This window comes from Ursus maritimus, unplaced genomic scaffold, assembly GCF_017311325.1.
Source record: "Ursus maritimus isolate PB19 unplaced genomic scaffold, ASM1731132v1 scaffold_10, whole genome shotgun sequence".
Taxonomy (NCBI): domain Eukaryota; kingdom Metazoa; phylum Chordata; class Mammalia; order Carnivora; family Ursidae; genus Ursus; species Ursus maritimus.
The window spans coordinates 31,395,761-31,539,939 of NW_024423344.1; the positions used below are offsets into that span (position 1 = coordinate 31,395,761).

Consider the following 144,179-nt stretch of genomic DNA (forward strand, 5'->3'; position numbering starts at 1 on the left):
TTTATTTTCCTTTCTGTCTGCAAAGGCTCACCTCCAGAAACTCATTTGAGGGGTTGTCAGCTTGGTTAATCTATCCTGTCCACAGCCCATTTCTGAGAAGACATTATCTAACTGAGAAAAGATTTCCAAGTTCTTTCTGGATAAAATCTCAAAGTTTGGAGTTAATAGTTGCCATTTGCTATGGCAGAGAAATGTCTGACACAAACAGACATGCTGTCTCCTTAAACTGCATTTTATCTAGCTTTATAGGAAATGTTTTATGTTTAGCTCTTAAATAATTCTCTGTAACTTGTAATGGAAAGTTTTCCAAACTCTGTTAATTATTTTATCAATTCCCTAAAAAATGGATCAAATACCATTGGACGTGTAATGATTTGTCATAAATTACCTTGCCTACCTAACCCAACCTTCTCGGTTCCCCCCACTGCAGAGTATTGTTTTTAAAATGGACTGTGCTTTGTATGCTTTATTCACAATAGCAATTCCAGGTGCATATGAAGATAAAGGTGACTAATTAGGTTGCTGCTTATTCTCAAGGAAGTAATTAGGCATCATTAGGGTATTATTTTTTAAATTAGGCCTTGCTTTCATGTGGAATTTATATAGTGCTCTGTCTTTGTAGAAACAGTCTTGAAACTCATTCATTTGTTCAAAAAAAGAAAAATTAAATGTCATTATTAAGATCTACCTTTCTGAAAACATAGCCAACAGCAATTAGGTCGAAAATTTGTCAGCTTTGCACAAAAGGCAATTTGAACATTAGCAATCAGTCTTTCAAGGTGATTGCTATCTGCACATAAAGGTGTGAATTTAAAAAGCCACAACATCATCATCCTCATAATCAGTATCAACAAGCTCCTACTATTTGCAAGTTGCTGGAGATATCAAAGGTACTAAGGTGCACACCCTAACCTCCAGGAACATACCTTGATTTTCTCTGTTGGATGGTTTCAGGCAACATTTGAAAACTTTGTTTTCTGAGGGACATCTGACCACACTGACCCTGGTGCTTGTTTACACATACAGAAACATCCTTAAGAAGAGCTTAGATATGGGGCCACTTAAGGGTGATGGGGGCAGCACTGGTATCCTTAAATGCTGCTGCAAAAATGTCACATCCCGACTTAACCAAAGTGCCTGATACTTCAACATTGACCTCTGAAGTCTCTCCGTCTTCCTGGAGTCCTCATGAAATGTATTCATATTAGAGACAGTTTCTTTCTTTCTTTCTTTCTTTTTTTTTTTTTTCATTTTACCAGTTTCTCTCTTTAAATGTGTGACCTTGGGTAAGATATCATTCTTAATATCTTGATTTCTTCACCTGTACAATGTGATATTATGTTCCTTAACTCAGAGTTTTTTGGTGAAGATTAAATTAGTTTATTCACATGCAGCTCTCAGAACACTGCCTAGCAAATAATAAGTACCTAAGACATGTGAGCTATTGTTATTTTAGTGTTGTTATTGCTATTATTGTCATTAGTCTGACATGTCCTAGATATTTGGATGTGCTGAGGATATAAAATTAGTAGACACATTAATCATGATCTGAACACACACACAAGAATCAAAAAGTCAAAAAAAGTTACTTATTTCGATTTATAACCTCACAGATAAATTCCCATTTACTCATCAGTTCCCTTACCTTAATTCCAGCTGGCAGTGTCACTTCCTATTTCACCGAGAAATAAAAAAATTACCAGGAGGGAACATCTAGTGCTGCTGACCTCACCTACCAGCCTGCAGTATCTACAGACCATTCTGTTCTTTCTCTCTTACTGTTGATGAAACTTCCAAGCTTCTGTCTAAAGGCAGTAGCCTCACTGTGGTATAGGGTTCTGGGTCCTCACACCCACCCCTCAGTTCCTTCCTAATCATCATTTTGTTCACCTCATCAATTGCCTCTTAAAAGAACTGCTACCATCAGGATGAAGCTTCCATCTTTTGTATACGTCACCCTTCTCAAAAAGAACACCCGATCTGCTTTCACCTAGCAACTACCACAGCATTTCTTTGTTCCTTTTTGGCATCGAAATTCCACCTCAAAATTGGTGTTTCTGCCCCCTGCCTCCACTTCCTCTCATCTGACTCCCTCTGCTGCCCACTTCAACCAAGCTTTGGAACTCCTGGGTTTGCCAAAACTTCTATTCCAGGCACTCTGTATACTCAAGCTTCAATTCTGAATATAGACATATTTAGGATACAATGTGTATCATGTATTATTATATTATAACATTACATATTACATGTTATATATTACTTGACCTACCAGCAGTATTTTAAAAAGTTAACTAAGCCATCCTCTTTGCTATAGTTACTCCCCTTGTCTTCCTGGATGCCATTCTCTCTCTTGGCTTTCTTCCTACTTCACCAGTCTTTCCTTCTCGGTGCTCATTTCCTTGGTAGTGTAATTTTGTTTACATAGATTTCAATAAAATCCATATCATAATGACTAATACATCTAAATTCTGACTTGACAGCTCCATTTTGATGTCTTATGCACATGTTTTATGTCCTAAACTGATATTTCTTCATGAAACTTGTTCCAACAATAGCCCTCCCCACCTTAGTTGAGGGGGACTACACACTCCCATTAACTGAAATTTAGAGTTTATTCTATAACAAAAAGAAGCAAGGCACTGTCAGTGTTTATTATTATTGTTGTTGTTGTTGAAGTATAATTAACATATAGTGTTATATTAGTTTCAGATATACAATACAATGACTCAACAATTCTATACATTTTTCAGTGTTCATCACCGTAAGTGTACTCTTAATCCCTTTGTCTGTCTTGCCGTGTACCTACCCACCTTCCCTCTAGCAACCACCAGTTTGTTCTCTGTATATCAGTCTATTTTTTTGTCTTTTTTTTCTTTGTTAGTTTTGTTTCTTAAATTCCACATATGAGTGAAATCATATATTTATCTTTCTCTGACTGACTTATTTCACTTAACATTTTACTCTCTATGTCCTTTATGTTGTTGCAAATGTCAAGATTTCATCCTTTTTTATGGCTGAATAATATTCTTGTGTGTGTGTGTGTGTGTGTGTGTATCACTCCTTCTTTATCCATTCATCTATGGATGGACTCTTGGTTTGCTTCCATATCTTGACTATTGCAAGTAATTTTGCAGTAAACGTAGGGGTGTATATATCTTTTCAAATTACTATTTTTGTTTTCTTTGGGTAAATATCCACTGGTAGGATTACTGAATCATATGGTAATTTTAGTTTTCATTTCTTGAGGAAACTCCATACTGTTTTGCACAGCAGTTACAGCAATTTGCATTCCCACCAACAGTGCATGAGGAGTCCTTTTTCTCCACAGCCTCACCAGCACTTGTTTCTTATGTTCAGGATTCCAGCCATTCTGACGGGTGTCAAGCGACATCTCATTGCAGTTTTAATTTGTATTTTCCTGATGATTAGTGATGTTGAGCAACTTTTCATGTGTCTGTCAGCTATCTGTGTGTCTTCTTTAGAAAAATGCCTATTTGGGCCCTTAGCACAATTTTAATCAGATTATTTGTGTTTTGGTGTTGAGTTGTATAAGTTTGCTATACATTTTGGTTATTTATTCCCTATTGGAAAAATCATTTGCAAATATTGTTTCCCATTCAGTAGGTTGCTTTTTTGATTTCTTGATGGTTTTATTCGCTGTGCAAAAGCTTTTTATTTTGATGTAGTTCCAGTAGCTTATTTTGCTTTTGTTTCCTTTGCCTGAGGAGAGATATCTAAAAAACAAACAAACTTTCTACAGCCAATGTCAAAGAAGTTACTGTCTATGTTTTCTTCTGGGTGTTTTATGGTTCAAGTCTCACAATAGAGCTTTAATCCATGTTGAGCTTATTTTTGCGGATGGTGTAAGAAAGTAGTCCAGTTTTATCCTTTTGCATGTAGCTGCCCAGTTTCCCCAGCATCATTTGTTGAATAGACTATCTTTTCTCCATTGTATTATATATTCTTGACTTCTTTGTTGTAGATTATTTGACCATATAAGTGTGGATTTATTTCTGTACTTCCTATTCTGTTCCATTGATCTATGGGTCTATTTTTCTGCTAGTACCATACTGTTTTGATTACTACAGCTTTGTCTTGAAATCTAGGATTGTGATACCTCCAGCTTTGTTCTTCTTTTTGAAGACTGCTTTAGCTATTTGGGTTCTTTTGTGGTTCCATACAAATTTTAGGATTATTTGTTCTAGTTCTATGAAAAATGTTGTTGGTATTTTGATGGGGATTGCATTAAGTCTGTAGACAGCTTTGGGAAATATGTCCATTTTAACAATATTGGTTTGTCCCATTCATTAACATGGAATATCTTTCCATTTGTTTGTGTTATCTTCAATTTCTTTCACTGGTGTTTTATAGCTTTGGAGTACAGGTCTTTACCTCCTTGGTTAAATTTATTCCCAGGTATTTTATTATTTTTTCATGCAGTTGTAAATGGGACTGTTTTCTTGGTTTCTCTTTCTGCTATTTCATTAATCAATGGCTTTTTACAAAGGAAAATAATATACCAAATCTTTATTTTAAAACTACAACTTCCAGGAAGAGACTATAAACAGATAAGACTGTGGGATGCCCCTACCATGCTTCAACAGAAATAGGAGATAAGGTTCTAAACCAGAAAAGATGGAGACAAAATAGAGGCTGCAGGGTGCGTTCAGATGCCAGAGTCCTTTTGAATGTGTGACTAATTGAATAAGAGGAATTTAGGAGAAGGAAGAGGCAAATATTTTGAGATTTATGGACTCTGTGGATGATGGTGTCATTAACTTGACCAAAGAATACATGAGAGCAGCAGATTTTAGGAAGAAGAATATATTTTCTGATTCCAATTTGGGATATGTTGATGCCATGGGGTCAGATAGGGCTCAAAAAAATCTACATACTTAGATTTAAATTCTGTCTTTGATGCTTAGCTGGAACTGAGAGTCATTATCTGTAAAATAACAACCCCTAACATAAAAAACACCTAAGACGTGAGTTGTGAAAATTAAATTAATTAATAGTGTTACAATAATGACCAGCTCCGGTGGAGTCGCTCTTTATTTGCTGTGTGACTTTCAGCTCGTAATTTAACAACACTGTGCCTTAGTTTTTTCATCTATAAAATGGGATGATAGTAATAGCTATTCCGACAAAAATCATAGTCCTCACTTAAAAAAAAATCATATATATATATATATATATATGTATAAGAATGTCGAGTAAGAAGAGAAGTAGGATTGATGATGAAACCAAGGAGGTCACAAAAGTTTCAGGAGTGGTCAAAGATGGGTTCCAGACCAGGGTATGTGTTTGGTAGATAGCAACAGTTGACACCCCATCTACGTTACAATGTCCTACCAAAGTTGATAATGCAAGTAAAGTATTTTCTGGACAAAAACATAGAGTATGCTATTTATTGCCTTAGCAGCTGGGACCAGAGAGCAAAGAAACTAATACTGGAGGTTCAAAAGAAGGTGATCGTTGTCATGCAGTGACAAGTTGGTTAAACTATCATTTAAAATTATAGGAAAGAGAGCTTTTGTGACTATAGGAGAGGAGGTGGGAAAACAAAGTGTTATTAGTTTGTGTTTGTTCTTTTTAAAATTTATTTATTTATTTTAGAGAGAGAGAGAGAGCATGAGCAGGGGGAGGGGAAGAGGGAGAGAGAATCTCAAACAGACTCCCCACTGAGCATGGAGCCTGATGCAGGGCTCCATCCCAGGACTCAGAGACCATGACCTGAGCTGAAACCAAGAGTTGGCCACTTAACTGACTGAGCCAACCAGGCACCCCTAGTTTGTACTAGTTCTAGTTGCCTGTGTTTGCAAGGTGTTATAAAAAAGAAATGGGCATAGATCTAGAATGTATTATGCTAAGTGAAATAAGTCAGTCAGAAAAGACAAATACCATATGACTTCACTCATATGTAGAATTTAAGAAACAAAATATGTGAACAAGGAAAAAAAAAAAAGACGGACAAAAATCCAGACTCTTAGCTGTAGAGAATAAACTGATGGTTACCAGAGGGAAGGTGAGTGGTGAAATGGAAAAAGTAGGTGAAGGGGATGAAGAGTACACTTATCATGATAAGCACTGAGTAATGTATAGAATTGTTGAATCACTCTTATACACCTGAAACATAGTTAACATAATGATACATGTTAACTATACTGGAATTACAATTGAAAGAAAGAAGGAAGGAAGGAAGGAAGGAAGGAAGGAAGGAAGGAAGGAAGGAAGGAAGGAAGGAAGGTTAGTTTGCCAGCATGATAAAAAAAAAAGTGTAGATTCCAGAAATGTGGGGATTTACAGTGGTGAGATTCTAACTCCTCGGAGAACCTAAACATTAGGAGTTGAAGTGGAATATTCCTTTAAATAATAACAAATTAAAACTAACTCTTATGGTACAGATCAGATTAAGGGTCTGGCTTTAATACTTTTTGTTTAAAAAATCAATTGATAAGGAGGATCAAGGTAAAGATTCACTTATATTAGTCTTCTATTGAGGTCTTCTGGAAAGACTAGAACTGGAAAAACTGAAAAACTGACTCCATGCAGAGATCTGCATTCATTGTACTGTCAAAGAGATACAATCCTGACTAAAATCATCCTTTGTCTCTTTTTATTTCAAGCAAGAAAAGTAATAAATATGCATAGCCCCCAAGAGAGGCATGGTTATGAAACATGGAACTAAGTAGAATCAAATAGAGTGGTGTTTACCAAACCACATCCGTATGTGCCCCTCTTTTCCCTACCCCTCTTTTATGGGGTCTATAAGATGAGCTTTGACCAAAGAGATGCGGGTACAAGTAATGTGTGTCACTTTTGGGCCAGTGAATAGACAGTAGTAGCATTGACAGCCTTGGTTTTGAGTAACTGTGTAGAGCAGAACTCTTTCTACACATCTCCAGCCTGGAATTCACTTTGAATTCACTTTGGATATGGACCATAAGACAGAAATAAATTCTTCTTATATTAAGAATCTGAGATTTAGTGATTAACTTGCTATGGCATAATCTAACATACTTAAAAATACACCTATGTCAGAGGGTTATTGTGAGAAGTGAATGAGTAAATAAATATAAAGCACTTACCTGGCTAATTGAAATAGGATAAAAATGTTAGGTATGAATGAATAAGAGCAGAGTGTCTGGCATATATGAATGAATCTCAGGGTTTTTTTCTTGTTCTCTATTGTATATATCTGAATTGCCATCATATCTTTTATTATTATTATTATTAACATATAATGTATTATTTGTTTCAGGGGTACAGGTCTGTGGTTCATGAGTCTTACACAATACACAGTGCTCACCACAACATACACCCTCCCCAATGTCCATCATTCAGTCACACCATCCCCCACCCTCTCCCCTCCAGCAACCTTCAGTTTGTTTCCTGAGATTAAGAGTCTCTTATGGTTTGTCTCCCTCTCTGGTTTTGTCTTGTTTCATTCTTTTTTCCTCTCTTCCCCTATGATCCTCTGCCTTGTTTCTTAAATTCCACATATCAGTGAGATCACATAATAATTGTCTTTCTCTGATTGACTTATTTCGCTTGCCATCATATCTTAAAATTAATGTTTGCCACCAGGAAAGTCTACCAAGAGAATGGGAATAAAATCAGATTAAGGTCTAACAATGTGGCAGTATTTTATTTTCAGAAGCTCAAATACCTGTTTTCCACTTGTTGCTTTGTCCAAGGGAAAACATACTCCTTGTTGTAGACTGATATTGATGGGGTAGAGATGAGGGAATTAGTCAGATGATTGAACTGTATATGACACATGTATTTTTCCTACGTGTAACCAGTTTTCCTATTGTTTAACAAGTTTACTGGGAGCATAGTATCTCAAAATTAATTCTTCATTTTAGCCATATATAAGCTATTCGTTTCTCTGCTCCAATGAATATGTGCCCATAAGCATGTAAGTTTAATATTTTTAAAGAAGAACATTCAATTGCGACAGTAAAAGAACTTTCAACAGAACTTTTTCTCAAAGTTTCTTATGAACGATAGAACTTTCTATGTATGAAAGTACATATAATATGAATAAGTAAAAGAAGTAAAAGAAGAGGTAAATAAATATTTCCAGAAGGGAAGAGAACAGGGATGGCATTATAAGTGAACCTTAGCAACTGTCCAATTATAAATTTTAACTTGAATACTGATCTCAAGCTAGGAAAATGCTGAGACTACTGTCTTTCTCTAAAGTTTATTAAGTACATAAATTAAACAAAAAAAACCCAGCATGATCTGGGATGAAGAACTCTGTATTTCCTTACGCACAATTAATAGTATTAAAAATAAAAAGCCAGAAACAAATGTACAATGTATACACCAGAAAATATATATTTCGTTTTATACATAATGATAGACAACAGTAATCTTTCCCCTTCCATTTGTGTTTTTTTAAGAGAATTTATTTATTTATCAGAGAGAGAGAGAAAGAGAGAGAGCAAGAGTATTAGCAGGGGGAGCAGCAGGCAGAGGGAGAAGCAGGATCCCCGGTGAGCAGGGAGCCTGATGCGGGACTCCATCCCAGAACCCCAAGATCATGACCCGGGCTGAAGGCAAAACCTTAATCAACTGACCCAATTAGGCATCCCTCCATTTGTTTTACACTAAAACTACTGCTCTCAGAACCAAGCAAGACAATTATGAACCATATATAGAGAGTATTCAAGGGAGAAATAGTGTGCAATAAAGACACTTCTAACTAAAATGAGCCATTCACCCTTCCTTCTACTAATTTGGGACCCAAAACACACACTTCCTGAAACATCTTGTCCAGCAATATCTTCCATGCAGAAAACCATAACTGGTTAGTTAGCCAGTAAGAATGAATTTATGCCCAATTCAGGTAGACGCTTCATCAGCTCAAGCTTATACCTTACACGTCACAGGCTCCAACAGCTGGATTTGGTTTTCCCATAGGTAGGTGTATCACCAACAACATTTCTCAGTGACGACAGTATTGATAGCCAGCTTCCTTTCAAATCTGTAAGTAAAAACTAATAGTTAAAATAGAACAAACAATAAGAGAATGTACATGTGCATTTTTTGTGTGTTGGTGGGTGTTTATACACAAAATCGTTGGAATCACCCTTTAGAAAACACTTGTCTTTATAAAATTTAATTTAGCACACCTTATAGGCATCTGAACATGTTATAAGCCACTTGATGATGATAAAGTTTAGGCAACAAGTAATTCAGCAAAAGAATGCTGGAAAGGCATATATTAAGTACACCAATTACAAACACACAAACACAGATCCACACCAACTACTTTAGAGCATGGGCTTAATGAGACATGGATAATTTATTACTTATTGAATGAAGATTTAGAATAAACTTAAAGACTTACAGAGTGTCAACAAAGGAAAAAGGGGGATTTTAAAATGGAAAATGAAGGTCTTTCCAAAAAGGTTACATCAAAATATACTTATGAACTCTGTCCAGAAAATCTTATTAACATAGCCAAATGTAATCAAAGAATATACATTTTAGTGATTGAGTTACACCTAAAAACTGGTACTAAGGATTACATTAAATCCAAGGGGCCATTTAGGAAGGTGTCAGTATTTGTGTACTTCTATATGTTTGTAACTTAAACATAAAGCAGGGGGAACCATAAGTCCTGAGATCACAATAGCTGCATAATCCAAGAAAAATTGCTTTATCTTTTTGAGTTTTTCTTTAATATTTGTAAAACAATGGGGAAAACACCCAAGTCCACTAATCCATTTATAAAATAAAAATGTAAGTGAAAATACTTTATACTCTCTCAATGTACATATTACTTACTATCCTCACAATTATTATGGCTATATATGTGACCATTGTTTAATATCTTTTGTATTATCATTATACTTATCTATAAATAGGACATAAAGAATCCTTGTCCAACATCTTTTTTTTCCTATTGTATATACAATTGAAGGTTGAGCTTTTATATGTTTGGAATCTATTGCTTTGTGAAATTTATCTTGTTTTGTTTCATGGTTGGAGATATATATATTGCTACAAAAATGTATTGCTTTGCATGAGAAGTTAATTTATTTGCCACTATAGTTTCTCTGCCTTCTCCAGGTATAACTCAATGGTAGATGTCATTATTCTTTTTTTTTCTTTTTTTAAGATTTATTCATTTATTTGAGAGAGAGAGAGAGCACGTGCAGGGGGAGGGGCATAGGGAGAGGGAGAGAATCTCCAGCAGACTCCCTACTGAGCATGGAGCCTGACGTGGGGCTTGATTTCAGGACTTACACATTGCATTTTTATAGTTCTCACCACTATCTACTTTCAAAAAATTTTTCTCTTATAATGGCTTCTTATACATGTCCATTTGCCTTCTATAATTTTATTTGCATATATTTTATAAATCTCTCTTGAAAATTGTATCTTCTTTCCTGACCTATAGCCATAGTCATAGGTCTTTATTATATCACAGATACTGTATTTTAATGGTCTTCTGATTGATCTTTCAGTCCTTTGTCTCTGCTCTTTCCAAGAGAAGAATTGTCTGATATACTATTCTAAAAAACAAAGACAATCCTTATATTAGGATTCTTCAGAGAAATAGAACAAATATACAATATATGTCTTTGTAATGTATTGTAAGGAATTATGATATCATATTATTATGCTATATTATAAGAAATTAGTTCCTGCGATTATGGAGGCTGAGAAGTCCCATGATCTGCTGTCTGTAAGCTAGAGACCCAAGAAAGCTGATGCTCAGTTCTGAGAACTGGAGGACCAATGGTGAAAATTCCAGTTGAAGGCGGAAGACCAATGTCCTAGCTCTATCAGTCAGGCAGAGGTATCAAATTCTTCCTTCCACCATCTTTTTGTTTTATTCAGGTCCTAAATGGATAGGATGATACTTATCCCCATTGAGAAGGATAATCTGCTTTACTCAGTCCTCTGATTCAAATGCTAACCTCATGCCTCCCAGACACACCCAGAAATAATTTTTAATCCTGGTACCTTGTGTCCCAGTCAAGTAAACACATAAAATCAACCATCACAATCTTTTTACCTCCCTGTTCAGATGCTCTGTTGTTTTAAGTATTGAGTCAATCATTTTCATTTGAGAGTAAACTGCTAGCCATTTTTTAGGGTATCAGGTGTGTGGGGGCTCCATACTTGAGCTTTATTTTTCCCAAAGTTTTCCTATGAACATTGAAATGTCAATGTTAAAGAGGCAATAGCATACATTTTAAAATGCATAATGAATGATTTTCACAAACTAGTTTAGATTCTAGGACTCAGATGGTCTTTGCAGCATGTATCACGATCAAGGATATGTGTAGAATAAGAACTATTTGGACCACTTATCAATAGCCATCATAAAGAAGAATGAGAAAGAGGAGGATAGGAGGATGAAAAGGGGAAGGCAAAGGGGAAGGATGGGAAGGGAGGAAGGAAAGAAGAAAAAAGAAAAAAAAAGAAAACCAGTGTTCTATTGGTTTGAGCCCAAGTACAGAGAGCTTGATTATCTCTTTGTCATACAGTGGCTAATAAAGTCTGACCCAATCCTGCCTAGAGGTCATCAGCATACTGAGAAATTATTGTTAAATATCATTTATTGAATATTATGAAGCATCAAAAATGACCATGCTTACGTTCATGTTTTAAAACCACATATGTGATTTTCCAGTTACATAATAAAGAACAAAGATCAGGGTAGACTGTCATATTAAATATATTAAAATAAGAGGAGAACTCTGTGTGAGAGAAGAGAGACAACAACTTGACACACTCTGTAGCAAGATGGGTTAATTAGTAAAATATTTTGAAAGGGAGATTAATTGTCACTATTATACGAAGAATACAATATGCTTTGATATCCTAAAATGCAAAGAATGGTGGAGTGCACAATGTGGATGAGGTCTATTCTGAAAATATTAAGTCAGGTTTGCTGAGTTTTCAAAGCAAGACTTTTCCTTGAAGGGTGAATGAAAACAGCTTTTTAACTTAAGATCTTAGATACCATTAGTCCCAATAAAGTTGATGATTTCTTCTGGGAGAGTTTAATCAGTTTGTTGTGACATGGTACCAGCAACTCAATTCTATAAAACAATTGTGATTGATTACTGTTGTTCCGTGAATTGGCCAGAAGGGAGCCTAAGGAAATCATTTCCACAGCCTGCCTTTCTAAGTGCAACTTCAGAAAATGACGGCCTTCTGGATTTGAACTATTTTCTTTTCTCATGACCATTCATAAAAATATATTTCATTATCCATTTCTTTATTTTCTAAACAGAAAATATCAATGATGATCACAATCTATGACAGAAGTCACAGCAATTAACTAACTGTAATGACATGTGGTAAGGTTAAGTCTTTTTCCTAAACCATGGGCCTGTTAAGTATTGACATCTCCTGACCAGAAGACAACAGGCACACTTAGAAGGCCACTTCCATGTCTATCAAAGTGCTGTGGCAATCTAGGGTGTTTCCAAGTCAATAAACAATGCCCCGACTGAGACAGGACTGGCTATTTAAAAATAAGGCGAAACTCTTCTGAATATAATGTGTACTTTTCAATTTCATTTTGTTCTGCCACCATTATCACCTTTATTTATAAGACATATGACATCTTTCTGCTGCTTCCTGCATCATTACACATAAAAGTATATGTTCTCAGGAACTTTAAAACAAGGCAGCCAACCAGAGGTGGTATGCATTATTATTTAGGAGGGGGAAAAAATCACTTTATTACTTCTTAGATAAGGTTGAATCAGCCATGACATTCATGCCTCTTATGTAGATAGGCACACCTTAGTCTACATATCCACTGAGATTTAAGAATTACACAGGATAATTTTGGAAGGGGCTATACAGATAACCTTGAAAGAGCTGCCTTGCTAAAGAAGCAGCTTGTGCTATACTTGCTACATACTGCATCATTTAAAAAGTCAGATATTGTATATATATATATATATTACTTTTTCCCAGTTATAAATATTCAGTGTAATTTTCCTTACCATATTTTCTATAAAGTTAGACAACATGGCATAAATCGTTTATCATTATCCCCAAAATAGGAAAGCATAGAACTTCGGAAAAAAGATGTTCTTTATGTTAGGGTATTAACTGATTAACTTTAAACATGTAGCTTTCAAAGTTTTCACTAGATCAGCTGAAGACTCAAATGAGATTGTCAAGTTCCTTCATGGTTTAGAGTGACTGTGGTAGGCTTTTTTGTCCTCAAATGTCCCTTTTCTTTATTTGTCTTACCTTATTTGTGCTTCCCATTAATAGTATATTTCCCAACATTAAAGTAAAAATCTCAAAGCCATATAATTTATTAACATTTCCTATTAGTTTCTTAGATTAGCTCCATTATTTTTAAGATCTCTGATGATTTCACAGAGGAATTGGAGAAAAGGTATCATGTGGACCAAGAAAAAGGTTGAAGCCCATGGAGTCAATGGGGAAGAATCTGGAGAACCAAAGAGAGGAGAAGCCTGAGGCTTAATAGAAGAATGAGAAATAGAAGACCAGGGACATGCAAAAATAGAAGGGCAGCTTTCAGAACACTTTTCCTAAAGAGCTCTGATGAGCCATATTTTATGGAACCACTGATTCTTGAGAGAGAGTACTCAAGCAAAGAAATTTGATGATGGCTTGATCATTTATGCTTTGCTGTATCTTTTTTTCATATTAAATCACTGAAGTTAATATGTGAAGGGGATAGTACTACCTAAAGTGTAATAATTAAGCGGTGACAGCTATTCCATTATGAAGTACATTTGACAATTATGTCATGGATTAGATTAGTTACAGACCATTTAAATAATATTGTTTTGAACTTAAGCAAAATAATTTATTGTTATACTTCAGAGAACTTCAAAAGGTTTTCAGCATGCCTAGTTATAAATTTTTTTCCTCTGGATTTCAGCAGCAAACATGCAAAAAATCTTATCAACTCTGACGGTTATCAATGTTTACTTGTTTGTTTTTTGATGCGTTTGATAAATGTTAAAAGCATAACAAATAAGATTATATGCAAAATTTAGATCACTAGGTGATACATTTATATTATGAAACTTAAGGAAAATCCCAATGTATCTCTTTTTAATATATATGTCCACCGCACCATCGATGCAAGTCACGACTGCTTCACACATACAAGAGAAAAAAAAAAATTGTGTAATTTTCACTGGGGTTTATCTGGGAGACAAACCTAGAATTTCCTTCCAAATAAATTTATACCAGAATGCAATGTTTGTTTCAAAACTTTAACTATGTGCAAAAGTCTAATGAATTCTAGCCAGTTATAAGTCCTTATAAGATCCAAAATGCTCAGAATTTGAGTGACAGCTTCAAGTTAAGCAGAATACATTTTCCATTTTAATTGAAATTCTTGTTTATCCATGTTTGATTTGCTTATTTTCAGTGGAACTTAAACTTTGAATTTTAGAGCCTAAATTAATATGCAGCGCTAGTTGCTACGCTCCTTTAGAAACAGTTCCTAAATGTATGACAAGCCATTTAAGATATAAGCTAATGTGTCTAGGGCATGTCTCAGAACATTTTAATTACATTTCATTAATTCAGAATCACAACACATTTGAATTTGCCTAAATATGAAAGGGCTAAGACCTTAGGTGGTTTTATGCATCATTAAATTTAACATGAAATTATATAGCTATAGCTCACTAGTTCTTTAAGTTTTCAATATTAATATATACAAAAGATGCTGGGATGCTTAGGGAAATAGCATTGCTAGATCACGTGTTAAAAGCAAATGATATTATATTACAGAAAATACAAACCTACAGGGTGGGTACTGTTATATACTCGGATCATTTTGAATATTCTATAAGTGGAAACGATGATCTTTAAACTATCCTATTTTAAAGAAGTTAACTTTATTTAGATTTGATGCAATGATCATAAAATCATAAAATAAAAGACTTCTTGACTCCTTTAAAACTTGTCCATGTAATTTTCAAATTGGGAGAAATATCTTTGGCCTTTCTTCCTTCCTCTTGCCCGGGACTCAGATGTGGCAGAAGCTCCTTAAGGACCTTGGACCATGTGGTAATCCAAGATGGAGGTGCCAGATAAAAACGATGGAACAGAGATAGAAGGAACTTGGGTCACTGATGGTTGTGACTTTATTTTACCAGCTTTGAACTATCTTTATTAAACTTCTTTTTGTGTGTGTATGTGAGAGAAATAAATTTCTAAGTGATTGAAATCACAATAAATATATTTTTTCTATATGTAGCAAAACCTATTTTTATATTATTCAGACATTTACCATTGTTTGGCCTTGACTGATTAACAGATCTGCTAACATATTTGTGATTAACAGATCTGCTAACATATTTGAAAAACTTGACTACAAGGATCATATGTTATTCATATTGACTGCATTGACAGCAACTTTACCCAGACTTTCCTCACTTCCAACAATCAAACCAATGACTCTTTTCAGTCTCATTGTGTATGTGCTAGAGAATGGGAGAAAAATGGTACCAAGACCCCAAACTGGACCAAGGGTGGGATGGAGAGTACGAGAGTGTGGGGATGGATGGTGACCACGTAGAAGGCAGCTATAAATCTGCAGAAATATACATCTGGTAGAATTGCCAGGCTAAAGAAACATATGTTGCCTCACAAGCAGAATAGTAGCTCATAACTTCCTTTCCTGGTATCACCTAATGTTTGACCACTGAACCAAGGATGACAATGAGACAGAAATGGAAGAGAAAGCATTTTCAAAGTCCTGAAGAGTCAAAATGGCATTCATGACACCAGTCCTATTGTAACAAATGTATTTTGCTAAAGATTACCACATCTTTTTTATTTTAATGTATAAGTGCTAAGAAATTTACTTTTGTTTTGATTTTTGCAAGCAGTTAAAGGGAAAAAAATAATTCTCATGATTTATAATATTAGGAATAGTTGATGCACTCAGAGTGGTACCCAGCCAGAGGTGAGGCGTAAAAGAACAAAAACTTTTATGAAGATCCTTCTTTTGGTCCCTAACTAGATACACCAGTTTTAATTTATTGACCACTAGATCATGTTCAGTATGAATGATGATTTTTTTTATTCTGTTATCTCGGGAGAAAATCTCTACCTCTATATTTTGTAGGTTAAAACATTGTTGAGGATACACTATTACAAGAAACCATTTTTATAAGCATTAACCTAAACATAAAGGATGGATAGGGGATTTTTGTGGTTGGCAGCCAATTTCAGCTTTCCCTGAGACATAGAAAACATATTTATTTATTCTTTCTTATGTTAAATATAGTTTTAAGAAATTATTCCAACAAGATATCTGGAAAACGGCATTCAGACTGAGCGAAACTCTTCCTTGAGGTCTTCATGGTATGTTGAGAGAATTCATATTCAGAGGCACAGGTCCTTTCACTGTAATCCATTTTATAGAGCAGAAAAGTTATGCAAATCAATGAGAAGATATTTCAATTGTGCTACTCATTTACATGACTGAGCCCATAGAGCCTTCTCATTGCACTTTGGTCTAGGAGTATATAATTTCTGCTTGGTGGTACTGAGATAAACTACCCAGGTAAAGTCAGAAAAGATTTTAGCAACTTATGGTATTTGGTGGAAGCATAAGCAAATGGGAAGAAATTAGGCATTTGGGGACTTAAATAGTTAAAAGAGGGGGAATTAAAGAACAGAGAATAGAAAGGGTCAAATCAGAGAATTATGGCTTAAAATGAACCATAAAGTAAAATGAAAGGAGAGACTGGGAGAAAACCTGTCTCTGAGACTGAAGGGAAAGGAACAAAAGGCTACATATCAAGATGATTAGGTGATTTGAGGGCACACTTATGAATTACAGACTCTAGTCTCCTATTTACCCTTTGTGAAAGAATAAGTGAAATAATCCAGGGTGAGATTGATGTATAACTTGATTCAGTATCTGCTAATGGTAATGGAAGGAAATGAACAAGACAAAAATGGTTTTCTAGGCCATGCTGATGGCTCAGTTAAATGGGAATTTATATCCATTTGAGTGAAACTCAACTGCTCAGATAGTCCTCCTGTTGTGCTTAAGCAATGCTTTGGTGAAGAGGAGAAATATGATTGTAGTCAAGGTTGGGATTTGAGAAGATAATGTGGAGGTTGACATATTGAAGGAGCTGAAAGAAATAATGAGAAATTCAAGTAAACAACCATGGTTGAAGACTCAGAAATAACAATAAAAGAAGGGACTGAGTGGAGGGTGGATTGAGGTGGTATATTAGGCAAGAAAAAATGGGGAAGTGTATTAAGAAATTAAAGAACTGGATAAAGTAGCAGATCAGGATTGTTCAATGTCAAAGAATAAGGGAAAGGAAAGGTAAGTTGTGGTCAGATAGTGGTGTTTAAGAATTCAAGTCTATAGATGTTTTCAGTAAAAACAATTTCTGAAGTAATAGCAAATTAGAGGAGTCATAAAGATCATTGGAGCTTATAAGTGCAAGGAACTAAAAGAGTGAGTTATGTTGGGTTCATATTTAAATAACTTAGGATTTATTAAGCAAAATTTTTATTCAGATTTATATGCATTAAGAACTATTTAAGAACTGGGACACCACATTGAGAAAAACAAGGCATGAAGTTTAGTAAAGTACTCAGCTTCTAAAGTACACAAGCAACATATTAATGTCTTATTGTTAGAAAATAAATCAGAGTAAGGATGTAACAGAGTGATGGGGAGAGTTTCTTCAATACCCAGGGAAGACATTTCTGTAAAGATAACATTTAAGCAGAGACCTGAATAAGTAGGAAATAATGAAACAAAAGACTATTTGCAGCAAGAACATTTATGATAGAGGCTACAGCAAGTGTAAAGCTCAGGGACAGGAATGCTCGTTGTGTTACAAGAACAGACAAGGGATTGATGAGGCCAGAACATAAAGGGATGGTCTGGTGTTGAGGACTGACAAGAATGATGACTTGGACTCAGCTCAGGATACATCATTTTGACTCTCACACAGGCCACAGTAATGCAAAGGAGGCACAGGATCTCAAGGATATATGATAGGGCAGGTGGACACAGTTCCCTGTTACTGTCCTCCTTCCTCACTAATACATGCCGTAAGTCCTAGGTTTTCAGAGACTTATACAGGTGGAGCAATCCACCAGGTCAGAAGAGCCCTGTAAACTTGGCTTCACTATTTTTTATACAATTGTAAAATCAGCAGGTAGAGGGAGAACAGGGGTGAAGCATATTAATCAGCTCAAATCACCTAGCCCTAAGGGTCATATTCCAAAACCCAATTTCTTGATATATCACAATTATTTAACATTGCTTATTGTCCAATGTATTTCATGTTGCATCATTGGGTCTACTCACAATGTCAGTAGAGCAGAATAGCTACTGAGAAGTGGTTGGAAATGAGTTTAGAGAAGTAGGCTGGTTCAATCATATTAAATCTTATAGAACATAGCAAGAGTTTTATCATAAGTATTAAGGGAAACCATTGGAGTGTTAAAAAAGGGATTGAATCGAGGATACAATTTGTGATATAAATAGGCAGGGTAGGGAAGAGAAAACAGGATGTAGAGAAACTGAATGGGAGAGTATTGCAAAAACTAATGTAAGAAGGAAGCTCAGCTTGGGTAGTTGAAATAGAATAAGTGAGATGGGTTAGAATTTTTGTAGTATTTAAATTTTTTAAAAATACTAAAACACATGAAATATGCTTAGGAGTAGGATTTGGATGTGGGGTGTCTAAAAGAGGAGTCAAAGATTGAAGGAGGGGCACCTGGCTGACTCCATCTGTTAAGCATCTGCCTTCAGCTCAAGTCGTGATCTCGGGGTCCCATAATCAAATCTGTGTCAGGCTCCCTGTTCAGGACAGAGTCTGCTTCTCCCTTTCACTCTGCTTCTCCCCCCACTCATGCTCTCTCTCTCTCTTTCAAATAAATAAGTCTTAAAAAAAAAAAAAGATGACTGAAGGAGTTTTTCTTTGGCTAACTATGGATAGCACTACTATTTATTAAGATGAAAAACATTGAATGCAAAACCCCTTTTTCATGGAGAGTGGAGAGTACAGGGTTATGGTTTTGGTCACACCAAGTTTCAGGTACCTTTTAGATACCAAAGTGAAGATATCAGAATATACGAGTCTTGAAATCAGGAGCAAATGTTTGGACACTGGAAGAAATATGAATGGATAGAAAGATTAGTCAAAGAGAGGGAAAGAAAAAATAAACAAGCCAGATGCTAAAATGAGTGAGGGAGTGATTAAAAGTATGGTTGATTACTACAATATGAAAGCTAGTGGCTTGTAGGATATTAAGGTTTCAAAGAAGCAGAGTAATTTTTGCTATTGTTTTAATATTTTAATTAGAACGGAGTAACAACAGCCTGGAAGTGGCATAAGGTACAGGTAGAAAATCTCCCTTGCTCTCATGTCTTGTGCCACCAGGTGTGAGAGACAAAAAGAAAAAGCCACCATTTGGTAGGGCTGCTTAGGAATCATGATTTCCAGAGCACTCAAAAAAGTTCAGAAGATAGGGGATTTTGTTGATAACAAAGAATAAATTCCAAAGACACAATGGGTCATGAAGACTATATACTGAATCTTATGGGGATTGCAATCTGGCAATGAGGGATGGTGTGAGCACTTTGGGCTCTTCATATTGATTTATACACCAACGCTGACAACATTATGGAATTAAACTTACTGTGATCCTGTAATAATGAGGCAGGTATTCTGTATGCATGGGCCAGACAGGATGACAAAAATAGGCAGTGTACCCAATAGTAAAAAACTATTTAAGCTTTTTTCCCCCAAATCCAATGTTGGGAGTTATTTAGGCTGGAGATAATTGGTTTGTCCACCAAAAGGTCAGTTCTTAGACCCTTCACATATCTGTTTTGGATAATGTTGAGGCCAGGGAAAGAGTGGTTTTACAGAACGGTGCAGAGCTCTATGAGTCCCCCTTTCGTCTTGCTAAGGGCAGTTTTGAATGAGGCTGCATCAAGCTTTGGAGATCTTTCTTCAATGTTACCATGGTTGTAATGAGGAAAAAGGAGGTGCGGGTTTCACAGGTGATGAGAAGGATAGTCACAAGGATTCAGGTGGAAAAAATTACAATCCAAATCATGAAATACACAACTGACCAGAGATAAGTTAGTAACAACAACAGCAAAAGACACTAGGACGATGGTAATGTTATTATGTGGAATTAACCTTAAAGGGACAAAGTTTATTTTTTCATAAGGCTGAAAAAACTGTTTTTTAAGAGACAGTAAATAAAGAAGAAAATTATACCACTTCTTTTTTTCCAAGTGAAGTGGAAGGTTAGCAACTCCAATGTAAGATATCTCTCAATGGAGAGCCACCATTGGTTAATGTAAGAGGATGCAGACAGCAATCTCTGAAGAGATTAAGTTAAAAAAAATTGCAGTAGAAATCCCAGAGATTTTAGTCTAGAGGGTTGGAAGAGAGGACAATAATTTTGGATTGCTATGTATGGAGAATACTTAGAAAAGAAATGAGTAAAGGGACAGATTAAAATAATACATCATAAAATAAAATTATGTCCTTAAACTTACTTGATTATTCAGTGAAATTTTAATATTATTGTTACTACAATGAATTCTTAATTAGATCATTTAAAATCCTCACATTAGTGCCTTTTTACTGCAATAAATGCCTCTAAAGCATTATTAACTGAAACAGTTAATGCAAAGTACTCATCATTTTGGAAGGCTCTGTTTCCACAAAATCTGAAATAGATTAGCATATGGGTGTGTGAGGGTGTGTGTGTAATACACATATTTATTTAGATACATGTTTATTGATTTAGAAACATGTTTATTGATTTAGAAATGCATATACAAATATATTTATCTAGAAATATATGTGAGTGTTGATACTATTAACTAGTAATTTATCTAGTATTTATTGGAGTATATATGTTGTATGTACCTAGAAGGCTGAATAAAGCTAGGATTTCCTAAGGAGTTTCATGTGGAAATTAGGGATTTATGAGAGACAAATACACAACTTTTATTAAACCACATAAGAGCATGATATAGAAATGTGGTGTTTAGAAACATGGTTCTATGTATCTGCAGATGGAAAAACGTGCATATGTTATAAATTTGTGTTTACATTAACAGAAACTTATTTTTAGTCTCCTTTTGACAATGAGTGGTATTATTTTTTATGCAATCAATATATGTTTTCAGTCACATTTAACACCACTCCCCTCTCCATAAATATCTGTTGTGTTTGCTGTATCTTCATTTGTTCTCCTTTCTAGTTAAGTAACCTCATTTCTCACTTGTGTGTTTTGGGTAACAATTAGTTCCCATCTCTATAACATAGATGTGGATTTTTTACCCAGGACTGATCACTAGTCTCAGTAATTGGTTCCTGAATGTTCACATAAATAAAGCAAAACAAATATAATCTTCAATATGACTAACTTGCCACACCTATTAGAGAAGAAATCATCTTTTTCTTTGAAGTTACTGCCCATTAGGGTGCAAGTCTTAGGCCACTATAGCTATAGTTTCTCACAGCTCCATTCCTCTGTATACCCTGTTCTTTTCTTTAGGTCCACTACTCTTGACTCTTCATCTGGCAAATTCCTCCTAACACTTCACCCTCAATACTCTATTCTTTTACTTTCTTTATTTTCAAGTAGAGTTGACACACAATGTTACATTAGTTTCAAGTGTACAACGTAGGTGTATTGATATATTCAATATCGGATTGATATCCAAAATATATAAAGAACGTATATACTCAATACTCCCCAAAAAACAATCCAGTTAAGAAATAGGTGGGGAACTGAGCAGACATTTTTCTAAAGAACACTCTTGTTATACTTAAAAGATACATAATTAAGGAATTTATTCTAAGCAGGCATGGGTGTTTCATGGTCTATATTTCTACCTGACTTATGCTTTGCCTTCATTATAATATAAATGATGAATAATTATCTTATTGAGATACTTTTATTATACTATTGATTTTTATGAATGTAATATGAAAATATGATGAGAAAAATAATTAAAAAATAAAATAAAATGTGATAAGGGATGAATTACGATCAAGATGGTATTCTGATTAAATTGTTTGAGGACCACGCTCTTTTGCCTTTGTTAAGATGCATACTGCTAAGAATTCAAAGACAGAATATTAAAATAATATAATCATGCTTAACACAGTTAATATTTCTAATGACCAGAGATGAGATACAGACTAGTCCGCATAGTTGATGTGAATAGTTTACTGATTTCCAAGTTAGGTGGCCAAGAAAGCCTAGCAAGTTCACTCTATGCTTTCTACATAAGATAATGAACTAGAGCCAGGCTTTCTGCTGAGGTGGAACTTCCCATTTATGAAAAAAGTTTGAAATAAGTCACTGCACACTTTGGGAACTACAATTTATCTGAAGCTGTGTGCTAAGTGGAAGAAGGTAACACATAGTGCCTTCTGATGAAGCCCAAAGTCAAGCTTCCACTACGCATTTGTTTGATGGACATATCTGGAATGTTTCCAATGTCTGTGTGTTGGGAGCCCCTAGAAACCAATATATCACCAGATTCTGGACTGGGGACTTTAGAGAATGGTCACAAAACCACGAAACAGGAAAAAAAAAGAGCACAAAGAGAAAGAGGAAAAATTAAAGATCAAAACCTCATATTTAAAATGATCTTACAGAAATGAAACAGATGAACATAGGGGAAGGGAGGAAAAAAAAGAGAGGGAGGCAAACCCTAAAACAGACTCTTAACTATAGAGAACAAACTGAGAGTGTTTGGAGGGGAGGTGGGTGGGGGATGGGTTACATAGGTGATGGGTAAGGAGGGCACTTGTGATGAGCACTGGGTGTTGTATGTAAGTGATGACTCACTAAATTCTATACCTGAAAGTAATATTACACTATATGTTAACTAACTAGAATTTAAATAAAAGCTTGGAAAAAAAGATGTTACAAAGCAAAATTCCACACATGTGAAGAAAATTAACAGACTGTGTGTTATAATGGAGCTAACAAATGTATCATTTAAAAATTAATTTCTTTGAACCAAATAAAAAAAATGGAATCATCAATCTATAATACTTAAAAATGAACATATGTGAGGCTTCAAAGATAAAAATGAAGTAATGATATTCATAAATAAAAGAAATTAGTAAGCATAATCTGGCAGGCATTAAACAGGAAGGGAAAATATGAAAAAAAATAAATAAAAGTCTTAGAATTGAAAAATGTAGTTATTAAAATTTAAACTCAGGCTAAGAAGTTACTAAACATGGACACACACACATATGTGTGTGTGTGTTTAAAAACAAGTGAATAAAAAAGCAAAAATTGGGGCACCTGGGTGGCTCAGTCACTTAAGCGTCTGACTCGATTTCAGCTCAGGTCAAGATCTCAGGGTTGTGAGATTGAGCCCTGCATTGGGGCTCTGCACTGGGCATGCAGCCTTCTTAAAAGTCTTATCTCCCCCTTTCTCTCTCTCTCTCTCTGCATTTCTCTCTTAAAAAAAAAAAGCTAAAAATCTTGGAAATGAAAAACAGTCAATAAAATTTAAACTTTAGACTTCATATAGTCAAATAATCAGTCAAATAAATTAGAAGATTGTCCTGAGAAATCAACCTAGAATACAGCATAGATAGAAAAAAGAGATTAATAAAAATAGGAAAATATAACTAAGAGACTTGCAGAGCGGTTGGAGGATCTAACATAGGTCAAGTAGATACTTAAGGAGGGGAAAATACGTGCACTACCAGCGGAAGATATTACTAGGAGTAACAGCTGATGCTTTTCCAGAGTTAAAAGTGGACGTAGATTATTAGATTAAAGGTTAATTTCAAGACACAAGTAGGAAAAATAAAAATTTTATTCTAGAAACCAAACAGAAAAACTGAAACATATGAGGACAAGATATAAAACTAAAAATTGCCACTAAGAAAAGATAGATAATCCAGGAAGGAACAACGATTTGACAGAAAGCCAGCTTCTTAGGAACACGAACAGAAGCTTTCAACGCACTGGGGAAAACAAAAAGCTGAACTACAATTGCACGCACAGGTGAAATGTAGTTTACACTGAAGAATGGCATGGAGACAAGGGCATTTGGAATTTGGGGATTTAACAGGATGGTCAGAGACCTTAAACAGTGGAGCTGGGGAAGGCCTTTCATGTAAAGTCAAGACGGTTTGATCGACAATAGACTTCTCATTAGCAACAACATAAATAGAAGACAAGGGAGAATTATGATCAAACTAGTGAGTAACATAAAAACTGGGAGTATGTGTTGCAGGATCAGTGATCTCGTCCAAAGCAATCCTAAGTACTATTAAAGTGATCAGTTTAAAAGAGGGGATAACCTCATGAGAATGGTTGCTGGAGTGCAAATTTCTATGACAGGAACAATGTTAAGATCTTTTAAGAAACTAAATTAATGTTTTAAAAATCAGATCTAATGAGTCATTGGTAGAAATGAAGAAAATTTAAGATCATCAGATGAAAGGAACGTGTTTGGATTAACACACATGCTGTCCTACTAGTGCTTAAATTCTGAAAGGCCATTGTTTGGGGCACCTGGGTGGCTCAGTCAGTTGAGTGTCTGACTCTTGGTTTCAGCTCAGGTCATGATCTCAGGGTGCTGGGATCGAGCCCCACCTCCACCTCCATGCTCCATGGGAAGTCTGCTTGTCTCTCTCCCTCTGCCCCTCCCCCTGCTTGCTCTCTCAAAATAAATAATTAAAAAATAAATAAATAAGATCTGTTCTAACTTGGGAAACTAGCAATAGGACAGAATTCCAGAAATTTCAATAATAAACTTTCAAAGCATAGAGAAAAGAGGAAAATAATTTTCAAAAGTAATTTACACACTCATTAGAGAGGGAAACAGTGAGAAATGCTTAAATTTTTCTTCAGTATGACCTGGAAAGTAATTCTCTGTACATAGATTTAATGTAGTAAAAATACAGTTTCTCCATTAATTAATTTATATAATAAAAATTTGGCATCTAAAACTGTTCTTTTTTCAGGCATTGGGGATACAATATGATACAACTTAACAGAACTGTTTTTCATGGGTTCTATAATCTGAACAATAGTGCAGAGGGAGATAGACGATAAACTAAATGAGTAAACTGTAGTGTAGGTTAGATTATGGTAAATGCTACATAAAAATATGGGAGCAGGAAAGGGGAATGGAGCATATTAAGCATGGGAAAACAAAACTTAGATGGAATGGTCAGAAAAGGCTTCATTCAGAAAGTGACAGTAAATTATTAAGTGAAGAATGAAAGGATGCCATGAAACTGTCCTCCTTTATTTTCATCATTCTGGCTTTATGTTCCACAAAATTCCACAATTCATTTCACTCTTGTGTCACAGCCGCATTTTCAGAGCATGCTAATTCTTTTTTCTCTCTAGAAATTCTACCTAGAATGCTTTTCCTCAAAATTTGTTAAAATTACATTATCAGTTATATGCAATTTTGTACCTTGCCATGTAATGTTTTTATAAGAATTAAAGAAATACAGCCAGTTATTTTAAGTGCTTTTAAATCTTACCTACGCTTTAAGACCCAGTTAAAAATAATTTGCATCCAAACTCTTTCATGTGTTCTTCAAAGGAAATTTTTTGGCTTCTATTATTGCTAATTATTTACCTGCCTGTTTCTTGCATCAGATTGGAAACTGTACCCCTTAGTCATCCTTCTAGTCCTCTGTTAATAGGAAGAGCCCAAACCATTGCTAGGACAGGAGAAGTCAGGGGAAGGGGAAGTTACCAAAATTCTGGGAAGGTGGCTGTATGGAGAGGGCCCTTGGAAGATGCTGAGTAGTGTTGGTAGATGTATACAGTCGATCTACAGAGACCTGGCAGAAAGGCCACAGGAAAATATTGTTATATTTCCAACTGGCACCTTCATATATTTAAGTCGAATCCAGAGAAGGAGAACAACAGTCTTGCAGTTCATTGAATCAGCTCCCCTGGACACAAAGCAGGGTTGACAACAATGGAGAACAGATTAAGAAGGGGAAGCAAGATATGCAGCACATATGTCCATATTAAACCATAAGAATACTTAATATTCATGAGCTCAACTAATATTCTTGAAGCATTATTTGGATATGTAGGAAAAAACATGTAAAGCCACAAAATTTGGTTATGGATCCCCTGTCAACATGATAAATCATAGTGAGAGGTAGGATTTATCATTATCATGTGTAGTTCACATATTTCGTATCTATAAATGAAAACTTTATTTTTCTGCAACAATTATACGGTTAAGTCTAGCGATATTCTATTGCTCCAAGTTTACTTATAAAATCTAACAATTGAAAATAAAATCTGACTGTACACCTTCAGATTCATCCATAAAACTGTCATTACTGTGTTCTTTTTTTTTTTAATTTTTATTTTGTTATATTAGTCACCATACACTACATCCCCAGTTTTTGATGCAATGTTCCATGATTCATTATTTGCGTATAACACCCAGTGCACCATGCAATATGTGCCCTCCTTAATATCCATCACTGGCCTATCGCAATCCCCCACCCCCCTCCCCTCTGAAGCCCTCAGTTTGTTTCCCAGAGTCCACAGTCTCTCATGGTTCATTCCCCCTTCTGTTTAACCCCCCTTCATTCTTCCCTTCTTTCTCCTACCAATCTTCCTATTTTTTATGTTCCATAAATGAGTGAAACCATATGATAATTGTCTTTCTCTGCTTGACTTATTTCACTATTAAAGTGTTCTTAACAATCTTCTTAGACAAGAGACTTATGAATATAGCTTTTGTCTAATGATGCAAACTCCACTGAAATTCATAGGGAACTCACACAATTTTAAGAGAATTTTATTGGTAGAAACACCACCAACTTGGATTAAAAAGGGTAGAGGAAGTACCAAATCTTAAAAAAAAAAAAAAAAAAAAAAGCTTTTGGTTCTCTGAGTAGAACTACTGAGTAGAAAACAGGCCAAAAAAATGATTGAACAGAAATACAGGCAATTTCTTCTGGAAGAGAAGGAGTAATGCAGAGTGGAAACAAGGGCCCTGGAAATTCATTCTCAAGTAGCAGGATTGAGTCCTAACGAAGGAAATAAAAACTAGTGCTAAACTTGTTGCCAGATTTGCAGAGGGCCTCCTGCTTCCCTCTTTTTTAAAAGTCTGCCCCACCATCATATTTAGGGTGGGAAGTGGGAGGCAGAGAACTTGTCTCTTCAGTACACAGCTCTTCAAATCAATACTGAACATGAGCAACTGCACCAAAAGAGCTGCTTTCACAACTGGCCTTTATTTAGATAAAGAGATCCTGGACCTGGAGTTTGTGCCTGATGCCATAATGTGATGAGATTTTGGCTGTGTGTGGGAGAGGGGTTTCAGGCAGGTGGGGAAGTATATTTTTCGTATTATAGGAAAGTGACATAGGACTGTGGCAGATTGTATTTTCTGAAAGAAGACACTAGAACATTTGCAGTCCATGTATTCCTCCAGAACCTGTCGCTCCTCCATCAACATGGGAATTCTGTTTCCCCTTCACTTGAAATTGAGCAGCTTTTGTCAATGCATTGGCCAATAGATTACATCAGTAGTGATGCTGTCTGACTTCTGATTCCAGGTCATAGACACTGATATGGCTTCTGCCCGAATCTTTCACTTGGGATGCTTGGAATCAAATTCCTGTGTTGTGAGGAAGCCCAAGCCATGTGAAGGTTTTCTTTCAATGTCCACAGCCATAGAGACAGATGGCAGCCAGCATCAACCTCCAGGTATATAAGTGAACAAACTTTCAGATGATTCCAGACTCCAGACTTTAAATGGCACCAGATGACACTGAATGGAGCAGAAGACAAGCTCTGTCTGCTGAGCACTGCCCAAATTGCAGATTAGTAGGCAAAATAAATGCTGTTGCTTTAAGCTATTACGTTTTGAGATTGCTTATTAGGTAGTAATAGATAACCAGAATAACTTGCATATTATAAGCACTCATTAAATGTTAGCAGTTATTTTTTTAAAGATTTTATTTATTTACTTGAGAGAAAGAGAGTGAGAGTGAGAGAGAGAGCACAAGCAGGGAGAGGGAGAAGCAGGCTAGGCTTCTCTGCCCAGCAGGGAGCCCTATGAAGGCTCGATCCCAAGACTTGGGGATCATAACCTGAGCCAAAAGCAGATGCTTACTGACTGAACCACCCAGGTGACCCAGCAATTATTTTTTAAGGTAGAACCAGTGTGTGTTTGTTTGTTTATCTTTTAAAGATTTATTTGAGAGAGAGAGAGAGAGAGAGAGTGAGTTGGAGGAGGGGCAGAGGGAGAGGGAGAGAGAGATTCTCAGGCCAACTCCCCACTGAATGTGGAGCCCAATGTGGGGCTCAATCTCAAGACCCTGAGATCATGACCTGAGCCAAAATCAAGAGTTGGATGCTTAACCGACTGAGCCACCCAGGAGTCCCAGTGTTCTTTTACAATACCCTATGACTCCAAAACATGTATTTTTAATCCCTGTGCTATACCAATATCACTTCTCTTAGTATCATCAACAAACCTCATTTATTAAGTTCCCATGTGCTCAGGTACTATACAAAGATAAGCAACTCTTTGTCAAATGCTACTATTTCCTGGGGCAGGAGGCGGAAGTCAACCTATACATACAGTAACGGGTGAAACACAATAAAACAGTATAAAAATTACTATATTCTTTAGTGATCAATTTCAACAACAAGAAGAAAGGGAAAGAGAGAGAAGATACCCAACTGTTAGTACCTCCATAGCAAACAGCCTTTGAGCTTCATAAGGGCAGGGACTCTTCATTACTCAATTCAGGGTCCCCCAAATCAAACACAGTGCCTCACACAGAGAAGGCAAAGAATCCATGGATTCCAGGGTAAAACAAGTGAGCAACAGCGTCAACCCTTGAGTGCAGAAAGTTTTTGCTGAAGAGGAATGTGGAATCCTCTCATGGGAACCTCTTGTTTTATAAAGAACACTGGAGTGCACAGAATAAAGTGAACTACCTATGGGTGGGTCCATGTTCAGTTCAGTCAGTTCACACCGATGCTTAGAGGAAAAGTCTCAACTGTCTGCCCACCTTTGAGGTTCTTTCAGGCTTCAACAGTGTGATTCTCGGCCCGATTACCTGCACTACACTTTCTTCCTGGCTTCTTCCAATTAGTTTAAGAGAAAATAGTTGCTATTTGCTTTCTCAACAAAATCATTGAAGTTTTGAAGTTTTGAATGTATTGCACTAGTGCTGCAATTACTTGGGTTAAATTTTAGCAATCAGTTTAAGACCCCTTCTGTGATACGCCATTTGCTGTTTTTCCCTGCTTTTATAATTCTCTCAATTCTAGTCTCCCTTCCACATTTTACAATTGTTTGCACATTCTATAGACCTGTGATGCCTAAATGCTCCTGGGAACCCACACTTCTGATTACTTTTCTACTGCATGAAAAAGCTCCTGTGCTTTCTGGTGAAACGTTGAATTGATTTTTTATTCTGCTTGGTATGGTATGAATAAAGCACAGTCAATCCCTTCTGGTCATTAGTGATATTTGTCCACTCTCTGCTAGTCTCTCTCTCTGTGGTTTCTCTGGTCCTCAGATACAAATTCCTTTCTACCTAATTCAGAGAAGTGTCAGGGATTAGTTGAGGATTACACTGTTTAAAATGTTTTCTTTCTATGGCTGTAGTTGAGTTACATTTAAACCATTTGCAAAATTTAAATAGCTTTTTTCTTAAGCAAGACAGATTTAAAGATTTTTTTTTTACCAATTAATGCTTCATATGAATATCTTATTTCCTTACAATCTATAGTAATGAAATAAAGGACAGTTGTTCCCAAGCATTTGCTCAGGAATCTAAACATCTTTTCGTTTTTGCTCTTCACTTCACTTTTTCCTCTCCCCGATCAATATCTTGTTTTTCCTTCTCATTCTGAGTAGTGGTAGACCACCACATGTTCCCTAGTGAATGCCCGACGACTAGACGGATTTACTTGCTCACTTGCAGGCAAAACCGTATCAGTGTCTGGTTACCCTTCCCATTGCCTTACATTTTGAGGCTTCATCCTTTCCTTTGTTCATTCTCTCTCTCTCTCTCTCTCTCTCTCTCTCTTTTTGTTAATGCCTTTTCTTCTCTCAGGATGCAGTTCAAAACATTGACAGCCAGAAGTTGGGGAGTTGAAATGACCTAGATAAGATATCTCCTACTTTTTAAAAAGTAACAACTATATAAGAGACTGTTCGGGATACATTATTTTCTAAAGGAAAGTATTCCTTCGACGTGATGTGTTTACTTTTTTTTCTATGGGTGAGCTGTTGTTTTTTGGTTTATTTTTAATTGTAGACATATTTCCTATATACATACAGGGACTGAAACCTACAATGCTTAGTTTCATAAACATTAGATTGAAGCACCTGAATTCAATTTACCAGTGTTTCACAAATTCTTCACAAATTCAGTAGTTCCATGGAATATTAATAAATGTTAGTTATCTTAAAAATAAGATTCCTTGTTTATATGTGTTTCAGAAATGCTGGATTAAAATAAACAGTTCTTTGGATTTTTTTTACTCTAAATTTCTGAGAATCCTTAAAATGCCAATGTTTATAGCGGTTCTCTACACCCTATTTGAGGTTAATGTTTACAAAAATTATTTGACCTCACAAAATGTTGTTCATAGACCATATCATGAGATTAGTGTTTTGTGAAATTCATATCGATAGAGAAATGTACCAACAATTATTTATATGTCAAATGATATTTACGTTAGTAATTCTAAAAAGCATTTGTTTACATTTGGTCAGAATGAAAAGATGCATAAAGTAAAGCCTTGAGGTGAAATCTGATATCAACAGATAACTCAATATTTTCCTGCAGGTCTTTTGCTCATGCATTTAACAATATAATTCCTCCCTGTTCAAAAGAATAAGTTACTTCAAGTTATAGTTTCAATATTTCCAGTCCCATTTACCAAACACTTCTTATTGCTTCATTAAATAGTTTTAATTTTTTTATCCTTCTGCCTCTGCTAGATTAGCTGTTGGCCACCTACAAGGTGCTTTGACACATACCAGTTACCTTTAGTGCACTTTGGCCTTTTGGTTGGTGGGAATGTCTTAGGTCCTCTCTCCACATTCACTGTAATTCTAGCCCAGTGTAGCAAGAAACACTCAGAGAAGAGCATAACCCAGAAGCAGAAGTAGTTATTCAGGCATCAGTGTGGCTCCCCCGTCTCCACAGATGACATCATTAACCTACTGAGGATGTCCAAGACCCCACTTCTGCTCCTTTTACATCTACGTGTCTATGTTTCAGCCACACTCCCCTATTCCCTCCATCTTCCCTCCATCTCTGCTTGTTGAAAGTATCTTTTCATTCAAGTTTCCCTTCAAATGAGGATTCTAAGTGTTCCCTAATGCTCCAAACTAAAACCTATCAATTTCATCTCATTTTTCCCATAGTCCTTTGGATTCTCTTCTATCCCCTTAAATACATCATCTATTGCTAGACAAGAAGAAACATACCTTTTAAAAAAATTAATTGGAACTGATTTTATTCAAAAAGTTTTTATTCCTTGTTTTCCATTGAAAGATATGGTTTTCTTCTTAAGTACTAGCATCTTTGCTTTTAAGGTCTTTTTTGTTTTGTTTTGTTTCTTTCATAAGAGATTTCAAGCTTTTATTACTCAACATGACAACTGAAGAAAAATGAATAATTTTTATAAATAGTTTTCATTAGCAAATGATTGCAAAGTGCTTTTCAAGTATAAAGTGCTATAATGCATGTTGTGAAATAATACTCAATATAATTGAAGTGGGGCACAATTACCTAGTGCAATGAAAAATAAAATGGTATTAGGATTTAAGGCACCACTTCCTTCAATCTCCACAAACACTTTTCGTCTAAATATCACATGCATATTTAATCATTTTTTTATAGATACTAAATAACTCATTTCTACTGTTATTCATTTCATATAGACTTGGTTGCTCCTTCAGTTAGGCTCTCTCCAATCTGGGCTCTCATTTTAGAAATACACCCAACTTATAACAAAATCCATTCTTTAATACTTAAAAGTCTTTCATTTTTCCCTAGAAAATAATTGTGTCACTCAAATCACTATAATTTTATGATTTTATGATTTGAATTAAAAATATATTATTTTAATTTTGCAACTATTTTTTATTTTATGTAAAATGTATCATTCCTATGTTTGCCTATTAAATCTAAGGCTATATTTTAAGCAAAGCAAATAATCCTCAAGGATGAAATTCATGTATATTTGGAAGGAAAAAAAACTGCTTTATAACATTTTTTAAGGACCTTAGTGTAGAGGAGTGTTCAAGTGGGAAATCATATGTGTAATCATTGTTTTAAAATGGTAAGGGACATTTTTTAGAATGAAAGTTTACTGACAGTGATACAACATTTGAATTTCTCCATGAGCATTATTTCTATTTTCACACAGAACTATTTTATTTATTTTCAGACTTGTGAGTCATAAGATACCATCTGAAATTTATAGAAAACACTTGAAAAGTGACTAGCACCTGAATGATGTTAGTAAATAGGGTTGATTATCAAATCCGATACATTCCAAACTTGATCTATAGAATCTGTTAAATACAGGAGACTTTAGGGTTCATCATCTGAGTCAATATTGCCTCCGAAGGAGAATCTTTTCTATGCTGCCGTTGATAATCACTGCTTGGACATTTCCAAAGTTGAAATCTCTGTTTTGTTGTTTGCTTGTTTGTCATGTTTGTTTTCCTGGCTCATGAATCTCGTACATTTTAGTGTACATTTAACCTAATCATATCTTCATATAATGCCTGTTACTGAAAGTAAATAGAATAAGTAAATAGAATAATATTTCTTCGCATAAAGGTCTTTCAAAATATAGAGCTGCTAAATTAGCAAATAAAAACAAAAGATACATGTTTAAATGTGAATTTCAGATAACAACAAATAACATTTTACCATAAATATGCCCCATGCATTTTTCACATGCAGTGTTGGGCAGCTTATAATAACTAAAAAATTATTCACTGTTTTTCTAAAATTCAAATTTGACTTGGAAATCTGTATGTTCTCTGGCAAATCTATTCAAAGGCAGTTTCCTATTCTAACATCTTTCCAGTCTCTTTAGGTTTAGGTTAAATATACAAATTTAAATTATTGGGAAATAGCAGCTTTCTGTGCTTTCAAGACTCATAATCACTCTGGAAATGTCGCATTTATGACCACATGAAATTACTACCATCATCTGGCATAGTCCAAACTGAAGAGGTTGTTGGGGTTGTGACTTTCTTTAAATCTTGATCAATGCAGTTTGAGGTTCAACACGTCTTTTTATTTGTTTTTTTCCTTGAATTTTTGCAAAAGTGTCATACATTTGCAAAAGTGTGATACACATTATTCCTATGCCAACCGGAGCACTAAGTATTACCTCCACCCCCACGGTGTCATCCCATCATGCTATACATATGCCATGGGTTTTGAACCTAAATGCATCACTCTCTACTTAGTCTTCATCTTTAACTCAAACCAAATAATTTAGCTGTGATAGTTTCCATTACCAAAAGTGTTCCCTGCTTTTCAAACGTTTCATAATCACTGCCCTTATGCAGAGCACTACCTTATTGCTTTTAAAATAGTTAATTTTTTTTAAATTTCATCTTTTTAAATAATTCTCAGGAACACATTCATCTTGTAATATTCAAGTTTTATCCACATGGACGAGTAAATCATGGTGAAAAAAATTCTTTTATTATTATGTTTCCTTTACATTATTTCTTAATAGTTTTCATTTTAATGAAGGGATTTGTAGAACCTAAGTTTATATTTCCTGAAAATTATTCTACGTAAGAATAGTTCCACATTTCAATGCACAATTATTGACAAATCAATGTTTTAATTGTGCTCAGATTCCTCGTGATACACAAATCAGCTATTTTGGGGAATTTCTAGGAAAATGTATATTTTAGGCCACAAGCTACAGGTATATGAAGATATTTTAATAGATAAATAACTTATGGTTAACATTGAGATAACTATTTACTGAAAATATGGGCAGGAGGGTGAAGAAATAGCCGTTAGGTTTGTTTTTCTTTTGTTGGACAACTTGTTTTCTAACATATATATGGTTTGTTCATATTTTTGTGGCTCGGAATCTATCACGTCTAGAATTATGTAAAAGCTACTGAAATGATCCAATGCAGACTTCCCTACACTATGTTAATTTCTGATGGTAGGTTAAAATTATATTTTGGTATTATTCAAACTGGATTCTTTAAATATATTTACCTGACAGATGGAAATCTAATCAAATTTCAACTACATATAAGTTATCTAGTAACAACCCTGTAGGACTGAAACACAGAAGTGAGCCATTTTGAATACCTCTGTGAATAATTTGTTAGGCAGCAATTTCAAAGCTTTCACAGCTCTAATATAAATTTAAAATGAATTTTGGTAAACATATTGAGGTTATGTGAAAGTTAATGCATTTTTAAACAGATAATCCTACCTTTCTGAATAGAACATCAATTGCTTGGAAGCAGGATAAGAAATCAGTTTTAGATTTTACTTCCTGATGGTTCAAATAATATCACAAATAACCATATCTTGAGAGATGGAAAAATAGACCAAAAGTTATGATTTTCATTGAACTTATACATTACCTAAGAATCCAAAATTTAATGCTCACTTATTGGGATATATGCAAGAATCAGTTTTGAAAATGGTTCTATTACAGTTCAATTTATAAGCCAGATCCTTAATGTAGACAACAAATATTGAATAGCATATCCCATCAGTGATATTCCAGTATTGACTTTTGTTGAATCATCTTCGAATATGTCAAGAATTTATAATTTTCAGTTGTCAAAGAAAAATTACAACCAATGGAGTTAAAAAGGCAAGGAAGACTTTATTATGGACTATTGCAATAGGGGAGAGAGATAGAATTCAACTCCCTGAAACAAAAGGTGTTGGGGGCAGGGGAGAGGGAATTTTTAAGACTGGGGGTGAGCTGGTAGAAAAGTATTAGAGGATGTGAGAAATATGATTAGACCATCTGTGTTTGCTAATTGCAGCTTATTAAGTTAGATGCCTATCCTTCCACAGAATCTGGGAGGGAGGGTCACTAACTGCTTCAATGGTTACATTTCAAAGGGATGGCTCCCAGATCCTTGAGGAAAATGTGGGTTGTAAAACTGGCAAAAGGCTAGGAAAAGAATTACATCTAAAGGGAGCAGAGAAAGAATTTGTAATTAAATTTTCTAAAGTAAATGCTCTAAGAAAAGGGAGGTCAGAGGCCTAAATCAGAAGGAAGACTGTGTAAAGTTTAATCAAGATGAGGGAAAGGTTAAGACCATCTTCATCCTGTTTTAAAAAAAAAATGGAATTTATAACAATCCACTTCTAAAAACCCTCAGTTTGCTTACTATAACTTTGCCTATTTATGAAACATGAAAAATGTATTAAATATAAGATGAATGAAAGGAGATGATTTAAGATCTTCAATTTTTACTAATTGAACACTAACATTTTGGTTATTCTTCTATAGCCAGTAGAAGATTTATTTCATCAATAGCTTCAAAAGAGAATATGTGATTTCATATAGCTTGTGATATATTTAATAGTGTTCCTCATAAGACTACTCTGAAATCCTCAAAATATATAGGTTTGTCATATCGTCCTATGCACTGAGATTGCTACAGCCTAATTCAGCTACCCAGATACTAGATTTCCAATTTCTAGTAATTTTTATTTTAGCTATACCTAACAGGTAATACAAAGATAAACTGCCAGAAAAGAGTTTTAGCCTATTTTTAAATTTGATGAAGATCACATTATAACCTTGGACTTTACTCTGGATTATTTTTCAGATCACATTTCATATTGATAAAGGTCCAACAATTCATGTAATTGAATAATAATTATATCCAAAACTTAATGTTAGTGCTTGAAACCAACATCATCTGTATGACAGGCATATCCACATTTTACACATGAGGAAACTGAGGCTGAAAGTATTTAATTATCTTGCCCAAGGTCACACACTGTGCCATGATGCATTGGAGAATGAAGGAGATTTGATGTAAAGTTGCCTATTAACTGTCCAACTGTATCACCTAAAGAGACTGAGGGCCACCATTAAAAAGGTCTCACTGCCCTCTATGAAGAATTTTTCTGCAGTTATTTCTAACTATTTTGACAGTGACCTTTCCATATCTGGAGTTCCTTTGGAAGCGTACCTACTTTCTACATTATACAATTGGTTGTTCTTGTTAGGTTAAAGATCTAGCTCTTACTTTCTGTTCCATGTGCTTTTGATATTATTCAAGTTTTATTCCTGTGGCTATTACATTTCCTTTTGTATTTGTTTCTGTTTCTCCTTTTACAACCTATCTACTAGAAACTGATCTCTAGACAAAATTTAATCAAGCACTTGTATGTCAGGACTTCTCCAAGCTTCACTAGCTGTGCTGAACTATTTTCTACTACCTCCATCTTTCTGAAATCAGAACTTGAGTAACATCACCTGTTAGAGCCTTCACCTGCAAGTGTGGCACCTGACAGTTCTCAATTGAGCCCCAGGGAAGCCCTATCACTGTTACAAGAGCACGTGGGCCAATATGGGGTTTCTCATGGGCCCACCCGTAGTGGTGAGAACAAAATATGTCGTAGATAAGAGAAATAACGATTGATATTGTGTTATAGGACTGTCTGCAAGACTCTTCCTCCTCCCCCGCCCTTTTTTTTGTTTTGTTTTGTTACTTGTAGAACTCGCAGTTAACAATTATGCCTCAAGCTCTTATTTTTTTCATCCTGGAGTGTTCTCTTGCCATCTGTCCTCTTTCCTCACCCACCCCACTTCCCAAATATCTCAGCTGCTGCTGATAGAGACTCTTACAGAACTGGTACTTGTCCTCTTCTGGCACTTTCACATTCCACTAATTATCACTTACTTCCCACCAGTAGAGGCTTCAGGGTACTACTAGTGTTTAGCACAGCACACATTTTTAGAAGTAATCAGCAAGTGCTCACTGAATGAATGAATACAATGAGTATTTTTAAAAATTGGGAAAAGGGGGAAAAAGATGAACTACTGGAAGCAATAGTGGGATTTAGTAAAACATTAGAAATGTTATACATGGGATAAGGTTTAGTTTAGTCATTCATTTACTGTTGATTTAACAGATAAATACTGGACATTAACTATGTGCCTGGCACTGTATGAGTCACTATGGATACAGTGGCGACTAAAACACTGCCTTTAGCTTCAAGCCACTATATGACATAGACAAATAAACACATGATCTCAATAAAGTGTGATATGTGGTGGTCTATAGTGTTTAATGAAAACATTAAGGATAGGGGTATCATTAAAGCCTAAAGAAAAGAGAGGATTCCTGAATAAGCACCCTGATAGCTTAGGACTGATCAGTGAGTGCAGTAAAAACTCTCATGAAATACAAGTGTTCCAAGGAGGGAAAAAATTAATATATGCAAAGACCTAAAAATAGAATGGAATGATACATTCTAGGAAATTGGAAGTAATGCAGTATGGATAAGAATGACAAGACATGGGATTGTGGCTACAACAGGAATCAGATCATTAAGAAGCATGTGGCAGCAAAAATGATAAGGAATGTTTGTGGTATTTTTTTTTCCTTTAGTATCATAGGGAACCATAGGTGTTTTAAGCAAAGGAGCTCCAAGATCAGGTTTCTATTTCATTTTTCCTTTTACTGCCTTGTGGTGAATATATTGGAGAGAGCCTAATCTGGAAGCAGACCAACAAAATATTGTAGTGACATATATTAGAAATGATGGTCTTCTGGAATGGGTGAATAATGGTGCAAATGAGATACTGCATTGTTTTGAGATTTTGTTTATGTGGTATATGACATTTGGGTGAGGGAGGAGTCAAAGATGATTCCCATATTTCTGCCTCGGAAATTGGATAGATAGTTGTTTCACCTTGAGAAGATAGGAGAATATTCAAGTTGGGGGAAGTAATTGTGAGAAATGATGTATTCAGTTTCATAAATTGTGAGTTTGAGGCATTTGCAAGATGTCCTATAGTTCTGTAAGTGACAATACATCGGACTCAAGGAGCATTCTGACATGGAAATATATATCAGTAAGACAGAAGCATATAGATAATAAGCAAGTTATCAGACTACTGGAGTAGAACCTAGGGAACATCAACATTTAAGTGGCAAGTGAAGTAAGAGGCAGAGAGAGGGGAAATATGAGGCACTGTAGACCAGTGGTTCTCAACTGGGGGCAATATTGCCCCCTCAGGGCTATTTGTCAGTGTCTGTGGAGAGGGAGGGCGGTGAAGCATGCTATTAGACTCTAGTTGGTAGAATCCAGGAATGGGCCAAGATTTCTACTAAACGTCCACAGTGCACAGGACAACACCCCACAACAGTCTTATCTAGTCCAAAATGTCAATAGTGCAAAAGCTGAGAAATCTTGCTACAGGAAAATAAATAAATAAATAAAGACTACGTAGTATCTGAAAGGAAAGGAAAGGCACCATTTGAGGGACGAAACAGAGAGATATAAATAGAATTTACCTTAAAAGGATCCACTGGAGAAAATAGTGTTAATGGATGAGAGTATCAGATAGCAGGAGACTGAGGTGTAAGCAGGAGGAGTATGACCTCAAAGCAAGGCTTTTCAAAAACAAAACAACTGGTAGACTTCTCAAAACTTAAATATTAATGCAAATAAGCCATGAGATAGGAAAAAATACAAATGATAGATAGTTGACGGTACAAAGAAAAGGGGTCCAGAAGTAAAGAGAAATGAATAGAAAATGAATCATGAATGAAGCAATGGGAAAGAGGTGGGACCACACCAACAAGACTAGAGAAATACAATTTCCATTGAGGGGAGGAAGGAAAAATGGCATGAATTCAGCTATTGTGTAAAATGGTGACAGGTAATTAAGCAGTTCTTATCATTGTGAATTTGAAGATGACGTCATCTACCGAAAATAGGGACATGTGGTGAAATAGGAGACTTGATTGTAGGGAAATGGGTTTACAGTCTCCCTCCTGGGCAGTGGGGGAGGAATCTAAGTAGGGAAACACAAAAGGGTTATGCCTGGAATCTACGGTGATGATGTTGCCAAAGGAAAAGTGAAATTCTGCAGGGGGCCGATCTCTCGCATCTTTAACTTGAACGATGTACCAGAATCATCTACACTTTATATCTTTTATCTCCATACATCTTCCTACCCCCCTCATACTCCACTTGTCTCACACTTTTTTTTTTTTTTTTTTTTGAAAGCTAATCTCTTTGGAGCACCTGGCTGGCTCAGTAAGTAGACCGTGCAACTCTTGATCTCGGGGTCATAAGTTCGAGCCCCACGTTGGGTGTAGAGATTACTTAAAAATAAAATCTTGGGAAAAAAAACTTAAAAAAAAAAGAAAGCAAGCTAATCTTTTTACCTGGTGAATATCAGTATTGGAAGGGAAGGACTAGAACAGTGTTATTATAAACTATCTCCATGAATATGTGATTAATAAATCATAGTTTAGTGCTGAATCTCTGAAAGCAGTTGAATGTTAGCCATCCCCATAGATTTTCATTAATATTTCTGCTGAATTTCAATATAAAGCAATCATCCTATTTCATATGCACAATCCGCATTTTGAATGAGCCTAAAGATTTGAAGCTTCTGAGCAGAGTTTAACACACGTTCTCCTTATCTGAAAATACTGTTAGAAATGTTATTTGGATTATAAGCAGAGCTTTCATTTGTGGAGCCCATGGCAGTCCGTGTCATAAATATGCACATATCTTCTCCTCAGCAAGTCTCTTCTAAGTACATTTCATGGTACTTTTCATATGCACTGGATTTGATTTGTTTTAGGGCATAATATAAATTCTCTGCTGTGATACACGATAAAGGAAACACTTTTTAAGAAATCTGTGTTGGTTATGGGGCTATGTGCATCACCGAGCCTCATGATTTATTAACTGCCTAAATAATCCCTTATCATTATTGTTTGTTTTTATACATAACCACTCATCAGGTACTCAGCACTGTATCTACCTTTCCTTGCAGTGTCTCTTAGTCAGTGCATTTGCCCTCAGTTACTTTTGTGAATTCTTCTGGAAGATAATGATAGCATTTCACATTCCATACCACTAACCACACTATATGCCACAGAATACAAATGTGTATAAGGTGGTGGCTTCATTATCTTAGGGTCAGTAGAATTTCAAGAGCTTTAAAATTACCTCCATCAATGATGCAAGTGTCAGCTTAGTTTTAATAAATCTTTAGGAACAGCCACAAGTTACTTCTAGGACATCTTCTATTTCCAGAAATACATCATTCAGCTGCCAAATCTACTATCAATGTCTCACTAAAGAATTTCCACTATTAAATGCAATGCTATACTTCTGGTGTATGCAGTTACTTTTTGATAACTTAAAATATGATTAACCCAAAGTTTCCCCAGAATCAATTCACATTTATGCTACTCATACCAAATCAGACAAAGGGAATACAGTACAAGCAAAACAGAATAAAGAATATACAAATGCATTTATCATCAATAACACATATATGAGCTGTCGAATTGCAAGGCCTGTTGTTAGAAATGCATTACTTAATGTGGGCACAAGGAAACCCAGGCATTTGGCAAGGTGACTTTTTTAGAATAAATCAGAGTTGACAAGTAGTGAATTCAGCCAACCAATAAGTATAGTGTAAAATTTCTCATAATATGCAGCCAAATTCAGATGTTTCCCTTTTAATTTCCAATAAATTTGACCATATGTTCCACTTGCAGAAAAACTAAATTATGGGGGGTTGCTTTCACTTGCCTTTTTTGTAAACTACTGCCATTATTTAAAGTTGGTGATATTTTTTTAGAATGAACTATGCCCCATTCTCAAAAGATAATGTGGTATTTAAAAGACAAAATAGCTTCTTTGTATATTAGAAAGTAAACAGCTTTTGAAAAAGTCATAAGCACCCCAGGATACCCATCTCATCCCATAAATATCTATCATGTGACCTCTTTCAATTGCAAAGCAGTTTCTATTAAGTTTGTCCTGATATTCCTAGTCCAAAAAAAGAGACTCAGTATGAGAGTTGGCAAATATTTAAGGGAAAGGTGAAGTGAATGAAATTTGCTTAAAGTTGAAGGGAATTTTTCTAATAGCAAAAATGTATATATTATAAAACTAATTTGATACTAAATATTAAAATATTTAAGGTTATTAATAATTTAAATTCTGATTTTTCTTATAACCTCTGATTTAAAAAATCATATTGAGACAAAAGAAAATCAGTGAGGTTAGAAACAAAAATATTAAAAGACAAATAAATATAAAAATATTTATTGTCTATAATGCTGACATTAGCAATATGGCCCTGATGTTTACTGACAATGAGGTTCGCAATACTGAACCTCAGGGCTGGACCATCATATCTACCCAACCCCAGGTAGTACTGGACAGCCAGTACTGTTACATTATATTAACTTCCTGTCACATTATGTTAACTAAGCAAGAAGATGATTAGACTGAGGTGGTTTTAGTGCCTTAGCAGCTTGCCTAAAAAAGCAATTGAAAACCTAAGCCTATAAATGCCTCAGGGTTAAGAAATCCACACCTAGGGACAACCAATCAAAAACAGGCACCAAGGCTTTTCCAAATCAGGCAAATGCTCAAGCTATAGCCAATCAAATAATTTCTTTGTTTTTTGGCCTGCCTTTTCTCTGTGAAAATCTTTCCCTCCTAGTTCCTGTTGGTGGAGTACTCCTAACCACTTCAAGTTGGGCACTACACGATTCCAATTGACTTTTGCTAGAATAAACTCTTAAAATGTGTAAGATACCTCAGTTTATATTTTAACAGTTCAGACCTCTATATAATTTCAGCATGGAGCAAAAGACCAGAAAACAGAAACCCTAAGGGAAGCAGGATCACAAAGTCAAAGAAGAGAAGACAGGCTGAACGGCAAACTTCCAGACCACAGATTCAAAAGCCGCAAATGCGCAGAGGGATGGAAAGAACCCAGTCCTGTAACACTAATGAATGTCTTTTCAAAGAGAAGGAAACATCAGGAGTGAGGAATAAGTGACACCCTTCCCCCACCATTGAGTGGTTCCTAACTGGCAAGTTTGAGCCATTTTCCTTATTTTGACTTCTGATTTGTTCGATGTATTTCTCTCATCATATTTTGTGGCTTTTATTTGCTATGCTTCTTCTTTGCTTCTGAGATTTTTTGTTGCATTGGTTTGTTTTGTTTTGTTTCCATTTCTCTCATTGTTTCCTACTGGATAGATATAATAAATTTTGTGTCTGGTTTTTTTACTAGCACCTCTTAATATGTTAACACAGATGTTTAAATTTATATATTTTAACAAAGTCTAATTTGGAGATTATCTCTAGCCTCTTCTCAAATTAGGCAAGGACTTTATCACACTTCCCACTAGGTGCCCCACAAAAGTCTTTGTTATTGTTTTAGTTTATTTTCATTTTACTTTTCAAACATACCTTGAAAGAATGTTGATACCATTTCCATTGTTTATTTTATTGAATGCACCCAGATTAATTAATGTGACCCACCTGTTTACAGTAAAAGCTTAGTTAGATTTACTATTCTATTTCACTTATTTCTTTCTTTTTTTCTCTCTTTTTGTTCTACTTTCCATTCCTTTCTGAAATTTATGTCTCTCTAGCTGAGGGGAATACTATAATATTTTCTCACTGAGGTTTTGGGGGGTTATAAAATTTATAAATTGCTTTTATTTTTAATATAATCTTTATTTCATATTTATAATTTGGTTGCATATGTTTAAAAAAAAGATTTTACTTCTTAGCAGTTTCACCTGCTGTCACCTGTCTGTCACCTCTGGTTACTAAGGATATGTCTCCTGATAATTAATTCATCCTGTGTAGATATTCAGACCTTCTGTTACCTTTCAGGATTTTCCCCTTAGCCTTAATGTCTTCATCTTTATTGTGATTTGACCACGTATGGATTTACAAATATCATCATTTCTAGCACTACGTGAAACTTTTTAATCTGAGAACTCACGTTTTTTCTTATTTCTGGAAATTCATCAGCCATTATAATTCTTTTAATATTGTCTCTCATCCAATCCCTTTCTGTAATCTTTTTGGAACAAATACTAGTGGAATACTGGAGCTTCACCCTCCGTCTTCCCTATTTCTTGAATTTCCAGTCATATAGTGATTTAAAAAAAATATCCGACTATGATACATTCTTTTATTTTCCTTTCTCCCCTCTTCCAGTTTATAATTCCCTCTCTGGCAGTGACTAGTCAATATTTAAGTAATCATTTGAGTCTTTTCCCCAGTGATTAAAACCTTAATCTTCATGATTACTATCTTGTTCTCTTTCAGATCTTTTTATTTTATATATCCATGACCTTGTTTATAGAGATTCATTCATTCTTTCCTTTTATAAAAAAGATTTTATTTATTTATTTGAGATAGAGAGAAAGCACAAGCAGGGGTGGGAGTAGCAGCAGAGGGAGAGGGAGAAGCAGACTCCCCACTGAGCAAGGATCCCAATGAGGGGCTCTATCCCAGAACTCTGAGATCATGACCTGAGCCAAAGGCAACTGATTGAGCCACCCAGGTGCCCCTCTTTCTTTGTTGGAATATTGAAACATATCTATTTTACAGGGCCTATCAAATTTTTCTATGAATTAAAATTCCCTGGACATGTTTTCTCCAGGCTGTCATTGCATAGAGTAGCTTCCATCACAGTGGACTTCCTTACGTATTTCATAATTCTTTTGCATGTTACCATTTCATAGGAGACTTCTCCTGCCATTATTTGAGGCATCTGAGAATCACTACCTATGCCCTGGATTGTGACTCATACTACAGTATAATATTACCGTTGCTGAAGTCTGAAATTCTCCAGCTCTAAAACAGGAATATTAATGCAACACATGGGCTTTCAGCATGGTGCAGAGATTGGATATTTGGTCCTAACAATGCATATTAACTGGCCTTCTATTTTTTTATATTTTAATTCTGCTTGTTGCCTGGTGATTTATTTCCAGCCTAAGCATAAACAATAAATCAAACTTAATCTAAATAAAGACTTCAATTGCAATACATATTATCCCAAAAGAATAAAGATAAAATAGCCACTTGCGAGTAAAAAGAATAATGTAGGGGGACTTTTCTTGAGAGCTTAAAAACCACGTAATCGAGACAATATGGGATAAGATCAGTAATGACAAATATATTAGTAGACCACAATTTAGAATCTAAAAACTGCTCTGCGTGCATGTGAGAATCTGATATGTGGTAAATGCCATATTTCGAATTTGTGGGGGAAAAACATGGATTATTTAATTGATCCTTTCGGTATAATTGGTTATCTTTGAGGAAAATATCAATATCTCATGCCATGTATGAAAATGTGACGAAAGGCATAACTTTCTTAAAAAAAAAAAAAAAAGACTCTACCTACAAATTGGTACAATTATTTGGAGAAAAGGCAGGGGTGCACTTGCAGCAAAATGTGCTGGTGCCCTGCCCAGATTTTTGGTGCCTTCTTGCCCTGCCTGTTGCTAAAGGTTCACACCTGCAGTCTTCTCTGGAGAATTACCCTTCTCTGTGAGAATGATGTCACTTGGTTAGGGAGTAATTTGGATTTACACTTCTCCCCAGCTCAGGAACCAACCACTGATGATGGGGTGCAAAGGCTCTATTCACCCGTCTTAAAGTAAGACAGTCTTTATGGTATGATTCACATACCAGAGCTCCATGTGGAATTAACTAGTTGTCACCTGAATCCACAGCTTACTCTACTTCTACCCTTTCCCTACCCTGTTTCTCTCATGCCCTTACAAGTTTTTTCAGAGAGATATTCCCTAATAAAATGCTTCACTAGAAGCCTCACTAATATTCTGCTTCCAAAAATTGGAACTAAGAAAACACTTTTATAATCTTGGAATGGAAAATACTCTCTAAAATGAGATTTAAAACTCCAAAGAAATGAAGGGGGATATTAATTAAATTGACCAGGAAACAAAAATGTTTTCCTTGGTATGGGGAAAGACACAATAAATGAAGCAGAGTAATATACACTGGGAGAAAATATCTAAAATGTATTTTACGGATACATTATTAATATATTACTCTTGAAAATTTGGGAGAAATGGCACTCACATATACTCTTTGTAGTGGTGTTAATTAGTGCAACATTTTTGAAACAGAATTGGGAAATCTATTAATGTGTAATAGAAAATTTATTAAATAAAAGCTAGACATACCCATTAAAAATATAAGGATTTAACACATTGAGATATTTCCAAAAATGTCTTGTGATATATTCTAAGATACATACTGCAGCACAGCTTGTAATAGCAAAGTAAACACTTAAAGTATAAATAAAAATGTAAATAAATAGGGGCGCCTGGGTGGCACAGCGGTTAAGCGTCTGCCTTCGGCTCAGGGCGTGATCCCGGCATTATGGGATCGAGCCCCACATCAGGCTCCTTCGCTATGAGCCTGCTTCTTCCTCTCCCACTCCCCCTGCTTGTGTTCCCTCTCTCGCTGGCTGTCTCTATCTCTGTCGAATAAATAAATAAAATCTTTAAAAAAAAATGTAAATAAATAAAAACATTTTTTAAGGAGAGCAGAAAAATTAATAGCTGTGTATACACATAGTAGAATACTAATATATTTAGTAAGAATGAGGTAAGTCTAAATGTTATGACATTAACTTCCCTTAAAAATATGACAATAATTGCAAAACAATACATATATGTGTATATATATTATTTTACTTATTTAAATATCAAAATATGAATTTTAAATATCTAAAAGTATAGAGGCACCTGGGGGGCTCAGTCAGTTACATATCTGACTTCGGCTCGGGTCATGATCTCAGGGTCCTGGGATCGAGCCCCATGTCAGGCTCTCCAGGAGTTTACTTCTCCCTCTCCCTTTGCCCCTCCCCCCCACTCATGGCCTCTTTCTCTCTCAAATAAATAAGTAAAATATTTAATAAATAAATAAATAAATATCTAAAAGTACATGCAGTAAACTAATAGCAGTGTATACCCCCAGGGGTATGAATTGAAGAAGGGGAACTTTTTTTTTCTCTAAACATTTTATTACTCTTTGAATTTTTACAACAACCAATATTAACTTAGTTACTAGAAATTATTTTAAGGAAACTTTTCTACATTAGTTTATTCACTTTGACATTGAAAAACGATAAAACCTAAACATTTTTTTCTAATATATTAAATTTCACATAGCATTTTGATAGGGTGTAAGGAATAAACATATATATGTGTGTATATATATATATACACACACACATTATATATACATATAAAAATATGTGTGTATATGTAAAAGTTACATATATAAACATATATATGTTTATTATATATCACATATATACCATCCAAATATACACCAAATATATATATACATATCTATCGATCTATCATCTATCTATCTATATCTCCATTCAAATAAGGAATGTAGGATTTTCAGAGTCACAGATGGAACATATTGTGGATGTTGAGTCCCTATCTAAATCTTTTTTCAGAGTTTAATAAGTAGTCACTATAACAAATGTGCCAGGGGAACTTAATGGAGTGGGAAGAAGAGCCTGGAAAACACTGAAGAAAAAAACATTGAATAGAGGATTTTGGGATTCAGTTGTACAATACTTATGTTTTATATATTCGAATCACCCTTGTTATAAGTCCTTGATGTGCATTAGAAAACCCATCTTTTAACATTTTAAAAGAATGTATGTCATTATTGGGATTAATACACTTTATAATTACATTTCTTGATAAATGCCTCTTCTAAGTGTAACAACCCAACATTTGTTGTCCAGACAATTCATTGTCAAGCTAAAAAAGCATACTCAAATCAGAGAAATTAAATTCTACGGCAATTTAGCTTAATATTTCTATCAATTTGGGCTATTCACATCTATTAGGTTTATATTCTCTCATAATCAGGCTGTATCATTTTCTCTTATATTAAAACAAACGAACTAATAATGTTTGCTACCCATATACATGAATGACAAATATCAATACTGTGGTGTTGAACATTGTAGAGACTCAAATACAGAGCCCCACAAGTGTAATCATAGCATCACTCTTAGCATTTCCAAAGATAAAAATGCCCACTTGAAAACATTCCATGGGTTAAAGAAGTCAAATAAAAAAAAAAGTTCCATGTGAAAAGATGTGGTAACTATAAAAGCATCTAGATTAGCAAAGAATCTCTAATTTAAATGGTCAAGTTAAACAAGACACAATTAAGACTAATTTGGTTTTCTTGTTCGCAGCTGATAGAAAGAGGATTTCAATTAACCTATATTATATTTAGTATTATTTTCAAATGTAAATGGCGTAACCCTTTAAGCTCAATGTTGTTAATTTTTTAAAGTAACAAAACCACTTATTTTTTTGCCAGTTCCTATGGTATTTTGCAGACCTACCTTTTTCCTATTTGCAAAAACAGTTTCAACATGGTTAAATTTTTTAAAGGAACATTACATTCCCTTTGTCATTTCGGTAAACATACATAATTTAGAACTTCCATAGTCATAATAAATTGGCCTGGTTGCCACTTGACTCATGGTCAAACGAAGCAGGCTCTGTTCCCAAATTTTAGCAGATGTGGCTACAGCACCAGCCGGGAGTCCAGGATATTTACTCTAGGGGAAGGGCTACATTTGGATGAAAAAGAATGAGAGCCTTGTTGGACTACCTGGTAAAGACCTCTTACTATTTTTCCTAGATATGGTATTCCCAGTTAATGTGCAGATTTGTTTCTTGGCATTTGAGAAACCGGAGACCTCCGTCTCATACACCTGGCTCCATTCCTACTGTTGTCAGAATGTCATGCTTTCCTTGACATGGATTTTTAGTGGGAGCACCGCAGGTCAGTTTCCTACGCTGGCCGCCCATGAGGCTGCACCCGTGGTGTTTGTGGACTCTTCCCCAATACATCTTCATTGGGTGTTCTTGACAAATTCATGTCCTCACATTGTACACAATCTAGAAAAAGGACACCAGATTATTTGGATGTCTTTCTACATAAATGAAAATGTCTTTGTTACCTAGATTTCGGCCAACCATACTGACCATTGTTCCTTTTTGTTTCCAGTATTTCTTCTCGAAGATATTTTGTATGTGAAAACTCGTGGCGAGTCATGCCAAAATTGTGTGCAGTCTACCCTTTTCCAGACATCGGTGGTTTGGCCCTTCTATACTGCTCATCTGTATCAATTTTCCATAGCAGGTTCCTTTTAGCATATTTGTCTTGGGCTGTACATGACAAGTACAGTGCAAAATATAAACCAGCTATATTATTGAAACTTTGAATTGTATACATAAAATTTGACACCCGGCACAGTTTTTGCATCTTCTTAGATCCTGTCCATCAACCTAACTGCTACAGAAATGGTATCTTGATTATATATGTATGTCAGCAGCAACAAGGTAAACTCCTGCTCTTCTATTGAGCGGGAAAAGAGCTTTATGTGTCTGTTTGAGGGGTTTTAAGGCAGTTTGCATTCCAAATTGACACTTGGGTGTAAAGGTTTTAGGATTTCAAAGATATTACTGTAAGGGCAAGTTTATGGGTTGGGCGCGGAGCACTTCCCTGTGTGAATTATCGTTGATTGCCTAACCTTGCTCTGTGACTGGTGGAGCCCTGCTGGAGTGCTGTAATTCTCATGCTCGACAGGAGGCTCGGTGTTATCCAAATCCCAATGGTACTCAACTGAATTGATGAAATGACCGGGAAGGCCTAATTAAAGCTGTTCAGCTCAAATGTATTGATGTATTACATCTATTACGGCTTGGTTCAATAGGTCCACCCTGTGAATGCTGCCACAGCCTGTAAAGCAAACTAAACAGATTGAATAAATAATGCTGCAAGGGAAGGAGACAGCTGCAGAATCAAAGCAGCAGAGCGCAAAATGCAACAGGGTGACCTATGAACTTTTTATCATATTACTCACCAGAAATTACTTTAATCTTTATTATTTTTACATGTTGAACACAAAAAAGAAAATATTAAGATTTAGAATAATCTTTTGATCTTTCACAAGAGCTGGTAAACCCTTTTCTCCTTTAGTAAGCATTGCATGACAACGTGCATAAAATCAATGTGGTTTTGCTTGACTTTTCTTCACAATTCATTGTTAGGATCTAGCTTTTTCTTTGGCTTCTGACTGATTCTTTTGTGAATCTTTTTTTTTTTTTAACATACTATCTACTATCTTCCTTTACTTTCTCTGCCCCAAGAGACTTGTTAACTCTTTTTGTGTTCTTTGCTGAATTTGAATCATTTCAGATCTCCATAATTTGTATATTGTCCTGGGCAATAACTCTGATTATGTTTGGTAATGAGTTGTTCCAGATTCTGGTTCATTCCAACATGGAGATATCTTACTCATTCATATGTGACAGCCAATGTCATTTATATCATTCTGTTTGCACTGTCAGACAGAAAAGTATACTTGTGTTGCAGTAACAAAGTAACAATTCGCTAACACTAAAACAGAGCAAGGATAGGTTTCTTAAAACGTATGCAGACTAAAAGTTAGCAAAGTTTTTTTTCTTTTATACAATTAAATGTTTTAAATTATAGATGATGTCTTCCAAATTTATTTTCTGCCATTGAACTCACACTGAACTTCAGACATACTTTTCTTATTGCCTACTTGACATCTCCCCTTAGATGTTTAAAAGACATTTTCAACTGAATGTTTAAGAGTTAGCTCCTAAGCATTCTCCCCTGACTCCTTATCCAAATCTGCTTTTTCAGTTTCCCCACCTGAGCAAATAGCAATTCCCATTTTCTACTTGCTTAGGCTCAGAGTGTTAGTGACCATGGACGATTCTCTTTCTTTTGTACTTCTCATTTTATGTACCAGCATATCCCATTAGTTTTACCTTCTAAATATGTTCTAAACTCAACTACTTCTCACTGCCTCTACTGCTACCGTCTGGTCCAAGTCATGATTACCTTTTATTTGGATTTTTTCTGTAGCCTCCTAGATATCTTCCATGATTCCCCTTTTGTCCCTCTCTAGTTGGCTTACCTAACCCCTTTTGTATACGTTTGTCATGTTAGAGATGTTGAAAGCTAAAAGCCACATTTGCTAGACCCCCTTGCTGTTAGGTGTTGGACCAATTAGATGCACAGAGTGAGATCTGGAAGATGGAAGTTGGGCAGATACCATCTCCCCTTCCCCTTGAGTTATTTTCTGGGAAACTAGCAAAGCCATAGATCTCTGAGTGTTCTCCCAGTAGAATTTCAGAATCTATTCCCCAGCCTCTTGCATGATAAGAAGCATCAGAGCAGTGTTGGTAGTGGCAGATAGCAGTGCTTTATCTGCCTTCCTGATCCCTTAATTTTTGTTGTGTCTGTTTGCCAGTTTTTGTTTGGCCAGAGGAATTCTTGGAAGCGGCAATGGGTTGTTGATCCCATTACAACCTCAGGGCTGACCCGAGAGTGGGTCAACTGATTGGTCACTTGTCTATTTTTCTGTCTTCATTTCTGACGGCCAAAGCTACACCACTTTTGTCAGCTCCTCCAATTGTATTCTCTATAGAAATATCCTTGACATAACTATAATAGTATTCTTTAACTCTTATTCACTCTGTGATCTTGGGAAAGTCAATCTCTTTAAATCTGATTATCATCACCTATAAAATGAAAATAATAGCAGTGACTACACCATAGTTTATTTTAAAGATTAATTAAAATGTTTAAAAGAGCTTAACACGTGCCTTGGTATATGGTGTGTTCAGCAAATGTCAGCCTTTGTTATTGTATCTTTTTTACCCCATTGACGAGATTTCACAAACTCCAGTTGCCTAAATTATGGGAATAGCTTCTAAACGGCTTGCTTATACTCTTGGTACTTTTTAATCTATTGTTTTCTTTATGATCAGAATGAGCTTTATAACTTGAAATTAACCACATAACATACTTATTGTAAACACGTTGATGGCTCCTGATGTTCCTCACTACAGAGCTCTAAATCCTTAGCAAAGCTAAATTTACCTTTCATTATCTGACCTCTGTTTATATATTCATGTTATATATTCAACTCTTTCCACTACTTCCCCACTTACAAGCCATACACTCCATCCTGCTGATCTTTGCTCTCCTTTACTTCTAAGTTTTCACACACCCTTTGCCTAGACCTCTCCTGCATTCCTTTGCTTGGTAAATCAGATTCCTTCTTTAAACTTAACAATAGAGCTCAGTTCCTCTGAGAAGCAGCCCCCCCCCCCCCAGCCCAGTCATGCATCATTCTATCAGGTTCTCCTCCTATGGGTATCCATAGCACACTATCCCTTCTCTATAATTGCATGTGATAGCATAACTACAATAGCTAACTTTTAGCTGTATTCTATACTAGGATGAAAAATATATTAATATGTATTCCATGCTGTCTGACTCATAAAAAACCCCTCAGGTCCTTATTGTAGCTGTATAACAAATATTAGTAAGTGTATGATACATGAAATGAACCGTTACTAAATTTAACTGGCTTTAGGCCCTAATTGGATCTCACACGGATATTTATAATAGTCTCCTCCATTTTCTACCAACTACTCTGTCACACCTTAAAAGTGTTATCCACTCTACAAGAAAGAACTATCCATCTAAACACAATCTCACTTGCTAAAACCCAAAAGGTCTTGCCCAATTGCCTATAAGTTAAGTTCTAAACTTTATATTGTTTTCATTCAGCAAGTATTTATTAATTACATTTTTGTTCAGGGCACTGTGCTACATTGCTCAGCATTTCATCAAAGTCCATTCAGGACAAGATTGACTAACCTATCTCACTTCCTCTCCTTATACTTTATTGTTACCAGGAGAATAGAAGCACTTCTTAGCCAATACAATGAGGACACATAGTTACTCAGTTATAAAAATCAGTTAAAGATGGAAGCATTAAGATTGATAATAAATACATATTTCAGGCATTTTACTGAAGGCTTGTAAATATACATTCATTTTCTTATCATCTTTTCTTTCAGTGAGTCAGCTCGTTTGAATTCTGATTAATGTTTGCACATGCCATGATGAAAAGCATCGATGATTTCTAGTTTCAAATTCTTTAAGTCAAAACAAAACCTCAAGACATTTGAGAAGAAACTTGGATTTTCAATTAGTTAATGTTTTCCCAATAATTTCTACTTATTTTACCCACATCTAACTTCAACAGCAAAGTTCTTTAGTGATTCTTGACTTTCTAGTGACTTTTTATATGAATGAATATTTTGATTTATTTAACTTAATTAAACAATTATATTAATGCATCAATAATTGTTATAAGTGAGATTTGAAACAAAATAATAATTTGGGGTTCTGTATTAGGTATGTATATGTTTTAAATTTTATATTTTATTGATTAATTAATACTTTTATCATTATATGATGTCCTTCTTTGTCTATTTTAATGCTTTTTGACTTAAAGTCTATTTTTTCTGGCATTAGTGAGTGTCTTAGCTCACTTTTGGTCCCTAGTTGCATGGGGTATCTTCTTCATCCTTTCACATTTGCTGGGTCTTTCTTCTGCTTCTTCAAATATGTTGATGAACACATGTAATGAATTTTTCATTTCAGTTATGAAAATTTTAAACTCCCAAATTTCTGCCTATTTCCTTTTAAAATGTATATATTTTATAGGGCACCTGGGTGGCTCAGATGGTTGAGTGTCTGCCTTCAGCTCAGGTTATGATCTCTGGGTCCTGGGATCGAGCCTTGCATCTAGCTCCCTGCTCAGTGGGGATCTGCTTCTCCCTCTCCCCCTTCCTCTCCCCCTGTTCATGCTCTCTGTCTCTGTATCTCTCTTTCTCAAATGAATAAAATCCTTAAAATAAATAAATAAATATATATTTTTACTAATATTTTTTATTTGTTGAGACATTATTCTCCTGGTTTCCTTTAGTTCTTTTTCAATGATTTCCTTTTGTTCTCTGAGCATATTTAAGACAGTGATTTGTGGCCTTCATCTAGTAAATCCAATGTCTGTCTTTTGTTAGAAAATTTTTCTGTTAATTTCTCTTGTTTCCTCTGAGTGATTCATACTTTCTTGTTTCTTTGTTTCATACAAAGGCATCTTGAGTGTTTTATTTTTTAAAAGGTTTTATCTATTTGTTTGTTTGTTTAGAGCAGGTAGAGGCAAAGAGAGAGAGAGAATATCAAGCAGACTCTGTGCTGAGCATGGAGCCTGACGTAGGGCTTGATCTCACAACCCTGAGATCATGACCTGTGCTGCAATCAAGAGTCAAATGCTTAACTGGCTGAGCCACTCAGTTGCCCCCATTTTGAATATTTTAATGTGGTAACTCTAGAAACTAGATTCTTCTCCTTCCTCAGGGTTTGTTTTTGTTACTTGGTATCATTTGCAGTTGTTTGCTTAGCAACTTTTCTGAACTATTTTTTTTAAACTGTATTCTTTGTCATGGGTGCAATTTGATGTCCCAGACCCTTTAGGTTGCAGTCAGCTAGTCTATTCATGGTGATTTCCTTAAATGGTTGGAACAAACAACAAACAAAAACCAATACTTTTCTTGTCTTTTGCAGATTGGTTCCGTGTTGGGGCACTTCTTCAATGCTTAGTCAGGACCTTTACACTTCTGCCTTAGCACGTACTTCCTATTTGTACCAAGCATAAAGATCAGTTGGACTTGAAACCCTCGTGTCTTCTCAGGTCTTGTCTGAGCATGTCTCCATGCCTGTTCATGCATCTAGCATTTCAGATTTCCTTTTATATACAAGTTAAGTTAAAGTTAAGTCTCTCCCAGCCTTTGCTCCTAGGCTTTCAGCATATTATTGTTTGTCCTTATCTGTAATCTTGTGCCCCAGGTGGCTGTGGCTTGTTCATTTGTCTTTTAACATTTTTCAGTAATGTTCTCCATTTAGCTGCCTTTTTACCTGGAAAGAGTTCCAAGTTAGGAGAAACAAAGACCAGTACATTGCATCAGTCCTTTAAGGAACACCCAGACAGTTCTAAACAGACAAACACAACTTTTTTTTTTCCCCTTAATGAAACAAGGTCTGCTCTGGTTTCTCCAGGGGATCACACCCGGAAATGTGTGTGCTCACACTGGGAATATGGGCTGTTATCTTCGAGAACACAGTCATGGTAAGTATAGGGATGACAGGGGAAAACTATGTTAAAATGTCACAAAGCTCTCCCACCAGGTTAAAGCTGCCTTTTTCTTGATTCAGCATTTTTTGTTGTTGTTGCTATAAAACATTTATCATTTTCCAGAGTTCTGACAAAGTTGATTATAATAGTTTTTGCTTTTTTGGAGGGGGGTTGTTGTATTGAAGTTGGCCTCTTAGAATTCCCTAGTCTGTCATTTTTACTGACATCATACTTACGGCTTCTTTTTTTTAATAAAGATTTTATTTACCAGAGAGAGAGAGGGTGGTGAGGGGCAGAGGGAGAGAATCTCCAGCAGACTCCCTGCTGGGTGCAGAGCCTGACAAAGGGCTTGATCCCACGACCCTGAGATCATGACCTGAGCTGAAATCAAGACTCAGACACTCAATCAACTGAGCTACCCAGGCAGCCCTCCCACTTGTGACTTCTTAATAACTAAATCCAGTCTCAGATCTATAGAAATCTGAATAGTATTTGACATATTGCCCATATTTCTCTGTTAGACCCCTAGCTTCCACAATAGCGAAATATGTACATATATGTGTGTGTGTGTGTGTGTGTGAGTATATATATATATATAGAGCATTTTCTTCCTTTTCCTCAAATCAATGTACTGCAAAATGCTCTCTAATTTTCTTTTATACCCCTTTCCTGGACCATTACATTATTTTCATTTATTTCTCTATTGTGTCTATCTTATCACCATAACAATTTTAGCCTCTGTCTTGAGGAGTTTTAAATCTGTGTCTTCCTTCATTTCTCCCACTATACTTTCCTCTTCTGTTTATTTCCCCTTCCGTTTTCCACAAGGATTTATTACACATCTCATGGTTGTCAAGTATTATACCAGACTCTAGGGATTCAGAGATAAAATCGGCCTCTCCCTTAATTAGTTTGGAGCCTAATGAGAGATTTAGCAAACAGATAATTTTAACACTATTTAATAATATTAAAATAGCAGTGATTACAGGGTCTCATAAGAAAAACTCATAAGGAGAAATACATGCCAAGAGAGTAAGGAAGACCTTAATGAGAAAGTACTAATGGAGCCAAGTCTATAAAGGATAGATAGGATTAGTAAGAAGAGATAGAGTTACAAAAAACAGAATATATAGAGGAGTCCCATGCTGTCATTAAATTGTCATTGCACAAAGTGATACAATATAGGGAGAGGCAATAGCTAGGGCTGAGAGGGTGATACTTAGTTGCTGACTTCATTGTCTGCAACTCCATGGCTTTCCATGGCTGTAACCAAACCACCAAGGCAAATTAAATTACTTTTTTACATGGATTTCCATGGTATATTCTAGATATTTCCATATAATGCTTTATAAGTAGTTATGTATGTATCTATTTCTCCTTACTGAGACCAAAGAATCCCTAGAGAGAGGCTCCATTTAATTTTATATCTGACTGTATTACTTAGATAATTCTCTGGCACAGAATAAGTACTCTATAGAATTTGTTGAATTGAATGCAATCTATGTATTTTGATATCTGACCTCTTCCATAAGATTATAAACTATATTTGCAACCATTCGCCATTTGGTTCACTGATAAGACAGTCTCAATATGTCAAAGTCCAACTTTATTCTTTTCTTAATTCTGAATAAATCACATCCCCTAAAATTTTCATTTATATGTATGCCACCACCACTCTCTCAGCTGCCCATCCTTTTAATCTAGAATGATCATCGATCTCTTCCCTAAAAATGCTCCATATTGAATTAACACATAGCTGTTGATTTGACAGCTAAAGTGAATCCTGAATCTACTTGTATTTTTCCCATTTTCTCACTGCTTCTCAGGTTAAAATATTTAAGACTGAGACATTTAATTGTATTGTTTATTGATGACAACTAATAATTTTAAACCTCAAGAATAGCTAATGGTAAAAAGAAAAAGGAGTCATTTTAAAGAATATTGATACACATTTTAATGAGTAGAGATTGTAGTAGAGTTTTAGGTCAAATTGAGAAGCTGAAATTTTGTATGTAAATAGAGGATAAGTGAAGGAGACAATGGGAATATATATGGTATATCTGGGAAAAAGAGATAGCATGATTTAATGGATGATAAAAGTTTTACATTTTTATTTTATAGCAAGAAAAAATTACTTTTAGGGAAATCATGGTTTAGGCAGGATGTATATTATGTTGAGAATGTACTGGAGTCAGAAAAATACTAAAGATTATTATTTTTATATTTACTTTTGAAATTCAAATTTCTTTTCCCCATCATAGAAACAATGTTAGAAATGGGAATTGGATTCCTTGACTAATTCACAATCTTATTCAAACAACAATATGCCTAGAAGATGAGATTATATACACTGGTCTTTAGAACATTTTAAGTAGTTTCAATGTTGACAAAATAGTTTTTTTCATAGCTATTACTAATTTATAATTTGTAACTCTTACTATTTAATAATTTAGTACAGCGTTCTTATTTTCCTTTTGTCCCAAGTGGGATTTAGAATGACTGTCTAAAACTCAAAACAAAATTTATCCTAAATAATAACAAAGAGCAAAATATTGCTCACAATGTAAATCAGCTATTCCAAGAAATTGTGGTCTCCAATTATGCTTGTTTCTTTAGAAGCTAAATTCATTTTCTGTCATTGTTTTGGTTTAACATAAAGAAGAATATTTATTTAGGGTTGTGATTTCTTATTATCTACTAGACTTTGTATCCAGTATCTCAAACTCCAACTGTAATATAAAAGAAAGATGAAGTCGTTAATGGAGTTTAAGCTTTATATGTGCTTAATCTGTATTTTTTTTTTCAAAAACATTTAGCATAAGAAATTGCAGAATGGGAACAGTTGGGAAGTTTCTTAAATATTTGCTTCAGAAACGCAAGTGAGTAAAGCCAAGACATAAATTGACCATAATATAGATTTTCACAGTCACTTAAGGCTTGTTTCAATAGAACATTTGCTGAAATACTGATTGTACATATAAAAATAATGAGCTCCGTGGTACTTACACTGTAGAACTCTGACTTCTGATCAAGTGAGAGGTGGTTACAATCAAGGTGTAAGTAAATACAGGAAAAACATACTTAATTTATATTGTGTTCTTTGAGACTTTTTCCAGATAACACTAGACTTGAATGTTTGATGTTTAAGTTATAAAAAATTATGTCTGTAAGCATACATTTGTCATATTTTTCTGTTTTTTATGTTACTTATATATTAAGTGATGTGTGTGTTATACACCTATAGCTTGTAGCATTTACTGCTTTGTTATGTTGACATTGTTGGTATCTTTAAGTAATATATTTGCCACCATATCTACGGAGACATTAGTGATCATGATTTGTTACAACTTAGAGCTCTGTATCTGCTACCTTAGCCATAAACAGCTTTTTGGGTCATTGATATTACTTGTCACTGGAGCTGTACAATGGCTTCCAATTACTAACATGTATAAACCATTTTCTTCCACCTGGCTTTCCTACCCACACCCTTCTCCCCTCATTCTGTAATGCAGTATTGATTGACTAAAAACAATTCCTACAGTGTGTATGGTCCATTTTCCAGCCCCGAAGTGAAAGTCTTTTTCACTTTCTGCCAAACTAACCCATGAGCAGAGTGCCTGACAAAAGTTTATTTTGTTTCAAATCTTGTATGGTGTAAATCAAGTTTGGGGAAGGCCCAACATAGTGAACACTGCTCACAGAGTTTGTGCAATAGGGCAGCTATGTGATTTTGGGGAAACAACATTCCTCAGGCAGACTTTCTAGATCTATAAAATGAGAGTCGCTAAATAACTCTGAGATTCTTTCTAACAGATTTTAGGAACATATTAAGGACTGCTAAAACAAATGAGCTTATGAATCAATACAATCTCATATAGATTTTGTTAAGTGAGAAAATTCTAGCATAATATTCCTCATAATATTTCCTGCTTGAAGACAGAATATCAAGCAATGTGGCAGTGGATACAGTGTGTGCTGTGAGACAAATCTAGCTTCAAATGACAACAGTTAAAAACTTGTTCACTTAGTCAAAATACTTAAGATTTTTGAAACTCAGGTTTTTCATCTGTAAGACAGAGAGATATATGTGAATTTTGTAGGATTGCTTGGCAGGGGTAGAAATAATATATGTGAAGCTCCACTCTATTTCTGGGATATAGTAGTAAGATAATATAAAATAAAATTTTAGTGATGTTATTGTCATATTTATTTTATTGTGAATATAGTCACCCTTTATAGCCCACAAGAATTTAATCCATATTTAGTATATGAGTAAATAGACCTAAGTGAGGAAGACACCTGAAAGCAATTCTACCCACTGCCGTTGTTAGATACAACTGACAGATCCATAAATACTGGGAGCTAAGAGACAGTCTACAAATATCTAGATGTCCAGGTTACTGCCATAAAACTAGGTGAAGCAACTCTTAATAATTAAGTAGCTAGCCACTATTGCCAGCATATGATGTTGTCCTGCTCAGTTTCATTTAATGAATATTTCTTAAGTACCTACTATGTCCTAAGTTCTAGGGCCAGGACAATAACAAAATCTCTGTTCCTGTGATCCTTATTCTAAAGGGAGAAAATAAACTATAAGCAAATAAACTAATCAATATTTAATATGCTAGCTAGATGGAGATTTGTGTTAGGAAGAAAAATAAAGCAAGACAATGGAGATACAAAGGGATGAAGAGGAAAGTGATATTTTAGGTAAGCTTTTCAAAGATGCTTCTCCAATAAAGTGATTCGTGAGAGGAGATTCAAAAGAAGTGACGGGACAGTCACGTTGCTATCTGAGTGACAGCATTTGAAGCACAGCAGAGAACAAAGGCGCTCAGACAGAAGAATCCCTAGGCTGTTCAAGGAACAACAGGATGTAGAAAGAATGAAAGAAAGTGGACAATAATAAGAGGTAAGGTGTGTGAGTGGAACATGGTAACAAATTAGGATTTCACTCCAGGTGAGACAGGACACTGGAAGTAAAATTTTAGAAATTAGCAGCATATAGACAATATTTAAACAGGAGAGCACCCTGGGAGTGAATGAACACAGAGACAAGAAGTCTGAGAATTGGGTACTAGGTAGGTCAGCATGGTTAGTCTATTGTTATAAAATGTCATAAATAATATATTACAATATAATGTATTACAAATAATAGAAATGTTACAAAATGCTTAAAATATTATAACATTTTATGAGTTCCAATTATTGCAATATTCCCTTCCCCATTTCCTACTATCGATAGGTAAGTGAAGTAGCCCAGGCGATGTCCTCCGTCATGCTTTACAGATAAGGAAACCACCACACAGTTGAGTGGAGTGATTGCCTTCGACTTTTAAATGAAGAGCAGGGATCTGAAGCCAGAAACTCCACTTTCCAAACTTTTCTTATCCTAATATGTGCTTATTCTAATAGGCTTCTAAAGACCCTGTTCTGGATTCTCTGCCCATTTGCTTTGGAAGCCTCCTTACAGACTGCCACAGCTCTTCTAGTAATGTGGTCTCCACTGTCTGCTGATCTGAGTAGTGAAACAAAGAAGAGCATGACTAGAAGTAGCCATTATTTGTTGAAAATCAATAATGAAGACTGGTGTGCTCTGTACTTCTGGTGGAATGGGTGAGATTGCAATGCAGTCTGAGAGTACCAAGCCTCATATCAGAAAAACCTAAATCTCAAATGAGTCCCTCCTCTTTTCAGTTATTCTCTGGCTTCCCTTGAGTAATTCACTTACGTTCTTCAAGAATTAGTTTACTCCTTACTGAAATGGGCACAGCAGCATAGATGTTTCCAGTGTTGAGATGATGTCAAATAAAGCACTTTACTGTTACATGTAATATGATTGTTAATAATTCCAGTGTATACAAACATAGAACCAAGGACTCTAATAAAAAATAAGCTGTATAGAGTGTATCCTAAATTAAGTATATTTAAATACATTCAAATGGATAAGTAGATCTCAGAAGGACAAAAATTTATCTTCTTATGGAATATCTAAAATTTATTTTAGTAAATAGTAAAGCTTCTATTGACATAGCTCAAGCACACTTAATCTGCAGCCTCAATTGTACTATTGGTGCTTAACGTATGAAAAGTCATGCTTTGCGTTTCAGTCTTCTAAGTAGTTTTCCAAAATATATGTACTATTTTGATATAGATAGCAGGTAAAAAGTTCTCTTGGTAAGAGTGTTGATATAGAATATAATATAATGTGATCTGTACAATAGGGGATGATCCTCAAATAATAACATTTAGAAATATCCATAGGGTTTTTAATTAGCAAGTTCAAATTATGACCAAATAAATAAACAAACCTCTCCATAACAAACACTTTTCTTCTCCATCCTAAAATAAATAAACAAATTCATAGAATGATCAATGAATCAATCAGATATTCCTAATAACTTAGAGTTTTCAAATATGGTCTAATTCATTAATGTAGGGTTGTTCTGTTACCACTGGAAGAGTCTGCATTGTGTGAATGGAGGTCTGTGTCCTTGGATTCCCCACAAGAAGATTGAAGTGGGGATCCTCGCTGGAATAAAGACAGCCAGAAGGAAAGTAGCAAGCACAAAGCAGTTTATTAAAGTGAAAGTACACTCTCAAGGTGGGAGAGGGGCAGGTTCCAGAAGGAACGGCCCCTAAGTTGTTTTGGGATTGGGTATTTGTTGCATCTCTCTGAGCTGCGAGGAGCTGTGACAGTTCAGTGGGGTGCAATGGAGGCTGCTTCCAATCATTTGGGGAACTCCTCCCACCAGTTGGGAGGAGGAGTTGTTGACCCTACAAGGTTTGTACTTGAACTTTCATGGCAGTCTTTCTCCACTGGGGAAGGTGGGGGGAGGGGTGTGCCTGTAATGCAAATGTACTATAATTTATCTAGGGGCTACCCTGGGGCAAAGGTGAAAGAGGAGAGCATATGCTCCACACCCGTGCCTCTTGATCTGCCAGCCACCGATTAAGATGTTGTGCCCTGGCGCCTTTAATGTGTAGTTTATTTATCAGCATCCTCACCTCCAGTTTAGGTCTCTATCATCCTCTGCAAGGACTTGGGGCCCGCCTGGAGGCATTCCTTCTACAGCTCAGGTCTAGCTTCCATCTAACAGTTTTATAATCTCATTTACATAACTCAGAAATGTAATGTATATTGTTACTAAACCTAAAGGGCTTGCTTATATAAATGCATGCAGTACTATATATATGGTGATGTGTGTACTTTGTTCATTCTTTAGAATCATTAGAAACATCTAGTCTCCCTCAGCTTTTGTAGGATTTGAAGGTGATCAGACATTGCCCCTTATTTTCATCTGAGATCAACACAAAGATCTTAAAAAAGCCGAGTCAAAAAATAATTTGCAGAATTACCACTGTTGATTAAATTATTGAATATTTAGTCTGTCAATATGCATTTACACTAGGGTAAAGTTTACAAATCACTAGTGGTGGTCTTGGTGAAAAATAATAAAGAGGTGACAGGCAAAGTAGAATCATGATGGTCTATGAGTGGTAAAAGGTATTTTTTGTTTTGTTTGCTCTTTAAATGTCAGTAAAACAGTTTAGAAGTTTGGCTGGGCTGAAAAAATTCTCAACATGATCTAAATTTTAGGGAAACTATGTCATACTCTAATCAATGTTACTCTTAGGTATCCGTGCATTTATTTTAAGCTCAGGCTTATTCTTTCTTAATTTGATTTTAAGAAGGGAGCTTTTATGAGCATTATAATTTCTATTTCTCAAGGTCAGATTACCCTCAGAAGATGGCCAATGAGATTAATATTTGTTTATTGATATCTATTAATATCTCGAGAAAGAAAAAATAGTTCACATGTATTTTATCACCACAAAAATGTCTGCTAAGAAGTCATATTTTTACTTTATTATTTTTTTAAGTAGGCTCTACGCCCAGCATGGAACCCAACATAGCTTGAACTCATGACCCTGAGATCAAGACCTGAGCTGAGATCAAGAGTCAGATGCTTAAGGAATTGAACCACCCAGGAGCCCCCAAAGTCATATTTTTACATCAGAATAAATGATTCCTAAACAGTAGGGGAAACTACCTACAGTTAAGTGTTTTCTAATGCTTATTTCTGAGATTTTATTCAGGTGCAGAGTAAGGTCTAAGAACCTGCATTTTGATAAGGATGCGAAGAGATGCAGATATTAAGCATTTTAAAAACACTGGAATTAGATAATAAAATTATGTTTAAAATTAATATTTTAGGGGAGCAAGAAGTAATGCACCAAAAATTAAGAGAGACAATTTTAGTATACTTCTGAAACAAAAGAATGAAATTCAAATGAAATACCACTTCAGGAAAATATTTGATTATAATTAACAATTCTTTATTAATAATTCTGAATTAGTTTGAAATATGGTTATTTTTATGTTAGGGATTTTCCATTGCTTTTTTCTAGATTTCATCTTTAAGCTATCTCTGACAATGTTGATGAAGAGAACAGATTGAAAACCTGAAAACAATCTATTTCTTTTCATACAAATGCCAATACAAATATATATCATTCATCATAAATATTTATGAGTGTATGCCAGTGCCAGGCACTCTGATAGGTGCTGAAGGTATAACAATTATCAGAACTGGCCTGGAGGCCATCGGTATTGTTTGAATTAGTGCATTTTAAGCTTTAATTTGCATTAGAATCACATGGGGACCCTGATGAAATGCAGATGCTGATTAAGTAGGTCTGAGGTAAAGACTGAGATTTTGTGATTCTAACAAGTAGATGCTGCTCGTCCTTGGCTCAGTAAAAAGGGCCAGAAAATTGAAACATCTGCTTTAACAGTTATTGCAATGGGCATTAGAACCAATGCAGTCATCCATATCTTCACTGTTGTAGACAAAGTAGGGTAGGAAGGGCTGGAAGAAATTTTGCCTGCAATGGCCCCTAATAATGCTCTGAGAGTCAGAAGAAATGGTCTCCAAAGGTATCTTTTACATTAGAACCAGTTCATCTAAGTGTATTTTAATTTTTCCAAATATACCCAGTCATCGATAGAGAACACTTGCTAAACATATTAGTAATGGCTGATAGTCACGTGGTCAGCAGATGATTCGCAACTTCTAATATTTCACAGAACACTGCCTACATTGGAGATGGGGAAAATGACATGATCTTTTGTCAAGATGCCTATTGATAGAAGTGGACTGTCATGAGTCACACCTAAAATATTTAATAAAGTTTTCTTGTGACAGAACTTGGGTCCATATTTGAAATTTCACTGAAATTTAATTTCAATCAAGTAGAACTTTCATAGGACCTAATGTCATCTATATTCTAAAGATTCATAAGCTTGTAATCTTTATATACGTTTTAGTTCAACGAACACATCTTTAGGAATTTTTTATTTCTGGGAAAGGAGAAAAAAGGAAACGATGTACTCCCATGCTGAGACTTTTCTCACAATTGTTTTTGAAAACAAAAACAAAAGGTCAGGCAGCACTCACAGGGCCGTCCTAGCAGCAGCAGGGTTCACTGGGCAAATGTGCTTAGAAAGAAGCACAATGGGTGTGTGGGTCTCTGATACCTACAGCGTTCACTTCGAAGTACATGATTTGGGGAAAGATGTTGGGGTTTGGGGCTGACGGCCAAGAAAGAATTCTTGAGGCATCTTTGGTACAAAAAGGTGGTTTTATTAAAGCACGGGGAGCAGGACCCGTGGGCAGAAAGAGCTGCACTGGAGTCATGAGGAGTGGCTCATTATATACTTTCAAGTTGGGAGGGTGTTCGGAATAGGTATTTTGGAAACAAGGTTTCCAGGATTCTGAGGGGGCTGGCTACCTATTACTGTTTACTAAAAACTCAGTCATGAGACCCTTCACATATATATCGGTGGGTCATTTGCTTGGGGAATGACTGCCAATATATATCTTGGGGGGGTAGAAATAAAGGAAGTTTCCAAAGGAATTTTTATATGTTAAAGTAGACTTACAGGATCCTGGGGACCTGGCTAAGATTGCCTTTTGCCCTTAGCATGTATTAACATCGAGGAGGCTGAGTTCCAAGAGGAATGTCACTCTACCTGTTTCAAGGATTTGTCAATGGGCTGTAGGTAGTCAGGACATTTATTTTTCTTTTGCCTTTGTTTCCCACATCATACAGACTCTGCCCTCGTACGATTAGAGGCCGTGATACTATACCATGATCTGACAGTTGTGCTTTAGGAGTTCAGCATTCACCATTGGAAGGAGTACCAACCACTTCCCCAGCAGGGTGCGGCCACTGACCTTTGCAGTTGACTAGGTTCAGCTGCATTAAGCACTACTCAGTAACTACGGAGCTTTTCATGAACAGAATTCCTTTTGGGATGCGAGCTTTCATTTATCACCCTTCAATAAACGAACCTCTACAATTCAACCATCTTTAAATACATATATTTAAAAGAGATTTCAAAATGGAGCAAGCAAGCGTAGCTAAGTCTCTTTGAAAATAGCAACTAATCCCAGTTAACCCCCTGTCAATCCCTGTTTTGTACAGAGGACCTAAATGAGAGCTGCACTCAGTACCTTTCCACTGTATAACTCTACCTCCCACCTTTGTCTTCCTCGGAACAGGAGTCAGGTTTATGCTTGAATCTGTGTCTCCTGAGTTGCAGTGCTCCTGAATTCCAATAAAGGCCTATTTATTTAAATTTTTCAGTGAATTCTTAATTGGTCAGCACTTTACACTTAAACAGGTAATATATGTTAAATATGGTGATAAGTGTAATCAGGGAAGGGAGTCACTTTTCAGGATGTAACACATTAGAGATCTTTTTGAAAAGGCATGAATTTTAATGAAGTTTGTATAAATTTTAAAAATCTTGGTATTACCTTTTACATTGGATTTTTTTTTCTTGTGTAGGAGTCCCAATATACAAAGAAATACGCACTAAAACATCAAGTTTCTTTTTTTTATCATTTTACCTGTTCTCTTATCTCTAATTATACATCATAAATGTTTGCCTGTCTGGAATGGTTAAAATGAACTTTCGTCCTGGCTTACCATTCTTACTCTATGATTTGTTAAGAATTACTATACAATCAATCTGAAGTTGGTTACGGTGTGGGGAAAACAATGTTTATTTCTTTGAATGTATCAGCCTAAGACAGTTTGCACGCGTGAGCATGTTGATTCCTCTGAATAGACGGAGTCACTGTGGAGCCCACAGGTACATCTCCCGTAGTAACAGAGGAAAACTGAGCTTATCACCCAAACTCTCTTCTCATGTCTTAGAAGCCATAAAATATGATGCAAATGTACGACACAAATGTCACACTTATCACTGTTTATTAAGACGTAAGCCATTGAAAACTGACTGCTAATATTTGAGATGAGTGTCTTGTCTAAAACTAAAAGCATTGTCTTTAAGGGCTTCTTTTATTCAAGAAAAATACTTTCAGGAAATCGAACTCCAATTCTATTTACATTTCATTTCAGTTTTAAACTGCATTAGCATTAGCTATTCTCCTATTCATTCAGAGAAGTTACAAATTCTATGCAATAAGAATGTTAATTTTCTCATAGTGTTGCTAATATGTATTTGCAGGGAAACGGTATTGGTATTTTTCTAATCACAAAAGGAAAGCCTGCAAAAGTACCAGCACTTATTTCCAAAGGAAGCTGAAAACTATACACATTTGTGAGATCCACTGAATAACAATTCTTAAAGGGACAACATATTTAACTGCCCGTGGGACCTGTGTGAAATGACAATGTGGAAAGAGAAGTGCAGAATGAAGAGAGGAATAAAAGGTGATGCTAAGGAAGGAAGGTGGGAGGGAAGGAAGGGAAGGAAAAGGCTGGTTGATTTCAGTAAATTTAAGCAAATTTAAGTAAACAAATGTCTGGTTAAAAGAATTGATTTCTAATTATTCAATAGGCATTTGGTGTCCGGCCTAATTCTCTTCCAGAGAAGTGGCTGATTTAAATAACGAAGCAGGATTTGGAATATTGAGGAGGAATCAGGGTACCTCTTTCTACTTGCCTATTATTGATTATCCTTCCTTATTGATCACCGATTAACTCTCTGACTGGGACACATTTTCTTTCTTTCTTTTCTTCTGGATGCTATTGTCAAGCTGTAAGTAAAATTATATCTGAAAAACATTTAAAGTACAAAATATGCCACTAGCAGGTGTAATGTAAATATTAATTATCATTAATAAAATAAAATGGTTATTCCTGATTTAATAAGTGAACAAACCGGGGCGCCTGGGTGGCACAGCGGTTAAAGCGTCTGCCTTCGGCTCAGGGCGTGATCCCGGCGTTCCGGGATCGAGTCCCACATCAGGCTCCTCTGCTATGAGCCTGCTTCTTCCTCTCCCACTCCCCTGCTGTGTTCCCTCTCTCGCTGGCTGTCTCTATCTCTGTCGAATAAATAAATAAAATCTTTAAAAAAAAAAAAAAATAAGTGAACAAACCTTAGTGCAGGATTCACGTCCTCTAGGTTATAGTCTGCACTAATCTCTGCAAATTGTAGGATCTTGGTCAAGTTTTTACCATTTTATATTGTCATCTCTGAAGTGCTATCTTACTAATGGATTTACAGAAACAAATAAAAATTATGCTGTGAATAAGCTCTTAAATCCATGTGCTGTTAAACAAATACAAGAAGAGAAAATGTTTTTGTTGCTGCTTTATGGCTATTATACACTTTAGAAACCAAATTGCCAATTTTCCTATGAAAATATAATTTTAGGGAGAATAAAGTAAACGGAATGTAAAATGGTCACACATCCTCAGCTAACAAACCGATGCTTTGTTTATACCAAAGGAATTCAGAATCTCACAAATTCACCTGAAATGAGCCTCTTGTCTGTTTAAGACAATCTGCTCATGTTTCACGGAGAACAATTAAATCCAGAGTGGAGAAGTTACCTGGCCAAGGACTCCCAGAGCGAGGGCTAGAACTCAGGACTCCTATCTTAGGGTTGCAATATCCTACTGCATCACGATGCCTCTGTTATTTAGTACATAGATCAGCTGTCAAACAACAAAAAGTCTTTTGTCATATTAGGATTAGAGCAGCCATAACGTGGCTTGGAAGGAATCAGCCGACATAAGGTGGAATCATCTGTGAAGAGAAAGAGGTCATTATTGGCTATTTCTGTGAGGTGGCTTGAAAGGAGGAGGGGAACAGTGTCACACTCTGCATGGATCCTTGAAGTTTTTCAGGATAACACTCCATTAACAATGACAAGTTGCCATCTGTTAGTGAACTCTTCCAGAAGAGAGCGAAAGCTCCCCAAGAACATTTTGCTACAGTCAAACTGATTCTCCAAATCCAGCCCTTGGTTTTGTTATACGTGCCAACAGATATCCATGGTCACTGGTAAACTTTCTCAGTGAACTAGATAAGTGTCAAGGAATAAATTATAAGTATTTCTAAATTATAAGTTGCTACTTGAAAGAAGCTGTCAATTATTCTACTAAAAAAAAAGCCATTTAAGTTACATTGGAATAACTTTGCCTGCAAGTTATCGAGCAGTGCAACGTTTTGGTTATTCTTTACCAAATTGTGTATTTGTAGGAAGAGGTATGAGGCTGCGCCCGGAAAAAAAATTGAAACTGACCAGTTTATGTATTCACTTTAAATTGCATCTCTTGCCAATGTCCTCCTAAAGATGGGGGAAATACTAAACAGCAAATCTTGAGGACCTCTCCATTTCATGCATGCTGAATTTGAGAAAAGTCAGAGAAGGAAACATTTTTATCTTAGCATACTGACAGTTTAGAAGATCTATAAATCTTTTAATAAATAATATCTTCACCTGTTTGCATGTAGTTTTCAACAACTAAATATATAGTATATCTAATTATTTTTTTCAAAAAGATACAAAAATCCCAGGTTTTTAGACGTACAAAGTAATAAAGGTTTAGGTGTGTTAAGAATGCATTTTATATTTAAAACACTAGTCACTAGACAGCAAGAATAATGATATTACAAAAAATGTTATCTTGGGCATATTAACAATACTGAATTTTAAATGAGCCCAGTGCTCCTGGAGAACATCAGAGGTTAAGAAATCTCCTCACTCTTGTATTCTAGGAAACATGTTACTGAAAAGAACCATCCTCTATGACTTAGACAAGGCTAAAGGGCACTCCACTTGCTCACCCATAACCAGGGAGGGCAAACATAAACTCCCCACATTCCCATTCTTTGTTTCATAAATGCTTGGCTGAACTACTTGTTTCCAGTGATCAGTTGGAACAAAATACTTGTTAGCTAAATTTTGGTTAAAATTCTCTCCTTCTACTAGATTCCTGACCTTTTGCCCACAGGTAAGCTGAGTACCAGACAACCCCTCCTAAAATAACATCACCTCCCCAACCACTGCTTCCGAAGTAGGCTGGCTTCAGAGTAAAACATTCTCTGACGTACTACCTCAGCAGACCACCCTATCGTCTATCCTCTCACATCCCCACACCCTGATCTTTCTGGCTTTATTTACTCCTCCCTATAAAAGAAACATTTTTAGCCTAGCCCTTGAGATGCTTGCAGATCTTCCGGTCAGAGCCCTTCTCCCCACTGCAGTAGTCCCTCTGCCCCGCCCTTGCATTGCCCCTCGCCCTGCCCCGTGATGATATTCTTCAATAAAGTCTTCCCAACTGAGTTTGAATTTGTTTTTCACTTGACAAACAAATGCAATGAATATGAACTGCTTTGGATAGCTTTGGACAGTAACACTGATGTCTTTGACTAGAAAGACTGGAAAAACTGTTAGCCAAGATTGGCTCCAAATTTCGACCATTTTCATCTCTCTATTATTCCAGCAGTAATGCCTTCTCTGTGACTTTTTTTGTCTTTCTTTATGAAAGAATCATCAGGGTTTCACCTATGATGCAGTCCACTTAACTTTTAACAAATATCCATAAAGAATAGAAAGAAGGTCATCTCTATGATTTAAATTTGCAGCAGGTGAGGCACCCATGTGTGATTTTTTGAAATCACACATTTTAATACTTAATTTCTCTGAATAAAAAAAAACAAATACAAAAAAAATTAAAAAGCAACCCACATGTATTCAGAGAATTCTGAAAGAACACATGGGGTAAGTTGTTTCTCATCTTGGCTAAACTGAAAATTGTGCTTTAGAGAAATGTTTTTCCCTCAAATTAACAAGCAATTCTAGATGAGACATTTTAAAACAAAAAAAGTTTACCTGTGACACCAGTTCACCAGAAACCATGATAGGGACTGCTATTGAAACTCCATGCTATGTTAATTAATAAATCAAAGGAAGAATGTGCATAATAAAACATTTTTAAGTGGGTTTCAAAAGAAAACGGCAGCACACTCTGGCTTTTTCAGGCTTTATCTGATTTATTTGTGCTTGCTTTCACAATTTGTCATGGTCAAATTGAGTTTTAAAACTATTCTCTAAGGTAGCTGCTATGTCACAATACTGAAGTTCTTAGAGGATTTAATGAGAAGGTGCTAAATTTTAATATCAAAATCACTGGTGGAACTAATAATGGTCAGACCAAGAATCAGCCCTCATGGGCTGAGTGCAATTTAATATATATGCTTTAAGCACTTCCTAGTACCTGGCACTGTTCCTCTGTGAATTAACCATGAGAAAGTGGTTCAGACAAAAAGCAGTAGTGCATTAGAACCAATGCATTTCATTCTCTGTATCCCTACATGTACAGCTTTGGGGAGGTATTCTGGAAGATGGTGAGAAGAATGGAGATCTAAAAGTGATGTTCTTTTTCTGTCTGAATTGAAAAGTTCCCGAGGTCTGGGAAGGAGGATTCTACCATACAATAGTCGCCCTGCCCTTTATCCACAGTCTCACTCTGTCATTTCAGTAACCCACCCCATGGTCACCCATGGTCCAGAAGCAGATGATCTTCCTTCTGACATACAGTTAAAAAGTCAATAGTAGCCCAACCTATGAACATTAGTCAAAACACCAACACCATTCACCTCACTTCATCTCATTATGTAGGCATTTTATCACCTTGCATCATCACAAAAAGGGTTAGTACAGTACAATGAGAGATTTTGAGTGAGAGAGAGAGAGAGGGAGACCACATTAACATAACTTTTATTACAGTATGTTGTTATAATTATCCTATTTTATTATTAGGCATTGTTGATCTCTTACTGTGCCTAATTTATATATTAAATTTTATCATAGGCACCTATGTATAAGAAAAAATATAGTATACATAGGGTTCAGTACTATCTGTGGTTTCAGGCATCCACTGGGGTCTTGGACCGTATCTCCCCCAGATAAGGGGGGACCACTGTACTATATACTGATCGGGCTAATTTTGTTTTTTGAATTCTGATTCCGGCCATCTGCCTTGCTCACTGACGGTCTGCTTCTTTTCTGCTTGGGTAGACTTCCCAGTTCTCATTCCTGCTGCTCAGGGCTTGACCCCCATCTCCGGCCCGAACATGCACATTCACCTTTCTTCCTGCCTCAGGGCTCCAGAATACAGTTCCCTTTCCAGCTTCCTGCTCCTGTCTAGCCTAGGCTGCTGTCAAGTTTGTTTCTTTTCTTTGGATCCAGTTTTGGAACTGACCCCACTCTTTTCGAACCACTTACACAAGCTGCTTAGAAAATGATTGGCACACATACACTCTTTCTCAATGATGCTACTTTGCTCAGCATCTTGTAGATATTCCAACCACCCTGTTCTAATTGGTTCCATGCTCCAGTGGAATTCTGGCTGGCCATCGCTTCCATTGTTCTGCTCCTTTCTCATACTGTGATACAGTATCTGATTGATTTTCAAGTTTTAAAATTTACTGTGATTAGCCTAGAAATATTATGTAATTACAACTATATTTTTCTGAAGTTCAAGAGTTCATTATCTTGGGAAATTTGTAAATATGAAATAATTACCAAAAAACCCCCAGAAATCCCAAGGATAATACGATAATTTCTGTTCATTTTTTTTAATTTACATGTGATTTCTATTATCGTTAGTTTTCTCTTTGAATCTGAATATGTAAAACAATAACTGAGGTGATAATTTTTGTTTGTTTACTCTAATCATTAAAGAATTATCTTTGAAATGTGAGACCATAGATTGTCCTGTTTTTAATTAACCTACGATGATTAAAACTAGATACCTTTTACATCCTTACCTGGTCATAAAATTCATAAACAAAAAAATTTTAAAGAAATTTCTCCGAGAATCAGTACCTCAAATAGTCATACAGGTATGTGTGTGTATCTATCTCTATCTCTATCTCTATCTATCTCTATCTCTATCTCTATCTCTATCTATATCTATATCTATATCTATATAGGATTCTGTGTTGAGACTTTAGCTTTGGTACATTCTGTGTTCAAAGGATTCATATAGGAATTTGGGATCCTACTTTATACAATGCCAACTTTTATGGTGGACTTTCATTCTGTTTATTTCAAAATGCTGGTCCCTCACCATTTGCCTTTGTACTCCTATCTTACCCTGGGCCAGGAAGCATGCTGAGCAGCCTCCGAAAAGTGAGACCGGGATCACCTCTCACAATCAGCTCTGCAGGAAGGACTGTATGAAATCGGGTTGTCTCCTCCCCTAGAGTCAGCTCCAAGCCATGGCTTTGCTAATGAGCCCAGTTTTCGCCAGCATGCAAAATGTTCTGCTACTGTTTCACATTGTTGGCTGCTTTGTTGAACTTTTAAGTCCCTGTGTATCCCTTCTTTTTTTTTTCTTGTAAATGCTTTTCAGTTTTCTGAAATGCTGAATATTTTCCAAACTCAATGAAGAATGTGCTCCAACAATCTCCTATTTCAAATTTTGTTTTTATAGGTTTTTCTTCTTTTTGGTGACCATGACAGATTAAAAGAATTACTTTGTATCTACTGAAACATTCTTACAAGAAAGTACAAATGGCAAAGAATTTGAGATTTTATTTGCTTTTGCAAACAATCCTTCCTCATTGTTTAGCAAGTCTCAGTATTTCTTCCGTCTGTACCCGCTAAGTAAAGAGGATTCTCACTAATTTTTTTATTGATGACTAATTGACATACAATATTATATTAGTTTTGGATGTATAGCATAATGATTTGATATGTATATAAATTACAAAGTGATCACCACAATAATTCTCATTAGCATCTGGCACCATACAAAGTTTTTATGATATTATAGGGTATATTCCCTGTGCTGTACATTACATCCCCCGGTCTTATTTATAACTGGAAGATTTTAAATATTCATTTATTTGATTATGTATTAATTTGATTATTTTTTATATGCTTGTCTCCTTTGGGGTTTTTAAGTCTATAAACCAATGTTGATGTTCTAGCCCCTGTTTTTGTATCACTATTGTTTATATTTTCATTCATTTAATCAATAGATACTTAACTGAGTGTTTATGCTAGATGTTTCCAGTGGCACTGATGATACCATATAGAACAGAAGAGAATTACTCCCTCTGGAGCTTGCATAGAAGGGAGTGGGGAGACTGGCAATAAGCAAGATAAATAACTGATTAAATACAGAGCATGTTAGATAGTAATAAGTGATAAGGGGGAAAATAAAGTGAAAAGGGGATTTCAGTTTTGAACAGTGGCCAAAGATGACTTTTTTTGGAAATCGATATTTGATTAAAGATCTTCTGAAGAAAAAGAATGATGGGCCATGCAAATATCTGAAGAAAAACCCATGCTAACCAAAGAAAACAGAAAAGACAAATGGAGTGAGGCAGAAGCACGCCTGATGCGTCCTGGGAACATCACAGAAGCCAGTGTGGGTGAAGCAGAATAGTTGAATGGCATGGAGCAAGGGATGCTGGGGGTGGGTATGGGGGCGGGGGTCGTTCTGCAATAATCCACGTGATCAATGATGATAGCTTGGATAGGGACATAGCAGAGGAGATACTGAAAAAGCAGAATGGTAAATGAACTTAGATGGGACAGAAAAATAGTGTTTTAAAGTGGGCTGTAAATTAGAACTTGGGTAGAAAAGAATGAGAATTTGATGTCTGTTGTAAGATTTATTTCCACTTCTCATTTTGTACTAAGCAAACCTTTCTGTAGATGATGATCTTTTAATGTCTTCTGCAATATGCTGAAATTTCTATCAAATCGATTCCAAATTCAAAATCTCCTTATGAAACTATTTATTCATCTCTACCTCTCTAATTTTATTCAGCTTATATATCAAATGTTTTCCCTCTATTACTTTTTTTTGTATAACTTAATAACTACTATTAAATAGATTTAGAAATAAGTGTCCAAGAATACTACTCTGCAACTTTGTGTTTCAGACTGTTTTACTAATTTTTGCAACCTAGTAAACACTGAATGTTTATAAAGCACTCCCTCCTCCATATTGATTACTAGGAACAGGACTGACTTCCAGGATTTTGGTCAAATCATAAAATTATTCATAAATGACAACAAAAAGCAGTGATTACCCCTATTTCCCAAATCATCTATCAGATGAAATTGCTATAGCCTAGGGAAGAAAGAATAGTGTGTGTGTGTGTGTGTGTGTGTGTGTGAAGTGGGAGGGATCTTTGTGGCTCATAGTCTCTTGTTGTATGAAACAAGCAGTTCTTTATATAAACTCTCACTTAAAGCTGTTACTTGATTGTTGCATTGCCAATGTTTTTTGAAAAAAATCACATAGGGTTTTCATAATTCCATTCTGAGAGTTTCAAGGAAAAGTTTTTCCTCAAATGGAAAAATTATTGTATGTCAATTTTATGTGATAGATGGATGAAAATACGCAGTTTCAATAAGAATTTCTTTTTTTACTTCATAGGGATTACTTGTAAAATTTTACAGATCATCATTTTCTATGTATAAATGCTTTAGGTTAAACTCTACCCACTTTGTAGTGATGAATTTTCTATGTTATTTTGCTGTATTTTCAATTTCATTAAAAATTAAACATTTAAAAAAATGTAAATGGTTGTGCCGATTCAGTGGTCCATATACTTGATCTTGCATCAGGATCACCTGGAGGACTTTTTCAAACACAAATTGCTGAGCCCCTCCTCCGGAGTTTTTTTTTTTTTTTTTTTAAAGATTTTATTTATTTATTTGACAGAGATAGAGACAGCCAGCGAGAGAGGGAACACAAGCAGGGGGAGCGGGAGAGGAAGAAGCAGGCTCATAGCTGAAGAGCCTGATGTGGGGCTCGATCCCGTAACGCCGGGATCACGCCCTGAGCCGAAGGCAGGCGCTTAACCGCTGTGCCACCCAGGCGCCCCCCTCCTCCGGAGTTTCTGATTCAAGATGTTGGGGTGGGTCCCAAAAGTTTGTAGCAAATGTTTCTTCCATTGTTCAGTGAACAGCATTTCATAAGTCAGACCAACCGTGCCTCCCACAAAGCTCATTCTTGACTTTTGCATCATTTTCTGAAAATACATTTTCGGTACACTACCCTGAATTGGGCGCTGCTCTATAAAGAACTTGTGCTTGAAGTGCATTCTCAAAGAATGCGTTGTTTTTAGTAAATGGACTAAATTTAGACTGCGTTTTTTTTTTTTTCACCTCTGCAAGTCATATTACCTAATGTTGCCGGTTGATACATAACCAGCCTGTTTTCTACCAGTTATTTTAATCTGTTTCTGAGCACGTTTACAAACAAAATCTTGTAAATTTGCCACCATATTTGGGCTACACTGTGAACTAGAACTTAGAGAAGTTTTTACAGGGCTTGTTTGTCCCTCACCAAATGGAAACTGGGAGCAGGGGCCCCCTCACTGACTTCAGTGAGTGCACTGCTGCTGCCCTAGAAGGCTGGAGTCTGGGACAAGAATTCCTGAAGGCAGAAAACTGGGGGTGGGGCTGGAGAGCAGAGATTCCCCACGACACAGAAAGGTGACAGGTATGCTGTAAATTGAAAAAGATTTCCCATAGTTTGGAAAGTAATGAAGGATATCAAAGAGGAGAAATATCTGGTGAAATATGAGGCATTTTTTTTATTATCTTTGATTACTTTAAAATACAATTGCCCATTTAAAACAAAGTAATAAAAAGACATTGTTGGGTATAGAAAATTGGTTGGGGGGAGTAACAACTTTATACCACTAAATGGTTTTTATATCATTTGAAGTAGCTGATTATTATGTGTATATAGGCTGTGATAAAGATGCATATTGTAATGCCTAGAAAACCAGACAGACCAAACTTAGAAATCAAGAGACAAATAAAAATGTAGGGATAAGGAAGGAAAAGATAAGTATTAACATATTGGTTAAGCAAAAGCAAATAATAAAGGATTTGCTTAAAACCTGCCAAAGCAGTCAGTAAAAAAAAGAAAAAAATAATAATAATAGGTCATGGAGGTGTAAAAAAAAGGTACAAAGCTAATCACTGGAACAAAGATATCAATTTTACAAAATATCAGAACATTTTTTAAAGCAAGGGAATCTAGAAAAACCCCGTAGATATAAAATATTATACATAATTTTTAATTAATTAATTAATTAATTTTTTTTAGAGGGCGAGAAAAAGAGAGCGTGAGCAGAAGGAGGGAGACAGAGAATCCCAGGCAGACTCCCTGCTGAGCACAGAGCCCTACACAGGGCTCAATCCCACGACACTGAGATCAGGACCTGAGCTGAAATCAAGAGTCTGCCCCTTAACCAACCGAACCATGCAGGTGCCCCTACATAATTATTATAACAGATTCTGGCAAAGAGCAAATACATCACTGTCATCAACTAATGAGGTCAGCAAATTTATCTACTAAAGGAAAATAAAATTTTAGTTTGACTCAAATTCAACAGCCAGCTAAAGGCTATGTACAAGCAAAACAGAAAACAAAATTGAAGTGATATGAGCTAAACATTTTTAAAAGGGATTTTTATTTATTTACTTTTAAAGATTTATTTATTTCATACAGAGAGAGTGAGAGAGCATGAGTGCTTGAGGGGGAGGGGCAGAGGGAGAAGTAGGATTCCCACCGAGCAGGGAGCTGGAGATGGGCTCAATCCTAGGACCCTGGGGATCATGACCTGAGCTGAAGGCAGACGCTTAACCGACTGAGCCACCAGGCACCAAAGGAATTTTTTTTTTTTTTTACCAAACAAATGGAAACAGTAATAAAGTAGCTTTGAGATTTTGGCATCACACAAAGTAGAATTCAAGCTTAAAAGCATTAAACTTGACAAGAGATGTACCAATATATCTTCCACGTTTCCTCACCCAAATTCTACCTGGTTTACTTTCTTGTCTCTCTTTCTTACTTCCCCTCTTGATCACAAAGACATTTTTTTGGTATGAGATTAAAAGTCAATTTGGAGGAAAAAAATATTGACTATATTAAGAACATTAAGCAAGAATATCTTTCTATGAATTTTTCTAGCTAAGTGTATTCATGAAACATTCCCATACTGGAATATTTTCCTTCTACATAACTCTTCTAGGAATATTTAAAATGTAGAATTTATTTACTAGGTAATATGAAATAATAAAAAAACAGCAGTAATTTAGTAAATGACATATGTATCTTATAGGTCACACGGTGCCTGATCTGACTTTCTTTTCAAATTGTATATAACCCTTAACTAGTGATTGTCCATTACAGGATTAGCGTCCAATCTGAATCTCTGAGTTATTGTGGGTCATAGCTTTTATGAAATGATTGCTGAGATTGTTAAATTTTTGATGTTCTTGGATCCTACTCTATTCACATTCCAGACTGTGAATGAGTCAGTCTAATTCTGAATCCCAAGGTCATGTGGTGCCAAATTGCTTGCTGTTTGTGCCGTGGGAAAGAGGACATATTTTCTTTTCCTTCTGTTCTCCATACATTTTTTTTTTCCCTCCATAAGTTCCTTCTTTCTTAGGGCATGAACATTCTGCTTCTTCCTGAGCTATTTTCTGTAGTCATCTTCTCACTGCAGATCTTCCTAGCTCATTTACCTCTTCCTGAATTTCTGTATTTTATATACATTAAGAATCAATATTTAGTTCTGTTTTAATATATTATATTGCCTAAAAGCATAGGATGTGAATAAAACTGCTTGTATTCCAATCACAAATCTACCTACTAGACTAGCTATAATATAGGAGATTTATACAATATTTCTCAGCCTCGGTTTTCTCCTTTGTAAAATATAGCTAATGATAGTATATACTGCATAGAGTAGCTGTGATCTTTTTTTGTTTTGTTTTGTTTTTGTTTTACTTTTATTTTTTTATAGTACATCATTGGTTTTGATATAATGTTCAATGATTCATCAGTTCAGTATAACACCCCATGCTCATATCATGTGCCCTCCTTAATGCCCATCACCAAGTTACCCCATCCCCCTACCCTCCTCCCTTTCCACAACCCTCAGTTTGTTTCCCAATATCAAGAGTCTCATATGGTTTGTCTCCCTCTCTGATTTCTTCCCATTCAGTTTTACCCCCCTAACCCTATTGTCCTCTGCACTATTCCTTATGTTCCACATATGAGTAGTTGTGACTTTAAAGTGAAATAAAATCAGCACATTACACTGTTATTGGCCCACACAATCTCTGAATTAGGAGTATCAATTACGGGAGTTTGACCTTCCAAATCTTTGTTTTCCGCTGTAAAAGAACATTGCAAATATTTCAACATACCAAAAAAAAAAAAAAAAAAAAAAAAAAAAAAGATAAAAAAAAAAAAAAAAAAAAAACAACAGTATGATAATACATAATTTCAAGCTTCATACATATTTAGCTATAAAATCATTGTTAATAATTTGACCATTGACACTTCTAAAATTTAAAAATATTCCATACTCGGCCATCTCTAAATTGCAAATACAATGAGCTGAATATGAGATAATATAAAATGTTTAAATAAATTAATATATATATAAATTTTAAAAATTAAAATTAAAATTTCCGTTCTTACAAATGTTTGTTTCTTGTTCACTCTTTGAGTACTTTTGAATACTTACTCATATTATGGTCTCTTTACCCTAATAATGTTAACTCCTGAAAATACAACTCTTTTCTGGATGACTCATGGATGAGAAGGTAGGGCCACTTGGGTTCATTAGGTAAAACTGTCAGTTTCAACACTTCAGGAATGAAACTGTGTTGGATCTTTGTGATTTCTCTTAACTCATTCATAACTGGCCCTGCTGAGAGGGCAGGTGAACCCGTATTAGACGGCTATCCTGCTCACTGTCATAAACAAAGGAGGCAGAGCTGCTATGTTCGATGTCATTCATCTGCCATTCTTCCTTCTGCCACATACTCTATTCTAGAAGTGTTCGTTGGGGCTTCTCCACTATATTTATACATTTTGTTCTTGTCTAAATAACTCAGTTATTGCAATCCTATCTTTCCACACTTTCCATCAACCTGTCATTAAATGGTTATTCCTTTAACAGGAAGGTCATTAGCAATTTAATATGTGTTGTTGGGTGTAGCAGTGTCTTGTTTGTTTTAATAGTTAAAAAGTTATCTGTTAGTGTTCTAGCTACAAAGTTGCATAAATTTTTCCATCATATTTTCCCCATAAGTTCCATTATTTTGTGTGCAATTTTCCACACCACAAGATTTTTAAGCAGCACACAGGTGATATTATACCAGAAACAGCAGTATATGCCTCCAAAGAAAGCACTTTTAATAGATGGCCATGGTATTAGCAGTGAAGTATGAAACAGCAAGGTTACACTTTAATCTCTCTTTCCTGGCAGAGTGTGTGCCAGTTTTTAAAGCCATGACAGCTTGCCATGACTGGAACCCTAGGGGACCTACCCCTCATTGGGGAGATCAGTAGACAGCCACCAATATCATGGGACTCTTGGATCAACCTCAGAGAAGAAAATCAATATTTTGAGAAAGAGATGGTAACCTGGGGAGTGATATTTGGCACTTTGCCTCATGGAGCATGTGTTACTTTGAAAAGGTACACAATTCACTGAGTGTCCTGCCAGTAGCAAAAAGATAAGAGAGGCAATAAATGATAAATGAGATCATGCTAGCAAAATGTTTTAGAGTGATAAAATGTAAAAAGGGCAGATAATAAATATGGATAAGAATAAAACAGTCATCTTATGGATAAGATATTGAATTCATTCTTAAGACTCTCATGAGTAAAAAAGATTTTCTTTTGGAATAGTTGGGACAGTCTGACAATCTTGCAAAAATGCATCAATTAACAAACCTAAAAGTAAATGAACTCTTCTAGAGCTGAAGAAGCTTAAGTGTGTAGTTTGATATCATCAGTGTGCTCCCAAGAGATATTTTCTGTATGCAGATCTCATAAAACAATTTCAGAAGATTCACACTCATTCACTCACATCACTGACAAGTATAGTTCTCAAAGATGGTTTAACAAGATAAGTTGTTCTCTTTTCTTTGTGAAGTTTGAAACACTTTGCTTAGCTAAAAAGAGAACCCCCCCCAAAAAAAAAAAAATCATCCATAGAGTTGTAAAGAACTAGTGAATAGTTTCCTCTTGCTTGACCATATTTTTTAGTCTCATATATGAGATCATTGTTCTATTCAATTGCTTCCTTAAGTAAATAAGTACCTGTCTATATTGGTGGTTGTGCTTAGTATGACTGCAGCATTCCAGTGCTCTGACATATTCCTGCATTTAGACAGGAGATTCAAAGTGAGCAATGGGAGAACAAAGATTATAAACATGAGAAACAGAACTGAGTTACTTCAATTCTGTCATCTATACACAAATCTTTTTTTTTTTAATTTTTTTGTATTTATTCGACAGAGATAGACACAGCCAGTGAGAGAGGGAACACAAGCAGGGGGAGTGGGAGAGGAAGAAGTAGGCTCATAGCGGAAGAGCCTGATGTGGGGCTTGATCCCAGATCGCCGGGATCACACCCTGAGCTGAAGGCAGACGCTTAACCGCTGTGCCACCCAGGCGCCCCCACAAATCATTTTCTAAGCCTTACAGAAGCTTTTCTTCATCTACTTTTTTCCCTTTTCTTAGGCAATTCATTGCAGTAATTTAAATGCATTAATTTATTACCTTTTCTCTTTTGTGTACCTTAATGTACTGGGGTTAGAGACATAAATTTCACCCAAAGCAAGCTCAAATAATTCCAACCTGTTATAGGTTAATCCCCAAAATGAATGTGTGTACCTCAGTTCTCATGAGTCCAGCAAAGACAGTACACCAGAGTTTTAGAAATTAACGTCAATGTAAAAATAATGTTTGTGAAAGGGTAAGTAATAAATATGCTAATTTTAACCACACATGCACACCCATTATATAACATACCATATATAACATTATATGATCATCTCTTAACATTGCCTGCATTCTGAGAGACTGCTTCCATTACAGCCCTGGTACACCACTGTGGTCAGAGAAGACTTTTAAAAAGTCTTTTAGGATGTTTGCCAATGGAAACGATCCAGTATGTAAAAGAAAAACCGATGGTCTAAGAAAGATAAGGAAGATTTAGAGAATAACTTTTAGTAAGTAAGAAGACTTGTGATCTGGCTTTAGATAATTATTCTGAGGGTTAATCTATCCAGGAGTGAAAGCAAAGCATATGGGTGGACAGAATGGTTGCTGGGTAGATGTTATTGTCTGGCAGCTGTTCTGGAGTTGCTGAGAAGATCCTCCCATCAGTCACTCATACTAGAAACCACCAATTTTCAAAACCAAAATGAGATCAAATGTTATCTACTAGTGGATAATCCACAACCCTCTTAATTTATCATTAAGAAAAGAGTTCTGGGGCGCCTGGGTGGCACAGTCGTTAAGCGTCTGCCTTCAGCTCAGGGCGTGATCCCTGCGTTATGGGATCGAGCCCCACATCAGGCTCCTCTGCTATGAGCCTGCTTCTTCCTCTCCCACTCCCCCTGCTTGTGTTCCCTCTCTTGCTGGCTGTCTCTATCTCTGTCAAAAAATTAAAAAAATCCTAAAAAAAAAAAAAAAAGAAAAGAGTTCTAACAATTTTGAGTGCCTACTATAAGCCAGACATTGTGCTGAGTGATTTACATATGTTACACCTCTTAATCCCCAGAATAACTCTGAGGTGTGCTTACGCCCTTTTCCCTATAAGGAAACTGAGGTTTAGAAAAATTAAGGACCTTATCAGAGGCCATACTGTTAGTAAACACAGATCTTGGCCTGCAAACCTATTCTTTCTGACTCTAAAGCCAGTGTTATGCATACTTCATCATAATTGCTTTTTCCAATAAATGCATATTCATAATTTAATACTTCCACTTCCTTGGGCTTATGTGATAACCAAAACAGAAGCAAACCACCTAGCTGGTAACTATGAAAACTTTGTTATATTCTGTTATGTGGAACTAAACTTTTGCCTGTTTTGGACAATATGAGAGTAAAGTTAAATGAGGACAAAAAGAAAAACACAATAGCCTCTTATTCAATTAATAATCCTCGACAATATTTTTATTCTGAGTCAGGAATGATTAGGAGTGTTATCAGTGCTAAGAAAACCTACTGCTCAATCTAATTAAATGTTCGAGAGCAAAAGGGGATTTTTGTTTATTTGTTTAGCATTTTTTTGTTGTTGTTCAGAGTACTGAGAAAAGGACAGTTATCTGCCTTTGTAATTTTAAATATATATACTTCTTGTATATCTTCAGTTCTATGTAATCTTTTGACTTAGAAGCTTAAAAACAATAGAGGAATTAGAAATGTATGTTAGCCAATATATTACTTATTTTCCTGAAACCAGAGATGCAACGTGGGAGCAGGACTTACATTTCATAAAGTTGCATAATGTTTTAGAAAAGCATTATTTGTATTTATACAATGCCTTTCTTCATATAATTCCCAGCATTGCAACTAGGATAAACATTTTCCTTTGATGAATAGAACTGAACATTTATTAGAAAATTACCCATTTCCTTTCTTCTGTGTTCACAAGTTAATTAAAGCTCAAGCAAGTTCATTTTTACAGTTTCTGCTTCTTTCTACTACTTAAAGATATACTGTTGCCTCCAAAATTTTGAACTCGCTGTGCAAAATTGCTTTACATACCATAGGATAGGGTTTTTAATTAATTACAAAACTTCACCAAATTATATAATCACTATATTTTTTTTTGCAAGGTCTTCCTGTTTGCCACTTCATAGGTATTATTTTGTGCTTTCTTATTTCAAGGTATTGTTCAAAAGGTATACATTTCATAGTAGATAGCAAGATCAAGCTATTTTATGATAGTAGGTAAGGTAAATTTCCACTAAGCTATGCTAATAAAGAAAAGTTATAAAGGTTTAAGTAATGTTACTGGGCCCCGTGATGGAGGTTAATAAAATAGCCTTACCTTCCACCCATACATTCCCTCACCACTATCTGTTGACCCATGCAAAGAATATAGAACACTTCAAGCTTCTGGACAAATGAGCTGAAATAGTTCAAGTCTGAAGATAAATTACAATTTTACCTTACCATTTCATTAATGAGTGAACCTGTGTTATCTTGAACTGTTCTTATAGGTATATTTTCAAAATCTTTCATTCTGTCTGATGAATTTTATGGCATCCCCATTCTAAGATGCTTTGAGTATTCATGCTGACCTGGTTTTAACAGTGTGTTCTTTAAATCCCAGGACTTTGCAAATCCACCAAATAGTAAAAACCTAACTCTGTTCACCAATGGCAAGACCCTGAACAAATTATTTAATCTCTTTGAGCTTCAAAGTTCTCTTTTTAAAAGGAAAATAATATTTGGCATATGTGAATATATGAATATAAAAGGGATTGAGTGATAGAGTGTAGGTAAAATTCTTACCATAGACACCAACACATAATGAGTGTGAAAATGATAAATAATATTATTTAAAAAATCTTCTAGTGTAGTGGTAGATATAATAAAAAGCCAAATTATTCATTTTCTAGTGTAACACATATTGAAAACATACTACAACATGTTAAGATATAAAACCATTTTACTCCATTTTCTCAAATAAAAATATTTTATCCTACCTTTACATAGGTATACTCCAAATCGAAACTTTGTATTTTGTTCAAAACAATTATTTTTCTTGTTAATTTATTTAATTTTAATTAGTACATATAAATAGTTCTGGGTTATATAGATGGCAATAACTTTTATTTTGAACTTACAAAATTCTTCACTTTCTAAAAATTATTAGTTAGAACATTTGCCTTTTTTGATTAAATATACATCAATGATTCTACCCCCTGCTGTTTGCAACCTGTGCATTCCTTTTACTTCATTCTCTAAAAAAAAAAAAAAACCCTTGACCTCAACCAGCAGTCTCAGATTGATAGACTAACCCTGACATCTGACAGGAAGGACTTAAATTTAACTATAGCCCAGTTTTCATAAACTCAACATCAAACTATTCTTGCTAACATTAGCTCCCATATACCACCCGGTGTCCCCATAAGCAGACATATGTCTTCTTCTAAAAACATGTATCCCTTTGAACTAGAGTTGCTTTTTGCCTTCATTCACAATGTTTAGGTCCCTGGCTTGGTGGCATACTCTGTGTCCTGGTCCTAAAACTTGATGTTCCACTTGGTCCTCAAAAATCTTTTGCCTAAGAACTAAAATCCCTTACTGAATATCTGCCATGGGCCTGAGGACTTACTCCTGACACATCTCCCTCAATGTTACTTGCTACTTGGAAGCTAAATAGATTTGTCTTTTTGTACCCTGGGACTATTCTGTCAGCTCTAGGGAACATAGTTATTGATATGAGATCCTAACAAATTTGACTTGAAACTTTCTTTCTTTCTTCCTTTCTTTCTCTTTCTTTCTTTTTTCTTTCTTTCTTTTTTCCTTTTCTTTCTTTCTCTCTCTTTCTTTTTTTCCTCTTTTCTTTTCTTTTCTTTTCTTTTCTTTTCTTTTCTTTTCTTTTCTTTCTTTCAGCTAAGAGTAATGGAGACTCACATTTCTGGTTCTCTTCACTACCCTCCTACAAACCCACACATGAACTTGGTTATCCACCTTTCTCCTATCTCACTCCATGTCATCCTATCACGCTCATCTAGGTCTGTACTGTGACTGGGTTTTCTTTTTTTTCTGATTTGCTTTATATGATGTACATGATCAGACAGGTTAAACTATTTGTATTCTATTTTACACACTATCTGAAATTAGATATTTTTTCATTGACCAAATGCCACATGAATGTCTAGTATGTATAATGTCCTGTGAGGCATACCAGGGTGCATAAGTGTCAGAAGAGAGATGCCTATTCTAAATTTGAGAAGAGACAGAAGACATTTCTGGAGCTTTTGGTGAAGCTGGTGGAGTAGAAGGGAACGTAATGCTTACCTCATCCCTCTAACACAGGTAGATAAATATGAGATAATTCTGAACATCCAAGAAATCGATCTGAGGAATGAGAGAACAAATGCACAACCAGAGAGAAAAGAGGCCACACTGTGGAAGGTAGGAGGTGCAGAGACATGATTTGGGGGAGAAAAGAATCATGGGTGCCGTGGTGGGGAGGGAGCCCTGATCACAGAGAGAGGAGAGAGGGAGACAGAGAACAGTGCACAGGGGATTGCACAAGAAAAACACTTCTCCAGGGGCGCCTGGGTGGCGCAGTCCTTAAGTGTCTGCCTTCGGCTCAGGGCGTGATCCCGGCGTTCTGGGATCGAGCCCCATATCAGGCTCCTCAGCTATGAGCCTGCTTCTTCCTCTCCCACTCCCCCTGCTTGTGTTCCCTCTCTCACTGGCTGTCTCTATCTCTGTTAAATAAATAAATAAAATCTTTAAAAAAAAAAAAAAAAAAAGAAAAACACTTCTCCAAAATCAGTGACTGGGAAAATGAGAGGGGATGATCCTCATGAGTTTTTACAAGCAGCTGAGCTCAAAGACTGAAGTTTTAGAAGTACATGCTATGACTGGTGTGGAGACCAGTAGGAATCTTGACCTGCTTACATGAAGCTCCACTCCCCTGCACTCTCCAGATGCTTCTGTACTAGAGCAAGTATGTCTGAGACCCAGAGTAGCTGGCCCCTCCCCTAGAAGATCAGCACAAACTCCCCACACGCACCAAGTCTACAGACCACAGAGTGCTGCAAAGCTGTGAAATAGCTCTAGTGGAAATAGGATCAGCTCTAGTGATCAGCTCCCCCCACCTTTTCTAAAAGATTTTATTTATTTGACAGAGAGAGAGAGAGGGATCACAAGTAGGTATAGTGGCAGGCAGAGGGAGAGGGAGAAGCAGAGTCCCTGCTGGGCAGAGAGCCTGATGCAGGGCTCGACCCCAGGACCCCAGGAACATGATCTAAGCCGAAGGCAGGCACTTAACCAACTGAGCAACCCAGGCACCCCAATCAGCCCTTTTTTAACAAGCAGACCAGAGCACACTTACATAAAACTCACCAAACACTGGGCAAGGTCCCAACATTCACCACTGCAGGCAAGAAGAAACTCTGCAGAGGACTGACCTGAGGCAAAAAGCAGCCAAAACACAACAGCAAGGTGCACACAGCATACACCAGAAATACTTCCTGAAGCACCAGGCCCTGGACACTATATGACCTCTTCTTAATAAAGCCATTACTCTCAGGAGCAAGAAACATAACAGGTTTTCCTTATGCACAGAAGACAGAGACCTAGACAAAATGCCAAGAGGAGAAATTCATCCCAAAAGAAAGAACAAGAAAAGGTCATGGCCAGGAAACTAATCGAAACAGATATAAATAATATGCCTGATACAGAATTTGAAACAGCAATCATAAGGATACAAGCTGGGCTTGAGAAAAGCATAGAAGACACCGGGGAATCCCGTACTGCAGAAATAAAAGACCTAAAAACTAGTCAGGCTGAAATAAAAAATGCTATAACTGAGATGCCAAACAGACTGCATGTAATAACCACAAGAATGGAAGCAGCACAGGAATGATTAGGTGATATAGAAGATAAAATTATGGAAAATAATGAAGCTGAAAAGAAGAGGGAAAGAAGAATATTGCATCATGAATGGAGATTTAGGAAATCAGCAACTCCATAAAGCATAATAACATTCATATCTTAGGAATCCCAAAAGAAGAATAGAGGGAAAGGGGGGGCAGAAAGTTATTTGAGCAAATTATACTGAAAACTTCCTTAATCTGGGGAAGAAAACAGACATCCAAATCCAGGAGGCACAGAGAATTCCCATCAAAATCAACAAAAGCAGGCCAACACCAAGACATATGGCAGTAAAATTTGCAAAATACCGAGATAAGGAAAGAATTCTGAAAGCAGCAAGGGAAAAGAAATCCCTCACTTAAAGGGAAGACAAATAAGTTTAGCAGCAGACCTCTCCACAGAAACTTGGCAGGCCAGAAGAGATTGGTATGATATATTCAATGTGCTGAATGGGAAAAATATGCAGCCAAGATTACTTTATCCAGCAAGGCTGTCATTCAGAATAGAAGGAGAGATAGAGAGTTTCCCAGGTAAACAAAAACTAAAGGACTTTGTAATCACTAAAACAGCCCTGCAAGAAATATTAAAGGGGACTCTTTGAGTGGAAAGACCAAAAGTGACCAACACTATAAAGGAACAGAAAACATCACCAGAAACACCAACTTTACAGAAACACAATAGCACTAAATTCATATCTCTTATTAATCACTCTGAATGTAAATGGACTAAATGTTCCTATCTAAAAGACAGAGGGTATCAGAATAGATTAAAACAAAAACAAAAACAAAAAAAAGACCCATCTCCATTCTGCCTACAAGAGACTCATTTTAGACATAAAGACACCTGCAGATTGATAGTGAGGGGATTGAGAACAATCTATCATGCTAATGGACATCAAAAGAAAACCAGAGCAGCCACACCTGTATCAAACAAAATAGATTTTAAACCAAAGACTGTAACAAGAGATGAAGAAGGGCACTATATCATAATAAAGGGGCCTATCAAATAAGATATAACAATTGTAAATATTTATGGCCACAACTTGGGAGCACCCCAAAATATAAAAAATTAATAACGAACATAAAGAAACTCATTGATAATACAATAATAGCAGGGGACTTTAACACACCACTTACAGCAATGGACAGATCATCTAAGCAGAAAATCAACAAGGAAACAATGGCTTTGAATAACACACTGGACTAGATGGACTTAACAGACATATTTAGGACATTTCATCTTAAGCAACAGAATACACATTCTTTTCAAGAGCACATGGGACATTCTCCAGAATAGATCACATACTGGGTCATCTACCAAGATTTGGACAAAGGGAAGATTAGAAAACATTGTATTTTGGGGGCACCTGGGTGGCTCAGGGCATAGTCCCGGTGTTCTGGGAGCGAGCCCCACATCAGGCTCCTCTGCTGGAAGCCTGCTTCTTCCTCTCCCACTCCCCCTGCTTGTGTTCCCTCTCTCGCTGGCTGTCTCCCTCTCTCACAAATGAATAAATAAAATCTTAAAAAAAAAATTCACAAATCAATGTGATACACCACATTAATAAAAGAAAGAATAAGAACCATATGATCCTCTCAATAGATTTAGAAAAAGCATTTGACAAAGTACAGCATCCATTCCAGGTAACACCCCCTCAACAAAGTAGGGATAGAAGGAACATCCTCAACATCATAAAGGCCTTATACAACAGACCCACAGCTAATACAATACTCCATGGGGAAAAGCTCTCAGCTTTTCCCCTATGATCAGGAACAAGACAGGGACATCTACTCTCACCACTGGTACTTAACATCGTAGTGGAATACCTAGCCTCAGCAATCAACAACAAAAAGAAATAAAAGGCATGCAAGTCATCAAGGAAGAAGTCAAATTTCCACTATTCACAGATGACATGGTATTCTATGTAGAAAACCCAAAAGACTCCACCAGAAAATTGCTGGAACTGATAAATATATTCAGTAAACTTGCAGGATACATAATCAATGTACAGAAATCTGTTGCATTTTTATAGACCAATAATGAAGCAGCAGAAAGAGAAATGAAGGAATTGACCCCATTTACAATTATACCAAAACCCATAAGATACCTAGAAATAAACCTAATCAAAGAGGTAAAAGATCTGTACTATGAAAACTATAGAACACTAATGAAATAATTTGAAGGTGACACAAAGAAATGGAAAAACATTCTATGGTCATGGCTTGGAAGAAAAAATACTGCTAAAATGTCTATACTACCCAAAGCAATCTACACATTTAATGCAATCCCTATCAAAATAACACGAGCATTTTTCACAGAGTTATTGTAACTTCATCAAGATAAAAATCTTCTGTACAGTGAAGGAAACAATCAACAAAACTAAAAGGCATCCTACAGAATGGGAAAAGATACTTGCAAATGACATATCTGATAAAGGGCTAGTATCCAAAATCTATAAAGAAATTATCAAACTTAACAACCAAAAAGCAAATAATCCAGTTAAGAAATGGACAGAAGACATGAATAGACTTTTTCCCAAGGAAGACATATAGATGACCAACAGACACATGAAAAGATGCTAAACATCACACATCATCAGGGAAAAACAAACTAAAACCACAATGAGATACAATCTCACACTTGTCAGGTGGCTAAAATTAACAACAGAGAAAACAACTGATATTGGCAAGGATGAGAAGAAAGGGGAATGCTTTTACACTGTTGGGAGGAATCCAAACTGGTGCAGCCACACTGGAAAACAGTATGGAGGTTCCTTGAAAAGTTAAAAATAGAACTACTTTATGATCCAGCAATTGCATTATAAGGTATTTACACAAAGGATACAAAAATACTGATTCAAAGGGGCAGATGCACCCCAATGTTTACAGCAGCATTAGCAACAATAGCCAAATTATGGAAAGAGTCCAGATGTCCAGCAACTGATGAATGGATAAAGAAGATGTGGTGTGTGTGTGTATGTGTGTGTGTGTGTGTGTATGTGTGTGTGTGAGAGAGAGAGAGAGAGAGAGAGAGAGATCTATAATGGAATATTACTCAGCCATCAAAAAGGATGAATTCTTGCCATTTGCAATGACATGGGTGGAGCTAGAGAACATTATGCAAAGCAAAATAAGTCAGTCAGAGAAAGACAAATACCATATGATTTCACTCATATGTGGAATTTAAGAAGCAAAACAGATGAACATAGGGGAAAGAAAAAGGAAAGAGAGGGAGGCAAACCATAAGAGAGACTCTTAACTATAGAGAACAAACAGGATTGCTGGGGAGAAGTGGGTGGGGTGATGTGCTAAATGGGGGATGGGTATTGAGGAGGGGACTTCTTGTGATGAGCACTGGGTCTTCTATGTAAGTGATGAATCACTAAATTCTACTCCTGAAACCAATATTATGCTATATGTTATCTAACTAGAATTTAAATAAAAACTTGAAACATGGGGAAAAAAAAAGGAGGAAATTTCTTCCAAGTGGGTATGAGAATGAGAACTAAATGATGTCTTCTGTAAGAACAGACGTGTTCTCTATTTCATTTGCATTCTATTCCATATTCTTTACAAAGGGTTGGGCAATATTCTAGCTGAATAGTGAAAGAACAAAAGCTTCATCGGAAAAGTGGTTATATTTTGGTGCTGAAAGGCAGATTTGGTTTTTATTCACATAGGTTTATCCCATTCAGTAGATGGAATGTCGTCAATAAGCAGAGAAAATACACCAGACATGTTCAGAACACAGAGAAGTCTCATGTGGCTTATTCAACTCTGTTTCCTGAAGCGTTACAGAGACACAGCCAAGTTGAAAAGTTTCAGTTAAGAGAGAAAATGGTGAACATTAGGCCTAGAGATATCAATTTAGGAGTTTCCATAGAGCTGAAGTTGGAAGCAGAGATTGTTAAGATTGCCTATTTGTGTAAAGCACAAGAGAGAAAAGTCGAGGAATAATCCCTGGTAAATATGTGCATTTAGAAGGTAATATAAAAAATAAGGTTCTTAAAAAAACAGATACATAAACTCCTGGGTCTAGTGAGTATCTCGAAGACCCCTTCCTGCATGAAAACATTGAGGTCAGGAGAGACTAAGGATCTTGATGGTTGTGATAACAGAATTTGTACACCAAATGTAGAAGAAAAAGGGAACAATTGGAAATTTAGGAAGAGAATCAGAATGTTCCAATAAAACAGGGGTAAATGAGGAATAGAGAAACACATACCTCTTTGAAGACATTTGATGATAAAGAAAGCAGATAATTCTAAATTTTGTAAATGTCCTGTTTAATAGTGAAATATCAATATTTCCTATTTTTCTTTGATCAATAACATGAAATATCCTTAAAAGAAATTGAAATAATAAATGTTTTAATTATAAAATAATACATTTAAAATCAAATACTACCTCTGCATACTACCTCCTACCTTGATCTTCAACATTTCAATTAAACTGCTGTAAGTAAATCAATGAGTAGGCATCAGGAATTATCGACTGAAGAAAGAAAAGAAGTTGGCAGAAAATTTAGTTACCAGTAAAAAGGCATCAAGAACATATCTGTACTTTGAAATAATATGTTCTATTATAAACTTATATAATTAGAGGAGTTTGCAAGGCAAATTTTTAAAAAGGTTTTATAAGATAAAAATAATTCTGCAAAATGTAACTTAAAGCATTTCCTAAATGCTTTAATAAGGATAATATTATTTTAACAAATTTATGGGGATTATCCAAGTTAGGCATTATATACTCTTTAAAAAAGTCCAATTTGCTTCCTCTCAAAAACAAATGAAAACAAACAAACAAATCTTAGATTTTCTAATCCACACCAGGAGGGGATTTCTAATGATGGTCTGAATCTTCAGAATATGTACCTCATATTCATTATATGCCAGACATAGTGCTAGGGGATTTCACAAGTGTAATCTTATTAAGGCCCCATCATGACCCGGTGACAAGTATTTGTGTTTTCCATAGGAAGAAGTCCTGTTTAAATATTTGAGCTAGGGTGTAACCAGCAAGTGACCAGAAGGGTTCAATCAGGGACGATGCCTCATAATTGACATCTTGTCTCATTCACTAACACATGCAAGTATTTATTTAATCATCATTCAATAAATCATATATCATTCAATAAATGCTTATTAAGCATTGTGTGCCAGTAGGTACTGTCATGTTAGGTTCATATAAAGATTTATGAAATATATTTTGGTAATTCTATAAGCTGATCTATCTGCACCTCCTGATTCTACAATTTTACATGATTACTTTTTCTTGGCTGGGAAATACTGATCAAGAAGATTAAGCATTGTATCCAAGGATGGCACTGTTCTTCTGTTCAATTCAGCTTGACAAATAACTATGTGTCAAGCAGATTTTTAGGTGCAATGCTTGTAGAGGTGAGAAAATGTAACATTGTCTCTGTTCTTTTGTAATTACAGTCTAGTGGGGAACACAGATGATAAATAAGTAACTACTAGTGTGATAAGTATTATGAAGGAAGAATTACAATGTGCAGTGGGAGAATCTGATCTGACTCAAATGCTTTCCTACAGGAAACTTGACAACAAGAGGACAATGAGAAGAATATTTTTATAGAGAGAACTGTGGTTTCATTTTCAGGAGCAATATCTCTTGATTACTCTTTTAGGACATTAAATAGAAAAGCAATATCTTGCTTTAGTCCCCACAACTGCTAAAATTTATTCTTTTAGTAATTTTACTTGTAACAATGCTGAGAACACAGAACAACACAGAATATTCCTGAAAGAATATTCTATTTCAGGTTAAGAAATTATCTGTACGAGTTTATAAGGCATCTAGTAGCTCACAGTGCAACTTCTAAATTGTAACACTAAAATATAATATTGAAAAGGATTAGAAAAGGTAAGAGCAATCATAAAAACAAATGCAAAACAGAGTGATATAAAATCTACTGACTTGTCTGGGAAGAACTGAAATTAACTTCAAGACCTATACGGAGGTCTTGTTACAGACATGCTAGGATTGATACTCAGGCCTGGGTATACAAAGATAGCAGGAGACTTGGTATGTACCCTTATAGAATTTAGGATTTATGGGTGAGAGAGACATTTATATAAACCACTATAGTAATGAATGAAAAACACAATTATGTGATCAAACTTGTGTTAAAATGTGCCGTGTGTGTATTATAAATCTACACAAAATGAAATGAAAAAATGCACAAAACAATTATGAAATGCATTTGTGTATAATTTGTATAATTAGAAAATAAACACAAAAGTAGGGCATAAAACAATATATAGTGTAAAATTTCTGTTTTCTTTTTATGTACACATAGGCATATTAAAAAGACTTTAAAAAGAACATATATATTATCTGTGAATGGTAGGAATATGATGATTTCTAGTTTCTTCTTTCTTTTCTACATATTCTAAAATATCCACCATAACCATACATTGCACTACACAGCAAATTTCTCAAAAACATTAAAATAACCTACATCAGTGAATTTGATAGTTTAGTTTGGTAAAATAGAGGACTTGTTTTTGTTGGCTGCTATTATGCAAGGCTATTGCAGTGCTGTCGATTTTCCTTTTAATCTCTAGTGTTGGTATGCCTTTTTTCTCTCTCAATAGGTATTGTTAATACATTACAAATGAAACAATACATTTAAGATGGCTAGCTCCATTCTTGATGCACTGCCATAGTGTGGGAAATTTCCTTTCCATCTACCTTCATTTATTTGCTTATTAAAAAAGAAATTTTCATTTTGGAATTATTTTTAGATTTATAGAAAAGTTGCAAAAATAATACACAATTCTCTTCCAGTTTCCCCATTATTCACATTAAGATATAATCTAGCTTTACTTTACTTATTCAATCCCTAAGATCCCTTGTTCTCCTCAAAGAAATATCTTCTTACAGACATATTAAATTCTTGCATATGCTTTTTCAATTTGAAAACTAAGCCTAGTAACATTTTTCAAAATGTAAAGAAATACTATTTTAAAGTAGAATTATAAACTTTATATATGATTCAATCAGTATTATGAAAATGAATAATTTCATACTGTGAAATGTTACATTTAAAAGAAGAACAGGGGGAAAAAAAACTACATTGCTCATTTTCGACTACTGGCAATGAGACTCCTATCCTGTTTGCCAAATACCACATACTTTATATTTGCCACTGTCTATATTATACCTTTCAGTAACATCACCCAACACATTCGGATAGGAGTCTCTAATAACCCGAGTTTTATCTTTGTGTATAGCTTATAATTTAAATATATTGCAAAAAATTAAAAAATATATATTTGTTATATTTCTAGAGAATAGATATTATACCATGCAGTATTTCTGACACTTTTTTAAGCCCAGAAAGACGCTGAATGAAGCAAACAGAAAGTTCTGATAAGCATGTGTACAGAGATCTTAAATTTTATATTTGTTATATAAATATTCGTTAGCAGCAATATGAGCAGAATGAAAGTTAATAGTTTAAAACTAGCCAATAAGCCATCGATTTTTGCCTTAGTTTAGAAAAGTGTATGAGGAAAAGTTATAAAAGTTAACATCAATTGCATGTGTTTGTTTTGTTTGTTAAAGAACTAAACTAAGTAAAGTTGTATTCTTTGAAGCTTTCATTGGGATTTTTAAGTGTGGTAATCATTCTACAATGCGGAAAGCAGCCTTGATGGCATCAGATTAAGAATCCAACTTGGTTATTTTTGTTTGGCTATTTATTTACAGATAATAATAATATTATGGTCATAGAATTACATATCTGTAATGGATTATACAAACTATTCTAAGTCTTCACTTGAAAGAGACATAGAGTTAGGGGTGCAAAATAATACTTAAGATCCATTCTGGATACTTATATTCCCCAACAGAATATCGATAGAGTATGTTTTTCACTAAATAGTATGTATATTTAAAATACATTGAGCTGATGTAATGTCAAATTTATTGGAACCAAAAAAAATCCATTTCCCCCCTTGTTCCTATCTTTTCACCATGCCAAAAACAACTATAATCAGATTTTATTTTTTACACTTTTGTCAAAATTCAAAATACAGGGTAGCATTTTTAAAACCTAGAAATGCCATAAATAGTGGTTTTCCTGTGGATTTTCTTCCTTCTCAACTCAAATGATTTCATTTTGTATATGCAATTTTCTTTTCTGTCTAAATTCATTTTGAGTTGTGTCTTCATTGGTCCACCTGTCCTCTCTGACATGCTTATTTTATTTATTTATTTTTAAAGATTTTATTTATTTATTTATTTAGAGAGTGGGGGGAGGGGCACAGGAAGAAGTATAGAGAGAATCCCCAGTGGACTCCATGCTCAGTATGGAGCCCGACAGGAGGCTTGATCCCACTACCCTGAGATCATGACCTGAGCTGAAATCAAGAGTCGGATGCTTAACCAACTAAGCCACCCAGGCGCCCCTGACCTGCTTATTTTAATTTGCCAAATAATTGCGCCTCATTCAGCTTAGGTAATTGGTAGATGGTCAATTACTAATAGGTAACAAAATGATTTGAGTATTTTCAATATATTTGAGGTCTTAACTGAAACGGTGTTCAATAAAAATAAACATTTTTTAAAAAGTATTCATACTCTAGATAGCCCAAATTAAAGACAAACTATTTATAATTCTTGGGAAAAGTAACTAAAGTGAAAGCAGAGAATTGATTAGTGGACTAAGCATAAGTTGTTCAACTGAAACCCATGCTGCTTTTTTAGGGTGGTGTAAGTTGAGTTCATGGTGGATTGAGTTAAGCTGCCTTAAGTCTGGTCCTATGTTTTAAATTTGACTTAACATAATAAGAAGTAAATGTTTTCTGCTCTGTGCTTTTAAGTTTGTAAGGATTGGAAAATATCAGTGAACTTGTAGGGGAAAGAATCACCAAGCATAGCAGATCCAGGTCTCTAGACAGAAAGGCTGGAGCTACTATAATCTGCCTGGAGACTAAACAGAAGGAAAAATATCGTCCTTCCCCTGCTCATACAGGTCCTCACTTCGAGGTGAAGGAGCATCTCATGAGCGCACTTGTATTTAACAGGCCTTGCCCTTATACGGTCTGTTGCTAGGAGTAACAATAAACAGTAGCTCATTACACAAGGTGCTGTCTCATTACGTGAGGAGCTACTCTGGCACATTAAAAACAAAATACTGAAAGCCTGAAAGAACACATGACTGAAACTAAATGCAAACAACTGTGCCTTTTATTTTAGATATATTGATCTCCTGCAAAAAATTGACATAATGAATATCCTTAATGATTTTACAGTGGGGTAAATTATCTCTGAAAGTAACATGGCTTAAAAAGACGGTATGATCTGGCACCCAGTGAAATCCAATATTCTTGTAAGCAACACCAGTCACCATGTTACAACTCTGAGAACAAGAAAGCTACAAAATCAGGAAGGGAAATAAAGTTACTTTGTTTTAGCTATAGTTTCAATGTCAACTACAATGCTTCTAGGGTGCCATGAAAATACTTCCCAAACTAATCTAATCCTGCTCTTAGTAATTACTTTCTCCCTTTCAGGCAAAATGCAGCTAACAGAAAACAGCAAATTATTTTTAGGGGATTTAATAGGGATGAGGTATCATATTCAAAGAGGATTTTCATTACTTTAAATCATAACGTTTTGAGACTTTATTTTCAGGAAACTTTCCAAATACTTAAAGTATGATTGAGCTACAAAAGATTAAGTTAGAAGGAAGATAAATCAGTCAAATTTTTGAGATTGGGGTTATGTGAATGGTCTACAAAAGCTCAAAGAATTTGAAAGCAGGCAAGAAAAAAAAGTCATGTATTTCTATATATTTATACACTTTGTACAAATATAGTACAAAGAACATTTAGAACAAATGCTCAGCAATTTCGGGTTGCATGGGTGGCTCAGTTTGTTGGGCAACTGCCTTTGGTTTGGGTGGTGATCCCAGGGTCCTGGGACAGAGCCCCATGTCGGGCTCCCTGCTCAGTGGGACATCTGCGCCCCCCCCCTTTTGCCCCTCCTCCTCCACTCATGCTCTGTCTCTCGCTTTCTCTCTCTCAAATAAATAAAATTTTTAAAAAACAAACAAATCCTCAGCCATTTCAATTTACATATTGGAAAACAAATACCAGGAGAAAAAAGAAAAATTTCAATAGTGGAACTTACTTAATCTTGAAAGAAATCTTGTGGGTTTTATATTATTGTTCTATTGATAAAAATATAAGGTTCAAAGTGTTTAAAAATTTGCCATGAGTTTCTCAGCCAGATGTCACTGGATTTCAAATTCAAACATTATAATGGAGTGTTTCACTCTCAATACCATAGCAATATGAGAAAATGTAGCGGACATAAAGTTAAACTCTCCTGATTCAAATTCAGTAATTTTCAGAGCCTAGATAGGGGGATGTTTATTGCAGTATATTAAGAAATATAATACATATAAATAATATATACTTATATATATATATCATAAAATAAAATTTGTTTGAATTTTCCTCCTGTCCCTACTTTGTCTTTCTCACCTTCGTGTAGAGATAGAAAAAAATTACAAAAATTTAACGTAGAGTCATAAATAAAGAATAAACTACATTGTAATGGGATGTTGATTTTTGATTACAAATAACATCTGAGAGAATTTTTTAAATGAAATCCATTGTAATGGCTAATGGAGCCATGGGAAAGAGAGACTGTGAAGACAGGCAGTAAATTGGAAGAGAAAGTGGTGTGTTTTGCAAGAAAACTGTGCTCCTATTCAAGTTTTCCCTTTAACTTGCTCTATGATTTTAAATAATTATAGAGGACCAACCCAATGCAATGCCTAAGGATGTTCACCTCTTGTGTTTACGCCTTTGGGTAATCCTCTCCGTTTGAGTGTGGGGGGATCTGTGACTTGCTTCTAACTAACAGTGTCCACCATGGGTGATGGGATGTTACAGTATATAAGACTCGATCTTAGCAGACTGAAGCAAGAGACTTTCCTTGTGGCTCCATAAACAAGGTGGCCATGCTGGAGAATCCCATGTGGCAGAGAGCTGCAGACAGCCTCTAAGAACAGCAAAAAGCCAGTGTCCTCGGGGTGTAGCTATGAGAAAATGAATTCTATCAACACCTTGAATGAGGTGGGAAGCAGAGTCTTCTCCAGGATAGCTTCTAAAGGAGAAGGTACCTTGTGACTCTCTGAGTAGAGGAACCAGCCAGGCTGTGCTTTCACTTCCTAACCCACCAAGACTGCGATATACAAAATACCTGTGGTAACTTGTTATGCAGCAATAGAAAACTAACACAATGGTTTACCTTAATTTCTTTGGGACTGAGTTGAAAAATTAAACATTTTGAATATATTTTTTTTTCTAAATTTTTTCTTGGTTATAGGAGTCTGGGATTTAAAGATTGTAACCTGAAAGTCGATGCTCTCATGTAAGCGAGAAGATTGTGAGTCTGAAATATAAACCCATGAGAGCATATATGGTGTAAGGACCTTTTAAAGAGGGCTGAAGTTTAACTTTGTGTTACCTCCTGTATGAGTTTCCTGGTGTAGCGACCCTTTAAGTAGTCTGAAGAGTTTCACTTTGAACCAATAGGCAGATTTTCCTAAGTAAAAACAGCTATCCATTATCCCTGCACTTTGGGAAAGTGTCCCACGGACCTTGGGGAAATATCTGATTGCTCTGACAGATGATCCTCCTAAAACTGACAGAATACTGGATCCTTAAATACAGAGTTAAATGCATTTAACCTTCTTTACCTCGTGTGATTCCTCTACTTACAATAAATTCAGTCTTCAAGTTCTAGGGTGGGCAGTGGTGCTTGTAGATTTGTTCAGGTTTCCTTAATGCTGTAAACCAAGCACAACAATAATTATACATAAAAAAACCCATAAGAGGCGACTGTATCTGCTTTTACAATGACTTCCTCCTACCAGATCCACAAAGATGAATTGCATTTTTTTTTTAAGATTTAGTCCATATAACAAATCTAGAACATGCAGTTTTAATTTAAAGAATTCTCACTCTATGCCTACTATTTGGTCTATGGTTTAAAAACATTAGAATAGAATGTCTTTTCCTACAATTAGGAATGATTCCTTTGCAAAGCAAGGACTCACGAAATACCAGTGTGCCTTATGGCTACCATTTTATATCTTTATTATTATATTTTAATAACAAATACACCTTGTTTATATTTTGGTAACCTGAAATGCTCTGGTTGCCTCATCATCTCCCAGGGGAGAAAGTCAAAGAAAAAACTTACTACAGATTTTGTAGCTGAGAAATGTGAGCTACTGTATAAAAATTTCTGTTAAACAAACATGAGTGAAACATAAGCACGTACTCATTTTACGTTTATTTTCAAATAGGTATGTTAATTTAATAAAGACATCACTAGGTCATTAAAAATTGCTAATTGTCTTCTTTGCATTCTTGCCTCTTCTATTCTGCCCTCTTTTATCTTGCCATTCTCCCTCCAAACACATTGGGCCTGAGTTCTTATAAAATGCATGTAATTTAAACTTTGCTTCTCTTTAATAGCTCTTCAGGGATGTTGGAGAAAAGCAAAGTTTTATACATATTAAAACTAAAATGTGAACTACCAGTTGGGAACGTAGACAAGAGTGGGTAGAGTTATGTGAGGGTAGAAAATGGGTTTCCTTCCTGAAAGTTTAATTTGGTGGTATTTTCTGTAAGGTGCCCGGAGCACTTGTTAACATTCATAACATGCTAACGAGATTTATTTTTCATAGAGAATATAAATTGGGCAAGAGAAAGCTTTGGGAATGAACAACAGGCTGGTATGGAGAAATTCAGGCATGTGGTTCTACTTACTGCCCTTCCTTTTTCAAACACACATGCACACCATTAGCCTAAGCCCCTCTTTCATTTTCTCTCTTTGCTTTTTATTTCTCTATCTCCCTTGCAGCCTCCACTCACATTCCTTTCTCCAAAGCCTTTTAATATACAGTTCAAAATCGTACATTTCTGTCTATTCTAACACTGCTAGTAATGTCCTTTTTTTAATTCAACATATTTAAAATGATCAACATATACTATAATTCCTTAAAACTTGAATTCAATGTCTCTAACAATTTGAATTCTACTTTAAGCGCAAATATTTCATCAAAATATATTTGTCATCTTATTTTTAGACGTTTATTATATCAAGTATGTATGTTTCTGGTGAGATTAAAACATATAATCCAGATTACCATCACTTGATATTTCAATTACAAATTTCACCTAATTACAAAATTAACATCATAAACACCATATGTTTAATATCTGTGTATGCCACGTGTTATTTTTATGTCATTGTATTTTTATGAACATTTAGTGGACTTTGTTCTTTGAGTGCAGAGTCTTGGCAAAGCACTAGTCACTGATCATTTCTGATCGGGTCAACAAATATCCTCATACTCTGAAACAGTTTTAAGAGCTGAGAAGCGAATTCAGTCAGATCTAAATCTCATTTTTATCTTCAGTTTTCCATCATTGCTAGAACTCAGCTTGATTTTCAGAAATTATGTAAAAGAAGCCAATTTAATGAAGGAGACTTTATAGAATCATGGACTCAAACAAGAATTCTAGTTTTTATATTTTGCTTATGGTATCAGGAACACATTCACTTGTTCCTGAAATTCCTATTTTACAGAATTTTTTAGTGGACATAGTATATTTTCAGCTGCTTAGGAAACTAACATTCTGAAGATGCAGATACTTCATAATTGAGACACTTTTTGAAATTTGCACTTCAAAACATAGCCACACAAAATAAAGCACATTTTATAATCACTAACCACTTTTGAAACTGAGAATTCATTTTCTGGCAAAAGCTGTGTAATTTTTAAAAATCTAGTATTTCTTCAAACTCAGGGCAGTTCAGCAAAGAGAAATAAGAACAGTTTTACAGTGCCATCTCTTTAATACATATGTTCAGTATGAATCTAAATATCTGGATTTCTGTAAACAATAGAACAAAGTTTCTTTTTATTCTCTGGAAAAAATTTGTATCACTGTTGATCTTCTCCCTTCAATTTCAAAATGATACATGTTCACTGAAGAAATCAGGACTTTTGTAACAGGAAAAAGAATGAAACAATGTTTACATTAATTCCCACTTCCCAGAGGCCAGATCATGGACACTGAACCAGGCTTCCAATCTCAACTTCAGCCCTTACAAAATATCTAAATTTAGAGAAATTACAACATGAGCCTTAGGTTCGTCATCTATAAAATGGAGTTGATAACAGTGAATAATTAACAATGTTATTTTGATATAGAAGTAGACATATTCATTTACTGTGAGTACCACACTCCCTGGCACACCATAAAATCCAACAAGTTTTACTAATATCATTATTTTTCTTTAAGGATTTATTTGACAGAGAGAGAGAGACCGTGTGAGCAGGGGGAGGGTCAGAGGGAGAGAATCTCCAGCAGATTCCTGCAGACTCCCTGCTGAGTGGGGAGCACGACCCGGGGGCTCTATCTCACAGCTCTGAGATCATGACCTGAGCCAAAATCAAGAGTCAGACACAATCAACTGAGCCACCCAGATGCCCCACTAATATCATTATTATTAAAATCAAATTATTTTTTAAAAAATCACATAGCATTTCATGACGATTTTATGATGTCATTTTCATTTTTTCATGTGAAAGTGAAAAAATACATTATAATATTTAGGCTAACTGATAAATATGGTAGTAATTAAATATCCACCAATATGCATTGAAGATAGAGTCAAAATCAATAGGTATTAGAATTTCCCATTTTTCTTTACACATATAAATACTTAAAGAGAATCTTAGAGGTCCAGGCCTGTGTACCCCATAATGAAACAAGAAGCATTTCTAACTTTTCACATTTTATCCCACCAAAGAAAGCAAATAAATACATATAAATACGCATACAAATGAAAATGTAATTATAGATATTTCTCAATCTGCACTATATTTGAGTTTATTTTTCCTCCTCTTGTCTTCTTCAGTATTCAACAAAATACATCTATTACAACATACCCATTTACTTGTGCTAGCATCCCATTTCGAGAGACTCTCAGAGTACCATCGTAAGGTAAATGGCAGGTATTTATTGACTAAATTATTTATTTAGATGCCAACAAACAAGTATCATCCATTAAATAATTGAAAAGAGGAAAACTAGAAAAAGAATGTGGAAAAAAAGGTAACTATAAAAAAAAAAGTAGGTAACTATCATCCAAAGGTACTTTTTAGAAATAAGGAAGGATCTAAGGAATATAAAGTTTTTTTTATAATTTAAAGTACATGGGACAAAAATAAATAAATAAATAGATAGATAGATAAAGTACATGGGACAATCAATTAAGAAACCAGTATCTGAAAAACATTAATCCATAATCATGCCATACTTTATCATTCTTTATTAAGAAATTATTGCAATGCTGTCCATAAATAGTGATATCTAATGAATCACTTCACATTTTATAATTATAAAAACACTTAATTTGGGTTTTAAATAGGCTAAAGTACATAAAGAAATACCATCGTATTAAATTTTGTGTGTAAATAGTAACCTAGATTTTTGGAGCTCATCAAACATCACTTAGTCTCTGTGCCTTCGTTTCATTATGTATAAAGAATTGGATAAGATCATACTTAATGCTCGTTCCATTGCCAAATTTATAATTCTACATGTTATTTTAAAATAAGAGTTATATTTTTATGTCTAATATGTTCTTTTAAAATTTAATTAAGAAATATGTGCTTTTCCTGTAGTTGAGAGTCTCTCATGGTTTTTCTCCCTCTCTGATGACTTCCCATACTGTTTGCCCTCCTTCCCCTACGATCCTCTGCCCTGTTTCTTATATTCCACCTTTAAGTGGAACCATATGGTAATTGTCTTTCTCTGATTGACTTAATTCGCTCAGCATAAAGGGGAGGTAGGTGGGGGGGTAACTGAGTGATGGGCATTAAGGAGGGCACAATGTGTCATGAGCACTAGGTGTTATATGCAAATGATAAATTATTGAACATTACATCTGAAACAAATGATGTACTATAAGCTGGCTAACTGAATTTAAATTAAAAAAAAGAAATTTTGTAAAGTATGGGGGAAAAAAAGAAATATAGGCTTTTTTTGCCCCACCCAGAGAGGGATCCATACAGTGTTGTTCTGAGTTTCTGTCGTTACTTAAAGGGAAATTTTCACAATGTCTAGAGCCCTTGATGTCCTACAAGTGAAGGAGGAGATCTCCTTAAATTTCTTGCAGCAGGAATCCACTTAGATGGCACCTACCTTGACTTCCAAATGGATCGGTACATCTACGAAAAGAAAATGGCATCTACAGCATAAATCTGAGGACAGCCTGGGAGAAGCTCTGCTGGCGGCTCGTGCCATTGTTGTCATTAAAAACCCGGTGATGTCATGTCACATCCTCCAAGACTACTGGCCAGCAGGCTGTGCTGAAGGTTGCTGCTGCCCCTGGAGCCACTCTGGCTGCTGGCTGCTTCATTCCTGGAACCTTCCATTACCAGATCCAGGCAACTTTCCAGAGCCGAGACTTCTGGTGGCTCCTGCTCCCGGTACTCGCCACCAACCTCTCCAGAGGCATCTCATGTTAACCTGCCTACCACTGCTCTGTATGACAGAGGAGATCTCCTCCACCGACGTGGCTGCCGCCAACTTGTGCAACCACACTGAACTAACTCAGTGGGTCTGACGAGGCAGACGCTGGCTGGGAACTCTTGCGCATGTGCAGTCCTGGCTCCCTTGAGCGCTCGCGGGAAGTTACGCCAGAGCTCTACTTCCGCACAGATCCTGAGGAGACGGACAAGAAAGAGCAGGCCGCTGCTGGGAAGGGTGTGAGCAAGGACCAATTTCAGGCCAGCTGCACAGCCCCAGCGCCAGAGTTCGCTGTTACTCAGCCAGAGGTGGTGGTGGGGTCTGAAGGCTCACGGTGCCCTCTGGCCCTGTCTGGAGGTTGGTGCCCTGCTGAGGCCTGGCCTGCAGCTCCCACTGCTCAGGCCTGAGCGTGGGGAGGACTACTAACCAGTCTGAAGCTCTATTTCCACCGACTCTAAACAGGAAGTGGAAATAAGGTTGATGGAAAATAAACAGCTTGTAAAAAGAAAAAAGGAAAAGAAAGAAAGAAATCTAGAATCTTTGCTCTAAGGAATAAAAAATAGTAATTCTCTAGATATAGGCTCTGGAGGGTATGCTGTCAAATTTTAAATTCTTATCTTAATAATCATCATTGGGAACAGCCTAAAGAAAGCAAGCGATACAATTTTCATTATTAATTGTAATGTCTTGTAGAATATAATTGTCTAAATTAATCTGTGATAAAGTCGTAAAATATATTGAGTGGTGAAATCAAGTTTATTTATTTAAAATTAGTAAGCCCTTATTGAATAGGAGAGCTGTGGAATAATTATTTTAGAATACATTTGGGAAAGACTTCAACAAATTTCCCTGATTAAATTAGATTTGGACTTTAAAATCATGATTTAAAATCATGAGCTTTCTGATGGATTTGAAAGAATTAGGTTTAATGTATCTATGGGAAATGGAATAGTCCTGAAGACTCTGGTGGGAAACAGACTATTTAAGTATTTTTTCTGCTTTGTTGGAATCCTCAAAATAAATATGGACAAAGGCCAAACAATAAGAGGTGGAGGATTTTCATTAGGATTAGGCAGTAAAAGTTGTCAGCAGAGTCTGAAGTATCAGAATCTGTCCTTGCCAGAAAAATAATGACAAGAGCAGTTTAGACCTCTAAATAATCTACATATTTTGTGAAAACGGGAAGGGAATTAATATTAAACTGAATATTTTTTGAGATTGTAGGGAAGATTCTGTAGCAAGTTAAACATGAATTTGTCATAGGTAATAGGAAAGAAGAAAAAGATTTTATGAAAGAAGGGAAAATAAAGGGTAAGGGTGTAACAAAAAAGTAAGGGAAGACGTCCGGTGACACAAGCCAATGGAGATGGAGGAAACAGATTAACCTAGACTTTAAAAGAGAATCTACTGAAACAGAGAAAAGTGAAAAAATAAACTCCCATTATTCTAATGAAGTGCTAGAAAATAGGCAAATAAAGGTGCTAAGCTCTTGAACACATTAAGAGAAAATTTCACCTTATTTATTGTGGTAGTTTTGAGAATAATTTTCACCAGTTGCTCAGTAATTCCTAAATTCTGGCAGGTGAATATTTAGCAATCCAGTAGTCTCTGATATCAGATGGAGTTCTTCAAGAATATATAGCTTGGCAAAATGGCAGGGTGTACTGAATGAGGATAATTAGCAATTCACACTGAATTATAAGTAATCCTTTGGTGACTGAAGGTGTTCTGGGTAGACCAAGAACCGAGGATGTTTAACAAAGTAATGGACAACTTCACTCAAGGGTCTGGCACAAATTCAAATGAAGGGAAACAAATAGTACTCATGCCCAACTTACCCAAGCTTATGCCAAAATGTCAGCATATGTCTGCAAAAGCAAAGTGAGAATGTAAATAGTTAACAACAAAATTTTTACATTAGAAATTCACCTAATTTTTGATCAAATAAGAACTTGTGAATATCATTTTGTCATTAAAACAAGAGCTTTAATCAGTGAAATCTGTGTTTCCTTAAAAACATCTTGAAATATTAAACTATTAGAATTATAAGCTCAATAGAATAATGAAAATTTCTTAGGTTTGTAGCATTTCTGCTATGTTCCTTTAGGTATTTACATCAGGAATAAAAATAAGCAGTAGCCTGTATTTTCAAGAAGGAAAATCCAAAATTATACCTACTAAAAATCATTAATTGAATCAAATAGAAAATATTACATATTTATTAAAGATGTTTATGTCTTATTATTTTTTTAAGATCTTATTTTCAGTAATCTCTGCATCCAGTGTGGGGCTCAAACTCACAACCCCATATCAAGAGTCTCATGCTCTACTGGCTGAGCCAGCCAGGTGTCTTCATATTACATGAATACTTCTGTTGACTAGGACAGAATGCCTGGGCCAACATTTCAGTGATGATTTAGCATCATAATGTAGAAAGGCAAATACATGATTTGGGATAAGACAGAGCTAGGTTCAAACGCCAATTCTATTACTTACTGTCTGGGTTAGGATTGGAAAGTTACTTCCTTCTTCTAAGACATGGTTCTCTGTTTCTAAAATGTTGTTAAATGCCTAATCATAAAGGTGTTTTGAAGGTTGGATTATTAGATAGTGAATGTAACAATCTAGTATCCCACCAGGCATGGAGTAAACATTCAAAATGGGAATTGTAATTGTGATTTCGTGAAAGAGTAACACCAACTCCATTCCAATGTAATCTCGAACCTTTACTAGCCTCTCTCTTAAATATCCCCACATGAAGGTAATGTTTTCTGATCTGATCCTCAGATCTATCCCCCCTTGCACCCAGGCTCCACTGAAGTCTCTTAAGTCTGTAATTGCCTGAGGAGGAACCCGAGAAGCATATCTCTAAAAATTAGTTGCACTTTGTATTGGTGATATCCGTTTATTTGTCCAATTCTCGTGACTTCAAGCTTTCAAAAACCTACCCAATGTTGTCAGCCACCTCACTTAATCTTTCTCTCTGTTTAGCACCTCTCTTTTCTGAGATAGTATTGTTTCATAGGAGGAAACCAAGCCACAAAGTCTGTCAAATAAAATGGGAAAGGACAGAGAGGATTCTCACCCTTCTCAGTTACCCTTCTTCTATTATCTTATGAAAAGTAGTTTTATCTTCTTATCCTCATTGTGGCTTATTTCATGAAAATCTGAATTGCTATAATATTTGTTTTTGTGTGTGTGAAAATATTATTTTACAGATACAATTCTTTCTATTGAATTAACTATGCAAGTTATAGATAAGCAAAGGAAGAGGGACAGATTAGGAGTGGATGATGGCATTATGAGACTTGTATGAAGCAAATGTAAATGTTGATAAAGTTGGGCTTCCGTGTACGATATTTGTCTTATCATGTTTCTGTTTAAGATGTGCACTGCCTTACTGTGTTCTGTTCTATTGCACTCCACTCTCTTCTACAGTGTCTGATAAAGTGAGGAGGACTGTGTTTTATTGGAGCATGTGACTCTGCATACTTGTACTGAAGATGGTAGTGAATTTGTGGAAGCAGTACATGAGCCTACTTATGTCAACATGCAATGTCAGAATCCAACTTGTAAAACATGCAATATGAATTAAATTCCAAAGAGCAATCAATGATGAAAGGTAAAAGCATTTTGGAATCATTAAGCAGGCTGTCTACAGGAGTGTTCCTGGAAGGGGTTGGGGAATATTTATTTTTATAAAGTTTCTGCTTTTTAAAAATTATTTTGTTATGCCTGATTAGGCACAATTATCTTGTCCTTTTCTAAACTCCAGAAGCATTCCTATGTGTATAGTGTCATTAGCTGTTGATAATATGCTCTCTTGTGATGGCACTTTATTCTCATCTCACAATGTTAATTAACTTTTCAAGTCAGACTTAAAGTTTCCTTAAGGCAGGGGCGATGTATTATACTAATTTATTCAATAAATAATTTTGATAGAGGAATAAATGGTTAGTGAATATGCAAATAATACTGAAGTAAAGCACACAAAAATAAGAAAGTTATCAAAAATTTTTTTTAAAAAGCCGTTAATATTGTTCTTCCAACTTATGCTCTAGTAAGGTATTATTTTAAAGAATTTGAGCAGCTGGGGATGGTAGAAAGAGCATGAATAATGGAGGCAGTCAGACCTAATTCCAAACCCTGGCTCTGATGCTTGCTGATTGTACAATAATAGGGTAATTACTGATTTGGGTGATTGTTAATTCTCTTATTGGTATGATATGTAGACTAGCATAGATCTCATTTTTTTCCCACTGGGAACTTGATAACATAAATATGCCTTAAATGTATCTCTCAAAACCTATTCACTATGTCTGAGCATATAGTAGGTGGTAAGTGAAGGCAAGTTTTTTTTTTTCCTACTAATATACCTACGGTTCTATAACTCCTCATCATGGGGATGACTTTATGGAAGGAAATGATGCTGAAGCAAAAATTTGAAACCTAGTAAAAATAAGAATTTCTGGATTAATTTGTTAATTTCTGAAATAATGGAATATTAACTGAATCTGTCTATTATATTTGCCTTAACTCATGTTTTACTTATCAAGATTACGTCTGACATTTTAAGTTGTACAATTTTTTAATTGTTTATTGCTTGTCAGTTAATTTCTGTTTTCTACATTTTCAATTAAATATTATATCTGAGAGAAATGCTAATTCCTGAAATTATAAAGCTGCATGTGACATTTTGTGGAATGAGGTAATTTTGATTAGTTAAAATCATTAAAGTCTACTGATTTTGAGTTTCACAACTTATTGACAGTCTAGTTCATTAACTGCTGGTTCCATAGATGATCTACAGTCAATGAAGTATAATCTCCTACATACATACTTAGAAAATTGCACTCAGCAGAGAGGGAGTACCAGAGGCCCCATCAGTATCATCCATTCTTCTCCTCCTCTTCCTCCTCCCCTTTCTTCTCCCCTTCCTCTTCCTCTTCCTTCTCCTGCTGCTCCTGCTGCTGCTTCTTCAAGATTTATTTATTTATTTGGGGTGGGGAGGAGGAAAAGGAGAGAGAGTCTTTATTTTTTTTTTTTTTAAGATTTTATTTATTCGACAGAGATAGAGACAGCCAGCGAGAGAGGGAACACAAGCAGGGGGAGTGGGAGAGGAAGAAGCAGGCTCCCAGCAGAGGAGCCTGATGTGGGGCTCGATCCCATAACGCCAGGATCACGCCCTGAGCCGAAGGCAGACGCTTAACCGCTGTGCCACCCAGGCGCCCCAGAGAGAGAGTCTTTAAACAGCCTCCATGCTGAGCGCAGAGCCCAAATTAGGGCTCAGTCTCATGACCCTGAGATCACAACCTAAGCCTAAACCAAGAGTCAGATGCTTAACCAGCTGTGCCCCCTGGGCACCCCAGGATTGTTCTTCTGAGAGATCAAGAGAATTAACAGATTAAGCCATAGATCCCTAAAAATTCCATTAGCTAGGCAAACTTGTTCCTCAATTGCTGTTGACAATTTGCAAAACAAAGAAATTGAATTTTAAACATGACGATTAGTAAAAATGGGGAAATAATAAAAAATATTTTAACTTTACTTAATTTTCTAATTGTGCATTATTAAAATGATGGTGTTGCTCTATGTACTTCTTTCTATCATCTTTATTATAATTCTATTTGAGGCCTCCAATATATCTAGGTTGGATTACATCAATTATGTGCTAACATCTTTTACCTTTATTAACACTTTCTCCCACCCAGCACCATCTACTTCACCTCAGAGGAATGCCCTATTTTCTTTAATAACTATTCAAACCCACTCACATTACTTTTAAGGCACTGAGAATCTGACCTCAGCTCACCTCTTCAGGCTTCTCTCCTGACCTCGTCTCTGAGTGCCAGTTCCCAGAAGCCTTACTAAACTTCCTTCATTTCTTTACATGTGCTCTGTTACCTGTCTCCTTCAGGTTTTTCCATACCTCTGCTATGGCATTCTTTCCCTCCAAAATTAACCTGGCTAACTTGTACTCATCACTCAAATGTCAGCTTAGACATAATTTTCCACTCTAGGTTCTAACCCTTGTTTGACCCTGTAATTCTGAGACAGATGTTGTTCTTATGAGCTCCCATAAAACACTGTTCTATGTCCACACTCGTTTGTAATTGCCTGTTTAATTGTCTGCACCCCACACCAGATGGCAAAGCACCTTGTTCACCCTTGAATCCCCAGTCAGCAGCACAATGCTTGGCACATTAGTTAAAAAAAAAAAAAAAGCCATAGAATGGATGAGTAAACTCACATGATTTTGGTTTGCTTATTTTAGAGGGAGGGGAAAACCCTTGAATGGGAATGTGATTTTTATTTTTTTAGTTCTGCAAGACAATGTAAGAACAGATAAATATAATTTTATTGGTTATACTTCTTACAAATGATTCAACTGTCCTTATTTATATTGAACATCATTCGTAGACTCAAAAATTACTCACAAGTAATAAGCAGAAACATAATTATAACATAATGTTCAAATTTGATGAAATTGGAGGATATTTGTAACTCAGACCTATGTGAAGAGCAAAAACAGATTAGTGAGGCTTGCAGGGGATAACACATATGAGAAACAAATTGTTTCACATTGCAGAAATTAAAATCTTAGAAATTGGAGAGGACAACTTTGGTGGAAGACAAGGGGGAGGTGAAGGGAGATGCTGAAAAGAAAGGGATTGCTTGAATGCTTATTAATAGAGTAGAATGGGGGCCAGGTCCCTAGTGACCCCTAATTTGACCCGGGTACATTCCCCTTCACCACCAGTCCTAGGCAGTGTGTCTAAGAACCTGAACCTTTAAGGTTTCAGGGAAAAGCAGAGGTAAAAGATGGGGCAAGAAAGAATAACTGAAAGTCAACACAATGAATTATATGGCCCCAGATCTCACAAGGATCCAAAATGCAGGTGGGATTCTTTCCTGATCTTATTCCTTTTCTTTTGCACTCACTACTTCAACCTTGTCACAACAGCGTAAAGGATCCCTCTCTGGAGAAAAAGAATGTCTTTAAAAGATTGTCTTGCAGAAACTGAGTGTGATGAGTAAACCCCAAAGTAAAAAGAGTACAAATGATTTCACCACTTGACAAACCCGGTCCACCCGTAGGGAATATTTGCAATTAGTTTTTCAGGTATTTAAGCATAAGTATACATTTCTTTTAAAAAATCTTCTTAAGTAAATGGGGAATAAAGCAAAGGAAACCATGAGAGATATTCAACAGAGAAAAATTTCAAAGAAAATTTGATCACCTATCAGAGAGAAAAGATACTGCATTGTGAAACAAGGATATGCTGCTATAAAAAGAAACAAAAGAAAATAAGAAATATCAATTGGCAATTAAAATTATGAAAGCTGATGGGGTGCCTGGGTAGCTCAATTGGTTAAGCTTCCAACTTTTGATTTCAGCTCAGGTCAGGATCTCAGGGTCGTGAAATTGAGCCCTACATTGGGCTGGGTGTGGAACTTGCTTGGGATTCTCTCTCTCCCTCTTCCTCTGTCCCTGCTTCCCCCCTCTCCCTACTTGCTCTCTTTATCTCTCTCTCAAAAATAAAATTATGAAAGCTGAAATTTTATAAAAGTTCATTAGGTATAGAAATTAAAGTTGATCTTTCAAAGGATAAAAGAAAAGAAAAAGTTGAGAAATAAGGAAGAAAAGTTAGAAGATTGAAGAAGTAATTGCTACATCTGATTAATAAGAGTTCCAAAGAGCACAGTGGGGAGGAAATTTCCAGTGAAATAGTACAAGAACCTTTATTAGAACACAAAGGTATAAAACTCCGAGTGGAAATAGCCTACCAACTCCAAATACGATGAATTGAAAAGTAGATGCATCATTAGCATAATTTTGAAATTTTAGATCACCAGGGTTCACTAGTCAATTCTAGAATTTCACAAGGTAAAAATAAGATCATGATAAATATTCAAGCATAGCATTAAATTACTCAAAAACACCGGGAATCAAGTTTGAATGGAACACTGCCTTCAAAAATCTGATACGAAATTATTTTTATCTTAAAATCTTCAAATTACAAAAACCGCAAACCAAGGAAAAGAGCAAAATAAAGATAATTTCAGACAATGAAATTTCAACATTTTATTCCCCACTCACCCTTTCTTGGGAAGCTATTAGAAGATATGCTTAACCAAAGATTGAAGGCAAACCAGGAGGTAGAAATACAAGGGGCTTCCAAAATAATACATAAGAGTGTAGAACTATAATAATAACAAATCAATAGATAATATAATATATAATGAATGGTTATTGGCACATTAAAAATATTAATAAATAGGGAAATAAAAGCCCACCTCTCTCTAAATAGTTTTTATGAGTTGAAAACAGCAGTCTCAAAGGACAAACTACTTTTCTGTGTATGTATGGAACAGATGAATGGATGGCCAGGTTACTGCTAAGTTCTATTATAAGCTTTTCATCATACATTTGTGCTTAAAATATGTACAAGTATTAAAAAAATATAAAAATTAACTATAAACAAAACTATCTTTTTTTCCATTCTGTATTCAACAGAAGCAGAAGTGACTAAATGATAAAAAACTTTTCTAAGAAAACCACAAAATTTATACAAGTAATTAGAGTTCAAGTACTCCATGCCTTGAAAACACAACATATTAACAAATAATAAAAGTTAAATTTGCCAGAATGCTCTTTTCTGTGATATAGTTGTTGACTGGTAAAGTTTATAAGCCTTATTTAACTTATAAAGTCCTTTGAATCAAATAATGTACTTTTGATATAAGAATCCCCTTGAATTCTGGAAGATTTAAATCTGATTCAGATTTAAAACCATGTATTGAATGGATTTTAAACATAGCTAAAAAAAAGTCTTGAATTTTCATCTGTTAATGGTACATAAAAATATGAAGGTTTCACACTAATTCCAATGACTTAAGACAGGCTTATATTTAAAAGTCTCATTTTTACATAAATTATCTTGGTTAAAATTCATAGACATTTATGTTAATTCAGAGCAGAGTACAATGGAGAGAATTTAAAAATGTAAACAACACTTTAAATCAGGAACACCAGTTAGGTACATTAAACCAAGGTAAATTATATAAAATTTACCTATTCATCCTCTTCAGCTCCTTGAAGGGCATTTGCAGTATTCTTAAGAAGCAGAAGGATCCCTTCCTTCACAGGAAAGAACCCTCCTATGATAAAATTGTGCCACATACATTTCAGGATTCCTTGTTTGAAACTGGACCATAACGAAGTCCAGTATCTTAAGGCAAATTCACTCAAACCAAAGGAATTTTGGACTTACTCCATCGCATCAACCTGTATTATCAAAGAACAAGTTGAACCTACCTTCTCTGTCCTGACTGAGCCCTCCAACTCATTGCTCTCTGCTCACAGAGTAAAATATTTATTTTTATGGTAAGTGGCATCTTGTGTCTCAACATTACTTTAAAATAATGGCTGATTCCCTCAAGTGTGTGACAGAGACAAAGGGTAGTTCTGGATGGCAAATTGCTTTAATAAATAACTCAGAGAAATAGATTTCATAGAAGTCACCCTACCTAGAACAGTGGTTTTTGCTATTTTTTCCTCTACCATAATTCTTCCATGAACTCAGCTAAAGTAATTTCCATTTAATTAGCAATTATTACCAATTAAGATGCCTTGTATTTAGGGATTGTGTGTGGACTTTAGAGTACAGTAAGTTTGTTATGAGTTTTCATTGTCACAGCAGAAGACACAGATGAAATAATGGTAAAGTGATTTGATATAATGAAATATATGACAAACTCTTTCACCCTTTCAGCTTCATTATTTGTAAAGAATGACCATGGAGATGTCAGTACACCATGCTAAGTAGTTTGTGTATTATCCTTTTGTCTTGTCAGGAACAAATGCAATGGAAAGTGTTAGGATTTGAGTTTATATTCTGTCTCTCAAATATCTGTTTTCCCCTTTGTTCCTTTATCAATAGAATTTCCCTCCCCTTTTATCTTTTAGCTGAAAAGACTTAGAGGACCATATTTCTTTCTTCCTTCACACAGCTATACCTATGAAATTAGATTCTTGACAATGGAATATGAGGAAAAAGTAACATGTGCAAGTTCTAAGTCATGGCCTTAAAAAGCAGTTGCTAACCTCCACTCCCTTTCTTCCTTCCTGAGGACCTGAATGTTACTCTGGTCTTGATGAGCTGGCTACAGTCATGTGTATGAAAGCTTCCTGAGAGAAAAAGAGAGCAAGAAGACAGGACTCTGAATCCATGGAAAATTTTTGGAGGAGCAGCCTAATTCTTTCTGGACCTTTCACTAACCCCTGAACTATTATGTCGAGAAAGATACTAACATCTGTTTTCTATAAACTACTGTATTTGGTGGTCTATTAGTTGTAGAAATTTAGTTTCCATCCCATGTGATAGGGAAAAAAATGGTATCTAGCAATTAGGTGCTTTTGTAATAAAATCCTAAAGTATATGGCATTGGTTTCATAATCACAAGCTGGACAACAAGAATGTAGACACCATAGTCTGGAAAGCTTTTCACTCTGGTTAGTAGTGGAAAATGTTAAACCATTCTATAACAGTTTGGAAGGCAGATCACATTCCTACATAATCTGTAGCTCTAGAAGTGGTTAGCGAATGTTAGAATATTCTTGGGTTTTTTTGGTTTTCATCTTAGAGCAGTTAGCAAGATATCATCAGAAATATGAATTTATAAAAGAATCAGACTGAAGCAGAGATGGCAAAAGATACAGTTCTACGGAAGATTCTGCCATGCCCTGTACTGTAATGCTTAATCGTTAGAGGTTTTGCATTGTTGGGATGACCATTTACTTTTTAACCCCAAACAGCAGGATTTATCATTGTGACCTCAAGCTTGTCTCACAGCTTCTGTTTAAATGTCCTTTGCTACCCATTGGGAATTAGCTCAGTAGTAAATATTAGATTCTGGTTTTTCCAGTTTCACAAAGCATCTTGTTTCAAGTGGCATCAAGGTAATCACAAATAGCTTGAAGGAGAGGGGAATATTCTCAGCATAAGATGTAAAGCTTAGGAAACATGCGTATGAAGTATTTGGCTAAGGGCACTTGTATGTTGAACTAACTGGAAGCATACATTTGGAAGCCTACAAAGCTGAAGTATGTTGCCAGAGAAACTATAATCCTGGCCTGCAAAAGTCTATGTTTCTTAAACCCCTCCCCCCCAGCACAAATCTATGCTAGGACAAAGTTGGGCAGGTCTTGTCAGAGCAAACTCTCCAGTGGCAACTACAGAGGTAGACACAGAGAACAATGAACAAGCAGCAGCAACTGAGATTGCAGACGGTCTCAGCAGCTGCCAAAGAACTATTCTTCACAATTTTTGCCAAGCAGAATTTGATAACACTAAAGAACAGTGACTGTTGTGTGTTCCTCATTCTTTCTGTTTTCTGAGTAAAGAATTTAATGCAATTACTCTGCTCATACTCGACCATTGTAAGTTAGGCATAATGGGAAGTAGATAAACCCATGAAGTAGAGGTCAGCATAACATTAAGGAGCCACATCTGGACCTGATAGAATAGACTGTTCCTCATCCAGAGATTGTGAACGGACCTTGACAGGGATAGGATGTTGGGATTTCTTCCTAGAGTGTGTGTGTGTGTGTGTGTGTGTGTGTATGTTGAGGATATGTTTTGTATATGAAAAGATTTTGTCTTTATAGGGGTTGGATGGGGAAGAATTTTCCTTTTGAAATAAATTACTTATCAGCTAGAAATTGCATTCAAGTGTGGCCATGTGAATACATTCTGGTCGATGGCAGGTGAAGGGAAGATATGTGTGCAAATTCTAGGACATGTCTGAAAAGCAAGCTGCTTATTCTCCATTCTCTTTTTCTCTTTTCCTGATATCAGAAACAGATACAGGGGTGTGAATGAAGTGACATCCTAGTGAATGGTGAACACTACAAAGAAAGGTCCTGAATGATTAGATTACCCTGTGAGTATTACCTTATTACTTGAGAGAACAATGAGTTTTTATCTTCTCCAAATCTCTGTGCTTTCAAATCTTCTTAACAGTAGCATCTTTTACTAATCCCAGAGAGGATAAATATGAGATTTACAATTTAAGATGCTACCTCTAACTAGGGACTGGATGACAGACTAGAAGGAGATAGAGAGTCCAATTAGATGTCTAGAAATAGCCCTTGTGAGAAATGATGATATAAAAATATAACACGATGACAACAGCAATGAAGATGAAGAGAGTGCTTTGACAGATATTGGAGAAGTAAAAGTGACCAGACATTTTTAACTAATTAAAGATGGAAGTTGAGAAATGGAGAAAGTTTTAGATGAGTTCAAAAATTTTCAGTAAATGCGTACCATTTGCCAGGCACTTGATTATTTGCTGTGTGAAAAAAAAAATTCATTGAAGACATTTATAATTTTGTTTACAAGATAAGAACAAATACACGCACATATATGAAAAAATTAAGTCAGCATTTGCTTAATTACAAGAGTCAAAGACAGTCTAGAAGGGCTATCAGCTTTCAGCAGAGAGATTCATTATAGGAGACTTCATAAAGAATGTTCAACTTAAGCTATTGCTAAAATGATGAATCAAATTAAGATAGAGTAGAGAATAGATGGAAAAGATAATCTAGCTTTGTTACTAGTGGTTAATATTAGCTATTTCAAAAGTCCCAGTTTGAAAATTTGTATTTAATTTGTCATAGAGAATGTTCATTTTTCAATCCGTGAGCTATTTTTTTGAATAGTTTGGTAAAATTAAAGAAAATGTTGTTATTCTAATTAATACACACATATTCCATCTCTAAGTAGCCAGATTCCCATATTTTATCAATTGTATAGGTTAAAAAGTAAATTATGTAATAGATGTGATGGGTTTAGGTTTATTTTAAGATTTGGCATGATATTTCCCATGGTGTGGATCATCATCAAAGATTTCTAAAGATGAAACTGTTGTCATGTTTCCTTTATTCTGATTTAATAAGGATTATGAAATCTTCCTTACATTGTATTTTAGGCACATAATAATCTATACCATTTATTGAATGTTTGGTATATTGCAGTTTGAATGACTTCATGTGTATTCACTCATGTAATAGAGAAACATGGAAAGAAGGAAGGAAAGAAGGAAGGAAGGGAGGGGGGTAGATCAGTAAAAGTGCATTTCATAAGACTGGGGTTTTTTTTTGATTTTCTAAAAGTTGAGAATGACTGTATTCTTCGATGTTTGTAAATGCTTACACAATTGATATTGCTGAAATGTGTATTCTGAAATTCTGCTAAGAGAGAAACATATTTATTATGTTCAGTAATATATTTTTTAAAGATTTTATTTATTTATTTGACAGAGAGACAGCCAGCGAGAGAGGGAACACAAGCAGGGGAGTGGGAGAGGAAGAAGCAGGCTCCCAGCGGAGGAGCCCAATGTGGGACTCAATCCCGGAACACCGGGACCACGCCCTGAGCCGAAGGCAGATGCTTAACGACTGCGCTACCCAGGTGCCCCTATGTTCAGTAATATTTTTAAATCCTCTTTCCCATGGCTGCTTCCCCTAAGTCCCTCCTTACTTTGCAGATGACCCAGTCTCTTAATAATCCCCCTCCCAAACTCTACAAACCTATTTGTAGTTTATCTGTATTCACCTTCTACTTCTCCCTCTCTCTTCTTTTTGTTCTATTTTTCTCTCTCCTGCCAGTTATGCTCTGCCCATAAAATGTAAAATCCTTCTACATCTCCATTTCTCTAATTCAACCACTCCCCTCCTTTGCACTACCCCCACCCCCAGCCATAATTTACTATCCCAAATGTCAGGATAAGGATCGGAAGGCAAATCAGACAGTGTTAGCATATTCTTCAGAGGATTTGTGGAAAGGAAAAAAGGCCAGCGAACATTTACGAGTTAAATTTTGCATTATTCCTATCACAATTATAAGTGCTATGCAAAAACTTCTGGAAATAAAACTCTTTTTATACCTTGAGGATTCAGTGTCCAGGGCATTCATAACATTAAAATAGTCTGACTATAGAAAGTTGTTAATAAATCCCTGAAGGTATATTCCGTATTCTGGGAAACTGAGCACATACAATAGCAGGCAGTGTAATTCTATCTGGTTCCAGTAATTGCACCAATTTGTTTGAAAGATAGAAATGTGCCCTTTACTTTAAGAAAAACGAAATTGAACATCCATATCCAGTGCCTGTAGCCAATTGACTTTGTTCAGGGGAAGTTCTTTGCAAAATATGATATTGCCCAAAGTTATCAGCACTGTCCACTTTGCTTTTGTAAATGCTCAGTCATTTTTTTTAAGGTTCTTCTTTTTCAGCTGAATTCCTTCCTCATTTGTTAATTTAGCAGACAAACATTTATCTCACCCCGAGAGTGTTCTAAACACTATTATAATCTGTTTCTAGGACTGCGATAAGAATAGACAATGGCTCTAATCTCAATGAATTTATTGTCTTCACATATGTAAATACATAAGGATCACAACAAGTAACAGAAGCCTTAGTAGAAATACATACATAAAGAAGGTCCGTCTTAGAAATAAGTATAGAGGACCCACTGAGGAATCCCATTACCTGCTCTGTACCAATTCCAGCTCAAGAAAAGCTGAGACTTGAAGGCAGTATATTGATTACTCAGTTACTTAATTATTTACTTAATTAATTTTGGAAAATTTAGCAAATGTTGGAAACTACACAGTTGAAAAATTTCAAAGTTGACCCAACCCACTTCCCATTTACTACAGAAAGTGGGTCAAAAATTGGCAGATACATGCTGATTCCGAAGAGTGATTCTACCACTTAAGGAATGTGATCATTAAATCAGCTAATTGTAGTTACTTAATGAACAAAATTTAAAGAGAGAAAAAAGGAAAAAAGGAAGGGAGGGAGGTAGAGAGTAAAGAAGGAAGGAAGAGAAAGAAAAATAAACAGACAGGTGTTTGATGGATGTTACAGCATTCTTTAGGCCCAAAGTGCACATAGACTTAATTTGGCAAGGTTGAACCCCCCCAAAAAAATATTTGATAGAATCCATCTCATTTCTTTTTTTTAAATCTCAATTCTTAATGTTGAAATGAAAAGTAGTTTTAAAAAGGAAGGGAGGAATTAAGCTAAAAATGTAGAAGAAAAATACCCAAAAGATTAAGAGATGTTTCATCTCTTATCACTAAACAAAAATGTGGCCTCATTTTGGCAGTCTTTTCCAACCCTTGACTTTGTGAAGCCTTTCCTCCAGACTGTAAAGATGTTGCCTTTTCCTAGATAACTCTTCCTGGAATGCCCATTGTAACCTTCACTTTCTTTGTTAGCTCTTGCTGAGACTACTTTTCCATGCCTGTCATTAAATATAGCTTCATCAGTCTGGTGATAGTATCTATACCCATCCTTTTAAGTGCTATCTTTATGACCATGGAATCTACCAGTAGGTACCTATCTGGGAAATAGACTGACCCCTTATTTTAAACATTTTATGGATATCTCCAGTGGGATATTCATGAGGCACATCCCTACCAATCCATTAAAAAAAAAAAAAATCTGACTCCTTGCTTCTGTACGTTTTCTAAGGGGTTTCTTTAATGAATCTTTGATAACAACTAAATTTGCTTCCCCCCTTACTGCTGTATTTTGAGGATATTAACCTTGCATTTTCCTCTGTTTTCCTTTCTCCCTAACACCAGCATTATGTAATCCAACATTGCTCTGCCTCTAACATTTTCCTTTCTTCTAATGTGTACTCTGGCCTTAGCGTATTAATTTGTCCATGACCACTTATCCTTCAGGCCCTCCCAGATGGTATTGTTTGACACCACAATGAAGATTGTATGACTCTTATATTGAAAGGCATTTAAAGAATACTTATAGAATGTAAAATTTAATTCAATTTATTCATATAAGCATTGTGTTTAAGCATCTTTTTCATGATACATATTGAAAGACTTTTTTTTTTTTTTTGAGTCCCATGATGCTGCATATTCTTGCTTATTCTAGTGCATGTTTTCACATTCTCTCTTTTTTTTTTTACACACTCTCTCCAGGTCATCCCCATTATTCTCATGACACTTAAGTCATTCATATGCTAGGAGTTCCAAGTGTCTATCTCTAGTCTGATTCCTCTAGAAAACACACTTTAATTGCTTATTTGTTATTTCGATTTCAGTGTCTTACCGATATCTCAGAACTAACTTGTCCAAAAAACATTTTTCTTACATCTGAAATCTGTGTCCCTACCCAGATATTTCTCATCACAGTAACTACCACCACTTTTGCCCTTGCTGAAATCAGAAATCCATATTTATTATTTGTTTCATTCTTCAATCTCATCCCCAAATGCAACAATCAACAGATTTATGGTCATATCTTCTGTCACCAAATTGCTTTTGATCATCACTTCTTCTTGCTTGAACTATGACATCTTTCTAACTATGTTTTCATTCTTATCACCTTCCGCATTCTTCACAAGGCAGCCAGAGGAATCATATTTGGATCATGTCAACCTCTATTCATAATTCATTAATGGCTTCCATTGTATGTGAAGTACAATTCAAATTTCTCAACATAGTTTTAGAAGCCCTGCATGATCTTGGTGCTGCTTACCTCTTTTGCTTCATCTTATGCATCTCACCTACTGCCCTAATCCCCTCTGCTCTACCAGGCTTTCATGATCCAGGAATTTTGCATACATTTTGCCTCTGCATAGCTCTGTTTAATCCATAATCACAGTCTTTCTCTTCCTTCAGCTCTTACCATAAATATCTCATTATCAGAGAAATCTCTCCTGAAAATGTAAATAAGATAGAGAACCTTTTCTAGGTATCTACCTTAGGATCCCAATTGGTTCCCTTTTCACCCTTTATCACACTTTATACTTACTTAATGTATTTATGTATTTATTTACTTGCTTTATTTCCCTACTACATGTAAACTCCTTGAAAGCATGTATTGGTCAGCCTAGAAGTCTAGGGGGAAGCTGATATGGTACATGGCACATGGTAGACATTTGGAAACATCTAATATATAGATGAAAAAAACGCTATGCATCATCTCCCTTGTCTACTTGATATTTTTTAGCATATCCAAACATATTTTACTTCTAATGTATTGGTTTTATTCTTCTTGTTTCCTTTGAAATCCCATTTTACTTTCAAAGTTCCAAAGTAATGGAGCTTTCCTGAAAGCCACTATCCTTTTCCCAAAGTGCCAATTAACCAATTAGTTATAAAAACAAATCTTTCAACAAATGGAATATAATTTATTTCTCTGAAATCTCACAGCATTTGGGGAAAGGGATCTTGTCCCAAGGAATTCTCATAATGTATTACTGTGGGTATAGGAATTGTGTCTGACAAATGTTATATCCTTTTATCTTATACCAGAATGCTGTACTGTTCAATATTTGCTGAAGAGGATTTCTGATACACACACACACACACACACACACACACATATGTGCACACACAAACATTTGTGTTAAAAAATTCTAGCTTTAGTAGTTAACTACTAATGTCTTAATGTGTTATGCTGGCTGTGGGTGAAGCATACATTGTATTTGAAATTTTTAAGATGTAATATTATTGGTTTACTATAGAAGTAGCAAAAGAAAACATGAATAATTATGCTTTTTAAGTTTTTCATGAGTATGCGTAAAAGCATAATTTGTAGTTATTAGAGAATTTAAACTGGAAAAGACCTGCTCCTGCAGGATTCCTGAGTTTAAACCCATGTTAATTTTAAGTGCGATTGAATATCTATGGACCAGTGTTATGTTTGTATGGGTTGTATCTTTTTAAGGGACTGGAATTAGAAACAAATCCAGAATACATAGCCATCCATTATTAACTGCTCAATTGCTTCCCATCTTTACTGCAATCCAGTATAACACAAACCTTGAAAGTGGTAGGGATACTGATTTGAGGTTAGCTTTAAAACATGAACATTAATATAATTACTCTTTTTTCTGGGATTTTTCCTATAATCTAAACATGTTTTATTGTCTTCTGAAAACCAGAGCTCTCCTAAAACCACCAAACACAGAGAACCGGTGGGTTTAATTCATGAAATAGTATGGTGCTTAATAACACAGATCTAGTGAAAGTACTTTTTTCTGTACATGAAAATGTTTCAGAAAACGAGATAAGAAATCTTTGCAATATAAATTATTATTTTACTAGGATCTACATGTGTCATTAGTTGGAGGGAACATATTTTTAGTTCTTTTTACACAAATATATTCTAGCCAACTGTCATAGTAAACTAAAACTTCTTAGGGATGTGATAAGTCAAAGAAGAGTGACCATTTTGTTATGAGCTATATTCAGCGATGTCTGCTTAAAAAGCAAGACATCTTAAAAAGTCCTATCCTGTGATCTCAGAATGCAGATTATATTTCTCCTTCATCCAAGGCTAATGACTACAACCCTTCATTACATAAGGTAAAATAAATCCATGGTTCAACAATTTGATCCAAAAATCGGGATAAATTCTTAACTCACTAATTTGCAAGTCTACTATTTGATTTAATTGCATGTTACTTTATCTTATACTGTTTAGTCATTAGGACCTTCTTTTTTGGATGCATGTAGTGATTACTAATTATATATAACCTGTTGGACTTCTAGTCATTTAAATTCTATATTAGTGTTATTTTCTTGTAGCCTAGTTTTTTTGTCGTTATTAATTCTCTTTTACCCCTTATGGTTTTTTTGTGAGTTTTGTTTATAAGCATCACTAGAAAACATGAATAATTATGCTTCTCATGTTTTCCATGGGTGTGCTTAAAAGCATAATCTAGAGTCATTAGAGAGAGTCAGCTGAAGGAAATATAACAAATATGTTGCTTTTTTGTAACAATTGGGCAAGGTGATTCTTTCTCTACCTCTGTTTCTTCTGCAAATGTTTTTCTAAGTATCAGAATTCTATATCTGTCTCTCTAGGTCCTCCACCTATGTTTGGAGGCTAAGTGAGAAATCAATCGTGAAAGAAGTCCAAATATTTGGCAGGAAAGATGAAACTCTAATATTTGAAAGAGTTTAGAAGACAAGTAGCTTTTCTGATATTTTTTATTGATTTAATAGCTCTGATATTATCATTTTTATGATATCCTTATACTTGTTTAAGGCTTCAATCCTCTTTGGTAAATTTGTTTTCAGGACTTTATCAATATTGGCTTTTTATAATCATAGCAGCTTTGTGTGCCTTTACCATCTTCCCAACACTCTTCACTTCATTTTGGTCAAGGCTGCTAAAACATCAGATATATTGCTTTTCTAAGTGATCTGTCTTCCATCTACAGTTTTCAAAATTAATTTATTAATCTAGTGCAAGAGAGAGATGGCTTCCTGCAAGAAGAATGTGCAGTGGTAGAACGTCTGCTGGGGGGAGAGGCAGGGGCCTGAGCTTTGTGACTGTCTCAGGATGACTATACAAGGGGGCAGGGGGCAGAGGAAGCAGCATCATGCACCCCCATTGCTAATCTGATGAACATGGATCTGGGGACTGGGAGATCAGAATGCAGAGAGAGGATTCACACACGTGGGAGCTCATGGTTTTGCCTTCAATTACGGGAATCTGGAATTTAAAACTAGGTCATTTATATATTGTATAGAACACTAAATGTTTTGATTTTACAGATGGAAGGCAGAACTGAGATTACTGAGAGCACAACACTTGAATTTAGATCGAGTTTTCAATTCCATTCCAATTGCTGATTGGCAAAAGACCCTCGGTTTACTAATTTGTAAAATGTAGATAATAATAGTTTTCCACATGGCTATTGGTAGTAAATGAATTGGTAATAACTAACTGCTTATCATAAATATAGTACAGAGAAAGCTCTTATAAAAGGTACTCCAAATTTATTTTGATGTAGAGATATTAGATATTGTCACTGTGGTAAGGATGTACCTTGTTTGTTTGCTTTTTCCTTCCTCGAGGCTATTGTACTAAAAAGAGTCTCATATTGCAGACTGTTTAGTAAAGAGGCTGGTAAGATGTCATTTTTATTTTGCAGTACTTTTCTTCTGAATATTCTTCATGTGGAAATAATAGCAAAATGCAGACAAATAGGCCTTAGGTCTTTGTTTACTTTGGATTTTCTATTGGCTGATGTCAAAATAAGAAACAGGTGGCACACCAGAAAGAGAAGTGTCATGTACAAAGAAATCACATAAGGTAGTGCCATAATCTGAGGCTAGAAGCAGTGCAGCTATTAGCACCTAGAGTCCTGAAGAAATGAAGGAAGGGACCCTAACTGGAGAGATCATCTTGTAGAGGTTCCTGGCTTGCAGAAAGGGGGCCAAAATAAAAAAGTACAGTAACCTCTATCATACAGTCTAACTCTGGTACTCCTTGGTATTTACCCAAATAAGCTGGAAACTTAAGTCCACAAAAAACCTGTTCATAGAGCTTAATAGCAGCTTTATTCATAATTTTGACACTTGGAAGCCACCAAGTTGTTCTTCAATAGGTAGATGGATAAATAAATTATAGCATGTCCATAAAATGGAATATTATTCAGTACTAAAAAGAAATCTGCTACCAAGCCATGAAAATACATGGAGAAAACAACATGCAAATTACTAAGTGAGAGAAGCCAATCTGCAAAAGCTACATCCTGCATGATTCCAACTATAAAATATTCGGAAAAGGCAAAACTATGGAGATAGTAAAAAGATCAGTGGTTTTCAAGGGTTAGGAAAAAGGAGAGGAATAGCACTTGGAGGATTTTCAGGGCACTGAAGCTGTTATGTACGATACTATAATGGTAGATATATATTATTATACACCTGTCCAAGGCCATAGAGTGTATAACTCCCTAATGTGAACTATGAATTTTGGGCGATAATAACCTGTCAATGTAAGTTTATTGATTGTAACAAATGCACCACCGTGGCTCAGGATGTTGACAGTGGGGGAGGCAGTGGTTTGTGTGGGGGCAGGAGGTGCATGGGAACTCTCTTGTACTTTCTACTCCGTTTTGTCATAAACCTAAATTGCTGTAAAAAATATAATCTGCTTTTAAAAAGTACACAACTCTTACTCTATCGCTCCAGCCTCTTGCCTGGTTACCTCTGGGGTAAAACAACCTAAGCCATTAAAGTACATGCACCTTGTTAATATAGTCTATGCAGTGCAGCCAGTCAGATCAGAGGGCAGGAGGAGAAGGAGGGAAAATAAATATATCTGGAGGCAAAAAGAAAGATATCTAGCATAGACTTCTTACGGATGTTGAAACTATTAACAAAATTTCCTGACAGTGTTTTCATAACAACATTCCTCATTATCAGCAAGTCAGAGCATTGCATTAGAGCTTGTTGGAAAAACTCAATATGTGTTGAGTGGCCTTGACAACACTGATTAAAGAAAAAATCCTACAGAAAATACCATTGGATTATATGTATCATATTCAAATATATCACATAATTACAAGAAAAATATGAATACATATAATAACATAAAAGCTAGAGTTCTCAAAAATATTAGGGTGACTCTTAATGTTTGGATGAAATAGGATGTTCCAGAGAAGAGCACAAATTAAAAAAAGCCTACTAACAGGGGCCAAAGATGGATTTATTCTTAAAGTAGTGTATGCGAGTGGCTGGGAACCTGAAGTGACCAACACACCAGGGTATGAAGCACAGCTGTGATGAGATAATTTGGATAACCTGTTTTTCATCTAAAAAAAAATGAGAGGAATAATAATATCTACCTCAGAGGTATTATGGAATAATTTAAGTTAGATAATATATATAAAATAACACAGTATAATGATCGTAGAAATCCTTCCATAAATATTGACCATAATACTATTACTAAAATTATTATTAATATAATATCATCAGATTTGTTTTTATAAATCTCTTGTACTGTTGAATTTTCTAAATGTCCATGCATTTTGGCATTGGAACATGGTTGATATAGTTGTAAAGAGCCCTGTTATATCTTTTTGAGTATTTTATTTAGTAGCTAACTTACGTGAAGAGCACATTTTGTGTCTTTTAAAGCTACTGTTGGCCAGTCTGTACCTAGGGAAAACTGATCTTTATTATCTGTTTTATCACATGCAAGGGAAACATTGCTACTAAAATCTTTATATTGCTGCCAGTATATTGGCACTGCAGTGAGAGTAGCAAAGAAAGAGCTTAATCGAAGGTCATTTACTGAAACCATATTTGCAATGTGGAATTTATTGCTGAAGAGAGAACCAAAGACAAACATAGAATTTGACATTTGAGAACCAATATCAAAGCTTAAAGTATAGAGAATGCCTATAGCTTCGAGATTCAAAACTATATGGAATTTTAACAGTAGTCATCAAAATACTTTATTTCAATATGATATAAACCTTTTGATTAATATCAGTTTTATGATTACAGCACCATTTTGAAGTAATAACAGCCTCAACCAGTATCTAGATCTTCAGAGTCAAGTTTTATTGTCATTAATAACAAAGATCAATCATAAATGATTCATAATGCAAGCACCAGGTATTTAATTTAGCACTCTTCTTAAATAACAATCTAGAGAATATAAACAGTTGTCATTCATTCAAACTTTCTCTAGGATACTTACAGCCTCATAGATGTGTGAATAGGGATACATGCACCTATTTTTTATTGAAGCTGCTTTTATAGGAAAACAGCAAAGTAAGAAAATGATTATATTGGTAGCAGTGGTTTTGAATGAATAGGAAGTATCTATTGGAGGCGAAGAGCCAAATATGGAGTGTTCTTTCAGCCAACTTTTCCTCTAGGACCAAATAGAAGAGGGATTTACCAAACTTGTTAAATTGATGTTAAATGTGGAGTGATGTATGTATCCCATTATTTAAACTAGAATATAAGAGATCCACTGCATTTAAGAATGGTGTGCTCCAAATCCTAAACAAAAGGAAAATCCATGAGTGATGCACATGTATGTACAGAAAAGTTCTAATTAGTGAATAAACAACTAGGAAGTACATTCTCAGAGGAGACAGAAAAATAATGATATTCCATCATCTCTGGGTTAAAACTACAACCTCGTTTCCTAAAGTTTTGACAGAGTGAGAGGAAAAGGATAGTGAAAAAATATGCAATCATAAATTGTGAAACCAAACATGGGAAGTAATTTCTCTAAGCTCATGATTCTTTAGTGGAAGTTGGAAAATGAAATGAAGGTGGAAATTACTGGGGTAATTGTGGGGACTAAACTAGCTAGGATTGTTTCAAACATCTTATGTCAGTTCTTCTCACATTTTATTACATTTGTGGATTTTACTAAGTATTTTTTTGTTGCAGGGATTTTGGAATTTAACCCAGCCTTGGAATAATGAAAGGATGTGCTAGATTCATAGATCTGTGCAGTGTAATATTACATAAAGCATTTTAAATTGGGGAGATGGGAGAGTAGTTCCAGAAACCCTTAAATATCATAAATTTTTAATCAAGTTATGGATGAAGGACATCAGTTTATCTTTAGTGTTAATGATTTGGCTTTGGGGAAATAAATATGCCATAGGATGCTAATTTTAGTGAATTTACCAGGCATGGGTCATGATGCAAGAAAGAGATGGATTCATTTTCTAGCATTAAAAAAAAAAAACCTAGAAAGAAAGAAAGGGCACTATAGGAAAATATTAGAGCAGAATTGGATCTAACTATATGCCAATTATGCCATTGGATTAAAGGAATATTTCGGAGAAAAGAGCTCCTAGTTGTTTTTGATTTTGTTTTCTCTCATTTTTTAGAGATATGCTGAGCAGAGACCTTTTTTCTTGGGGAGCACTTCACTTACTCCAGTGACAATGAAAACATGCCTCTTTAGCCCAGGTGGGGATACCACAAGCCACAGTAAAAATGGACTGTATTAATACTGAAGACCTCTGCTCTGTCTAAATACAAAAGACTTTACATTGATAAGGGGTTGACCGGAAGTCATAAATCAATGATTAAAAATATTAGAATGTATAAATCCATCAAGTAATGTGCATTTGCTTTTCTGAAGGAGATTTGGAGTAAAATCACTATTCAGAGCACATTTATTTTTAAGTTAAGTGTTTTTTACAATTTTTTTATTTTAAAAATTGTCTCCAAATGGTACCTATTTTTGCAGAGAAGTCCTGAAAAAAAAAACACTTGTCCAGATTCTGTTGGATCAAGATGGAATTGGGTTGGAATTGATGCAGCTGGGAATATCAATGAAAGTGGGAACTCCCTGTTTCCAATATTAATATTACCTTAATGTCCTTCCGTTTTCTATTAATCTTGTACTTGTGACACATTTGTTACCTGACATGTAGAGTTGCTAATCAAGAAAAACACCCCAAAATAAATACATAAAAAATAAAGAGGAATAAGGCATTTCTTCGGTTGTAAAGAATACCTAAAGATTAGTTCTGAAACTGATGGTTACTAGAGGGGAGGTGAAGGGCGGGGTAGGTTAAACGAGTGATGGAGATTAAGGAGGGCACTTGTGATGAGCACAGGGTGTTGTATGGAGGTGTTGAATCACTATATTGCACAACTGAAACTAAATTACACTGTATTTTAACTAACTAGAATTTAAATAAAAACTTTTAAAAAGGTTTATATACTGTGTAGTTGCAATGAGTCAAGCATACGGCTATTAAAAAAAAAAAAGATTAACTCTGAACTTTGCATGAGCTGTTTGTTATTCTTATAGCCAGAAAATACCAGAAAGTGTTAAATTTCAGAAATAAGCTAGTTTTAAAATGTTTTTAAGAATGGCATATGATCTATCAAGTCCTAAAAGTAAAAAGGTTAACAGACCCTAGGATTGGGCTGAAATGGAGAGGTTAAACACAGCAATCAAGTAGAAGGAAAAAAATCAAGCTTCTCTTATGTTCTTTTACTTTCCCTGTGAGTTGTTTCCAGGAAAGCACACAGGGAGAGAATGCTCCCAGTATTGAATCCTGATGTATAATTTTTCAAATCCACAGGGTAACTCAGTCAATGATTTTTATGTTTTTTCCTTTATGCAAGATTGCACTGTACATTTTGCTTAGTCTGTTAAATGATAGGAAGAACTGAAGGCAAAAATGTTATATCGAATTTTCACTTAGAGTCACCAGATGCCCAAAGATTTCAATTAGTTGGATTCTCATTTCGTAGGGCAGCATTCTGTCCTGAAGTTTTTTCCTTATCCTGTGCTTCCTCTGGCATTGTTCTTCAAGTAGGCAGCATTATTTTAAATTATTTCCATCTTATTATACCCTACACTTCAGTAAAATCAATCAAAAGAGTAAATTGTTTTCTTTCTATTCTACTTGCATTAATGAGATGAAAAAAAAAACAAAAGGAAGAATTTCATAACTGCTGTGTTTGGATAAAGAACTTTAAATAAAATTGGAAAATAAAAGAAAAAATTACTAGCCAAAATTATTCTGAAGTGGGGAACAATAACACTTCTTGAAGCAAAAAGTAGGTTCTGCAACAATTGATGTGACGTTTTCTTAAAAGAATCTATTAATCATGTTGAGGGAGCAGGAGAGAAAAACTCTCCAAGGCAATACAAGGGAGTTTGAATTTTGCCTCAAGGATGGTCTCTTTGGGGGAGACTTACCTCCATATACTATGAAAAAGACAAGAAGACCATATTATATTTTCTTCTTAATAGTTCAGGGCTAGCAGTAAGACATGAAATACAGACTACCAAAATGTCCTCCTGTTCTTATTAGACAGTCTGTGAATAGCTACAAACCAGAATTTACGAAGATTATTAATGCAACTGGTTCCACCAGTGTAACACTTAATAAAATTATCACAATGTGGCAGATGTTGAAATCAAAGTGGAAATAAAAGCAAAAAAAAAAAAGGCTTTTTTGGGAGAGGATAGTAGTGGCATTGGTCTTTCATAGATATATGTTCAGAAGAAGAGATGAGATTTTACAGAGGCTTCATTGCTTAGTACCTAAATACATTTTTTAAACTTATTTTCTTTACTTGTATTTATCTAGTAACTAAGACAAACTTTGTGATTTGTTGTACCATCTGACCCAACAAAGTTAAGACTGGCAAAAGTAGCTACAACTATTACAGGGTAAAGTTCCATAAATTAAATAAAAGGTGTTATTATAGTTGTGGGACTTTTAAGGAGACTGGAACAAAACAGTAAAAAGGAATTGAAATTTCGTATGTTTTGCAAATAGGAAGTTTATGAATTTTGTATTAGTGGGAACATGCTTGAAAAGAAAGGGAATCCTAGAGAGTTAAGAAAAAACTGAGATTATAACAATAGATATCCTTTTGGATAGCAAGCAAAGATGTGTGAGTAAAATGGATTCTTATGGATAGCAATTGGATTTAAAATTTCCTCCATCTCTCACTGAATGCGGGGTTTTACTGAATAAGACAGATAGCAGGAAGCCATTTCCATTCTCTACCCATAGGAGAAAGTATTATGAGCAAAATCATTGATAGATTCATTAACACTCTCTGATTTAGTCAAATAGAGTTAATGTACATTCAGGGGACTCTGATCTGGAAATAGGTTTTTGTTACGTTTCAGGAACAATGTATCTGAAATAGCCATTGAGCTGTTTTGAAGAAATCGATGTGGGCCTGCTTCATCTCTACTGTGCATATTTGGTAGGTTTATCATGATTGTGGAACATAATATGGTGCAACCATTAGTGCAGCTTATTCATTTTTATTTATTTATTTATTTATTTATTTATTCATTCATTCATTCATTCATTCATTCATTCATTCATTTTTAGTGAAAGGAAAAGGAAAATGTATTCCACTATATGGTAATGTGAGATCTATAGGACATAGATTTTGAGCAAGTTGGTTAGCACATGGGATACTTTCTTATAGCAGAGGTTCACCTGAGGACCCTCAAAATATTTTGAAGTTGTTAATTCATTAACTTTTCAATAGATTCCATGGTCATCCAATATTCATAAAATGTTGAAACAATTGGATTCATGTTTAACTATTACTGTACTCTATCTAGCCATGTCATTTAATATTCCTGAATACCCTCAATTAGTATAATTCTCTGCTTACTTGAAATGACTACTGTAAGAGTTAAATAAAATTATGTGTATTAACTTCGAAAAATACAAAAATGATACATAGTAATGATTAATGTTCTTAAAATGTATTTATTACCATTTTAACCTGCTCTTACTTTATGAACAAGGGTGTACCAATGAGTATTTCAGGGAAAAAATACATTTTATTGATGTAAGTGTGTACGCGACATTGTATTTCTTAAGTCTAAATATCAGTGAATTTAATATCTTGATGAGTTGGGTAGGTTACAGGTGAATAGAAAAGTGAAAGCAGTATGTTTATAACTTTCCTCAAAGACGTATTTTGTGATTTATCCTTGTTTTTGTGTGTAGCTTTAGTTAATTAATGTTTTAATAACTTTTTATTTTTGAATAATTTTAGTATTATAGAAAAGTCTCAAATAGCATAGACAGTTCCTATATTAGGGTTCTCCAGAGAATCAGAAGCAATAGATATGTGTGTGTGTGTGTGTGTGTGTGTGTGTGTGTGTGTGTACACATTACCATCACATATTTGTCAAAACCAACAAACCAACACAGGTATATTACTATTAACTAAACTTCATACTTTTTTTAATTTTACCATTTTTTTCTATTGATGTTCTTTTATTGTTCTAGGATCCTATCTAGGATGCTGCATTGCATTTAGAGCAAATTCATTTTAATTTTATACTGTATTTCATTGTATGATTATGCCACAATTTATTTGTTTATTCTCCTGTAGATGGCAATTATTTCCAAGTTTCACTCTTACAAATATAACTATTTTTTTGTGAAATAAGTTGAAATCATTTAGGTGAGTTCATGAAGCAACTCTACTCTTTCTTCCTCTGTTTCTTCAATCTGTCCTATAGAAAAAGAAGTCTGACTTATTCCATAGCATTCTGTGTAACTCTTAGCTTTAAAACCAGTTTCCTTTTATTTTTTTTATCTTTATTCAGGTACAATTGACAAATAAAATTGTACGATTTGAAAGTGTACAACAAGATGATTTGATACATGTAAACATTATGAAAGGAGTCCCCCCCCCCCATTGAGTTAATTAACACATACATCACTTCACATATTTACCTTTTTATTTTTTTGGTGAGAACATTTAAGTTCTACTCTCTTAGAAAATTTCAAATATACATACAGTGTTACCAGTCTCCCTTTAATAACTAAAATGTATTATACAATATGATCATAAAAGCCTTGGATATTATTCAAATTAAATAGACAGCTTTTCCTCCATCTCGGTGAGCTTCAGACTTGGAAGTGTGCTGTGGAGCGTGGGCATAGTTAGGAGATGTCATTACAAGTGGATTTTTATTTTTGGATATTGGCAAGGTGAAGGGAGTTCAGGATAAATATATGTTAAGAACAATTATTCCAGACTTGGAAATAAGGCTAAAAGGTGGGCAATATGTCATTTTAAGTACATATAGAAACATTGTTTGACAGACCTATCTCAGGATTATCCACAGAAATACATTCTTTAACTCACCTTATTTTTTTTAAAGATTTTATGTATTTATTTGAGAGGGACAGACAGACAGAAAGCATGAGCAGGGGGAGTGGGAGAGGGAGAAGCAGACTCCCCACTGAGCACAAAACAGGAGGTGGGGCTTGATTCCAGGACCCTGAGATCATGACCTGAGCTGAAGTCAGATGCTTAACTGACTGAGCCACCCAGGCACCCCTCGTTTAACTCACTTTAAACAAAGTTCCGGACTTAGTAAAATTATATGCTAACTTGTGTATTTTTGTCCAAGAAAGGTGCAGATACTTTCTCTCTACTAAAAAAGATAATCCCAGGAATTACGATTTGTTGTTCTATAAGAAATCAACAAGTTTTGTAAGTAACCAAGCAATCTTATTTTAGTATTCATTTATTATGTTGTCTACAAACATCATCCTCTCAGATGCTCTTTGAGCCATTATAATGGTTACTCTTCAATTAGTATTTCTTTGATACATGTGGTATTAATCTGGCTTTTGTTTCCTCTGAGTGTTACAGATGGGTAGTTGCCAGTTGTTCTTTTTAGGTGTGCTTTTTTTTTTTTTTTTTTTTTTTTTAGAGACTCTCTTGTGGCAACTTCTAACTGAAGCTACTCGGCAAATGATGTCTTTTATCTGGAACGCTGCTTTACACTCCTTTCTTCACTGATATGTCTAGAGGCCTCATACAGCTCTTTCATTGGAATTCCACTGCCTCTGAAGATTCAAGTGACCCACCATGCATCTTTATACCACCATTTATAAAGAGTGCTTTGAATGCAGTCAGCTAGGAAGACTATTCCAACTATACCTTTCTTCTTTACCCTTCCCCAAATGGTAACCAGATACAAGGCTCTATGGTTCCCAAATCTGAGAGAATATTTGTTCAGCTCTCTAGATGGTTGGCTTAAAACCTCCTCACTTAGCTTGAAATAAGAGAAAGCAGCCATTTAACTTCCTCTTTTTCTTCCCCCATGAAGACTCATTATATTGGCATTTCTTTCTCTCTGAAGAAATCTTCTTCACTGTCTCTTTAACAACCACTCATTTATAAGTCTTATCACCCCTTTGCTTCTTCCATATTTCCTTGGCTGTCCTTTGCACTTGTACAGTTTGTCTTTATGCATGCATAGTTTCAAATTATATAGTCTAGTACTGTGAAAATTTTGTTCATATTCTGAGTGAGAATTTATAAATTTATAAATTAATTTTGGATAATTATCATATGGTTTCACTCATATGTGGAACATAAAGGATAGCACAGAGGACCATAGGGGAAGGGAGGGAAAACTGAACATAAGAAAAAAAAAACACACAAAACCCCCACAAAACTGAATGGGAAGACATCAGACAGGGAGACAAACCATAATCTTCATAATTTTAAATAGTATCATCCATGAACATGGTACATTTTTCAGGTTTTTAAAATCCTTTATTTGCCTTAATATCAGTTTATAATTTTCTTTATAAAAGCCTTACACATATTTTAGTTGCTTGATTTGTTTGTACCTTATAGTTTTAGGTTTTTATGAGATATTTAAAATATTTTAAATCATTTAATTATGATTGTAAATTGTTCTGACTTTTAAATATAGACTGTATGCCAAAACACCTTGCTGTTCACTATTTTATTTCTAATGATTTCTAGAGTCTCTGAGGTTTACCTGTCTTATATAATTAATGACAAGTTTGTTTATTTTTCTAACTTTATATCATGTATTTCAGTTCCTAAATGTATTGAAATTGGCCAGCATCTGCCATCCTCCTTGACCACACACACAGCCTATGAAGTTAAATGGAAATGATGTGAGTATGATGCTGTTCATGATTTTACTGAAAATATATCTAAAGCAACTGTAAATGCGATGCTGGGCTTTGTTTGTGGGTATGTTTAGGCCATTCCCTTAATTAGTTAAAAATTTTTTTAGCCTGGGGCACCTGGGTGGCTCAGTCAGTTAAGTGTCTGACTCCGGCTCAGGTCATGATCCCGGGGTCCTGTGGTTGAGCCCCACGTCTGGCTCCCTGCTCAGTGGGGTACCTGCTTCTCCCTCTCTCTGTTCCCCTCTCCCCCACACATGCATGCTCTCTCTCTCGCACACACGAATGCTCTTGATTTTGCTGTCTCTCAAATAAATAAATAAAATCTTTAAAAAATTTTTTTAGCCTATTGTGTAACTAAGGATTTTCTTATTACAAATGAGTTTTTTAATGAGGTCTTTTTTCCAGATTTTAATGGTGTAATCATATATTTTTCCTTTATATCTTTCAATTCACTACATTAACCACTGTTTTAATATTTTAAAACCTTGAATTCTTGCAAGAGAGCTTTCTTGATGATCATATACATAAATATCTCAGTGAAAAAGCATGAAAAAAACTGTACGTAATAATGCACAAAATATTGTACATAATATAGAATCTACTTTTATTCAGCACTTCTTATGACATAGGTTGAGTACTCAATGTTTGGATTTAAACTTGGATATTATGTACTAACAGCTTAGGTCCTTTTCCTTAATGCTTCCAAGGAGAATGAAAAAAATTTTTTTTCTTTATGTGAATGTCATGGAAATTAGAAGATTCAGATAAATCATAAATATGCAACATAGTTATATTATGGAAACAAGGTTTTATTGTAATTCATGCAATGTGTTCTCGGAATAAGCATTGACCAAATCCTGTAAACGCAGCAGTGTTTGCTAAGGACAGCAAAACCAATACAAAGCAGCATTAATACGCACACATTATCTAAACCATAAGGTTTGACCATAATTCATAAAATTGTGAGGTAGTTTCCTTTGTTATGCTTATTTACATAAATGTTAACAGAAATGTAATTGCTCTACTCATAATTTTTCTTTAGAAGGTTGTAAGCATGTAGCACGGAATCTACAATGGGAAAGATGGCAAAGTCTGTGACGAGAACATAGAGTGGAAAAGATTTTCAATTCAAATTTCAGTAAGTATTTAAAAAGATGTTTAGCCTCTTTATTAATCAGGGAAAAGCTAATCAATTATAAAAATTTTCATTGATCATATTGGCAAATAAGTTAAAGATTAATAACATCCAATGCTGGTGAGGGTATCAAAATGGGCACTCCCATACATTTCTGATGGAAGTGCCAATTACAGCAAACTTTTGGGAAGCTAACATGGCAGAATCTAAAATTGAAATATGCATTCCATTAAACTCAACATTCTCACTTTGAAATAAAATATGAAAGGAAAACACCATCATATAAAGATTTCCTGTAGAATTCTTTGAAGTGATAAAAAATAAAAGCATCTTAAATACCCACCAATAGGGGAATGACTAAGAAAATGATGGCATATTTATAAATATTTGATATTATATAGTCATTGAAGAAAAAAAATTAATTTCTATATAAATATAATGTTCTATTAAAGACGCAAAATGCAGACTGATAGATGTAAAAGATGACATTTTTATAAAATATTTGTGTGTGTGTAGATGTTATGCTTACATGGACATAGAAAATTACCTGGAAAGATGTACTTTATACAGTCAATATTTTTTCTTTGTGGGGTGAGAGAGGGGAATGGAGAGATGAGAGTGGGTGCTGAATTTTTATGTACTTTTTTTATGTCATCCATTCCAATGAGCATATTTTGTTGTTTGAAAGGACAATCCAATAGAGCATAATTCTTGATTTTTACTGAAATATGCATACAAATCTTACAAATATTGTAGTATACAAAGCTTGGTTTCTTGTGGAAAAGAAAGAACATTTTTCTCTTCCGTTTCACAATTAATTGAATATCAATCCAATAGCTGATATTGAGCTACCAAGGTTTATGAAATCTTCAAAATTGCCAGGGAACTTTCAGAGGCAAGTAATGCTTCCTTTAAGGGCGTTTTAGCTATTTGGATGAGAGTTAACAGATTGTAGCTGTTGGAACATTGTGATCTAGTCTGAGTGATAAAGTGAAGCACTATAGTTCATGGCAATAAATGCCACCTGCAGTGACTTTATCAGTCAACTAATATTAAGAACATATTCGAGGGCACAGTATCATTTCTCAGTACTTGACATCCAGGCACAAAATATTTTCTAATGTTTGTTAGCACCATATCACTTGATAAAAAAAAGGTGGTTCGGTTGGTTTCAGAGTGCTTTTTCCCAAGACCATAATAACTGCTGCCTTTGACAACGTAGAACTTGAGATTTTGTAAAACTATGAAACCTTTAACTTGAGTTGAATACAGTTACTGAATATTCCATAAGTACTTACAGCCTTTTAATTTACTGCAGCGTGAGGCATGTATAGTTTAATTGTATAGTTCAAAAAAAAGAAATTAAAATAATCAGAATATTAAAAAATATTTAAAAAATATTAAAAAATAGTAGTTATATAAAACTGACCATTCTGATTAGGCATTAATATCATCTATATTGCCATTGATTATTAACATTCCAAATTGTTCAATAGTGAGAGGAAATATGTATGATCCTCATTAAATTAAAATAAATCCCATAGGACAAAAATATCAAAACTTCGGAAAAAAATGTGTTGTCAAACCTATCTGTGTGTTCAAGAGCTTGACTGAAAATAGATGGTGATAATGATATCCTGAAAGACATTTTTGGGTCCTCATTCAGTTTGAATATTGACTTTAGAAAGTGCTTGCTTCTAAATGTCCCTGTGCATAGACTGACTTTTCACACCACGCTTCTTGTATTACTAATTAATTTCTGTTAATGTAACTTGTTAAAATGTATGCTTTGGTGGTTTATAGCAGCTCTTCATACAGTATTTCTCTCTGGGCTTCGATTCCTATTCCTTTTCCTGTTCTTTCTCTTATACCTCCAACTCTCTTCATTAATATTTTCAGCACAGCTAACTCAAACCTCTATTAGTGGCTGACAATGTTCATTCTATTCTGCTCTTGTGCCGGAGATAAAGATTTTACCCTACAATTTTTATTAATTTAAATAATTTTTATTTACTTTTGCCAATTTATCCTATTTTTCTATTCTCTCAATTGCATAATGATCTTTGCTTGTATTCCAGTTTCTTTGATTATTTGTATGTTCCCTACATTTCCTGGAGAAGATATGATACAACTTATATAGTCTTCTTTATTTGTATTTGCTTGCTTGCGTTTTGTGAAATACGCTTGAGTGATAAGTAATTATGTAGGTAGGGAGTATAAACCGTGTGCAGAGCACAAGAAAATCCTTAAATAAATATTTGTGGTCAGTTCATCCACCACATTCTAGAATAACAGTTCAAATACAGGGAAAGTCCTCAGTTAACAAAATTGTTAATATTCCTGTTTCAGGTTTAAGTGAAGAAAGTGAAGAGTCCTAAAAAAATACACTTTGGTTAATCTCCCTAAAGGCTGTTGCCTGCTTCTGAGATTGGACCATTATTTACTTGACTTTGTTTTTAAGATATCCTAATTGATACAATTATTGTTTATATACTAACTGAAACTCTACAAATAAAAACCCAAACCATTCTAGGAAGACTGTTAGGAACCTGTTTTTCCTTCCTAGTTATAAAATATATGCTTTTCAGTTTAATCAATTTACAAATGCAGTTCTGAACTACAAAAATAAAATACAGCCTCTAGTCATTGCTCCTCAAAGAAAGAACCCCTCAGGGCAAGCTGTCAGTTTACATTGCGCAGTGAAAAAAAAAGTTTCAGAGGCATCAGCCTCCACGTAATAAGCACATAAGAAACTATAATATAAAACCCATATCACAGAATTATCTTGATTTGTGCGAGTAGCACAGATAGAATTACCTAAGGGGATATGGAGTACGATTGAAACAGAAAACACTAAGTCTCAAATTGTGCCTCACAATAGTTTGCAACAAAGAGGCTTCACTCAAGAGGGTCATAAACTGACTTTAATGGGAGTCAGTAATTCATCTACTGCATGTTGAAACATCTAATTGTTGTTTATGTTGATGTAATTGCTACGATGAAAGTGGGGAAAAAAGCCCAAACCACGTTTTCAGAATATTAGATTTTTCTGAATTTAGAGTGTCTTATTAAATTAAAGATGAATAATAAATTGGTTTGACTGGCTACTAAATCTCTTTTTAAAATTTTGCATGATAAAATATGCTTTGTAATAAGAGACAACAGACACAGAGAAAAAGAACAATGGCAGAAGATGAATAGTGCTCTCTGGAAGGCTGATTACTACTGATAGGTCCCTCTTTATCTTCTCTGATTTTCTTATTCATAATTTAGGTTCATTTAAAAATACTTGATGTTATGTTATTGAATCAAAATTATGACTGTGAAAACCAGATTGCATAGATGGAGAGGAAAATAGGGAATGACAATAGTACATCAACAGTCTCCTTTTCTATATTATAGTCAAAAACTCTCATTAAATGTGAACTTCAGGATAAAAATTAGATGAAGCTTACTGTAATGATGGAAACCAGAAAAGGATGGTAGTCACACAGTGAAATTAATGTTTATACAATTGGATTTATACTCAATGATAAAAAGTGAAAATTCCCTCAGAGAGAGGTTCAGAATACAAAATTCTGTTGTGAGGTTTCAAGATACCTAAAACAGCATGTCTAAAAAAAAAAAAAAAAAAAAACACACACACACACATGACACAAAATGCTTAGTTTGTAGTCCCAGTGGTTATATGAGTTATGAAGCTCTTTGCCTCAAATAACAAAGCATGGTATTAAGTAAGACAAAGTATGTAATGCGTACAAGAAAAAACCAACATCAACAACTATTTAGGAAGACTTTAATAAATTGTTCTGTCTTTGCAAGAAAAAATAATCTAAAATGCATAAGAATATATCTTAGAATAATATAATTCATTAAACTTTTTGATGTTAATAGATATATAAACTAACATATAGATAAATGACATATAGTTACGTAAAATTATTTATAAAAAGTTTTATATATAGAGGATACAATTTTTCCACAATAAAATCAATAAATAAGATGGCAATGATATTCCAAATTAATGTGAAAACAATTAAGATAAAGGCCACATTCCTTGAGCTGCATTGTAATAAAACTAGAATTCAATAGTGAACAATTAATTATGAATCACCAAGTTATTGAACAATATGTATCTCCAAATAGATTGATAGCCCAGAGAAAATTCAAAATATTTTAACGTATTTTCATCAAATAAACTCTGAAACTTCTTGACTTACTTTTTAGTTAGCTCTAACTTTTAAAGAACAAATAATATGTATCCATATAAATAGTTTGAGAGCATTGAAAAAAAGTTAATTTTATGATATGTTCAAAATCCCAATTTGAGTAGAGAGCAAAAAAAGCAAACTACACCAATTTTATTTATCTGCAGATTTTGAGGCCAGCACGGTGGGGAGACTAGTGCAGCTTGAATAATGCCTGCTGTATGGAGGGTTATAGCAGTGCAAAGTTTGTTGCACACAGAACACTGCAGAAGCAGTTGAAGTCATACTGTCTCAGAATAAGATGGTAGCAGTAGAAGTCATAAACTGTGGTTGGGTACTGGATATATTTTGAAGATTAATTTAATTGGCTGTGGAGAGTCAGAGAAATAAGAGGTAAATGGCTTTCCATGTTTTATAAAATAATATCTAATTTTATTAGCTATGGGCTATGTAAGATTAGACTCCACTTGCCTGGCCCAACTCAGCTCTTCTGGCCTGGTGCCTAACACTCCAACTTCATTGGCCTTTCATTTCCTAGAGTGCACTTTGAGTCTTTCCCCAACTGGGGGATTTTGGCATATTATTTCTCAAATGATTATCTTCAGTTCTTGCCCTGGGTGTTTTTGTTGTTGTGATTGTTATTATGTCATTCTGTAGGTCTCAGCTTAGATGTGCGATCTAACAATGACTTCCAGAGCGTCATATTAAAGTATACTCTCGCTTACTCTTCTTCACCTTCTGCCAAAATCATTATTTGATTTCTTTGCAATACTTTAAATTTTGGAGTAATTTATTTTTAGATTTGATTTCTTACCTTATTTTGGCTGTCTCCTCAAATGTCGCCAAGTTCCATGAAGGCAGGAACTAATTCTGAATTAAATTCTGGTGTATATTATGTAGCTGCAGAGGGTTTGGCTTATAACTGGCTTTCAGAAAACATGTAAGTAAATGAATAAACCCAAACAAAATTGGACAAACTGAATATCTATTCTTGATTAATAAAAAAAGTGCTAATCAGTAATAGAGTAATAAATTACTGTAAGTGATAGAGAACCTTTAGCTAGGGAAAGTTTTTAAAAATATAAATAAATAGAAAGAATCAGCATGTCCCTAATTGAGCAAATACATTTTTTATAAAGAGTTCAATTCTTCCCAAGTTATTTAATAAATCAAGACAAAATCAATTCAAGCTCACCATGGGATATTTTCACCCCAAACTTGACAAATGATTCTAAGGTTAATGTGAAAAATAAGTGAACAAGAATTTATATCAAATAATCAAAGAAAAAGAGAGTATCACCAAGAGGCTTGCCAGAGAGTAAAATATAGTAGAAAGACATAATTCAAGTGTGATCTACATGGAAAAAAATAAGAAGAAGAAATAGACCATAATATATTCATGTATGTAATGGATAAAGGAAACTTTTAAATTTCTGGCAAATTTCTGTGAAAAGTTCCTGGATTAATAACTCATCAAAATGAAAATTAATGAAATTGGAAACCTACTTATACTAAAAGAAATTCTGAATGGGTCTGAGAGTTAAATATGAAATGAATCAATCAATCAATCAAAAGAGATTATTAATATGATCTGTCAGTGGGAAGAACTTTCTATGCTCAAGAAAAGAAATTATACACACACATACACATATATACACATATTTAAGTCATATATATTTTAATTTCATTATTGAAACATTTATAAGTCAGGGTTATGTATAATATGCAAATAATACATTCAATAACCAATAGAAATACATATGACAAAGGATTAACTTTCAAAGGATATGAATTCTATCTTATTATGGAGAAGACAAACTCCTCAAAATGAAAATGGATGGGTAACCTGTATAAACAATTCAGAGAATTAGATTTAATTGTTTAAATATCTACACTGAAAGCACTATACTTAACCAGTAAGCAATACATTAAAGTGAGATGCTTCTTTCATACAAAAGGTTAAAATCAAAGATAATGAAATTATACCATTATTGAGAAGATAATGAATTATTCTTTGTAATAACTGACACATATCCAAGCTGTTTTCACATCTGAACTACAACCATATCAAAAATGAGTCACTGAGTGTTAAAGAAACATTTCTTAGACTACTAAGTAAAGAGGAACACTCATAAGTAGAAACGAAGTTCTTTAATTACCACAACCAAATTCTTAATCATTATGTTTTATAATGTTTATACTTTTTCCCTGAAAATTCTATTATAATGCACCAAAATATTAACTATGCTTATATCAAGAGAGGAGGGGAGACAATAATTGGTAAAAGAGGAATATGTATTTCATTATGTCTATAAAAATTTTAGGAAGCATTTTTTTTAAGTTTATTGTTATCTAAGCATTATAAATATAATTGCCTAGAGAATAAAAAGTAGATTTTCTCATATATGTTTTCAACTATGATTATCTTGAATGGTAGAAATACAGGTTTTAATTTTTGATCCTGTAAAAATGTTATTATTTAAAAATTTTTCCATAAGGAGCATACGATGCTTTAAGACATATGTAAAGAAAACAGATAGATTTAAAATTTTCCTTTTAAATTTAAATTTGTGGAATAATGTGTAGGAGTCACTAAATTCACAAGTACAGCATGCTTCAGCCTAAGATAATTCCTGTACAGGTTTAAATTTTCAAGAGCTGTTTGAATAATTTTGGCTGCACCTCAAGCACAGGAGAAGGGCAAGGAGAAGCAGCAAGAGCTTCACAAAAGTATTTATTGACCTTTACAAGAGCAGTGACACCATCAGGTGAATGGAGATCTGGCAGCTTCTAAAGCATTTGCATCACTGAGAATTATACCAAGATTGTGAGGTTCATTATGATGATTTTGACAGCTGTGTGAACTACAGGAATCTCTTCATCACCCCACCTTTCATGTTCTAGCCTCATTCTTCTCTTTACTCCTCCATAGATCTCTTATCTTGGCATTTAAAACTTTGAACTGGTGAAGTTTATTTTATTTTTCCAACCTTATATCTCATGACTGCAGAAAAAGAAACTGCTACTAGAGCAGTCATCTATGATCCCCCAAATATTCTGTCAAAAACTTTGCCTTTTCTCCTCTTGCTCCTGACATTCTAACAATTTTTCAAAGTCAAGGTGCAATACTACTTGTTTGATATTTTGCTCTGATTTTAATAACCTTAATATATCGGCCCTCCTAAAATAAGTATAGTATAATCCAATATATAACATTTTTAATACAAGACTCTGGAAGGTTGAAAACAGTTGTGAAATATTCTTTTAAATATGCTAGAAGATCTCACATTAAATGCAAGTAACACCAAAAATAAGCAAATGAAATAAACAGGCCCTAATTATTGTTATACTCTTTCTTACACCTCCTTGATTTCTATTTATGTCTTTTCAACCACATTTCTCAAGAATGGTCTTTACTTGCTGCCTCTGTTTCTTACATCCACACTCAGTGGGTTACTCTAAACTAGATCAATTCATTTCCCTCACTTTAATTAACAGTCCTGGAAAAAGTTAACAAAGAAACCTTTTCTAAACTTTCCATTTTGTGATGTCTCAGTAGAATTGAATACAGTTGATTGCTCCTTCCTTTTTGAAACTCATTATTTTTTTGGACTTGGTGATACTTCCCCTTTTATTATGGTTATTTACTGTTACATTCAAAGAATAATTGTCTTCCCCACAACTTCTAAGTGCTACATTGACCTCATCAGCCCTGACTCTCTCACAAGACAGTCTCTTCCAAACACACAACTATGGTTTTCACATAGAGGTCAAAGATTTCCAATTTTATCTTCAACTGAGATTTCTTCCCAGAGCTCCAGATTTATATTTCCACTGTCTTCTTGGTCTCACCACATTAATGTTCTAAAGTCTCCCCAAAACAGTAAGTCAAGAATTGAATAATGATCTTCCTCATTTCTCCCTCAGAGCCATTTCTCTTCTAGTGTGTCCTGTCACAATGAATGGCAGGTGCTCTTATGTGAGCCAGAAAGCAAATTGTTGTCCGTGACAACTTTCCCTTCTTTTCCGTATCTGTATGCAATGTTGTCCTGCTAACTTTATCCTCTAATTGTATGTTGAATTCATTTTCTTCCATCCCTAATATCATATCCAAACCCTCTACTCTTGTTCATGCACTATCACAATAGCCTCCCAATTGCTTGATTGCTTCTGGTCTAGCCTCAGCTACTATTCTCTTCTCTCTTAGATATAATGCTGTTTTCACACATCTTCTCCAGTCATTTAGAGCTGCTGATTATAGTTGCGCAAGTTGTGTTTTAAAAAACTTTAGAGAGCATCCTTCACTCGGTAGTCTTGTTTATATAAGTATTTGGCAATTTTCCAGTAGATGTCATTGAAGTGTCTTGGAGAAAGGGCCCCTTTGCCTGATTTACACAAAAGACCCTCTGAGCTAGTAGCCAAGTGTGTGTCCCTCACTCTCTTGCTTAAAACCATTTAATTTCTCTTCATTTATTGAGGATTAGGTGCAACATACTAAACATGCATATACTAGAAAATTTCACACATGGGCTGCCCCTGCCTTTCTCTCCTGCTTTATTTTTTACCATACTCCCCTTATTCTCTTTGACTCAATCATCTTGACCTTTTTCAAATCCATGAAACATTGTCTGCTCTGCTGCCACTTTGCTCTTTCACCTTTGCTTTCTGCTCATGAAGTGCTCTTCCCTCTCCCTTCACCTAATTAACTTGTAGTCTTTCTTTACATCTCAGCTCTATTTTCAGTGCTCCTGGAGAAAATTCTCCAATCTTCTATCTAGGTCAAATTTATCTATTATGTCCTCTGATTTTTTTTTTTAAGATTTTATTTATTTATTTATTTGACGAGAGAGAGAGAGAGAGAGAGAGAGAGTGCGCGCGCGCGCGCGCGCGCGCGCGCGCCAGAGAGCACAAGCAAGGGAAGTGGCAGAGGGAAAGAGAAAAGCAGGCTCCCCGCTGAGCAGGGAGCCCTAACAGGAAGCTCGATCCCAAGACCCTGAGATCATGACCTGAGCCAAAGGCAGATGCTTAACCGACTGAGCCACCCAGGTGCCCCTATGTCCTCTGACTGATCTATGAACCTCCCTACTCATAATATTTACCACAGTTAATAATTCCAAAATGTTGTATGGCTTTTTGATTAACATAATGTATTCCTTTCTAAACTGGAACACTCATGAGGGATGTGACTGTGTCAGTTTTGCATAATACTGTATCCCTAATTCTACCCAGTTCCTAGACCCAAGTAGATTGAGCCATAATAAATATGGAAAGAAGGAAGGAAGGATGGAAAGAAGGAAAGTTGGAAGGGATGGAGGAAAGAAGGAAGGAAGAGTCTGTGCCTACAAACTGTTATTGGCATAACTACTGGAGATGGATAACTGAATTATGTGAAAGGTTTTATTAGAAGTTTTCTGATAATAATGGCATTAGTTAGATGATGGATATTTATGTAAATATTTAGAGTATAGAGAACATAAATATGTAAAGTTTTCTATTTAATGGAGTTTACAAAGTAATTTTATGTTAAAAGCATGATAAACAATTTAGAATTCCTCACACAGATATAAAATTGAAACTTTTCAATCGTACATAATGTAATTTGAAATTTTAAAAAAAAGTATGTTATTGACAATAGACTGGCTTTAACTACTTAACACATTAAATAGGTTTCACACATTTTCCATTGAGTATACCTATTTTTTTATATAAAGTTTCCTAAAAAGACTTTCATTAAAATTTTACACTTCAGTAACTGAAACATTAATAACAGGTGAAGATATCTTTTCATTATCCATTTTGGTTTCAGAAAATTAGTAAGAATGTTATATTTGAATAATACTCAATTTTGGTGGATGCTAATGAAATAAGAATTCAACCTGTCTGTGACTTCATTTTTCTTTATTATGATTAAATAATGTGTTAAAAATAAATGTTATTCAAATTCATTTTATAAGGTGAGTTTCCTTTGGATTTAAAACCTGCAGAATTAGAAAGATGCAACAAATTTATTAAAAG

General features: G+C 35.2%; 3 long non-coding RNA genes across 3 annotated transcripts in view; 2 read left to right on the forward strand and 1 right to left on the reverse strand.

Annotated features, from left to right (window-relative positions):
- Positions 1–8,499: 8,499 nt before the first annotated feature.
- LOC103677544 lies at positions 8,500–102,584 on the reverse strand. Its single transcript, XR_572434.2, has 3 exons — positions 102,197–102,584; positions 97,691–97,758; positions 8,500–8,995 (listed from the first exon to the last, which is right to left on the reverse strand). It is a non-coding gene; the product is annotated as an uncharacterized LOC103677544 (long non-coding RNA).
- Positions 102,585–102,772: 188 nt separating this feature from the next.
- On the forward strand, positions 102,773–114,460 carry LOC103677543. The gene is made up of 3 exons (XR_572433.1): positions 102,773–102,880; positions 105,962–106,145; positions 114,385–114,460. It is a non-coding gene; the product is annotated as an uncharacterized LOC103677543 (long non-coding RNA).
- Positions 114,461–132,672: 18,212 nt separating this feature from the next.
- The window catches only part of LOC103677541, a 14,195-nt gene continuing 2,688 nt past the window's right edge, over positions 132,673–144,179 (forward strand). Inside the window, exons 1-2 of the long non-coding RNA XR_572432.2 lie at positions 132,673–132,806; positions 133,864–133,959. This is a non-coding gene — a long non-coding RNA (uncharacterized LOC103677541). The remainder of the gene's footprint in view (positions 132,807–133,863; positions 133,960–144,179) is intronic.